This window comes from Caloenas nicobarica, chromosome 31, assembly GCF_036013445.1.
Source record: "Caloenas nicobarica isolate bCalNic1 chromosome 31, bCalNic1.hap1, whole genome shotgun sequence".
NCBI lineage: Eukaryota > Metazoa > Chordata > Aves > Columbiformes > Columbidae > Caloenas > Caloenas nicobarica.
This window is the reverse complement of record NC_088275.1, coordinates 2,765,575-2,897,438: the sequence shown is the minus strand read 5'-3', so window position 1 is coordinate 2,897,438 and position 131,864 is coordinate 2,765,575. Positions and strand designations below refer to the sequence as shown.

The 131,864-nt window shown below is 53.9% G+C and overlaps 19 protein-coding genes across 28 annotated transcripts; 13 read left to right on the top strand and 6 right to left on the bottom strand.

Moving 5' to 3' along the window:
- The first annotated feature begins 2,749 nt into the window (after positions 1 to 2,749).
- Positions 2,750 to 3,067, top strand: LOC136000146 (progranulin-like). Its single transcript, XM_065653865.1, has one exon. It carries the CDS (start codon positions 2,750 to 2,752, stop codon positions 3,065 to 3,067), a length of 318 nt encoding a protein of 105 aa, XP_065509937.1.
- A 2,689-nt stretch (positions 3,068 to 5,756) lies between these two features.
- LOC136000147 (putative small proline-rich protein 5) lies at positions 5,757 to 6,011 on the top strand. The gene has a single exon (XM_065653866.1). It carries the CDS (start codon positions 5,757 to 5,759, stop codon positions 6,009 to 6,011), a length of 255 nt encoding a protein of 84 aa, XP_065509938.1.
- A 4,274-nt stretch (positions 6,012 to 10,285) lies between these two features.
- On the top strand, positions 10,286 to 11,284 carry LOC136000154 (keratin-associated protein 5-4-like). Its single transcript, XM_065653873.1, has one exon. It carries the CDS (start codon positions 10,286 to 10,288, stop codon positions 11,282 to 11,284), a length of 999 nt encoding a protein of 332 aa, XP_065509945.1.
- Positions 11,285 to 21,473: 10,189 nt separating this feature from the next.
- LOC135999943 (tastin-like) lies at positions 21,474 to 22,067 on the top strand. The gene has a single exon (XM_065653518.1). It carries the CDS (start codon positions 21,474 to 21,476, stop codon positions 22,065 to 22,067), a length of 594 nt encoding a protein of 197 aa, XP_065509590.1.
- Positions 22,068 to 24,436: 2,369 nt separating this feature from the next.
- On the top strand, positions 24,437 to 25,892 carry LOC136000132 (keratin-associated protein 5-2-like). The gene is made up of 2 exons (XM_065653840.1): positions 24,437 to 24,460; positions 24,889 to 25,892. Exon 2 carries the CDS (start codon positions 24,910 to 24,912, stop codon positions 25,747 to 25,749), a length of 840 nt encoding a protein of 279 aa, XP_065509912.1. The 5' UTR covers positions 24,437 to 24,460; positions 24,889 to 24,909; the 3' UTR covers positions 25,750 to 25,892.
- A 5,557-nt stretch (positions 25,893 to 31,449) lies between these two features.
- On the top strand, positions 31,450 to 32,619 carry LOC136000130 (loricrin-like). The gene is made up of 2 exons (XM_065653837.1): positions 31,450 to 31,584; positions 32,050 to 32,619. Exon 2 carries the CDS (start codon positions 32,069 to 32,071, stop codon positions 32,381 to 32,383), a length of 315 nt encoding a protein of 104 aa, XP_065509909.1. The 5' UTR covers positions 31,450 to 31,584; positions 32,050 to 32,068; the 3' UTR covers positions 32,384 to 32,619.
- Positions 32,620 to 35,275: 2,656 nt separating this feature from the next.
- LOC136000106 (loricrin-like) lies at positions 35,276 to 36,318 on the top strand. The gene is made up of 2 exons (XM_065653797.1): positions 35,276 to 35,365; positions 35,738 to 36,318. Exon 2 carries the CDS (start codon positions 35,757 to 35,759, stop codon positions 36,078 to 36,080), a length of 324 nt encoding a protein of 107 aa, XP_065509869.1. The 5' UTR covers positions 35,276 to 35,365; positions 35,738 to 35,756; the 3' UTR covers positions 36,081 to 36,318.
- An 8,093-nt stretch (positions 36,319 to 44,411) lies between these two features.
- On the bottom strand, positions 44,412 to 46,174 carry LOC136000105 (protein MRP-126-like). The gene is made up of 3 exons (XM_065653795.1): positions 46,137 to 46,174; positions 45,352 to 45,510; positions 44,412 to 44,736 (listed from the first exon to the last, which is right to left on the bottom strand). The coding sequence occupies exons 1-3, from the start codon at positions 46,143 to 46,145 to the stop codon at positions 44,545 to 44,547; spliced, it is 360 nt and encodes a 119-aa protein (XP_065509867.1). The 5' UTR covers positions 46,146 to 46,174; the 3' UTR covers positions 44,412 to 44,544.
- Positions 46,175 to 49,857: 3,683 nt separating this feature from the next.
- Positions 49,858 to 50,541, bottom strand: LOC136000156 (protein S100-A8-like). Its single transcript, XM_065653875.1, has 2 exons — positions 50,338 to 50,541; positions 49,858 to 50,022 (listed from the first exon to the last, which is right to left on the bottom strand). Exons 1-2 carry the CDS (start codon positions 50,539 to 50,541, stop codon positions 49,858 to 49,860), a joined length of 369 nt encoding a protein of 122 aa, XP_065509947.1.
- Positions 50,542 to 53,751: 3,210 nt separating this feature from the next.
- Positions 53,752 to 54,801, bottom strand: LOC136000131 (protein S100-A9-like). 2 transcript variants are annotated; one of them, XM_065653838.1, is made up of 3 exons: positions 54,730 to 54,801; positions 54,409 to 54,568; positions 53,752 to 54,182 (listed from the first exon to the last, which is right to left on the bottom strand). In XM_065653838.1, exons 2-3 carry the CDS (start codon positions 54,562 to 54,564, stop codon positions 53,889 to 53,891), a joined length of 450 nt encoding a protein of 149 aa, XP_065509910.1. In that variant the 5' UTR covers positions 54,565 to 54,568; positions 54,730 to 54,801; the 3' UTR covers positions 53,752 to 53,888. The 2 variants fall into 2 exon arrangements, with proteins under 2 accessions (XP_065509910.1, XP_065509911.1); XM_065653839.1 differs by having other exon boundaries at positions 54,409 to 54,564; positions 54,730 to 54,744.
- Positions 54,802 to 58,765: 3,964 nt separating this feature from the next.
- MLLT11 (MLLT11 transcription factor 7 cofactor) lies at positions 58,766 to 63,604 on the bottom strand. Of its 2 annotated transcripts, none has more exons than XM_065653635.1 (2): positions 61,894 to 63,604; positions 58,766 to 60,437 (listed from the first exon to the last, which is right to left on the bottom strand). In XM_065653635.1, the coding sequence occupies exon 2, from the start codon at positions 60,427 to 60,429 to the stop codon at positions 60,163 to 60,165; it is 267 nt and encodes an 88-aa protein (XP_065509707.1). In that variant the 5' UTR covers positions 60,430 to 60,437; positions 61,894 to 63,604; the 3' UTR covers positions 58,766 to 60,162. The 2 variants fall into 2 exon arrangements, with proteins under 2 accessions (XP_065509707.1, XP_065509706.1); XM_065653634.1 differs by lacking the exon at positions 61,894 to 63,604 and adding an exon at positions 61,356 to 61,445.
- A 1,490-nt stretch (positions 63,605 to 65,094) lies between these two features.
- CDC42SE1 (CDC42 small effector 1) lies at positions 65,095 to 68,371 on the top strand. The gene is made up of 5 exons (XM_065653636.1): positions 65,095 to 65,182; positions 66,477 to 66,659; positions 66,751 to 66,861; positions 67,276 to 67,350; positions 67,470 to 68,371. Exons 2-4 carry the CDS (start codon positions 66,606 to 66,608, stop codon positions 67,345 to 67,347), a joined length of 237 nt encoding a protein of 78 aa, XP_065509708.1. The 5' UTR covers positions 65,095 to 65,182; positions 66,477 to 66,605; the 3' UTR covers positions 67,348 to 67,350; positions 67,470 to 68,371.
- Positions 68,372 to 68,694: 323 nt separating this feature from the next.
- PRUNE1 (prune exopolyphosphatase 1) lies at positions 68,695 to 72,346 on the bottom strand. The gene is made up of 8 exons (XM_065653631.1): positions 72,182 to 72,346; positions 71,128 to 71,232; positions 70,850 to 71,055; positions 70,472 to 70,656; positions 70,235 to 70,393; positions 70,040 to 70,134; positions 69,799 to 69,957; positions 68,695 to 69,355 (listed from the first exon to the last, which is right to left on the bottom strand). The coding sequence occupies exons 1-8, from the start codon at positions 72,218 to 72,220 to the stop codon at positions 69,035 to 69,037; spliced, it is 1,269 nt and encodes a 422-aa protein (XP_065509703.1). The 5' UTR covers positions 72,221 to 72,346; the 3' UTR covers positions 68,695 to 69,034.
- A 490-nt stretch (positions 72,347 to 72,836) lies between these two features.
- On the top strand, positions 72,837 to 77,073 carry MINDY1 (MINDY lysine 48 deubiquitinase 1). Of its 2 annotated transcripts, none has more exons than XM_065653629.1 (10): positions 72,837 to 72,922; positions 74,227 to 74,728; positions 74,846 to 74,903; positions 74,978 to 75,045; positions 75,146 to 75,304; positions 75,824 to 75,926; positions 76,010 to 76,152; positions 76,225 to 76,395; positions 76,497 to 76,646; positions 76,765 to 77,073. In XM_065653629.1, exons 2-10 carry the CDS (start codon positions 74,264 to 74,266, stop codon positions 76,822 to 76,824), a joined length of 1,377 nt encoding a protein of 458 aa, XP_065509701.1. In that variant the 5' UTR covers positions 72,837 to 72,922; positions 74,227 to 74,263; the 3' UTR covers positions 76,825 to 77,073. The 2 variants fall into 2 exon arrangements, with proteins under 2 accessions (XP_065509701.1, XP_065509702.1); XM_065653630.1 differs by lacking the exon at positions 72,837 to 72,922 and adding an exon at positions 73,275 to 73,384.
- Positions 77,074 to 77,589: 516 nt separating this feature from the next.
- Positions 77,590 to 82,087, top strand: CERS2 (ceramide synthase 2). The gene is made up of 11 exons (XM_065653633.1): positions 77,590 to 77,667; positions 78,624 to 78,797; positions 79,314 to 79,428; positions 79,512 to 79,630; positions 79,745 to 79,802; positions 79,889 to 79,939; positions 80,060 to 80,152; positions 80,340 to 80,468; positions 80,555 to 80,661; positions 80,765 to 80,918; positions 81,137 to 82,087. Exons 2-11 carry the CDS (start codon positions 78,625 to 78,627, stop codon positions 81,263 to 81,265), a joined length of 1,128 nt encoding a protein of 375 aa, XP_065509705.1. The 5' UTR covers positions 77,590 to 77,667; position 78,624; the 3' UTR covers positions 81,266 to 82,087.
- Positions 82,088 to 82,776: 689 nt separating this feature from the next.
- On the bottom strand, positions 82,777 to 97,271 carry SETDB1 (SET domain bifurcated histone lysine methyltransferase 1). Of its 2 annotated transcripts, none has more exons than XM_065653615.1 (22): positions 96,470 to 97,271; positions 95,532 to 95,742; positions 94,845 to 95,017; positions 94,693 to 94,730; positions 94,478 to 94,577; positions 93,962 to 94,114; positions 93,508 to 93,709; positions 92,742 to 92,815; positions 92,243 to 92,433; positions 91,345 to 91,474; positions 90,840 to 90,978; positions 90,242 to 90,397; positions 88,675 to 89,253; positions 88,347 to 88,463; positions 87,686 to 87,855; positions 86,238 to 86,854; positions 85,990 to 86,018; positions 85,739 to 85,871; positions 85,139 to 85,298; positions 84,248 to 84,459; positions 83,567 to 83,650; positions 82,777 to 83,209 (listed from the first exon to the last, which is right to left on the bottom strand). In XM_065653615.1, exons 2-22 carry the CDS (start codon positions 95,729 to 95,731, stop codon positions 83,006 to 83,008), a joined length of 3,861 nt encoding a protein of 1,286 aa, XP_065509687.1. In that variant the 5' UTR covers positions 95,732 to 95,742; positions 96,470 to 97,271; the 3' UTR covers positions 82,777 to 83,005. The 2 variants fall into 2 exon arrangements, with proteins under 2 accessions (XP_065509687.1, XP_065509688.1); XM_065653616.1 differs by having other exon boundaries at positions 83,007 to 83,209; positions 83,567 to 83,655.
- Positions 97,272 to 98,896: 1,625 nt separating this feature from the next.
- On the top strand, positions 98,897 to 119,910 carry ARNT (aryl hydrocarbon receptor nuclear translocator). Of its 4 annotated transcripts, XM_065653842.1 has the most exons (23): positions 98,897 to 99,000; positions 103,887 to 103,992; positions 104,947 to 104,991; positions 105,671 to 105,715; positions 106,202 to 106,246; positions 108,316 to 108,529; positions 109,101 to 109,314; positions 109,402 to 109,467; positions 109,580 to 109,679; positions 110,082 to 110,147; positions 110,381 to 110,466; positions 110,908 to 110,984; positions 111,142 to 111,276; positions 111,720 to 111,794; positions 112,574 to 112,725; positions 114,368 to 114,463; positions 114,629 to 114,707; positions 115,127 to 115,250; positions 115,818 to 115,914; positions 116,557 to 116,707; positions 116,852 to 117,011; positions 117,701 to 117,855; positions 118,341 to 119,910. In XM_065653842.1, exons 1-23 carry the CDS (start codon positions 98,979 to 98,981, stop codon positions 118,428 to 118,430), a joined length of 2,400 nt encoding a protein of 799 aa, XP_065509914.1. In that variant the 5' UTR covers positions 98,897 to 98,978; the 3' UTR covers positions 118,431 to 119,910. The 4 variants fall into 4 exon arrangements, with proteins under 4 accessions (XP_065509914.1, XP_065509915.1, XP_065509916.1 ...); XM_065653843.1 differs by lacking the exon at positions 106,202 to 106,246; XM_065653844.1 differs by lacking the exon at positions 109,402 to 109,467.
- An 861-nt stretch (positions 119,911 to 120,771) lies between these two features.
- Positions 120,772 to 123,612, top strand: CTSK (cathepsin K). Of its 2 annotated transcripts, none has more exons than XM_065653848.1 (8): positions 120,772 to 120,839; positions 121,498 to 121,618; positions 121,710 to 121,832; positions 121,946 to 122,101; positions 122,196 to 122,414; positions 122,744 to 122,909; positions 122,990 to 123,095; positions 123,173 to 123,612. In XM_065653848.1, the coding sequence occupies exons 1-8, from the start codon at positions 120,832 to 120,834 to the stop codon at positions 123,270 to 123,272; spliced, it is 999 nt and encodes a 332-aa protein (XP_065509920.1). In that variant the 5' UTR covers positions 120,772 to 120,831; the 3' UTR covers positions 123,273 to 123,612. The 2 variants fall into 2 exon arrangements, with proteins under 2 accessions (XP_065509920.1, XP_065509919.1); XM_065653847.1 differs by having other exon boundaries at positions 120,804 to 120,839; positions 121,480 to 121,618.
- Positions 123,613 to 125,559: 1,947 nt separating this feature from the next.
- CTSS (cathepsin S) lies at positions 125,560 to 131,362 on the top strand. Of its 2 annotated transcripts, none has more exons than XM_065653600.1 (8): positions 125,560 to 125,709; positions 126,569 to 126,737; positions 126,948 to 127,070; positions 127,665 to 127,814; positions 127,895 to 128,119; positions 129,230 to 129,395; positions 129,617 to 129,719; positions 130,329 to 131,362. In XM_065653600.1, exons 2-8 carry the CDS (start codon positions 126,606 to 126,608, stop codon positions 130,426 to 130,428), a joined length of 999 nt encoding a protein of 332 aa, XP_065509672.1. In that variant the 5' UTR covers positions 125,560 to 125,709; positions 126,569 to 126,605; the 3' UTR covers positions 130,429 to 131,362. The 2 variants fall into 2 exon arrangements, with proteins under 2 accessions (XP_065509672.1, XP_065509671.1); XM_065653599.1 differs by having other exon boundaries at positions 126,530 to 126,737.
- Positions 131,363 to 131,864: the final 502 nt, after the last annotated feature.

Below are 131,864 nucleotides of genomic sequence, written 5' to 3'. Positions count from 1 at the left end.
AAGAACATCTGCAAGCTGCCACCAACATGCCCCAAGTACTAGCAGCAGGATCCAGGCCTGGGAGCCAGACCTACTGGCTCACTCGTCGCTTGGATGCTCTCAATACCCAAAGCTTCAATCACTGGTTCTCTTTTCCCATTTTTTGTTTGCGTGAATCCTCGAACACCTCTTATGTGATTAGAATTTTCTTCAAAATATAAATCTGATCTGTTTTAACTTGTTTAGCATGCAAGACCAAGCTTATGTTCTTTTCCAAAAGGCTGAGAATTATTTCTGCTGATAGTGACTTACATATGACGTGTCAGCCTTCGAAACGTGCAAATGAGACAATAAAATTTCATTTCCAAAAATAGAAAAAGTTTATGATTTTTTTATTCTTTGACCTCTTTACTTGGGAATTATCTTTACCTCTGATTTCTTAGTCACAGCTCCTCATTCTTTTCTTCTCAAACTTATCACAAAATGCTCACATCCTGAAATTTCAAAATGAACAAAAGCCGGTCATTCCAGATACATTTCTGTGGCAGATTAATGCATTTATGGACAACAAACAGAGAGCTCATCTATACCATATTTAGCCTAGGACTATCTTTCACAGTTCCCTACTTCAGCAGCACCTCATACTTCATTCGTCAGTCTGATTCAGAATTACAAAAATTCTGAGGTGTCTGAAAATTGCGAATAGTCACCCAGAGGACTTCTCAAACGCTCTTTCTCTCACTGAACTTCAAATTATCCTTTTCAATGAAAATTGCAGACATTTAAAAATAAATGCTAAATGTCTCTCTATTTTTTACAAGCTAAGACTGTTTTTATCTGCCCAGTTGCCAGCCCATCTAGCTGAGACATCTATTCTGGAACAGGATTGCTCACTTCCTTCTGCCAGTGCCTGTTTCTCTGCATCAGTGTCACAAAGAGCTCAACAGCTAACATCAAATTAAACAACTTACGCAGAGTATCTCAAAAAGGGTGAGACGAATGCACTTTGCACGACAGAGAACTGACACAAGGGCCTTCTCAAGAGGGTGAAGACCATCCCAATAAGGTTAGCTGCTTTCTTGTGAACTCAGTAAGCAACTCTCTGACCCTCTTGTTCTCACTGCATCAGGACTGACCCATGGGATGCTCCTGAAGAGTTCCTGAAGCATCCACCTGGATAAAAGTCACAGGAAAGGAACAATTACCTGTTTCATTGTCCGGAAGCCTAGTCCTAGGTCATTGTGAGATAAACTTGGTAGTAAATAGTGAAACACTGCAAAGAGTAAAAAATTACAAAACTACTTAATTAAGGCAGGAGCCCAAGGCAATTTGTGATCTGAAAACAGAATGCCAGTAGGTGATAGCTTCTGAGCCCAAATCCTTCCTGTTTATGATTTGAAATACTCTTCTTCCAGGAGGAATGTAAACAGAATAATATCATTGCACAATAGAAAAACAGCTGATGGTTGGTGGACTCGCAAAAGGAACAAAAATCTGGAATCGGAGACGTCCTCCTAACGTCATCTCCAGTGTTGAAGCGTTAGGTGCATTTGAGCTAGCCAACACAGCTTCCCTCTAAATAGCATGCATGTGAGTTGTGGCTGTTAATTACAGTCCCTTGTGTCACCAAAAAAAAAAAAAAAAAAAAAAAATCAATCAATCAAAATGTGAGTCTACCATAGAGACCAAGGGGCAGCGTGCAAGTTAAGAGTCAACAATTTTGAATTGTGCGTTGATGCAATATTGGTTGCTCAATGGCAAATCACTTAATAACTCTAGGGTTAGGTTCATTTTTCATATGCAAATATGCAACTACCTTCAAAATTCCCTTATAAAGCAGATTGGGAAATCCATTGCCTATTAACATGCTAAGGAAAAAGTCATAATTGTTTCTCCTGACTATGTCAAACTGTAAATGCTAAAAACTAGACACAGAAGATAAATATGAATGTGACTACTTAATTGCCAGCATCGCCAAGAGATGTGTAATTTACCAGGTAACCCTTTGGAAGATATAAAAGTTCGCCATCCCCTCTTCCTCATTCATTCAGCATCAGATCTCAGTGCTCTTCTTCTTGCTTGATCCAACAAAGGGTAAGTTGGATTATGTCGATTTATCTACTATTGAACAGCAGGAGCTCACATAGGACTTATAGTTGACAACTTCTGCATTTAGATCTTGGTTTTGTCTTAGAATTTTCTTATTCTTTGCGAGTGGGTTGTTGAACATGTAAGTTACACAAAGGGTGCTCATCCTTCGCTCACAGCAAAGGGGACTTGGCAGTGTTAGGTTAATGGTTGGACTTGATGATCTTAAAGGTCTTTTCCAACCTAAACCATTCTATGATTCTACAGCAGATGAGATGACAGCAAAATTGGAGGAATTGAAGACCAAATCTTCAAAGACACTATGTCTTGGGGACCCAGCAAGGAATTAATTCTCAAACTAGATGGTGATGGAAGGGAAGATATCTCAGACAAAACAGTGTAGAGTTTTAGAAGTAAATTTTACCTTAAAAGGCCAACAGTAGCATCTTGGTAGGGAAATTCTCGTCAGAGCTGTACCATGGCAGAGTATCCCCCAAAAGACAAGGCAGTATTGCTTTCGAGGTCAAGATATCCCATACATTACAAAGCAGAGGAAAAAGAACTTTCCCAAAGAGTGCTACAGAAAAAGAGACAAGGAAAATTCAGGAGGTTACAATATAGCAGCCATTATAGCGTGATGGTCTCTCTCTCTTCCCTACAGCTTTGCTGATACTCCAGAAAGATGTGCTCTCGCAGGTCCTGCCACGACTATGAGTCCTCCTGCCGTGAATCCCGGTCTTCCTGTGATGGATCCTGGTCTTCCTGCCTTGGATCCCGGTCTTCCTGCCTTGGATCCCGGTCTTCCTGCCATGACTCGGGGGCCTCCTGCAATTACACCATCCAGAGGCAGCCTGTGCAGAAGTACAACTATGTGACGCCCTACTACCCCCCGGTGCAGCCCTATTGCCCCCCGGTGCAACGCTACTGCCCCCCGGCTCCCTACTGCACCCAGTACACCACCAACATCTGCAAGCTGCCACCGACGTACCTCAAGTACTAGCAGCAGGATTCAGCCCCAGCACCCGGACCCACCAGCTCGCTCCTCCCTTAAGTGGATTGTCTCATCCTAATTGAAATCCCTGGGTCTCTGCCATGTGCCTCACTACTGCTCTGGATGAAGCGTTCCCCTAATTATCATTCAAGGTGTCATTCTTTCTAATTATTCAGGAAATGTCCTTTCTGATTATTCAGTGTGTAATTACTGTTGGGAGCCTTTCTATGCCATGCACTTCTGTTTCAGATTCATCTGGGTGTGGGAAACAATAAATCTTACAATTCATGAGACCCACATTGTCTTTCAATTCCTTTATTCATGTTTTTGCTTTAGACTTTTTTTCCTGGATTTTTCAGTCAAATTTCCTCATATTCTCTAAGTGCTCCAATAATCACTGCCAATAACAGTTGCCACATTCATTTGGGAAGAAAACAAATGCATTAGTAGAGGAAAAAGGTCTCAGCTACCAAAAATCTGTATGGATGTAAAGGGCTGAGCAGAACAGAACTCCCCCAGCTTACACCAGACAATGAGCTGGTCCACACAGAGTTTTGTCCCATTGTTTTGAAAACAACGAGGTTGAAGACAGTTGAAAAGACAATTGAGGAAGTGGCCTCAAGCTGTGCCAGGGGAGGTTTAGATTGGATATTAGGAAAAAATTCTTTGCTGAAGGGGTTGTCAAGCATTGGAAGAGGCTGCCCAGGGAAGTGGTGGAGTCACCATCCCTGGAGGGGTTTAAAAAATGCGTAAATGAGGTTCTTAGAGACATTGTTTCATCACCGTAGGCTGGTCTTCCCTTAGATACTCCCTGAAAAGACATGGAAGCAATGGATGATAACTCTTTAGAGACCATGTCTTCTTTAGCAGAAACTGAATTTGAAAGATTCAGAAACATTTTTTGAGTGGGTGTAATCTGACAACAACCCAGTTTTGGAAGGCTGTTGAGGAGGTGGAAAGAGTTTAGAGGAGCACTGGTGTGATACTCCAGGCCAAAGCACAGAGGAAAGGAGGACCGTTCACACAAGCACCAGCTTCAGCAACTGGGCAGCTGCAGCCTTCCTTGTGTTTGGACCCACAACTGAGTCACAAAACATCCCTGAAGAACTCGTGCAATACTCACTTCTACACAAAACTCACCACAAGCAATTATACTGCCTCTAGCCTGAAGAAAAGTTGTAGCACACCTGCACTTTAGAGAGAGGGAAGAAGAGCTTCTCATTAGCAGTTGGTGAATTAGTCTAATGGGCAACCTTTTCCAAAATTGATGAGCTACGGGCTTCATTTTCTTACACTTCAAAGACTGAGCCAAACAGGATTATAAATGCAGCTTCAGTGCCAATCATTTCGCCGCTAGAGACAGAAGCCAAATTTGCTCAAACTTCTACTCAAATGCTCCCTTCCTCTGAATCCTTTGCTTTCCAGACATCTCTGCAGGTGAGGTCAGGTGAAAAAGTATAAGAAATTGGTGAAGGGAAAGAGAAATCAAAGAATGGGAAAACTCACCACACTCATACCTTGCACAGAACTCATCGCTACACCATTTTCTCTGATCTTAAGGACTAAATAACCTTTGCTACATGTGGAACAACCTGATGGGGTCAGCCAGGTCATCTGGCAGGTCAAGGAATATGTGAAGAATCAGAAATATTTCCATTTTTACCATACCAGGGAGCCAAAGAGATCACACCAGATTTCCCAGCATTGTGCCATGCCCATGAGGTGCAGCTGGTAATCCCATTTCCTCTTGGCATTCAACAACATGTAAATTAAAATCCTGAGCTGTCACCTACACAAAACAGTAGGTCTACCCCAGGAGTCAGCATTACTGAGACGTAAAGCCTTTTCTGTCACTGATGTAATCCCAGTGGCCCATAGGCAAACTAATTAACACCTTTGAGATTAGTGTCAGTCTCCAGGAAATGGGAAAGAAATGCCTTCCAAAATCCTTGTAGGAAATGCATTAAGAATTGCATATTGGAAGAAATACAGTGCGTCAAAGAGGAAACGCTAAAAACAGGATAGCATGAACATCTGTGGGATTGAGTGCGGAAACAATTAAATTGTCACTGCAAAGAGCTGTCTCATATCCGAGACAACCTTCTGGAGCCATATAAAAGACCGCCCAGCCTGGTCCACCTCAGACGCTTGCCTTCACTTACAGACACTTCTTCCTGTAGCTGAAGAGGGTAAGACCAATTTTATTATTTCTGTTCATGCTGAGAGAGAAGAAAACTCCAGTAGAGGCTTTTATGGACCTCCTGGGAACTGGGATTTAGCTAAATGTCATCTGCTTGCACCCTTGCTCTGAGACAGGCACGGGGAACAGTGGATGGAGGGATGGGGATCACTGGAAAGGTGCAGCAAGGGGACACGAAGGGAAGCTCTGGTGACACAAGCTTCACGCCATTTCAGAAGGGAAACGGGGTTTGGGAATGGCTCATGGGGCTCATTGTGTCAGATTGCTGGGACCCAACTTCACAGAGCAACTGCCAGAGCAAACCCTAAAGATTAGGCAGGACCAAGAGTGCATTTGGTTTGGAATGGGCAGTCAAAAACAAAGAGAAAAACAATTCACTGGGCAGCAAAAGAAAAACGTTGTTAAAATAACAGAGGAGGGAATATAAGAAGTGACTCTAGGGCTCTTTGCATCACCTTGATCTCTTGCTCTTGACAGCTTTGCTGATACTCCAGAAAGATGTGCTCTCGTGGGTCCTGCCATGACTACGAGTCCCCCTGCCATGGATCCTGGTCCTCCTGCCACAACTCGGGGTCCTCCTGCCATTACGCCATCCTTAGGCGCCCTGTGCAGAAGTACACCTACGTGCAGCCCTGTTGTCCCCCTGTCCAGCCCCATTGCCCCCCTGTGCAGCGCTACTGCCCCCCAGCTCCCTACTGTCCCCAGTACACCAAGACCATCTGCAAGCTGCCACCAGCATGCCTCAAGTACTAGTGGCAGGATCCAGCCCTGGAAGCCAGACCCACCAGCTTGTTCCTCACCCAAAGCCTCAAGCTTGTCTCCTTGCTCATCGCTCACCAGCTGTGACACTTCTCCGCAATCAAACGCTTTTAAAACCATTGGAGGGTTGCATGGTATTAGGATGAAGTCTCTCGATTTCATTGGCTTTGAGCTGTTTATCTTCTTTCTGCTAATGCAAATCACAATGTACACTGGCAAGAATTTATTTCTTGCTTTGCTGCTTCATTCTTCAGCAAAACAATAAAAATTATATTTCAAGATTACCTAACAGTTCTGGATGTTTTAGTCACCACTCCATCATATCTGCTTGTCCGGTGGCATCTGGTTTTTTTCTTGTGGTTTTAAAGCCATGCTTTAATCAGTTGTGAAAATAGTTAAAGAGGAATGCCAAGGAAAGATGAAAGTGGAGGAAAATGCCCGCATCACCTACCAGTGGTGCCAGGAGCACTGCACTGCACGCAGAGGGCTGGAAGGAACATGTCAGGTCAATTCCCGGTGAAACCAAATATTTGCACTGAGCTCAGCAGATACAGTGGGGGTTTCAGAGTTGCAGCCGTGGGCCTGGCCTGCACATTCACGTTTTTACTGCAGACACAATCTTCAAAAGCCACTGCTACATTTGGAAAGAAAACAAAGCAAATTCTGCAAGGCTTGGAATGTGCCTTGAAACGCCCTCAATTAAAGAATTCCTGCAGTGTAAAATGAGACAAGGCTTCCCCGGCGTGATTCATCCATCCCAGGGCAGGGATAGGGAATAGGCTGGATGAACTGGGCACTGCAAGTACCTACTAAATAACCAGTTGGTGTGTAAGTAATTGGAATTAGTTATTTATAGGTTACAGAGAAAATTGTCATTATAGAGGAACAATCTGCTAAAAAGGAAAAGTTGGAAACTGGCTGCAGAGAGCAATTAATTACTCACCTACATTTGAGTTGTTGTGATTGCTAAGAGATGGCTCATTTTTGTGTGACCCTTGGCAGCTACATTAAAAACACTTTTTCTTGCTCATTTTACACCTCTCTGCAATTGGGTATTGAGTCACTAAGGAGTTCTGTCCACAGGAGTGGTTTTGTCTTAAAGTATATACATTCACTTTCCTTTGCTGCTTCAGGCCTCCAAATTTCTACTCAGTGATTAATCACAGTAGATTTTATTTCCTCTTCCTTTCCCAAGTCCCACAAAAGGCACAAAGCCTCTGAATTTGTTGTTCTTTCCACCATGCTCAAGCTTGAAATTCCCATTGAGAATGAGAAATGTCTACAATAATGGGGAAACAAGAACAAAGCTTTTGTCAGCCCCAGGTTCAACGCCTGGAACATCGACGATCAAAGCCTTTACAAATACTTTACGTCATTAAAATACATTTTTTTAAAAAACGAAGGAATTTTTAAAACTACATTTTTAATAATGGAAATTGGGCAAGGGAAGACTTCCTCTATACTTAACACTCTAGATAGCTTAGAGGAACATTTCTGCTCTGCTGAGTGTGTATTAAAGAACATAATAGCAGATTTCCACAATGAGAATAAACCATGAGCAAACCTCTAAGGATTAATGAGGAGGAATTTGTGTTGTTTCACGGCAAGGATTGCTTCACTGCACCTGTAATTCTCAAATCCAAACAAGCAGAGTGGTGTTATTTGGAGCATCTGACAGAGCCTGCTAAGTTCATCCACTCCATGCAAAATTTAGTTGGGATCTCTTTTTGGTTGTAATTGGAATTTTTCTTTTGTAAAGCTCCTCTTATAAAATCGGTTGTGGGTCTCCCAGCTGCCTGTGGATCTGTCTCACATGGCTTTAGACAGCTCTGATGTGCACATCCAGTTCTAACAGCAGCAGTGGGATTTTTGACTCAGAGGGACACTAGATGAAACTATGCACCAATTTCCTACAAAGTCACAGTGAAAACTGCCTCATTTTGACCAATATCTCTTACCTTATCACAGTGCTCAGTGTCCCTTGTGTGTCTAGTGTTGCAGTCTCTTATCATTTCTCTGCAAGCTTAGAAACCCCCTCCTGGTTGCTATGAGCCTCCTTTATTTTCAGCTGAGATGCACATACTCAGCTGGTGTAAATCTGTATCACTAATTAGATTATAACATGCAGCAGTGGCCTAGTCTGATTGGGTCATTAGCATGAAGCCAAACTCGATAGGAAATGAAGCCTATGTTTTAGTGGAGAGGAATATTGACCTTGGAAAGAGCTTGCCTGGAGAAGTGATGACTTCATGCTCTTCCTAGTTCTGCAAAGCAAGACTGGGTAGCTTTCTAAAAGCTGGGATGTAGCCAAATAAAAACAGCAGCTACCAAACAGAAACTGGGTGGAAATGGATGCTTTGTGGCACCGGAAGTCACACATAAGGTTCACAATGACTTATCCTGTCCTCAGCATCTGTGATCTAGATCACACTGTATGAATAGAAACAGCCTGAACCTTCTCACCTTCGCCTCAGCAGAAATCGGGATGTCCCCAGTGAAGCTCTGTGCTGTCAAGGAGGGTGGTCGAGGGTCCTTTGGTGCTCTGCTCCCCCAGATGTACAGATTTGCAGCAGCAGGATCATCCCTCCTCCTCTGGGTGATCTCAGAAACAAAACATTTAATCATGTCAGTCATGGTCCTTGGTCCCGTGAATTCCATCTGACCAGAGAGCGACAATTTTTCAAAAAGACGTAGTTTAATTTGAAATCCTAAAGATGATCGGTGCATCATGTGAGGCCCTCAGGCTTCCATGCAAAATAAATATTAACCCCATTAATGAATAATTGCAACATGATCATTAACATCAGCACTAATGAGTGCCAGTGGGTGACTGAGAACTGAGCATGGAGTTATGCAAATAAAAACATCCTTAGGTGGATCTTTCGTTACTCAAGGGCATATTACATTTTAAAAAATGGAATAGGAATTTTGCAGATTGAGTTATGCTAAGCATAAACAGGATGTAAAATTTCCAGACAAGTTTTATGGTTTACTTTTAAAGATGTCAAAAAGGAACTGGAAAAATATGGACTCTGACTTGATCCAAACCCTATTCCAAATTTCCATGATGAATATGCACAGTTCTTTGCACCTAAAATTTCTCATATTGGCAAGGCCAAGGGCATGTATTTTGCTGTCCAAGGATGGGATAAGGCAACAAGGGATGAGATGTCAAGAACTTTCTGTCCTATATTTGCTCTTCTGATGACCAGAGACCCCAAAGAAAGCTATCAAGCTTCACCATTTTTGCATTCAAAAACAAAACACAGAGCTACAGAATCACACTTGCTGGAATTCTGTTTAATAAAATCGTATTGAGGAGCAACTGACATCCATAAGTCCTCTGCATTCCTTTGGAATCCACGACTCTTCAATCTTATTTATGATTTTTATGATAATTGAGCACTCGCTAGCTCTGAACAAGCCACCTAGCATCTCAATGTAACAGCGTTACCACATGCAAAAAACATAGGAACATACCTTTTAAGTAGACCACAGGCATCACACAAGAATTAACTTGACATTAAAAAATTGTAAAAAATTTACTGAACAAATTGATAATGACACAAAATTGAGGGACTGGTCAAAAACAATGAGACAAAAACTAAATAGATGAAGGCATATTCAACAAATAAGTATAGGCTTAGTGCATAAATCACAAATTGCTGTGGGGTACCTCATTTCCGGCAGGACAATTTCGAGCTAAATAAAAGGTCTCCCTGTCCCTTTGCTCCTCACTCAACTACACCACTCAGCACGGTAAGTGTTACCTATTAGCAGCGTTCCTTGGTAGCAATGGTTCTCATTTGGTTTTGGTCAAGCAATTAATCTAAATGTGTCTTTGTATCTGATCTACAGCTCTTTCTGAAATCCAGATTTTTCCAGACTGTTGGTCTATTGCTTATTTTGAAAGACAGTTGGTAGAGAAAGAGCACAGGCCTTGGGAGTGGAAAACAAACTTCTTGGGATGGAAATTCAGGGACTGATGTTCATGGATGAGTAGATGAAAGTTAGTTCCTAGGGTAGTTCAAAAGATGCACAAATATTGCTGGGATACTGAGCTTGATTTCTGTAAGGATCTGGTTTTGCAACTCAAGACAAATAAATAGGAAGAGGTGTGTGATATGGCCATCACCTGTGGACCTAGACAGCAGCATTTGTATGCCAAAATGAAATACATCTAAAAACTTGGAAAGATGTGTTGTATCTGAAAGTACCTTGTGTTTCAGGTCTTCAGTGCTTCCAGCTTCAACCACACTACAAACAACATGTGCCCTACCGGATGCTGCCACATCGTGAAGAGCAAAACCGTGTGCTGCAGCCAGCCATGCCAGAAGACCATCTGCTGCGACCCGTGCCAGAAGAAGACCGTCTGCTGCAGCCCATGCCAGCAGTCCATCTGCTGCGACCCATGCCAGCAGTCCTGCTGTGACCCGTGCCAGCAGTCCTGCTGTGACCCGTGCCAGAAGACCTGCTGTGACCCATGCAAGCAGTCCTGCTGCGACCCATGTCAGCAGTCCTGCTGTGATCCGTGCAAGCAGTCCTGCTGCGACCCATGTCAGCAGTCCTGCTGTGATCCGTGCAAGCAGTCCTGCTGCGACCCATGTCAGCAGTCCTGCTGTGATCCGTGCCAGCAGTCCTGCTGCGACCCATGTCAGCAGTCCTGCTGTGATCCGTGCAAGCAGTCCTGCTGCGACCCATGTCAGCAGTCCTGCTGTGATCCGTGCAAGCAGTCCTGCTGCGATCTGTGCAAGCAGTCCTGCTGCGATCCGTGCCAGCAGTCCTGCTGTGATCCGTGCAAGCAGTCCTGCTGCGATCCGTGCCAGCAGTCCTGCTGCGATCCGTGCAAGCAGTCCTGCTGCGATCCGTGCCAGCAGTCCTGCTGCGATCCGTGCCAGCAGTCCTGCTGCGATCCGTGCAAGCAGTCCTGCTGCGACCCATGTCAGCAGTCCTGCTGCGATCCGTGCCAGAAACGTTGCTGTGACCCATGCCAGCAGTCCTGCTGTGACCCATGCCAGCAGTCCTGCTGTGACCCGTGCCAGCGGTCCGTCTGCTGTACCAAGGTGTGCCAGCAGTCCTGTTGCGTGCAACCCTGCTGCCGCTGTGGCTGCTGCCCCTGCTGCTGCTCTGGACGTCTGTCTTGCTGCTCCTACGTGGTGAAGAAACCCACAGTGGTGTGTTGCAGCCCTGTGCAATACTGCTCTCCCTTGAGGAAGTATTCCATACCTATCCAGCAGTGCTGTACCTCAATCAAGAAGTCTTGCTGAGCCAGCTCCAGGTGGCAAAATCAGCTCTTCTGGCTGCTATCTCTGGTGTGCAACAAAAGCAGGCATAAGGAGGTGAAAACCTGATCATTCACTTCTGATTCACATGATGATAGAGTAAATGTCTAGTGATTTTCTTCTTGTTTTCAAAATTCTTCTTTCTGTCCTTTAATTATTGAACATCTGCAATGCACTTGAATATTATATCCACTGTATAAGGCATGTATTAGATATTAGTGTGACTGTTAATTCTCTTCTTGGTGTATGGGACTTGGGATACCTTTGCAGTTAATCTAATCGTTCTTCATTTTCACTCTTGACTTGTAGACAATAAAACCTAGCATTGAGCAAAATGCAAAATATCTTGTCTTTTGGTTGTTCTTACATTGTTTTGCCCAGATGCATCCTCATTCTGGTGGTGTTTTCTATGTCTTCAGCCAAGCTCCTCCTGGCTACAGATGTGCTTCCATGGCACAGAAGAATATTGAGGAAACAAAGAACTGCCCAGAAATGCTTCCCATTGGCATAAATTATCTCTAAAGACGTCAGAGCAGTATGATCCTTTGTTGCACCTGCTGATCGTTTGCCTCAGTTAGCTCATTTTTTACTATAAAACTAAATGCTTAAGGTAAACAACACTTGACATAGTCTGAATGAGGCATATGTAATTCCATCAGTTGAGATCACAGGACTTCATAAAAAGTATAGGAACACATGCTTGATACTGGAATAGATATTTCAAGATGTACTGAGGGGAATTCACTGCTCACTGAACAGAAGGCACCATCTTCTTGCACTACCATCTTCAAAAATAAAATTTCAGAAAACACTTTGGATTGTTGAATTATTTTTATGTGAGCAGAGATTTTTCATACACGGCATTCCTGGATTACAAGTGCTGGAATGAAACGCAGGCATTAGCATACAGCTTAAAAGCTTCATTCCTAAAATAGCACATACATGAGTCAACAATATCCTTTCTACCTGGCTGGGACTTCCTTTAGCATTAAAATTCATGACAGAGCTCTGAATTGCATGTCTCAAGAAAATGCCTTAAGCGCTCTCTTGATTGCTTCCCTCGACCAAACCTTCAGAGCATACACGAAGTCTGCATTAGAATAATCTTCTCTACGTGTTAAACTCTCCTGAAAAGATTATTCAGGCTTTAGGAGGTTTTGGTTAATAGGTAAATCAGGTACAATACGCAGGCAGGAGGATATTCTATGCCATACTATACCATATCAGAAGCACATTTTGTTAAGAAAGCCTTGTGAATATTAGTTTCATCGTATGCTAGTAAGGCTGCCATGACAGATTCCTCGCTGTTCACAAAGATACGGCAACTCCTAAGTTCATGTAACCACCATGGAAGTTTACAAAGACATCATGACATGACACAGCATGGCACAGCATGGCATGGCACGGCATGGCAAGGCTTATAAAAGGTATTTACTGTAGAAGATGTTCTTTCTGACCGAAGTATACATTGAATGCCAGTATCTCCTCAATGTTTAAGACCATGATTAGCAACAGCCTTGCAGGGTGTACATCCATTTCTAACACAGGGATCATTTTTGGCAGATACGATGATAATAAAGCCTGATAAAAAGGCGGTTAATGACTTATTCACTGGACAGCATGGTTGACGGTTCACACAAAGGGGCATTACTTCCTGCAGGTAGGTATCTGGCTATTATCTCATGACTGAAACAATCCTTCCCTGGGGACAATTCCAGAAGAGCCATCCAAAGTCACAGGAGGTCACATTCACATCTTCGGAAGAAACTACGTGTCTCCTGCCATCACACCAGCCTCACATTCAGAGTCTGCTGATCATGACAGCAGCCTTTATTTGCCACGAATATTAGCTGCCTCATCATGTTGGGACTCATGTTACGTTGGTGTCTCCTCTCAGCAGGTGAAAACTCCGTCAACACCTTCTTTGTCTCATGTGGAGCTGTCCTGGCTCTGTATATAGCCACAGTTCCTTTCCCCATCCTCATGCCTGTTTCATAACATCTGCCTTGACTCCAACCATTTTATCTGTTCACTCCTGACTGCTCAGTCTTGATCTTAGCACATTTCAGCCAAAACAGCTATGAGTAATTGCTGGAAAAGTCCTGTTGGGTGCCTGAACTCAGAGCATTTGTGAGATACTAGCTGGGCTCCTGAGGTACAGGGTAAAGACATGGAGAAATGCACTCAGGACTGAATTTCCAGTCTTGAACCTTGTGCTTGTCCACAGTGACAAAGAATCCAAGTGTTGGTGTGAAACACTGAAATATGATCATTGTGAATACCATTGAATACAAGCTATCTCGGTCTCACAGGCCTTAGAAATAATCCCAGAAAATTGAGTGTACGATAACAACACAAAGAAAAGCTAACGCTTATGCACGACTGCTTTGAAAGCTGCTTAATATAGGCTTCATCTATCCCTTCCATGGATGAAAATTTAAAAGAAATCCTTAATAGCACAGAAAAAATAAAAAGCAGGGAGTGTGAGGAACAAGCACCCAAGCACACGACTGAGAAAGGAGAAACTCTTCAGTCTTAACTTTGATCACACAGCCACAGAGGTAGGAAAAAAGGATTTATGTTGACAAATAGTTTCCCCTGGTCCCCCAAAATCCCAGCCAAGTGCAGAGAGGACACATGAGCGGTGACATTCCCAAGTTCCAGGTGTGGTTCTCCCACTGCTTCAGCTCCTTCCTCCCCTGGGCAAATTGTTAAGTGTCTCTGTGTCTCAAGGTCGTTCTTTGGGAAGTGGATGGGAATACCTCACAGCTACCTCCGGTTCCCATTAATGCAAATTCATTAGAAAATGTGCGCCTGTTGTTTATATGAACAACTAATTACAGTGCAGAATAGAGGTGGTGAGCAAACAGAAAGAGGTAAAGATTAAATACCAGAAAACACGTGAAAGGCATATATTGTGTGATACACAATGAAGTCAGAATTGCCAAAGAATGCCTCATTTCCAGGGGGGTGGCTCTGAAGCATATAAAAGGCTCTCCTCCACAGTGTTCTTCGCTCACTCATCTTGACTTCTTCTCACTTGTCCTCACTGGTCAACAGGGTAAGTCAGAGCTTACTACTTGCCTTTGTGTTCACAATCTACCATACTTCTGTGTGCTTTTGCAGGAAGTCATCCATGATTTCCTGTACTGTCTGATTTGGGACCAATTTCGAGAGAATGGTTTTGGGATCCGCTTGGGTGGCTTCTCTCTGATGGAATCCAGTGCTGGGCAATGCGCCAAATGCACTGATGTCCAGTGCAAAAATGTGGAAATCTCAGGGAAAGGCTGTCATGGGATTCTAGGCAGCAGGGACTTCCCCAGGGAGTTTGGGATGGACTTGGGGATAAGCATGCTTTAAACTGAATAAACAACTGGGAAATTCAGTCAGAGAAAAAGAGACTCTGTTCTTTCCAGCTTTGCCTACACTCCTACCAACATGTCCAGCGGAGGCTGTGGATGCTGCGGTGGAAATAACAACAATAGCAGCTACACCGTGTGCTGCTACAGCAGCCCAAAGTCCACCAAGTCGCAGTGCTGCTTGCCATCACAGTGCTGCATGCCCAGGCAGTGCTGCTATCCCATGTCCTACTGCATGCCCATGCCAACCTGCTACACCATAAGCAGTAACAACAACAACAACAACGGATGCTGCAGCTGCTGCGGCAACAACTAAGCACACTTGGCAAAGGGCAGGCTGGGCTGTGCTCATCACCTCTGCGGCTGCGCTGCCTGCTGCTTCCCTCCCGGATCACTCGGTGTCGGATATGGATATGGATATGGATATGGATACAGCCCTAAACACTCTTCCTGCTTAGAGACTGTAGATCTCTTCTTCCTTGTCTGCCTTTAATCACCAAATGCCTGTAATGTGCTTTGAAGTTACTAGCAACTGCTAAGTATGACCTTCTTTTGTAAGCATTTATCCCGCTGTTAATTTTCCTCTTGGTGTGGGGGATGTCTAATTCTTTTCATCACTGTTTTGCTTCAGTCTGTCTGAAAGCCAATAAAATCTGTAGTTCAAGACCCTGCAAAACTCCTGGTCATTGTCTGCTTGCTAGCTGGTGTATCCAGAGTGCATCACCACACCTATCATGTGTTCTTTCCATTTTCTTCTATTAATAGTATCAGGATAGTCCTGCCTAATAGGTGCTGACTAGGGGGGGTTGCCTACACAAAGAAAATGAATGCATCCCTGATGCAGCTCTGAGCTTCTGCACAGGTGTATTCAAACAGAATCTGAGTGTCTGGCATCTCTGTGAGCAATATTTCGGCTCTCACTGTAAAACTGCAAAGAAATTGGAAGTAATACACAAACTTGTAAAGGATGTGAATTTCTTCTGAAACAGTTTGACACAGGCACATCCCAGCTAGGAAAGACCCATGTATTTCAACCAGCTAGAAGTCTACTTTACAAACTAGAGACAGTCCCTATAAATAGTTTAACATTTATGAGAAGGAGGTCTTGCCTCCTCTAAAATATCTGAGTTACCGTGTGTCAAGTTGAAGTGTTAGAAAAAATTGGTGAGAAGTCTCCACCATCTTCAAGGAGTGTCTGTGTAAGAGTTGTATCAAAACATGGCATGCAAGTTCTGCTCCCCAGACCTCATTCTGTGTCTAATACCTTTTACTGATTCTGCTTCCACTCTGCTTCAGTCCCTTCTTTGCATTAGGGTCCGTAGCCCACTCACCAAAGACCATGTGAGTACACAGGTTACACGAATGGCTGGACTCCACTATCACAGGTGGGATGTGCCCACCTAGATCATTCTTTCTTCTTGCAGTTGCAGGATTTGCAGAGGAGAACTTTCCCTCTGGAGGCACTGGTAAAATGTGCCCCTTTGCTTCTGAACCATTAATTCCTTGTAAGTTAATCTGTTCTCATGGGCAGGCACATGTATGCCTCTTCAGAGAGGACCTGCTGGGAAGGAAGCGCCAGGCATGTTCTTCTACTCTGTCTGGAGAAGCTGTGATCACACGTGTTGCTTCTCCAGCATTTCACTCAAGGGATTACTCCCATGCCAGGAAATCCCAGAAAGGGTCTGGCTGCATTTACTGCAGGGGTGAAGTGGCAATAAGATGGCAGTCTGCTCCCCCTTGCACTGTGAAAGCAAACCAGGGCCCCTACAACAGTACTCGGGGCTGGCCACAGCTCATCCAGGAGCAGCTCACTTCAGAGCACCCCGGGGATCCTGGAGGGTGTCGGGCAGGAGGCAGGGAACTCGCCAGGCAGGCTCCAAATCCTCTCATTAGGCAGCACTCCTCTCAGGATAATGTGGTGAGGTCTTTGAAAGCGAGCTGCAATTTCAGGCTATGGAAAATATTCCTCCCAAATACTCTGTGTTCCTGCCAGCGTTCAGCCCCAGAGCGAAGCGCATTGAAGACAGCAGCTGGCATTAAATAAGCGTTCATCCACCCTGGCTCAGTTGCCCATGGCTTTTCCTTACCTTGACCTTCCTCCCTTCCTCTCTCCCTCCCAGAAAATGGTTCCACCTCAACAATGTCTCTTCCTGCATCACTTCTGAGACCCTGCCTCCCACTTAGCTTCATGACCCCAGTTAGGACCAGTATTCTGTGACTGTCATAGCTCTTCCACCTTTAGCCTCCTCCCACCCTCCCATCCAATGCCAGAATCCTCCATTTACCACTTCCAACACTCACAAAGCATCTTGCACCACCTTTGACTCCACATCCTGTCCCTCCCTGTTGAGGAGCCGAGCAGAGGAGGTCCTGATCAAAACCAGGGCTCCAACACAGAGGGGCAAGGGGAGGTTGCAGAAGGGACATGTTGACTTGCAATACATCATGTCTAGCGCTAGAGCCATGGTTCCTTGCATTGCCACTTGCACAGGAAGTGCTGCCCCTTAACTTTTTATTTAAAATGCAAAATATACTGTAGTGAGGCCAGTTCAATTCAGGGTCTTCAGATATGTTCCTAGGAAAGAAGTCTCAACAAAGGAAAACAGGAACTGAAGCACTCTTATCCACCCTGTGTTAGTGACACCCTAACATGCACGCAAACCTAAACCCCGCAGACTGAGGATTTGCAAGAGTTTAAGCAAGCCAAAGGACAAAGATGACCTGGGCATCACCAAGATGCTCTTAGCGTGCATGAGGGCAAGATGACCTTGCATGGGGTCACGTGCAGGTGACTGAGATCCAGGAGCCAGCACGACTCCCAACACATCCCAAACACACGGTCTTCTTGCTGCCTCCTCACGTGCATGTCCTGTGACCAGGAATACACACACTCATTTTCATGACATTTTCCAAATGTTTGCTTCAAACACCAGTCTGATGAAATAGCTCGTGACATGCCTGAAAGACACAATGCAGGAGTTCAGTTTCAGCTCTTACACTGATTCAGCAGCAGCCACCACTGCTGAGTAAGTCCCTTAGCATCTTTGGCCGTCACTGTCTGCATTTGTTAAACAGATACAAGGATGCATTTTTTGGCTCCCTTGCAAGGCTGCAGTGAGGACAAATTCATTAGTATTCATAGAAGCCCTTTGATTATCTGCAGGTTAAACAATTACGAGGCAAAACAAAGGTGGTGATCACAAATAATAAGGCAAAGAGTAAATACCAGAAGACACGTATAGCTAAAAAGTATGGGTTTGGGTTCGTAAACAGGGAAGTTGAAATGGTCAGTGGCTGTCTCACTTCCAGGAAGAAGGTGTCTAGGACTATAAAAGGTCTCCTGGCCCAGTGCACTTCATTCACTTGTCTTCTCTCCCCTTCACCTCTCCTCACTCTTCAACGGGGTAAGTGAGAACATCTAAATCTTCCTTGCTTGTCACAAAAGAGAAATTCTATGGATATCTTAAAACAGTACCCAAATACAACCATGTGTCTGGGCTGGGACTTTGGCTAAAATTGGGCTTTTATGAACTGTGTACTAGGAATTATGGGGATGAGCTCAAATGTTAAAGGATGGAGAGGCTGAAGGAGTATCAGTAAGGCCATGAAAAGCAAGGAGACCAAGGATGTTTCAGGAAGGTCCAGAATGAGGACTCTGTGTGCTATGTGATTCTTGCTAAGGCATTAGAGATGGCCTGGTACAAGCAGGAGGGTGTCTACATTGCAGGAAAAAGACAGATAGAAGAGTTGCAACCAGGGTTTAGGCTCCTTTAATCTCCAAATTTAGCATAAACAGAGCTTTGAATGAATTCTATATTTCCAAATATCCGGTTCCAAGTCACAGACAGACTCTGTTCTTTCCAGCTTTGCCTACACTCCTACCAACATGTCCAGCGGAGGCTGTGGATGCTGCGGTGGAAATAACAATAGCAGCTACACCGTGTGCTGCTACAGCAGCCCAAAGTCCACCAAGTCGCAGTGCTGCTTGCCATCACAGTGCTGCATGCCCAGGCAGTGCTGCTATCCCATGTCCTACTGCATGCCCATGCCGACCTGCTACACCATAAGCAGTAACAACAACAACAACGGATGCTGCAGCTGCTGCGGCAACAACTAAGCACACTTGGCAAAGGGCAGGCTGGGCTGTGCTCATCACCTCTGTGGCTGCGCCGCCTGCTGCTTCCCTCCTGGATCACTCGGTGTCGGATATGGATATGGATACGGATACGGATACAGCCCTAAACACTCTTCCTCCTTTGCTTAGAGACTGTAGATCATCTCTCTTCTCCTTTGTCTGCCTTTAATCACCAAATGTCTGTAATGCGCTTTGAAGTTGCTAGCGACTGATAAGTATGATATTCCTCTGTAAGCACTAGTCTTGCTGTTAATTTTCCTCTTGGTGTGTGGGATGTTTAATGCTGTTGATTCATCATACTCCCTTTTCTTGCTTTAACCTGCAATTATTCATGAAAGACAATAAATGTTATAACTTATGACACTGCAAACTTCTGGTGTATGTTCATTTATCTTAATCTTTTAAACTAGAGCTGTGATCTGGGACTTTTTCAGCATTTGCTTAGTTTCCGAATACGAATTTTTCAGCTAATCCTCATGCTACTGATGACAGCATGCCAGCATATGCAGTAAACATCTTGGGTCCGTCTCTCATCGAGGGAAAAATAGTGCTTGCTGGAGTCAGTACGTTATCTGAGGGATGGGAGCATCCTCTTGGCCATGCCATTTGAAGATGATAGGCTTTGAAGATACACAATCAGCAATCATAACATCTGTATGGTCCTAAGGCTGGAGCTAAAGGTCTGTTTTGCTAATGGAAATTTTTCCAGCAGATTTGCTAAGCTTTAAAGGAGGCTTCCTAAAGGGCTTGGTATCTTATCAATAAGATTAAACAGACCAGTAAGCACAGCCTGCATGGTTCAGGGAGGGAGCAAGTCACTGAAAAATATGGAGATATAAGTCTAGCCGGAAGGATGCAGAAATACTATAATTTCATCTGGCATTCTATTAAAATGTGGCAAATTTTAAGATAAGAGACTCAGAAATGAAATATTCAAAGTTTGTGATTTGTAAAACCTTCAGGAAGAAAAGTGATGTGACTCTGAAACATCTTTCCCAACACGAAAATATCGAATTATATTAAAAAAGCATGATCTTGGGACTGCAGGAATGAGTCATAAATCAGAAAGTCTTGTTTGCCTTTAACAGATACCAAGGTCTTTTCCATCCTTACATGCAAGTCCCGTGGCTTCCTGCAAGGCAATTATATTTTTCCTGAAGCTAAAGAATAAATTACCTTGGCAGCAGTAAAGTTGTCAGGTCCAAGCACGTGCCTGGCGGTCACACCCCTGAATTCTGCACATGCTTCTCCCAGTGATTCAAACCCAAACGCCACTGGACAAACCTCTGAACATCTCTTACAGAGGCTCTGCTACGGCACGAGCTCACGGAAATACCTTTTGCGCTGACAGCCTGGGGCTGCTGCGAGAGATTCTTTGCTGGTACTTAAAAAATGCCTTCACCAACCACAGAAATGCAAACTGGAGCAGTTACAGGGAAAATGAGTCAAAGCAGAAATGCCAGAAAAGTGTATACTGTTCTTGAAAAAGCCTGAAATTTTTAGTTCATGACGGCAGCCTTCCTCCGTGACGTCCGCGTTACAGATTTGCAGCACATAAAACTGCTTTCAGTGTTGTGCCCACTCACTCAACTCAGGTGCTGCTCACTCAGAAGGGAATTAATTCATTTAAACGGGGGAATACGCAACCCCTCCACAGCCTGGCACAGGGAATCCCTGTGTCCTGATGCACTGAGGTATGGAGGGGTCCTGTACTTACCGCTCACCTCTTCCAGTCATCTGTCCTACACACAGGGCAACAACATCTGCCCTTCATCATGGTCCTGATGTCACCCATGATCCCCTCAGCATCTCTCCAGCTGTCAGGTTTGTCTGTGCTCTGGAAGGCAAAAAGCATCATGTCCAATATCACAGACCTTTACTGACAAACAGGGTACAACCTGCAGCTTCATCCACAAAGCCAGCTGGAAAACCTCCCGTGTTTTCTCACAGCAAATTTAAACTTTCCACTAACAAGTCAAAAGCCAAAGATTTTTCAGATGGAAGATCAGGAAAGTTTAAAAAAAAAAAAAAAAGTCTATTGATTGACAACATTTTCGGTGTTGCCATTTGCATACCTCTGCTCCAACACCCTGTTGGTCACCTGGACATGGGACTGGACATGAGGACTCCTGCACCTATTTGTGATTTTCCCACCGCCACTAGAGACTCCTTTTGGGCACATCACTCAGCATCACGGTATTCCAGGTATCCTTATCCCGGGATTTCATCTGACTAACGTTAGGTGACAGCGTACTTGAACATGACCTTTAGAAGAACCAATTAGATAATGGCCACTGCATATGCAAGGAGCTAAGCTGACATTGCATCAAGGGAGATGCTAATTGCCGCTGATTAATCCAACAGCAAGTGCCAGAAAAAATACACATACAGAAGTGGCACTCAGAGCTCAGCTATTAATTCCCATGGCATGCTTCATTTCCAAGAGAGCTTTGCCGCATATAAAAGCTCTCAACCACAGCGCTGTCCTCAGGACTCGGACTTCCTGCTCATCCGATCCAACAGCAGTCGCAGGGTGAGTTGGATTCTCTCAGCTGTCTTGGATTCCTAATTTTTTTCCATAGAAACAGGTTAAACAAAAACAAACAAACAAAAAAAATAAGTCAGTGGTTTTCTTTTTTTTTAATTTTATCCCCAAGGGCTTGGACATCTCTGCCACAGGATGCACTACAGTAAAGGCAACAGCGGCCAGGACTTATGCAGCAACAGCTCAGTCTGTAGTGAGAAGGGCTGGACATGGCACGATTCCCCGAGTAGCTGTCACGAAAGCCCCGTGAGCAGCCCTTGCCACAACCCTGGCAGCCTCAGCCACGACATCGAGGGGTCCTGCCAGAGCGTGCCACAAGGGTGCCAGCCCATGGAGCCGTGTCCACCACAGAGCTGTTGCCCATCACAGCAAAACAAGCCCCGGCGACGGGTGGAGGTGAGCCACGTGCAGCCCGTCTGCCCCCCACCCATGAAAATCCGCCGCCGGCCGCTGCAGCAGTACCGCCCACCCCTGCACAGCGAGCAATCGGGATGCTGCGACAAGCCGTGCAGGCGAGTGGAACAGGAAACCTGCCCACCCGTGATACCGCATCACCAGCCGCTGCAGCATCGCTGCCCCTGTATCCCGTGCTGCCCCCCACCCGTCCAGCACCGCTGCCCCCCACCCGTCCAGCACCGCTGCCCAGCTCTCAGGCCCCTGCCGCTGCATCCCAACCAGCACCAGCAAAAGCAGGTCCCTCTCTTGCCACCCTGCCTGCAGATGAAATGAGGATGGGGCCAGCGAGGTGCTGGGACATCTCTCCAGCACGTGCCCGCACGTTGCTCAGCGCAGGGGATGCTTCACTCCCCACCCAAACTGCCGGAGCTCCCACCGCCACTTTCCGCACGATGCAACACCCCCACGGCTGACTGCTCATTGCTGCTCTTTGCACACCGGATTCAGGGTCCACAGTCCCCTGCTTGACCCCAGCACTGACACTTTACATTCCCAGGGCCTTTCCCTGCCAAGGAATAGGCTTCAATCATCCAAAATTCATCTTCCTCAGGGTAGACGAGATGGATCTCCCCTCTTCCAAGAAGGTGAGCAGCGTGGGAATAGATAAGCTGAACGGAAAGAGTCTGAGCAAGGATGGACAAACAACTTCTTCCATGGGTTCAGCGGACTGTGGTTTCAAGGTTGTTCAAAAACAGAAACAGGACTGTACTGGGAAAAAAGTACAGACTGTGACTGCAGGAGCATCAAGGGCTCCTACAATCTTTTCTCGCTGTGTATTCAAGAATAAAGTTTGAAAAAGTTTAGCTGACACTTGGTTCGTCTTTTTTTTAACCTCAAAAATATCACCAGAGTTACAATCAGTAATTATTAAAAGTCATTAAAATTCTCACAAGGAAATCTGTAAATTTAAAAACAAAATTAGAGTTCACACATGAGGACTGCAGCTCTGGGTGCAGCACTTTCACCAGGCTGAACTCCATCTGCGTGCAGTAAAACCCTCTCCACCGTGGTTACCCACTGCAGGACCAATGGATGGACTTCACTATGGTCCACGAGCAAGAGATCTAGGTACAAACCATTTGTCCTCTAACGTGTGCCATCGCCTTCATTAGCCACTTAGGAACACTGCATTGGGAGGTCATCCATTATATAAATGTTAATCAGGATAATAAGTGCGTGCCCCAGCACATGAGGTATGTCTGTGCATGCCAGGAGTGCTTTTCACTCTGTACAGGAAGATGGAGGACAAGCTCAACCCCCGCAGCTCCCCGTGCTGGTAACGTCCTGTTTCTTTCTCACTTTGCCAGAAAATCCTTTCACTAGGTGCATTAAAATAAACATTGCTGTTTCTTTGTGTTGCCCAAGTCTAGCCCCAGTGCGTCCTCACAGCCACGAGCAACCACCAAGGAAAATCAGAAAGGGGAAAAAAAAAAAAAAAAAGAAATGCATTCTTCATTTCTCAATGTAGAAAACCACAACAATTCGTTTTTCTCTTGTCTGACTTTAACCAAATTAAAACCTACTTATACATGAACTTTCACTTCAGAAATCCACTGTTTTACTAGCTATTTTCTTCCCAACCTCTCCTCACCGACGCTCCCTGGGGGAAGCCGGCCCCAGGCACTGCTGCGGTGCCTGAAGGGCTGACCCAGAGCCCACAGACCACGGGCCGGCTTGGCCCGCGCACTGACGCATGCTGCCGCTTCCAGGTCAGCTTTGGTCCAGCCTTGATTCCCGTTGGACTCAATGATCTTGAGGGTCTTTTCTAATCAAAATAATAGAATCATAGAATCATTTCGTTTGGAAGACACCCTTAAGGTCATTGAGTCCAACCATAACCTAACTCTCACACTAAACCATGTCCCTAAGAAACTCGTCCATACACCTTTTAAACACCTCCACGGATGGTGACTCCACCGCTTCCCTGGGCAGTCTGTTCCAATGCTTCACAACCCTCTCCATGAAGAATGTTTTCCTTATATCCAATCTGAACCTTCCCTGGTGCAACTTGAGGCCACTTCCTCTTGTCCTATCACTTGCTGTGAAAACGATTCTATGATTCTGTGATTCCACCAGTTTAGTTAAACAAGGCCGCTGTGGGAGACTGTGCCAAAAGCCTTGCCGAAGTTGCAGCACCATCCATCGCACTCCCCCATCCACAGAGCCAGCCTCTTCATCACTGTGTGATTTGCTTTTGGTGAGTCTGAGGTGGCTCTTCCCAATCACCTGTTTCTGCTTCAGGCACCTGGAAATGCTTCTCACGGGTAGCAGAATGGGAAGGCCAGGACATTCGCACAGTGCACATCACAGCTCCTGACTCACAGGTCACCCATCAGCCACCACTCTGTGTCTTGGTCCTCTGGAGATGGTGAATAAGTCCTTTATTACCTGCCTCACACAGCCAATGTGTGGCTTAAACGATGTGAGTCCTTTATGTGCACCACTCAGTAACTCCATTATAATTAAGAGATGCATATCAGGAATCATGAGTCAAGCAGAACACGCCAGGTGCCGGGAACAGCATCCAAATGGAGGAGATGTTTTGTCAACGTTCCTGCAGTGTGTTTCATTTACAAGGGGAAGCTTGGAACCATATAAAAGGCCTCTGTCCCTTTGCCTCTCACAATCTGCTCCCTGGTCAGCGTCTGCGTTCCCTCGTGAATTGGGTAAGACACATCCCGGAGCAGCGGGATTCATTTTTGGGTGGGTGTCTGGTTTCGGGAGGTCACGGACCTGGCAAGCTTGTACGGTCCTTCAGACCATGCTCTACACACAAAGTCTAGAGGATTGTGGGTTAAGCCAAGAAAGAAGCTATTGGGGGACTGGGATATGGGATTTACAGCAATGCCACTGTGTGCTGCAGTGCCTTATGTTTATTTCTGTTCTCGGTGGGAAAAAAAACAAGAGTAAGATCGAAAAGAGAGTTTGGACATAGTCTGACCAGTATTGGGCAACTGCAAGAATTTCCTTTAGATCAAGGCTTTCAGGATAAGCAAGGCTGACCTATGCATGGCTCAGTAAGGCAACTTTATGGGAAATTAAATGAAAATGGAAGACACGGAAATGCAAGCCTATCTGGCCATGTGTTTTTCAGGTTTTTCCCTACAACTCAAACATGATATACTCTTCTGGAAGAGAATCATACTTCAACTTGAATTCAACCTGGTATGATCCATCAGGGTCCTGGCTGGACACCCGGCGCACACCCTTCCGCTATGGCTACAACACCTGCTGCTCGGGGTGTGACAACGAAGGTGTCGAAGGCATGAGAGGGCACAACTACCGGCATTATGGCTACCGGCAGCCAGTCTGCTCCGAGAGATGCCACGGCTATGCTGCAGCCAATTCCTGCCATGGAGGCGGGGGCTCGAGCTGTGTCAGGAGACCCACACACAGCTGTGGGTCATCGGGGGGATGCAACAGCTATGGGAGGTCCGTCTGCGCTGAGAGATGCCATGAGCCCTCAGGTTCATGCCAAGGAGGAGGTTCAAGCTGTGTCAGGAGGCCCACGTACACCTATGGGTCATCGGGGGGATGCAACAGCTATGGGAGGTCGGTCTGCTCTGAGAGATGCCACGAGCCTTCAGGTTCATGCCAAGGAGGAGGTCCAAGCTGTGTGAGGAGGCCCACACAGAGCTACGGGTCATCAGGGGGATGCCAAAGCTATGGGAGGTCAGTCTGCTCCGAGACGTGTCATGGATCAGGGTACCAGGGCGGGAAACCTGGCAAACCCAGGCAGCAAGTCCCGCAGTGTTGCCCGGTGCAGGTCTGTCCCGCTCCGGTGCAGGTCTGTCCCGCTCCGGTGCAGGTCTGTCCCGCTCCGGTGCAGGTCTGTCCCCCTCCGGTGCAGACCTGTCCTCCTCCAACACAGCAATGCTGCGTGCCCGTGGCAAAGTGCATCCCAAGACAGCAGCAAAAGCAGGTCTGCAAAGTGCCAGCCCAGAAGACAAAGTAGAAGGTTTAAGGAGTGGGTATGAAGGAGGGAAACTTCTCGCTCTCACATGTTCCACTTGATGTTCGGAATGTCCTGTGTTGATCATGGATTTCCACTCTTCCCTGTCATTTTGCTTGTAACACTCTTGGAAGATGTAATCCACTGTCTCTGTGAAATATTAAGTTCTATTCACCTCCTTATTTCACAGTAGGTGTGGAGGCAATAAAAATTCTTTGTTCATAATCCCCTTGCCATCAGTGTTTTGTACTTCATCTCTTCGAATTCCTTCTGGCCCTTCTTGTGGCCAAAGCTGAAGTTCGCAGCATCCCCATTCACTCTCACATCAAGGTTCCTGGTTGATTCAGCCTTGTGTCTTTTTATTCCTACTCCAGACAACTTCCTTGTTCAGAAGGAACTAACAGTATTCATCACGGACTCTTTATGCAACCAAGAAGCTAAATATTGATATACTACCGTAAGAAATAAAATGCACACACTTCATCAGAGAGGTAAAAATGAGAAAGTCTGCTTGGCACATCATTTCATTCACTGACAGGGCGACGGGTATGGTTTGACTAGCATCACAAGCCTCCAAAAAAAAACCCTGGGAAAAAAATCAGGGAGAGGACGCAGGAATGGGAACGGTGGAGGCAGTACAGAGCATGAGTGGATGCTGAAGCCAGTGGAAGAGAAATGTTTTGGTCCATAGTCCATTAGGCCTTCAGAGATCCCAAGCACAACAGAGATTGTCTCGTGAGCATCCTCCCCACCAGGCCAAGCTCAGGTGGATGTCTCTATCGCCGAGATAAATTATAAACATGTTTGTCACCATCCACGTGATCTGGGGTGTAATTAGTGCTTCATCATGAATAATTCATTCTTCTTCCATTTGTGAAATATCCCCAGACACGTTTTGATTTCCTCATGTATCACTCTGTTCAAGTGATTCAGCTTCATTGGTTCACAGTGAATCTCCTTGACTCTGTATATTATTTTGATTTGAACTATGCTATTATTAATATTACAGTGGCCTCTAGAGTCCTGGCTGAGATCAGGCCTGGTGCATTCTGTGGGTAAAAAGACACTTTTCTCCCCAAAGCAGAGCATTAAATCAACAGAGATTATGTCCTACCCGATGTACACATGAGGACAGGGGCACAGATGGAGGAAAGAGCTCACAATACTTTCCTCCCTACTTTTTTTTCCAAAGTGTAATAAAGGAAACCAAGAGCAGATATCGGGAACTAGTACTGTGGGGATGGGACACTCTACCGTGGCCTTATTTGTTCACTTTCGAGGCCATTTTATTTTCTGGATCCCTTTGCAACCCAGTCTACCAGTCCACTATCCCACCTTCCCACCCATATTGCCGACCTGGGATCACGCCTGCTTTACATTAGGTACGTGAAGCAGGTAAATTCTTTAGGCAAAGGCAGCAAGACCATCCAGAAACCGCCCTGTCCCTGCACATGAACAACAGCAAGCGCGGTGGGCAATTAACATTTTTATGGAGTAACAAGAGGAATGGCGATCCCAAAAGCAGGATATTGATCTGCTTGCGATACCATGAGTCAAAACAACAGCGTAAAAACCGTCCAATTAATGAAGTGCTCAGGGTGGTGAACAATCAAGTCCCTCCAGTGGGAGTTCATCTTGTTTCTGGAGGAAAAATGCTAGGCACCCTATAAAAGATCTCACATCCCATTTCTCCTCATTCCCTCAGCTTCACATCTCCTCTCAAAGTCCTGCTGAACACGGTAAGTCCAGCACAATGAAACTTCTACACTTTTAATGATCGCCAGACTTGTCCTGATCCTAAGGATGACTTCTCTTATGCTTCTTGTCTCTGTAACCGTCTCAAGTCATAGCTGCTCGATCCTTCTGGCTTGGTTGTCTTCTCCTTCCATGTCTGTGCATAAATAATAGAAAGTGACTAGGAAAACTTAAAACTTACTGGTTCAGGCAACTGAGGACACGACACTTCAGGACACTTCAGGCTCTTGACTCTGTTTGGCCTCCACTTCTCACTAATCACTAAGTGCATTAACTTCTATCTTGTATATTTGCTAAACATAGAAGTGAAACGAAAGAAGTGCTCAAAGGAAGAAAGCACAGTCCTCTGTGCAGGCCAAGGATAGCTATGGACAGACAGGCATTGCTAATTTGTCTCTCTTCTTCAATAACCTGTCTTATAATGAGAACTTTTCTTGATGTGTAATCCCATCTAACTAAACATCTATTCCTGCTAGCTGACATCACATTGTCTCTTGCCTTTGCACCCACTTAAAGGTCTTTCCAGCAGGTCTGCAAAGATGTGCTCCCGCCAGGACAAGGACCAGTTCCACCGGCAAGAACGATCCTCATGCCACAGCACTGAAGGGTGCCACGGGAGCAGAGGACCCGGGTGCCACGGCAGCGGTGGATCCGCATGCCACAGCAGCGGTGGATCCGGATGCCATGGGAGCGGTGGATCCGGATGCCACGGGAGCAGCGGTGGATCCGGGTGCCACGGCAGCGGTGGATCCGGGTGCCACAGCAGCGGTGGATCCAGATGCCATGGGAGCAGTGGTGGATCCGGATGCCATGGGAGGAGCGGTGGATCCAGATGCCACGGGAGCAGCGGTGGATCTGGATGCCACGGGAGCAGCGGTGGATCCGGATGCCATGGGAGCAGCGGTGGATCCGGATGCCACGGGAGCAGCGGTGGATCCGGATGCCACGGGAGGAGCGGTGGATCCGGATGCCATGGGAGCAGCAGTGGATCCGGGTGCCACGGCAGCGGTGGATCTGGATGCCACGGCAGCGGTGGATCCGGATGCCACGGGAGCAGCGGTGGATCCAGATGCCATGGGAGCAGTGGTGGATCCGGATGCCACAGGAGCAGCGGTGGATCCAGATGCCACGGGAGCAGCGGTGGATCCGGATGCCACAGGAGCAGCGGTGGATCCAGATGCCACGGGAGCAGCGGTGGATCCGGATGCCATGGGAGCAGCGCTGGATCCGGATGCCACAGGAGCAGCGGTGGATCCGGATGCCATGGGAGCAGCGGTGGATCCGGATGCCACAGGAGCAGCGGTGGATCCGGATGCCATGGGAGCAGCGCTGGATCCGGATGCCATGGGAGCAGCGGTGGATCCGGGTGCCACGGCAGCGGTGGATCTGGATGCCACGGCAGCGGTGGATCCGGATGCCATGGGAGCAGTGGTGGATCCAGATGCCACGGGAGCAGCGGTGGATCTGGATGCCACGAGAGCAGTGGGGCATCCTGCCATGGAAAGCCACAGGATTGCCAGAAGCAAATTTATCAAGTATCCTCAAAGATGAAGTGATCAGGACTTTATCTGCGTGTTATATACATGTGTGTCTTTGATCTTGTGCTGAATTCAGAAAGCTTTGCATGTGACCTAGCAATCTTCAAAGAAAATATCTCCTTTTCCTCCCCTAGAAGTCCTGTACCTCTGATTAGTTATCTGTGGGTGCTAGAAATACATTGCATATGTTCATGCTTGGTGCGGTTTTCTTTGTATAAGTTTTTGACTATACATGAGCAATTACAAACTGGAGTTCTGAGAGTTTTGTGTTCAGGAATTTTCTTTCATCTTGCATTTCATATCATGATACAAGACACCTAATACTTGTTTAATGGCCCTGAAATTACTCTGCCCAGACACAAGCATTACGAGTAGGCACTGCCATGTCCTCCCCTGTGGACTCCAAAGGACAAGAGAGAGAATAAAAAATTTTAAATGGCATTTTAGAAGGCCATCCCAGGCCTCTGCAGGGCAGAGAGTTGTCCTGTCCCCACAGAGCTGGAGACCCAAAATCCCTCACCAAGACCCTGTGGGCAGCATTGCACAAGCCCTTAGGGCCAGCTGTGGGCACAACCGTGGGGCAGAAAAAGTCCTATAGACAAAGGCATCTGCGATGGGGCAGAAATCCCTTTTTTTGTCTTCTGGCCCCAAGGCACCATCTTTGGGGCAGGTATCTTCACACGCTTGCGACAGACCCCCAGCGAGCATTGCAAGATGCTCTCACTACACAATGGACTGATAAATTTCTTTTTAGCCGATAATTAAAATGAATTGTGTGATTTATTGCTCTGGTATTTCCATTCATGAAATGGATGTTGCCCTGATAAGATGAATCTTGAGTGTGTCACGATGATCAGAAATATCTGGCATTGCTGAAAAGGGTGCAGACAGCAGCTGACTCCCTGGACAGGCTGCCTGCCTTCGGTGTAGGAAGGATTTGAAAAGGCTGGTTGTGTGTCTGGCATTCGCCTTACGCTCCCATTGCAAATCCCATTTTCAAGGCATGTTAAGGGCGACAGCTACAAAATCTAGAGGTGCCCAGGACTGCTGGCTGGGTGCTGCTGATCTTTAGCAAGCTCAGAACAATTAAAACGTGAGGAACTGAATATACAGGGCGATGTCGAAAGCCAAAAAATACCTCGAGTCTTTTTTCACTGAGAGTATTTGCCATATTTCTTCTGATGCCAGAACAAAACACAATTAAACAGAAGTGATCAAACTTGGGTATAGTTTTCCCTGGCACTGTTCTAGTTCATAATAGGAATTAAGCAATACAAAAGAAGCACTTAGGTGTGTGCCTGATTCGTTAACCCTGCCCTGTCCAGCCACCTTTCAAAAAATCCTCCATGTTTCGGCCCACACAGAAGAGGTACAGGAAAGGTATAAGGAGTATCTCCAATTATGGCTTGCAATTAGCTCTCACTGCAAACGTGGCACCTGCCCTGGCCCGACGGTTTGTGTGGGCCTGTGCAGCCATCCAAATAACACTCAGATTTGTTGGCCAATTACAAGTTAATTGGGGAGCTGGGAAAAGTGCTCCCAACACAATGTTCTTCCATGTTTGGAGAAAATCCCTGGGGTCTTCCGGCTCTCTGTGGCGTGTCAGCCAGCCCAGGAAACCGTGTGTCACCAAAGGCAGCACCCATGGGAGACCTCCTCCTCCACGTGGCAACGACGAAGCCGCTCTCAATGTGCAAAAAAACCACTGGTGCTTCCGCTCCAGCATTACTCACAGGCCAAAAGTTAACCACATAATTATGTAACTCACTAATCCTGGACCACTACGTAGGGCAGGTCTTCCCTCTTCCAAAAATAAGAATCCCAACTGCTTTGGGTCAATCCCAACTGCTTATGTTCAGTCCCACAGAGTCCAAATTGCTGTTGGTCCTTCTCACAAAAGCAAGAATCTTTTGACACAGAATCAATTTTTGTAGGAACTGCCTTTTTGCTCTCTTCACCATTCCCCCATATTTCAGCTGGTTTTAAGAGAAATGAGCCAAAAATGGTACCAGTAAAGGTGCTGCTAAGGAAGAGCCGTCTACCATGCCAAAGGTGTTATTGGTATTTATTGGCACATTCCTGTGTTTGTGAGCATTTATAGGACTAGAGTACATCAAGACCTTTTAAAACATCCGTGTGATTTAAATACATGATGTTATTTCCCCCCCTGTAAATACAAAGTGCTCTCCAGCTGTGATCAACACCAAAATCAAACTGGCAAAGCTGTGGAAACCAGGGCCACCCACGCTACTCCCCAACCAGAACTGAGCACAGGTAGGGCTGGCAATTAAATATTTCTGCAGCACAGGAAAGACAACTAATAACAAGAAGCGATACCCAGCACAGGTGACATGAGTCACGCAAGCAACTCGAAGAGTGGGGAGAGTGGGGAGAAAAAAAAAAAAAAAAGCCACTGGTGAGGTAAATGAACAGGCAGACCTCGCGATAGGGAGGTGCTTTGTTTCCGGATGGGGTGCGCGGAGACGGTATAAAAGCGCTCCCGTCCTGGAGATCCTCATTCCCTCCTCATCCTTTTGCATCTCAGGTAAGAGAAGCGATGCTGAGGGGCTTTGGGGCTCTGTGCAGCACCTGAAACTCTCTGGGAGGTGGGTGGGTTTGGAGGCGGCTGAATTCCACACCTGGCACTGGGCTGGGGCTTGCTCTGCTCATGAGCAGAGAACGGAGGCAAGGAGGGAACTCAGGAGATGCTGAAACAGAGATTTGGAGTTGGAGGGAGGCTCTGGGGTGTTGCTCTGGTCCCTTCAGGAGGGAGACGTCTCCCCTTTGGAAAGCCAGCCATGCTCAGGCTGCCCAGCTGCTCCGAATGCTTCCAGCGCCTTTGGCCGTGGCTTTGGTGGGACTCTCCCATGGGTGCTATAAGAAGCTGGTGCAAGTTTTAAAGATGATAGTGGGATCTGGTTAAGATGGATAAATGTATGTTCAGATTTGTCTTCTCTGGAAAAGCAGAAGCAGGAAAGGAAAGCCCCTGACAGCTCCTCTCTCCCCACAGGCCACCCCGACACACAACGATGTGCTCCCGACAGGACAAGGACCAGTGCCACAGGCAGGAGCGCTACAGCGGTGGCTGCCACAGCTCTGGAGGTGGCTGCCACAGCTCCGGTGGTGGCGGCTGCCACAGCTCCGGCGGCGGCGGCTGTCACGGCTCCGGTGGCGGCTGCCACAGCTCCGGTGGTGGCGGCTGTCACGGCTCCGGTGGCGGCTGCCACAGCTCCGGCGGTGGCGGCTGTCACGGCTCCGGTGGAAGCTATGGGAAGCCCCAGGTGCCATGCCAGCAGCAGCAGCAGAGGTGCATCCCCCAGGTGCCCTCGCAGAAGTTGAAGTGATGGGGTGTCCCACACGTCCCAGCTCCAGCAGCAAAGGCCACACGTGGACCAGCTCCCTCTGGCCTCCCCGAAGCTTTACAAGTCCTGGGGCTGCCCAGCTGCAAACCCTCTCCTCTGCCCTCCAGGACCATCACTCGTGGGGACGGGAATCACTCGTGCTTCCCTGCTCCCTCCGCCTGATGCATCAGGCTGCGCTTTAGCCCCATGATGTACCTGTGAGACAATAAAGCATTAAGTTCCCGAGACCTCCTTTGTATTGGCATTTCCTTAAACTCCTTGCCCCTGTTTTCTGTGCACACTGTAGTGGTTGCTGGGAAATATAAGCTCCATACAGTTACTAGCAGGTCACATACCTTAATCAGGGGGAATCATCCCTGAGAAAGTGGCCAACCCTTCAGCACATGTGCATAAGGAGACCATTAGATATTGCATTTTAGGGACAAAGATATTGCTGTGTCAAACAGTTGCAATTGAATTCAGTGAAGTCTTTACCTCTTGAGTTTTCTGAAGCTTGTCATGCATAAGCCAATGACAGATGAACTCAGTGAATCTCTGTCTCCGTGAGCTGGACCAAGGGATGAAAAGAGTCAGGGGAAGACTTGGCAGCAAAAGAAGCCAAATCCGTCTCCCTGCATAGCCCAGACCTGGCAGAGATGCTGCTGGAAAGGCAGGGAGGCAACGAGGGAAGGGGTTTTGCAGCTGGGACCAGCCTGGTCCAGATGTCTTACAGCCCTGAGCAAAGGTGAAGTCAGAAGGGCCAGGAGGAGCAACCATACCCCGCTGCCAACCCCACTCATCACAAGAAAACCCTACAAGTTTTATGTTTCAAGATTCCTTTCCTTTGCCTTTTAGGTTTTTTAGTGTTTCAAGATATTTTGATTGTTTTCATGTAACCACAATAAAAAAGGACAAATGCTTCTTTGATTCCATCTTGTTGCGGTTTCTGCTTTTAACTGAAAGCTGAATTAACACATCTGAGAGGCCGGTGACTAAAAGGAAAATGCCAGCCATTATGAAACTCATAAGTCCTTTTTCATTGAGTGAATGAGGTCATCACCTGAAAAACAAATCAGCATTAAACTCTCCCACACAGAACATCACCCTTGACCTGGGCATAACAGGTTTGCTGTTAATATCCTCTGTAAAAGACAACAACAGATTACACAAGACTCATGCACAGAAATGCATTTGTCCTTGAGACTTTAGTCATGGGTTATGATTTTGGGTGGTAGAGGGAATGCACATAGTAAGAAGCCCCGTGGACGTTGCGCTCAGCCTGCGCAGCCCCCATCTGTGCTTGCACGCACTTGCTCCAACAGTCCCATGGGGTTTGCCTGCAGCACACACAGCTCTAAATGCGTGTCTTCCCAGTTCCTCCACTAATTACAATCCCAGCCACCGGTTTCTATATGAAATGTTACGACATCAGCGGCAGCCAGCACGGTAAATGCCAGATGCATTTTGTGCTGGGTGAGCCACAAGTCTGCGAGGTCAGGGGAGAGCTTTGCAATCCTCCCCAGCGCTGAGCCCTCCAATAAGACGGAGAGCCATCGCCACCAGGTGGGAGGTTCATGATGGGTGGTTTGAGCATCCAGAATCTCAGATGTGAGCAGTGTGAGCAGCTCACACCCTGGGAACACCTGCAGCCCCAGGGGAGGTTTCATCCCATTGTCACCATGTCCACCTCTGCTCAAGTGGGGCCACGTGCAGGGCACGGGGGCCCCAGCACCAGCTCAACCCCCCACCAAAGGGCATTTGCCTGAAGCCAGACAGGAGCCACCCAACAGCTTCCAGGAGAAGTAGGAAGGAGCTGATTTTCAGTGCCACTGGCGGTGCGGAGTGTAATGAAATAGCACTAATTGATGTGTGTCTAAGGAAAGACACTGACTTTCAGCTCACAGAGTCTAAGCCCTGGTGCTACCCCCTCCTCTCTCAGAGAGCTGCCAAAGCATGTCCCTCTGGCAACAAGGTGGATCGTCATGTCTGTTTACGTGACTCCCGAATATTATCTTCTAAGCGACAGACCTTTTCTTGCCTTTATCCTGTAAATAAGGAGTTGTGACCTTTACAGGTCAAAGTACTTTGTGGGGTGGTGGCGTAGGGCAGCTTTTCAACCAGGACAGGGCTGTACAGAGGGGCCATCTCCAGAGCTCCAGCTTTGCTCCAGAAGATGAACTGATGAACTAGGCAGCACCAGATGAGTCTTTTAATTTCTCAATCTTCATTTCCTGATCTTTGTCATTAAGATGACAGAAATAGTCAGTATTTGCCAATGAAGAACTCAGGGACCTTGCCCAGATGTATGTGAACATAGCAGGGCTTGCAAGGCTTTCAGAAGGCCCCAAAACTGTCTTCTGGCTACTCAGGTGCCATTTGGGGGGAATTCACTCCCTTTACGTCAAGGGGAACTAGAAAACACCTGCTGAAAACCTGACACCCTTCTCTAGAGGAAGCCCAGGAGGACTTTGTCCTTGCCCCGCCGCTGGCCGTGCCCATGGCCATGGTGGCTCTTTCAGACCGAGCACCTAAGGAACAAGACAGAGCAACTTTCCACTCTTTTCTACCTGGATTATATCAGGGTTTATCTAGTGCTGGCTCAATAGCAGGGTTTAGACTCCAAAAGCAGAGCCTCATGGGATGGGGCTATAATTATGCCTGGATATAATTTAACAAAACAAATCCCAAACAGATGAGCCTTTGGAAACCCAGGCACCCACAAGTGCTCCTATTAAGAGCAGGTGAGGCTGACAATTAGATATTAATGTGGCACAGGAAATAGATAAAAAAGGAATGATACCCATCATAAATGAGTCAGGCCATCCATGTAAACAGAGGGTGGTTTGATAGGGATTGGGTATTAAATTAATAGATCGCTATGACAGAGAGCTGTGTCATTTCCGGGAAAGGGATCTGAGATCTCTATAAAACTGCTCCTCTCCCGGGGACCTTCATTCCCACTTCTTGCTTTCCTCTCAAGCTCAGGTAAGTCTGGCAGCATGGATGGATTTTCATTCTCCAGGGACTCAGTAACAGATGCAGAGCACGGGTTTAATGCAACAGCCACTGCTGGGGTGCGGGGATGCTCGACGGATGCGTGCACGGAGGGAGGAAAGAACCTGTCTCATGGCCCTGCCATGCCATGCTGCTGAACCCAGCTGATCAAATCCTCCACTGGTGGACCTGGGGTGCTGTTCCAGACCTGGAGTCTTCCTGGGGACCTGCCGGGACCCTGTGCAGCAGTGCTGGGGGTGGGACTGCTGATGGGGGGGGCACAGGAGCCACAGGATCGGGGTGCTGGGGCAGTCAGGGTGATAGGACACGCAGCAGCCCCTGACAGCTCCTCTCTCCCCACAGGCCACCCCGACACACGACAATGTGCTCCCGACAGGACAAGGACCAGTGCCACAGGCAGGAGCGCTACACCCCCCAGAGCAGTGGTAGCTGCCATAGCTCCGGTGGAGGCGGCTGCCACAGCTCCGGTGGTGGAGGCGGCTGCCACAGCTCCGGTGGTGGAGGCGGCTGCCACAGCTCTGGCGGCGGTGGCGGCTGCCACAGCTCCGGTGGTGGCGGCTGCCACAGCTCCGGCGGTGGCGGCTGTCACGGCTCCGGTGGAAGCTATGGGAAGCCCCAGGTGCAATGCCAGCAGCAGCAGCAGCAGAAGTGCATCCCCCAGGTGCCCTCGCAGAAGTTGAAGTGATGGGGTGTCCCACACGTCCCAGCTCCGGCAGCAAAGGCCACACATGGACCAGCTCCCTCTGGCCTCCCCGAAGCTTTACAAGCCCCGGGGCTGCCCAGCTGCAAACCCTCTCCTCTGCCCTCCAGGACCATCACTCGTGGGGACGGGAATCACTCGTGCTTCCCTGCTCCCTCCGCCTGATGCATCAGGCTGCGCTTTAGCCCCATGATGTGCCTGTGAGACAATAAAGCATTAAGTTCCTGACATCTCTCTTGTGTTGGCATTTTCTTAAATTTAAACTCCTCATCCCTATTTTCCATGCATGCTACTGGGGCACAGACAGATTAACAAACATGCTCATGCCATTTGTGCAGGGGTTTCTCTGTGAACCCTTGTGATGATCACAGAATCCTGGATCACAGAATCACAGATGTTTGGGGTTGAAGGGACTTTCAAAGCTCATCTAGCCCCTCTCCTGCCATGGGCAGGGACATCTGCACCCGCTCAGGTTGCTCAGAGCCCCGTCCAGCCTGGCCTGGGATGTCTCCAGGGATGGTTCAGCCACCACCTTTCTGGGCAACCTGTGCCAGGCTCTCACCACCCTCAGGGCCAACAATTTCACTATATCCAGCCTGAATCTCCCTCCTTTAGTTTAAAACCATCACCCCTTGTCCTATCACAACAAGCCCTGCTAAAAAGTCTGTCCCCATCTCTCTTATCGGTCCCTTTTAAGTACGGAAAGGCTGCAATAAGGTCTCCCCAGGACCTGCTTTCCTCCACCAGCTGGGACCTACAGTTCTCAGGTGAGGGGAAAGAACATAAAATCTTCCCATCCCACGTGTCCTGCCTATGCCCTACGCCCAGGGCACGATGCCAGTCCTGGCTGCCCCCCATGCCTCCAGGGCTTTGCTTTTCTGCCCCATCCCCTTGGGGCTTCCCCACCACTTTTTTTCCCCAACACTGAGTGATCGCCCACCCAGGGAGGCTGCTGGTGATAACAGGGCGGCTCACAACAATCACACAGTCATCGTATTGTACAGTTTTTATTGTATTACAACCATTTTTGTAAGAAAGAGAAAAATAAGAAAAAAAGAAAGAAAACAAGAAAGCCAATGTGCTGCCCCGGCTGCGTGTGTTAGACTGAAACATCCTCGTAGGTATTGAGGTGCATTTCTGGTCCCCCCAAACCCATGGGAATCTTGCCATGGACTTCAAATGAGCTGGAGATGAACTCCCAACCACAGACCTTTAATTTTCCCTAAAGAATTGCCGCTCTTCATTATTACTGCACAGCCTGAGTCAAGTAATTGCATGGCTCATTCCAACCCTATTGACTAGTGATTTTTCACTTTCTATCCGTTAAAAACAAAGGACCTCATGGGGGAAGGGGTTGATACATCAGCCCTTGCTCTGCCATTGTGTTTACAAGAAGAAAACAACAAATCTGCCACCCACCCCCCAGCCTTCAAGTTGCATTTGCAAAGCACCCCAAAGAGACACCCGTGGAGCATCGGGACAAAATGAGAGACCCAGGGTTATTTTTGCCTCATGGAGGTAATACATGGAGCGGGACATGGTCTTCACATCTCAAGGACAAGCATTGTCTGCACTGGAGGGGCAGAGAGAGCTGGAAAGGGCAGGAGGTGTCATCATACCATGCCCACATGCCACTGGCACCTCTGTCCTTCGCCCCCATGGAAATTCAGGGATCCTAGAGGAGAAGGAAGAAAACCCCAGGGGGAAGGTCACCCACCACCCTAAAGCCCTGCTGGGGCTGGCATCCCTCCCCACCAGCTCCCGTCTCCCCATCGCCCACCCTGGGCAATACCTCTGCTTTGCGCCAAGCTTGTGCCCAGTCAGCACCAGGCAATTTTACTGGAGTTATTAGAGCTGATTAAATACTCCCTGGGTCCCCATGGAGCTGGAGCTCAGCTCCTGGTTCCATCCCATCCTCCCCAATGGATTAGGCTCGCTGGGACAACCACAAAGGGTAAAGCAGACCTGGAGAGCCATGCACTGCCTCGGGGTGACACCGGTCCCGAGGAAGGACCTGTCCCTGCCCAATGAGGCAAGGCAAACACCATTTGTGAGCTTCTCCTGCTTTGCTGTGCTCCCTGAGCCGTCCCTCACCTCCTCGTCTCTGCACCCCAGGAGCAGCAGTGGTCGCCCTTCAGTACACACAGTGCTTGGCAGAGCCCCTCTTCTTCTTGTTCATGGGCTCGGTGTCCGAATCTGGCAGGCTGCTGATGTATCTGTACTTGCTGGTAGGTGACCTCTGAGAGGACAGGAGCCCATCAGACCTTCCCGAAGTGCAAGGGGGTGAAGCAAGAGCTGGGTCCCCATATTGGGAGGGCAATGTAACAAAAAGGACAGTCACAGCGGGTGGCAGAGGCTGCACAGCATTCAACACTAATGCTTTGTTGCATGGTATTACACTCAGATTTGTCCAGGGAGGAAAGCGAGGCACAGCAGGACCAGAGCGCTCCGTGGGACGGGGCACCCCTTCCTCACCCTTGACTTCCCTTCCCTGCAGGAAAATGTGGACAGTGGGACCAGGAGGGGTGCAGAGGAGCTTTGCTGCCTTGCGATACAAACCCGAGGAAATTGCCCACAATGCTCAACCCCAGGAAAATCAAAGATTGGAGAGACTCGACTCCAACTCTGGATGTGGGGTGGGTGTTGCAGGACCCCTCATCACCCCTAAATATTGTCCCGTCACCTTTCCCACCCATCTTTGCACCCTCGAGCCCATAAAGTTACCTTGACAGGAGCAAACTCCTGCTGGATCAGCTTCTTGAACTCACTTCTACTGAACGACTCAGTTTTCTTCCCCTTCCTGGCATTGCCCTGGTAATTCTCCATCATGTCAGTGATGGCTTTAATGAGCTTCGACATGTCTCTAGTTCTGGAGAGGACCAAAACTTGAGGACACAGCAAGGAGGCAGTGGTAGCTCTGCCCACAGCAAACCCCGCATATTCTCTTCCAATAACTCGAAACATTTTCAGTGCATTTTCAGCCTTTCTAAATTTCCTTGCCAGACATAAAAAGAAACCTCCTTTTGCTGGATGCTGAAACCTGGGCTGTCCCACCACCCTGCCAGCTCTCAGGACTTTCACCTTAATTCACTTAGTTTCTCCATTTTCCCACTCCCTGCTTAAATTAAAGGGAAGAAGCTCCCTGTAGCCATCTCAGGCACTTGTCGGGTTGAATGAATCAGCTCTTGCACCTAAAGAAAGTGCCGTGTCTACACACCCGTTGTGCTTGGGGCTGGGCTGAGGGAGTCCAGGCAGCTCATCCTGCTGCCCTGAGCCTTGTTGGGAAGGACTAGGTGCAGAACGGCCCTGAAAACACAAAAGCTCATTTCAAGTACAAAAATAAATGGTGGAGACTCACCCTCATCAACCAGCCGATGGGCGAAGATGGGACAGTTGGGGCAGCTCTGTATCAGCTTCTCGCAGGCTGCTGAGGGATGGGTGGAGGGTAAGGATTTCCTCCGGTCAGTCCTGTTCTCTGGCTGCCTCTCTGCATTGCTGAGCTTCCCAAGGAGCCTCCCTCATTACCCTTTGCCGGGGAGGATGTTTGCCAACACACCTGGGAATGATGTATGTAGGTCAGCAGGTGCTGTTGTTCAGGAACCTGAGTGCAGGGGTTTGCACAGGGGTTTGCACAGGGGACATCTCCTTTGATCAAACAAAAGTAAAAGATAACCAGGGGTTCTCTTCATATATGAAATTTTGCATTTAGCTTCCCCCAAAAAAGGTTTTTTTCCTTTACAACCAAGGCAATTTGTGAGTTCATGGGGCCAAACCCTAGAAAATGTCATAGGCAAAATATCTTCCTGCAGAAAAGGTGGTTTTCACCGTATTTTTGAGCTTGTCTCACATCTCGTTTGACCTGCCACTGATCCCAGACTGCATTTGTTTGTCCAGCTCTGGCAGTGACCACAGAGCTGCAGTTTCTTCTGTGAGAAAGGAAAAAGAGTGAGCAGCCTGCTCCCAAGAATGATGGCAGCATGGGGATGCCCCAGTGATGCCAGCCCCAGGTGGCCGTGGCCAATAGGTTTATGAGCTCCTTCCCGTGGGAAAGGCACCTACAAGTCTTGATGGGACAGGGGCAGCCACCGCCATTCCCAGTGGCATGGACTCAGCTCCAGGCTGCATCCCGGTCCTGATGGAGCAAACCAAGTCGTGCACGGGGCCAGGCTGCCCAGGGCTCCTGGGCACAGAACAAGGCACGGGGGCTGTGGGGATGCTGCAGTGAGGTGGCCAGGGCAGGACGCCTGGCTCTTGGCCAATTCCCTGTGTGGTCTCAGAGAAGTCAATGACCCCAGATTTGCTCACTGAGAAATGGGGTGTAACAAGCCCTCCCTGCTAAGAAGGGTGTGCCAGCTTTCATTAAGGGCTCAGGCACCGGCCCGAGATTGCAAGATATGGCATGAAGCCCAATGAATCATGCTCTACATCAGTCTTCCCAGGCGGCATTTGCAGGGCCAGGTTTGCAGTGGCATGTTTGGGAGAGGAGGAGTTGCTGGAGCCAGCCTGTGCCGCCCACGTACCGCTGCTGACACTGCCCGTACGGCACAAGACACCTCTGCAATTAAGTGGGTTGTAAATGAGATGCACACCATGGTCTGGAGCTAAATTTTACCCTGGCACAGTGAGGTGAGAGGCAGCAAGTCACTGCAGGTCCTCCGCAGCGAGGGCTGCCCAGCACATGGCTGCTTTCGGTGCAAGCCAGATCAGCCCTGCAGCTGCTCCCCTGTTCCCAGCTGCTTACAGCCCCAGGGGGGCCTTGGAAGAGCATCACGCTGACGAGGGGATCGTGCATGTCCAGATGTGGGAAGGACCCCAAGACCAGGGATGCTGGGGCGTAGCCAGGCATCATGGTACAGAAGCCACCACACTGGGCAGGAAGCACTTGTGGAGGAGGATGGGAGGGCAACACATGGCAATGGCACCTACGACGATGTATTTCTCCCTCTACCGCTGCCACCCCAATTTGCACACATCCGTCCAGAGAATGAGGGGAATTAGGAGGAAAATTGCTCTGAATCACTCTGGGCCAGTCCCTTCCGCTGGTTACTCCCTCCAAGCCCGCTGCCACCGTGGTGCCACCCTGTGGCAGCACGTCCCCGTCCACAGCAGCGCCAGGCTGGCTTTGTTGGGCTCTGCCCATGACGGTGGGTCAGCTCCTGGCCATGGGCCTCACCAGCACCCCAGGACCAACCAGTTTTACCCTGCTGTGGCTCATTCCTATCGGCATGTCTAGGCTGATAATGACCACAGCGTGCACGGTGCACCAAAGTCCCGGGTTGCCACAGCGCTGGGCATTGTGCAACCACTCTTATGCCAACCACGGAGCTGCCAGCTCCACGCTGCGGGGTCTGTGGTGGATGAAGGGAGGCTATGGCAGGTGGAGGGGACAAGAGCAGGTGCGGGCAATCCATGATCAGGATGGGGAGGCTGAGGCAGGGCTGGGTCCCAGCTGGGAGGCACAGCTCAACCCCAGCTGAATCCCATCACCTCGTTACACAGCCATTCATAAAACCCAGCTCCACAGGCTTCAGCCCCTTTTCTCCAGCCTGGGAGGTTTAGGAGGGGGTCAGTGGTGTGAGGAGATGGTAGAGCCTTTGTAGGGCTGCTTTGATGGGACAGGACAGGGTGGCGGTCAAGGAAAGACATAGGCAGGGACCCTCTCAGGGTGTGAATGCAAAGCTCAGGGAGAGAAATGTGGAATACAACACCCCCAAGCAGGGAAAAGAGTGGAGGATTTAGCGTTTATCTGCATCCACCATCTACTTGCTGTGTTGAGCTGTGTCCTGGAGGAACTGTGATGCTCCTGCCTTCTGCTTCCCTTAGGAAACAGGTAAGAAAAGCTGCTGTGGCAACATTGGGAAAGAACGGAGCACTTACCAGCAAAACTGTGTGGTGGTTTGAGCAGAGGATATGTGAAAGAGGTGCTCTGGGTGTTTGCAAATTATTGCATGTTCCTCATGATGCCAGCTTAGCCCAAAATTCAGTTTTTCTTTTTGACATATAAATCAGGATAATCCTGCTTATTGCAAACAGCACTGCTGGTGTAGAAATAGGGGATGTGACAAATAGGGGGTCACAGGACAGGGCTTTGGCTGTGATCAATGGGCTGTGTCCCCGGGGTGTAACCCCTGCGGAGCAGGGCAGGACTATGGGCTGGGCCAGGGCCAGTGGCCACCTCAACGGCCTTGGTGGCACATGCCACCAGGTGGCGGCAGGAGCCTGTCACAGACTGCCTCGTCCTCAGCTTGCAGAGGCCGAATCCTGCCTTATAACCTGGGGGTGAAGGCAGGTAGGTCTGGGGGCTGCACCTTTCCTGCTCCTGGGGCGGCGGGGCTGCGGGATCCCGGGTGCCACCGCTGCTCCCACACGAGCAGCACGGCTGTGGCACTGCGCCGTGGGCAGCAGAGCCCATCAGCCTGGCCGAGCATCCCTGCAGCGTGGCTGGGGTGTATCCAGCACCTTCCTTGCATTGCTTGGGTGTCACCTCTGTTGGGAAGCTGTGAGCTCTGTTGGGGCGAAGGGATGCGTATGGAATTGGGGTTCTGCTATCGTGCAAGGACCCAGCAATATCCTCTGCTTGTTCATAGCCCTGCATCAATATCCTCATCCTGCTGTGCAGGCAATTTTACTGCAGTTATTAGAGCTGATTAAATACTCCCTGGGTCCCCATGGAGCTGGAGCCCAGCTCCTGGTTCCATCCCATCCTCCCCAGCGTATCTGGCTCACTGGGATTACCACAAAGGGTAAAGCAGACCTGGGGAGCCATGCGCTGCCTCGGGGTGACACCGGTCCCGAGGAAGGACCTGTCCCTGCCCAGCAAGGCAATGCAAACACCATCTGGGTGTGTGGTAGCCCACTCTGCCACCTCCAGTGTGATGGTCCAACAACCCCTGTTGGTGACTCAATAGGAGTCCCACACACCAGGTTTCAGGGTAGTGTAAAGTTCATCCCGCTGTGTTGGCAAATATCCTGTTGTACCAGTGTTGTGAGCCTAAAGGCTGGATCGTGGGGGAAGGACCCAGGGTGGTTTGTGGATGCCCCCAGCACCCACATTTTTGTGCTTGGCCCCTGCACACAGGGAAATTCCTGTGATGCACGGAGGAGAAGGGCTGATCGCTCCTGGCAGGGTGCTGAGCTCCTGAAAATCTGAGCTGCTGCAAACAGGACTCTAACCACACTTGTCCCAAAATGTGGGCATGTCCTTATGGGCCAGCCCTGGGGACAGCTCAGGTCCTGGTTGTGATGAGCTTCTGCCCTGACAGGGTGGTGGCAATGAACCAGCTCTGCTATCTCCTCTGGGTGCAGGGCTGTCATCTGCTTCAGAGACCCTGAAGTGCTGTAGGATGGGGCACGTGACCCGTGGTGGGGGTCAGATCTGGTTCCACAGAGGGTCTGTCACCCTGCACAGGCTGAGGCAGACCTGAGTGGTCTCTGGGTGCTGCAGCAGATTTTTACCTTCTAAGCAGATGTTTCACACTTGAGATGTCAAAACTGACTCCAAAGGAAGCTGAAGCAACCTGGCCAGGAGTGGTGAAGCAAACTTGTGGCCGTCCTGTGTTAAGCAGGGGCCTTGCTTCAGCGCTGCTGTTTTGGGGAAGCTTATGGCAGGTTCCTTCACAGAGCAGGGTGATTTCAAGGCTTTGACCCACCCTTGTGAAATCACGACTCTTCCTTCTTCCCCCATCTAAAAGGCATTTGCAAATCAGTAGTAAGGCTCTAAGTATGCACAGTGGGAGGCTGCTGCTCTGAAAAGCAGATCTTAATAACTGTGTAAATTCAGGATGCTCTGATTGTGAGGCTGGGGTTTCTCTCAGTTCTTGGCCACATGAAACACAGTGGACAGACCTCACCACTGGCTGTAACACTAAAACTAAATGCCTCTGCCTCCCAGCCCATGCCATGGCCCTGCAGAGCAAACGTGCCTTAAAAAGGGTGCTGCTGCAGAACAGGGTGCTCACTATCCCCATCCTACCTTCCTGCTCTCGCCTACCACTGCAGCTTAGTCCTAGGAGACACGCGGAGTGTTTTCAGGCCAAAATGGGCACTTTTTTGTTGTAGTTGGAACTGCGAAGATCTGTCAAATTACACTGCCTTCCCTGACCAATGGAGCACTTTTGTTGTGTAAGGATCATTGTGAATACCTGCTGAATTAAACCTCCTGCTCCCCCCAGGCATCTAGCTTGCCCCTGGGAACCTGCAGCCTGTCTCCACGTTGCATTGGGCTGGTTTAACGCCATGCAGGGACAGAGCAAGGAGCAGGGCTGTTACCTCAAGAAAAACCCACTCAGACACAAGGATGAGCTTTGACAGCCTTGGGGGAAAACTTTATTTGACAGCAAAATCATTGGACTTGAAGGAAGGAGAGAGGTGGGCAGAGAGGGATGGAGAGGGGAAAGCCAGGGGCTGCAGATGCTGCCTGGGTGGCTCTGACCGGGGACCACAGCCTGCCTCAGTGGTGGTGTTGGTGCTTGAGCTGCTGCTGTTGCTGCTGCTGCTGGTCCTCGACATCGTGGAGGTGTTCGTGGGTGGCAATGGTCACACGGGTGATCAGCAACATCACCTCGCAGAAGCTGATCTGCGCATCCCTGTTGATATCGAGATCCTTCATGATTTCATCAATGGTGGCCTTGCTCTTCACATGCTGCAAAGGAAGGGACAGAGTGAGGGCAAAGTCCTGTCACTCACAGCTCAACCTCCACCCAGCCTCGCTGGGACCTTCACAGGTGACAGGTCCCTGGGAACTGTATGTGACTCCATCGTTGTGCCACCGTCACCTATTGCTTTGGGTAGAGAAAAGATTCACCTGCAGTGATAAAGCGTTTGGAGGACAGGCTAGCATCAATGGGGGACACGGTGCAACGTGGAGACCAATGAAGGCGACAGTGTTGGATTTAAAACACTTTACCTTCTGCTTTAGTAAAGCCAGTTACAAAAAATGGGCTTTTTGGCTGATGTTTCTGATGTCATTGCTCTTAGACGGCAAAGGAGCTCCTGGGCAATATGACCCTGCTTTTTGCAGAGAAGGTCATGATGGTAAATATCTAGCTGCAGGTTCACCCAGACCTGAGGGGGCTTCCTTCATCTGTCTTTATGGAATATGTTTCAAAAAGGGGCAGCTGGACAGGGGGGGACTGGGCAGAAGGTGTTGGGGCAGGAAAGAAGAGTGGGAAGGGGCTGGATCCAATCCCTGGGGTATCTGGGCAATGGGGTCCAGCCCAGCTCCCTCCCCATGTGAGTCACAAGAAACTCCACTCACCTTCAGGTAGTTAGCAAGCTGCTTCTCAATCAGGAGCTTCAGCTCCTTCTTGGTCAGGGTGTCTCTGTCCCCCTCCCGTCTCGAGTACTGGTGGAAGACGTCAATGATTATGTCCATGGACTTCTCCAGCTCAGAGAGAGGTTCCTGGATCTGGGAGGTCTGGAAGAGAAATTATACTGAATAATCCCAGGAACCACAATAGATGGGGAAGTCTGATGTAAACCAGCAAAGCTCTGGCACAGCCACCTGTTTCACACCAGATCAGGGATGCAGCCTGGCTTTGTTCGGTTATTCTCGTTTAGAGGATAAATTTGAGCTCTTTGTGCTGAGTTTGCTCTTATCTACAGGCTGAAGGATTCTGAGGAGGGTTGCAGCCTTTGCCTGCTTCTGCTCTGGGCTGCACAACTACAGATATTACCCAAAAGTTGATGTTTCTTCCCCAAGAATGTGCTTTCTGCAAGTCAGGCTCTGCTGGAGCAAGGCTCCCAAAATAGCTGTTGGCACTGCAAAAACCTCTGTAGAGATGCAGGCACTGAGGATGAGATCCAATGTCCAGGAGCCCCTTTGGTAGTCAGGCTGTGCAGTGGGGACCCTTTTGCAGGAGGAGACCCCTCTCTTCGTGGATTGTGCTCAGATGAGCCTGAGCAGAGATGGTTATTCTCTGCCAGCATCTTGTAGCAGCTCACAGAGGAGAGGAGAAGCTCCCCAAGGGTCCTCTGTATCTCCAACGGCCAACCAGCACCTGGAGAAAAAACACAGAGACCGTAAATGCCCATGTCACTTGCCTTACTCATCTTGGCAAGGTAGCGAGATCCCCTCAGGCTGGAACAGGGCTGGTCCCAAGCACGGCATTCTTATAGCCCGTCCATCCGCCTGCACCACTCCACCTGTTGCGAAATGTCTCTGTTTTGTCCAATTCCAGTCCATCTTTGTGACATGTTTGTGCATTGCTTAAAGTTTCAGGGTAGTTCCTTAAAAGGGATTTCTGTGGCTTTTCCCGCAAGGCTGGTGTGTCACATACTCTGGTTGGGTGGCAGGGAGGTGGCCAGGATATGGCCATGTCCTTGCAGCTGCATCCCCTCCACCTCGCTATTGGGGCTGCGGTTCTCCATTGATTCTCAAGAGTAGCCTATTCCTCTCAGCTTCTTCAGTTTCACCTGCTTTATTCCGCTCTCTAGGGGTATCTTTTTGTGCCACGAGACAGAGGGAACCCACCGCATCGTGTCTACACTTCTCCAATGAGCCAGCACTGCCTGGGCCCATAGCATCCCCCTCCTTGCAGACCTGCTGGATGCGAGCACCGCGTGGCCCTGCGCACCCAAAAGTGTCCCACTGTCCCCCTGCTTTACGCAGCCCAGCACTGAGAGCATGGACAGGGATGCCTGTGTGACACGGGGACAGAGCTGGTGCTCAGGGCAGTGCCACAGTGCTGGGGACCATCCCTTGCCTGCAGCAAGCAGCTCTTAATGAAAGGACAATGGCGTGGGGTGGATTCTCAACCTGTCAGGACTCCGGGAACTTCATTTTGGCTCCTCAGGTCAGCGACAGCCTGTGCCAAGGGTGGTTTCTCCCTATCTGAGGCGTGGCTGAAAAGTGTATTTATACTTTTTTAGGACTCTGTCCTCACTTTGCGGCTTCTTTCTTATTGTTCTTTTTCCATGTCACAGAGACCAAACGCAGGCGCTTTGGCTTGGAGCAGCCAAGGTCAGGAGCAAAACGAGATTTTCCAGTGCTGATTCATTAAAATGCTCTGCCTGCTGATTCAGCTGGCTTGTTGGGGGGTTTTCTTAACCTGCCAAACGTGATGTTAATCTCAGACACAAAGTAGAGGCCAAAATGTGGTCAGGCACAGGACTGGGGTAAGCTGCGGGAGCCATGGTCTGGCACCGGGCAGCACCGTGCAGGGAGCCGCCGGGGGATGCGGTCCTGGTCCACACACACTGGCCACCCAGACCCCATCCCTCGCTGGTGGGGTGCGCTGCATTTCACAACTGGAGTGCCTTGATGCGTGAAACAGCTGAAGAAGGGCCGGGTCATTTCACAACAGGGTCAGGGACCATCCGCTCAGTTGCAGAGTTTTGTAACAATTTCAGGAAACCATACTTTTGGTCATTTTATCATCTCAGAGGTGAGGAAAAGCAAGGAGGGGTTACAGGGTGTGGGGTGGACCATGGATTTCCAAAGAGGAGTGGTGTCTAGACTCCCAGGTGTGCCCGCCAGGCAGCAGGGATGAGATCCCAGGTATGTGGTTTTTAAAAGCCAGTGCCAGTCCCTAAGGTGAGCAGGAAGCCTGGGTACCACTTACGGTCACATGAACATAGAACCACAGCTGGTTTGGGCTGGAGGGCCCTCCCCAGGGCCCCCCTGCCATGAGCAGGGACATCTGCACCCGCTCAGGTTGCTCAGAGCCCCGTCCAGCCTGGCCTGGGGTGTCTCCAGGGATGGTTCAGCCACCACCTCTCTGGGAACCTGGGCCAGGCTCTCCCCACCCTCAGCACAAACAATTTCTTCCTCATGTCTGGCCTGAGTGTCCCTCCCCGAGTTCAAAACCATCACCCCTTGTCCTGTCGCAACAGGCCCTGCTCCAAAGTCTGTCCCCATCTTTCTTATCAGTCCCTTTTAAGTACAGAAGGGCTGCAAGAAGCTCTCCCCTATATCTATATCCGCAGACACAGCACTGACCTGGTGCTTGCAGATAGAGAAGCTTCTGGGCCAACAGTGCTGGGCCAGGAGGAGCAGGGCAGGCAGCACCTTAAAGAATCACAGAACAGTTTGGGTGTGAAGGGACCATCAAAGCTCCCCCAGTGCCCCCCCTGCCATGAGCAGGGACATCTGCACCCGCTCAGGTTGCTCAGAGCCCCGTCCGGCCTGGCCTGGGATGTCTCCAGGGATGGTTCAGCCACCACCTCTCTGGGCACCCGGGCCAGGCTCTCCCCACCCTCAGGCCCAACAATTCCTTCCTCGCATCCAGCATGAATCTCCCCTCTTTTAGTTTAAAACCGTCATGCCTTCTCCTATCGCAACAGGCCCTGCTCAAAATCCTGTCCCTATCTTTCTTATAGGCCTCTTCTGAGTACTGAAAGGCTGTGATATGTGCTAGCACAGCTTTTTGCCTGCAGGATCTGCAGGTCTCCTTGCAGGGGGCGTCTTCCTGCCAAGCCACACCAAAGTAGCTGCAGCAAGTGACAATCCTGTCCCCCGGGTCACCAGGTCGAGCAAGGAAGGAGTGGGAAGCAGCCAGTAGCCATGGCAAGGGAAAGACCTGGTTTGACTTGACTGCGGCTGGTTGTGCCCTGAGGGTCTGAGCCCTGGCAGGATGCCCTGTGCTTGGCAGTGATTGCAAAACTCTTTCAAAATACACATTTACGGGCAAGCGAGTGGCTGAGGCGGGAAGAGGGCACAGCAGGGTTTGTCACTGTGAGGTTCATAGAATCATTTTGGTTGGAAGAGACCCTCAGATCATAGAGTCCAACCACTAACCTGACTCTGGGGTGGCAATACCCAAGCCTTCGGCGAGGAAAAGGGCTGGATCACAGCATGTTATCACACAGAAACTGGTTTGTTGGTGCCACAAGGCATCTCCCAGATGGCTCGGCCAGGGACAAGACCCTTGTACCTTGCTGGAGCCCATCAGGGTTTTTTGGCGAGAGTATTTTACTGGTGGAAAACTTCAAGATGGAAACTATTTTATCTTGGCTGGGTAGCAAGTGATTCAGCTGGGTTGGGAGGGAGTGCTCTGGGTGACTTGGCTGTATGGGAAACCTGTGAATTTTGAGTTTTCGTTGTGGTTTAGGGAGAAAATTTTAAATCTCAGAATTTCCCACAGACTAGAAGCTATATATACAGATAGTGAGTTCTCTGTGTATTTTTTTTCCCCTCTAAGAGCACCCTGGCTTGTTCTTGTGGTAGGGGTTGTGTTCTGTCGTGCACTGCTGTTGTCACGGGTATTAGTGCATTTTTACTGTTCAGAGGTAATTCTGCATCCAGAGGATAGGAAAAAGGATGAGGATGGGCAGAAGAGGAGGTGTTTCCCCAAGATGGGCTGGTTGTGCTCTTCCCGGTTTAGGCAGAAAAATTCCTCTGCCTGGAGGAAAAACCTCTAATGTTTAAAATCCAGCAGAGCTCAGGAAGTGTCTTGCACTGGTCTTCTGGGCACTAATACCCTCCTATAGCCCATCAGTCCAGCCCTCTTGGCTTGGACCAGACACTGAGCAGAACAGCTCTTGCCCACTCAACACCCCTTCTTCATGGATTTCTGAGGTGCCCCATTTAGGCAAGCCCTTGCCCCACGGCTCTGGCAGAACCGTGCATTTATCGCAGCTGGTGCCTGCCCTCCCCTCCTGTGAGAGATGGATGCGAAGTGAGTGTAGAGACAAGGACTCTGAACTTCAAGCGTTGCTTTATTGTCTCACAAGCATGAATGGTCTGAGCAGACAGAAAGCAGCCAGAGCCAAATTCCTATAAGCAACCTGCTCTGAGTTTTTCCACGAGGCAAGTATGGAGACTTCAGTCCTGGTCTGGTCCACAGGGGTTATGCCCGTGGCTGAGGCGATGGGCATCATCAGTCAGCTTGGCCAACACGATGGTGAACTCCTCAAAAGTCAGCTGCCTGTCCTTATTTAAGTCCGTCTCTTTGAAGAGACCCTTCAGGTAGTTTGGACGGTCCCTGCCCTGCAAGGGGTGGACAGGAGGTGTGTTAGAATGCCCCCTCCCTGGGCTGCACACCCACTGGTGGAAACTGAGCCAGCTTTATTCTTGCATGCCCTGGGAAGAGTTTGGAAGGTGCAGGATCATTGTGACCCTCTTCTACCTTGCAGTTATCCCCTAGTTAAAACCCCAGATGGATGGGCTTTTATCCCAACACCCCGAGGTTCCTCCCATTCCCCCAGGAGCATCCCCGGAGAAAACCCCAGCCTCATCCCCCTCGCCACCCCCCGAGGAAAGCATCGCCCTGGGGAGCACAGCGCAGCTCGTGGGAGCACTCACGCAGTTTTCCAGGAAGTGCTTTGCCTGCTCCTGCAGCAGTATGTCGAAGTCGTCGAAGTTGAGGAGATCAAGGTCTCCATTCCGGGTGCTGTAGCGGTGGTAGACATCCACAATGGTTCTCAGGGACGCCTCCAGCGTGCAGTTTCCCGGGAACTCAGGGTGTCCCAGGCACTGCCCAGCCTCGGAAAGGGTGGCTGCAGACATGGCTGAGCTCTTGAGCTACCTGCAGAAACTGTGTGGAGGAAGCTTAAGGCCATGAAGTGCATGAAAAATCAAGCAGCCCCTTGCCATGCTCTTGTCCCCCAGCCCCGGCATGCCAAGGAGGGTTGTGCTGCACCTCCCCACCGGCAGATCTGCACCGGGACCTGCATCTTGCTGGGGCTGGGGAGCAAGCCAGCAGCACCCAGCATCCCGAGACAGATGGCAGCTCCTCAGCGCTGAGCGGGTAACAAGTATTTTTAGGCATATTGCTGTTTTACAGCATCACCCTCTAATTTTAGCTTCAGCTAAGCAGCAGCTTGTTCTTAATGACCTGGAGGCACGTGTGGGGCAGGTTAGACAAACCCGTCCGACTGCGGTCGGGTACCTGCACTGTGCCGCTGACGGCAGGATGACTTCAAGGCAGGGAGCACAGTTCAGGTACAGGTTTTGTTGCAGCTTCTGCCTCACCCTTGTCTTCCTCTCTCTATGAATCCCCCTTGACTCTTTGGGCTGCAAACCCTTTTTTCCGCAGTCGCTGAACACAGAGACCCCGCTTTCTGCTGGATGCCATCATGCAGGTGATGCCCCCAAAGGGTGCTTCCCTTGCCGGCAGAAACAATTACACCTCCGCTAAAGATGACACAGAAATGCCACTAATTTATACTTGTTTTGTTGTAGCCAAAACCAGCCTCCTACCCTGCTCCAAGTAGAAAGCATTACCCTGGAATGAAACATCGCACAAAGCGATACGCAGAATCACTTCTCCCACATCTCATTTCCTGCAAGAACCATTGCAGTGTTACTTACCCTTGTCTCCAAGGAGCGTTTGCAGAGAATGGGTCTGGTGTGGTGACCCAAAAGCCTGGAAAGCCCTTTTATAGATGCCTGAGGTGCTCTTTCATCAGAGATAGTGACACACCTGCTGCAAGCAACAGCTTGAGTTAGCATTTCCCGTACCTGGAAATTGCAAGGTGGAAACTTCTGAACCCCTCCCTGTCACGCATTTTTCCACATAGTTCCCGGATGCACCCACTAGACTCTGCAAATGTTGCCCTTCCACCCACTGTCGCCTCTGATAGGGCTGAACTGCTCATGTGCTGGGCAAAAAACTGGGAAAAACACTGGATGTGCCATCAGATGCCAATGTGAGTGTAAAGGGCAAATCCATCTTGGTCAAACTTGCCTCATGGTCTCCATTTCCTACAATAGTAACTGGTTGAACACGGGCAAAGATGAAGGCAGCATCTGCCTTTCAATAAATTGTTTTCCAGACCATTTTCCATTACTTTCTATATTCATGTCACTTGTACCAGACCTTTCCTCTTGCTCCATAAACTTTATGGAGGAAACTGGACATAAAACAAGAAGAAAAAATCATGTCAGGGTCTTTAATGTCTGGATCATTAACTAGCACGTGTTCTGCAACAGTCACCACCATGCCATCCATCTTGCGTTAGCAGAACAGGTATTGAAGAATGAAGAGACTATAAAAAGATGTAAAAATAGGTGGGTAGATTTTGGAAAGAGGGCAGGAACATAAAAACAAAATGGTAGCCACTCCTGTTCGAGGATGCTTCTTGCGTGTGCTGAGGGCAATATCAAGAACTGTTGCATGAGTTTTATTCTCTCTGTAGTAATTGTTTTGTTTTCCTGCTCTACTCATTAGGGACCGCCAACAATCTGAAATTGCATCTCCATTCCACAGCTTGGCCAAGGCGGTTCTTTTGCCCTGCGCGCTGGTGTCGTCCCCACGCAGACAGACCTGGGGCCTCTCCATTCTCATCTTTCCTAGCGATGCTCCCCAAAAGCTGCGGGGGAGGCAGCTTGTGGTGCCCAACCCCACGAGGGGAACGATGCCCAAATGACCCCTGGATGCCCTAGCAAGGAAGTGAGCATCTGCCCCTGGGGGACAAGGGTGGGTCCCCAAGGGCGAAATTGTGGAGCCAAAGAGTGATCACCTGTGTCATTGAGTGCAAATAACCACGCCAGAGCCCCGTGCTTTCTTGCATGGCTCAATTTCCTTCCTGGTTTCAGCTGATGTTGGAAATGCTGGAGCCTCCTGAGCCCGAGGGTTTCCCACTCAGTGCACAGTCACCGACAGACAATAGGAGTTCTGTTCCACTCATATATCCAGTCCCTAGGAACCCGGAGTGGCTTGGAAATGTACTGTGACCTGGGTGGCTGCTGCCCTACCCTAAACAAAAACATCCAGATTCACAGTGCAGAGTTAATATCGGCTCCAGGGAGCCCCTCAGCCTCGTTCTTTGCCCCGCGGTTGTGTTGGGGCTTGCAAGGTTGGTGCTGGTTGCTTTGTGGGTTGCAAAATGGTTGCACACACCCCAGGACGCTGCATCCCCAGCACCAAAGTGGGGTCCTGGCAGCAGCCCCCCGCTGTGCTTTGCCCGTGGCATGTCCTGGAGCTGGTGCAAAGAGGGCTTGGGAGAACCAGGGCTGAGGATGCAGCCACCAGCTGCTTCTACCCAGGAACCCCAGATTCACAGAACAGTTTGGGTTGCAGGGCCCTCCCCAGCCCCCCAGTGCCCCCCTGCCATGGGCAGGGACATCTGCACCCGCTCAGGTTGCTCAGAGCCCCGTCCAGCCTGGCCTGGGATGTCTCCAGGGATGGTTCATCCATCACCTCTCTGGGAACCTGGGCCAGGCTCTCACCACCCTCAGGGGCAACAATTTCATTATATTGAGCCTGAATCTCCCTCCTTTAGTCTAAAACCATCACTCCTTGTCCTATGGCAACAAGCACTGCTAAAAATCGTCCCTGTCTTTCTTATGGACCCCTTTTCAGTCTGGAAAGGCTGCACTAAGGTCTACCCAGAGCTGCTCTTCTCCAGCCGAACAGCCCGAGTCTCTCAGCCTGCGCTCCCAGCAGAGCTGCTCCAGCCTCGGGTCATTCCCCTCTCCAGCAGGTCCACGTGTGTCCTGTGCTGAGGACCCAGAGCTGGAAAGGAAGGCGGCGGGGAGCACAACAGGGTTTTACATGCTTCAGGGTGGGGAGCCCGCGCAGCCTGTGCTGCTCAGCTGGGACACAGCGAAACTGTTGTCTCGCTCGGTGCTCTTCAGGGTCCCCACCCCTGCTGCCTTCACGTTCCCAGTGCCCCTCTGGTTCACTCTGCATTTAACCCCCCATAGCCAGCTGGTGCATATTGCATCCTCCTGGAGACAATAGGACACAATATAGGTGCATTTGGTGCTTGAAGAAATTTTATTTCAATGCCATAGACAGAAGCTGATGACAAGGATTTGGTTACAAGTTTGCCCGTGCTTGTGGACAAATGGAAGAGATGATGCTGCTGGAAGAGCACAATCCTGTGGGTGCAATCACCCTGGGAATCGCTTCACTTGCGGGGGTCATGGCCACAGCTGTGGTCCTGGTCACGGCCGGGACCGTGGCCGTGGTCATGGCCGTGGCTGTGGCCATGGCCGTGGTCGTGGCCGTGGCCATGGCCGTGGTCTTGACCAGCCTCTGGTTGCTGTTTGTTCCTCTTCTGATACTCGTGGAACCTCTCGTGGGCATCAATGACCACACCACTCAGGGTGGTCAGGAACTCAGTGAACTTCAGGCGACCATCGCGGTTTTTGTCTGCTCTGGAGAAGAGCTGGCTTATGTAATTATCGATGGACAAGTTAGGCTGCAGCAGGACAAAAGCAAAAAGAGTCAGTATGAAGCACAGCGGGGTCCAGGGTCACCCTACCAGCCCGCAGCTATGGCATGAGACATTGTGCGGCTTCAGGAGAACCCTACAAAAGCCTTTCTCCCGTCTGGGAGGCTCTCGGCCACCCCCATGCCCCAAGGAGGCCGTGGCTCCTGCAAGACCTCACCCGTATTAGGAGAGCGGAGCCACGCTCGGCTCTTACCGTCATAGTTCTGTGGAGGAAGGGCTCAGCGTTCTCCTTCAGCAGCTGCGAGAACTCAGTCCTGTTCAGGTAGTCATCTATAGGGATGGACTTCACGGCGTACTGGTGGTAGATGTTGACGATGCACTCCAAGGCGAGCTCCAGGTCGGTTTTCATCTTGCTAGAAAGAGGCAGAAAAATGTTAAAGCCCGGAGGAGGAGGACTCCCCCGCCCTCCAGGAGCGCCAGCTCTGGCCGCCCCGCAGGGACGGCTGGTGCCGGTGGCATTTCCAGCAGCACCTCCCGCGCCACCTGGAGCCACCGCTTGGCAGGGTGCGCGTACCAGCGGGTGCTGGGCTGACTGCACGGGAGGAGAACACGCGGGAGCGCTGACTGCGCGGCGGAGGCAGCGGCTCCTTTTTATACTCTCCCTGAGCCACAATTCGTGACGCCCTCAAATTTCTTTTGGGGTGATAACCCCAGGAATTGTGCAAGGCCACACAGCACACCCAGGCAGTGTTTTCTTGCCTGGAACTGACGGCTCTGACTGTTGACAAGGGAGGGACGCGCCGAACTTGTCACGGCAACACAAGGACATGCCAAAGGAGACGTTTCCAGGGAGTCGGGGGTGGCATGCGGGCTTCCTGGGTGCAGGGCTCTTTCCGTGGAATTTAGAATCACAGAATCGTTTTGATTGGAAAAGCCCCTCAAAGATCGAGTCCGATCACTGAGCCACCCCAGCACTGCCCCGTGTCCCTCAGAGCCTCATGTCCGTCTGTCCAGCCCCTCCGGGGCTGGCGGCTGCAGCGCTGCCCTGGGCAGCGTGTTCCAACGCCCCGCAGCCCTTTGGGGAAGAAATCGATCCTGATGCCCAATCCGAGCCTTCCCCGGCACAACTCGAGGCCGCTGTTTGGGGGGGTCTTTGGAGGAGGAACGTTTCTGGACCACCGAAGGGTGCTGGGTGGGGGTCTGCGGTGGGATGACGCTGGTTTTTCAGTTCGCTGCTCCTGTATGTGCCCTGACGCTGCTGAATTTGGCCGGTGATGCCAGCCGGGGGCAGCCGGCGCATCCCGCCCCCGGTCAGCCCTACAGCCACGAGCAGCATGGCTCCCGAGCCACCTCTTCGCGGCTGCCCCGGGAAGACGTTACGGTGCCGGGGACGGGCCCGGTCTCGGGAGGTGGCGCTTCCCAGCCGCCGGGACTGCTGCCCGACGGGAGCCGCCATCGCCGCCCCGTCCCGGCGCGGGGGGCGCGGGGGCGCGGGCAGCCCGGCACGGCCCCCGGCCCTCCCCGCGGAGCCCGCGCGGGCTGCGAGGCGGCGCCGAGAGCGGGAAAGCCTTAAGCCGCGCGCCGGGCGCGGGTGGGACAGCGGCGGCGGGCCGGGGGCCGTCGTGGGTTCGTGTTTGCTTGGGGGGGGGTTTGCTTCGTTCTTCGGTTTTGTGGAGGCCTTCTGCTTTTTTTTTTTTTTTCCCCCCACTGTTTTTTACTTTTTTGTTGTCGGGGGTTTTTTACTTGTTTTGGGTTTTTTTTTTTTTTTACTATTTGTTGTGGGGTTTTTTACTTTTTTGGGGTTTTTTTACTTGTTTGTTTTTACTTTTTCTTGTTTTGTGAGGTTTTTTGTTTGGTTTTTTTTTTACTTTTTTTGTTTCGTTTTTTTTACTTTTTTGTTTGTTTTTTTTTTTACTTTTTTTTTTTTACTTTTCCTGGTTTGGGGGGGTTTTTTTGTTTTGTTTTACATTTTTGGGTTCTTTTACTTTTTTTGTTTGGTTTTTTTTTTACTTTTTTTTTTTTACTTTTCCTGGTTTGGGGGGGGTTTTTTGTTTTGTTTTACATTTTTGGGTTCTTTTACTTTTTTGTTTGTTTTTTTTTTTACTCTTTTTTTTTACTTTTCCTGGTTTGGGGGGGTTTTTTTGTTTTGTTTTACATTTTTGGGGTTTTTTACTTTTTGTTTGAGGGTGGTTTTTTTTACTTTTTCGTTGTGTGGGTTTTTTTACTTTTTACGTTTTTTTTTTTTTTACTTTTTGGGGGGTTTTTTAGTTTTTGTTTTGCTGGGGGCTTTTGTTTGCTTTTTGGATTTCTTTTTTTCTTTTTTTCGGCTGCTTTTGGGGGTTTGGGGTTTCTTTTTGCTTTGCCAGAGCTGGCCCAGGCTGGCTCGGGAGGAGCCGCTGTGGGAACAAGCCCGCCTGCAGGGCCAGCGGGTCCCCCCGTTCCGCCGCCCAGCCCCGGGGCCCCACGGGCACCGGCGGCCCTGGGAGGGCGCGGCCGGGACTCCACAGACCAGCAGAAAGGCCAAAAAAAAAAGAAAAAAAAAAAAAAAGAAAAACAGGAAAAAAAACCAAGCAAAAAAGCAAAGCAAAAAAAATCCAAAGACCAGGAAAAAGGCCAAAAAAAAGAAAAAAAAAACAGAAAAAAAAACCACACAAAAGCAAAGCAAAAAAAAATCCAAAGACCAGGAAAAAGGCCAAAAAAAGAGAAAAAAAACAGAAAAAAAAACCACACAAAAGCAAAGCAAAAAAAAATCCAAAGACCAGGAAAAAGGCCAAAAAAAAAGAAAAAAAAAAAAGAAAAACAGAAAAAAAAACCAAGCAAAAAAGCAAAGCAAAAAAAATCCAAAGACCAGCAAAAAGGCCAAAAAAAAGAAAAAAAAAACAGAAAAAAAAAAAAGTAAAAAAGCAAAGCAAAAAAAATCCAAAGACCAGGAAAAAGGCCAAAAAAAAGAAAAAAAAAAACAGAAAAAAAAAAAACAAGTAAAAAAGCAAAGCAAAAAAAATCCAAAGACCAGGAAAAAGGCCAAAAAAAAAGAAAAAAAAAAAAAGAAAAACAGAAAAAAAAAAAAAAAAAGCAAAAAAGCAAAGCAAAAAAAATCCAAAGACCAGGAAAAAGGCCAAAAAAAAAGAAAAAAAGAAAGAAAAACAGAAAAAAAAAAAAACAAGCAAAAAAGCAAAGCAAAAAAAATCCAAAGACCAGCAAAAAGGCCAAAAAAAGAAAAAAAAAAACAGAAAAAAAAAAAACAAGTAAAAAAGCAAAGCAAAAAAAAACCAAAGACCAGCAAAAAGGCCAAAAAAAAGAAAAAAAAAACAGAAAAAAAAAAAAAGTAAAAAAGCAAAGCAAAAAAAATCCAAAGACCAGGAAAAAGGCCAAAAAAAAGAAAAAAAGAAAGAAAAACAGAAAAAAAAAAAAAAAACAAGCAAAAAAGCAAAGCAAAAAAATCCAAAGACCAGGAAAAAGGCCAAAAAAAAGAAAAAAACCAGAAAAAAAAAAAAACACACAAAAGCAAAGCAAAAAAAATCCAAAGACCAGCAAAAAGGCCAAAAAAAAAAAAGGGAAAAAAACAGAAAAAAAAAACGCAAAAAAAAACCAAGCAAAAAAGCAAAGCAAAAAAACTCCAAACAAGAAAAAAAAAGCAAATAAAGAGAAAAAAGGCAAACAAAAAAGGAAAAAACCGCAACCGAAACCAGAAATGCAAAAATCCAGCGCCGCGTGAGGCGCCCGGCGGCTGTTCCGGCCCCTGCCCGCTCCCCCCTCCCGCGCGGGGCTGTTCCAGCCCCTCCCACCGCGGCCGCACAAAATGGCCGACCCGGAAGGGACGGCGGAAGGATACCGGCGTCTGCCAACCAAAGAGTCCGCCGCTGCCGGCGGAGGGAGGGCGGGTTTGCGCTTCGCTCGCGGATTTCGGCAATTTCTCCTTCTTTTCCTCGGTCTCCTCCCCGCTCCGGAGCCTGGAGGAGGACGGCGAGCAGTGGGGGGCACCCCAAAAGGGGAGTATTTTCTCTAGCGGAGGGATAGCGGGAAGATGCGCGGCGGTGACGCGCCGCTGCAGGTAGTTCCGGCGGAGCTTTGGGCGCCAAGTACAAAATGGCGGCGCCGCCCGGCGGGGACGGGCGTCGTGGAGCCCTTCGGTGTGTTTGTGTCTATGAAGAATATGTATGTGTGTGTGTGTGTAAGTAAAGCTTGTGAGCCTCTGTCCCCTCTGGGTGCCTTCCCGTCTGGGTTCGGGCTCCCTCGGCTGCCTGGGCCGCCCTCCCTGTGGCGCGTTCACCCCTCAGGCAGCCTCGACACACTCAAAATGCCTGTTTTGAGGTAAATATGAAACCCCGAGGCCTCTTGCTTCAACCCTGGGGCCTCTTTCTTCTCTAGGGTTCACCTGGGACGTTTCCCTGGGGGGGCTGGAAAAGCCGAAGTTTAAATAATAGCCTTAATGCTCTTAAGTTATAATAATCCCTTAGGCTTAGGTTTTTTCCACACTTAAACCCTCCGCAGCGTTTGTAAAGACACAGGTACATGTTCTCAAGCCAGTTCTCAGCTCAACATAAAGAGACTTAAAGCAATTTAATGGCCAATTACAGAAATAACTTGATGTTAGTCTACGTGGATTTTTTTTTTTTTGAAGTGTCCACAGGAATGCGTATGCTTTCAAATCATTTTATTTAAAGTTTCGTAATAAATACTTCTCCTGGGGGTTTTCAAGCAGCTCTGCATAGGAGAATTAACAATTTTTCAGTTCGAAGTCAGCAGGTTTGGGGATTTCTGGAGGTTCCAGGAGAGCTGCACTCCCTTGCTAGGATAGAGTGCAGATTTTTTGCAGTATTTACCAATTTTGGGGCACTTTTTAAGTCCCCCAGCCACGTTCCCCCAGCTCTTAGGACAATTCTGGACGCTCCACATCAAATCAAACCCAAAAAAAGCACATTCAAGATGACAAACGGACCGTGTTTGCCCTCCCAGAAAACGATTTTGGGGGAAAAAAAACTGTTCAAAAGCCAAAACTGGCCCAGGGTTGTTTGGTGGGTGGGTGGGTTGGTTGGTTTTCTTCCCCGTTTTGAGATGATGCTCAAAAATAAACCTCAACCCGGGGAGAGCGCAGGTGAAAACCTCCCAGCAGGAAAATGCAAGGCTTGGGTGGATGCAGCGGGTTTTCGCTGTTGTTTTTAAAGGGGTTGGTTAATTGGGTGGGTAACCAAAAATGTTGTCATTCCGGGGTGAGGTCAAACTGAATTCTCTGTTTTATGTTCCAGCTCAGCCCCCGTTACCCACCCAGCCCCACGACGGCCGCGGCCCCGGTCCCAGCCGGGAGTCACACCTGGGATACCGCGCGCAAGGGGAATAATGCAGAAAAATCACATTTTTGGGCAGTGAACATCCCGCCTTGAGCCCACCGAGCGAGGGCAGAGGTTTCCGCGTGTATTTACCCGCCTGGCCATCATTTCCCCTTCTTGGGCTGCAGCCACAAGGCTCAAAGAGAAGATTTATTTTGAGACGGAGGTTTGTGCTCATGTCCCAGGCACGTCCCTCCACTTCCACCCTCATTATCCCCAGGGGAAATTAAAGGAGCGAAGCAGCTTTTGGAGAAACTGGGCCAGGGGAGCGCAAAACGGAGACAATTCCCACCGGTCCTGTGCCGCTCCCTGTGCACAAATGGGTTTCTTCGAAAAGAAAAACAGATGAGAAATGAGCACAAACACGCGTCCCGGAGCACGGGGACACGTGTGGGGCAGTGGCAGCGAACCCCCAGCACCTTCCTGGGGAAATTTGGGGGCTCTTTGTTGCCCTCTCCCCTCGGATTTGCCCCCCTGGTGTTTCCAGCTCTACCGCAAGAAGGGAAGAAAAGAGGGGGAACGCGGAGAGGGGCTGAAGCTTCGCAGCATCGTGGTGAATGGCCGCGTTAATTAACGTCAAAAAAACTACCCAGAAACAACCAGAAATACCCCAACCTCCAAACCCACAACAAAACAGAACCCTCGCATGCCCAGCAGAGAGGGAGAGGGGCCAAAAGGCTTCAAATGAGCTCGAAATCTAAGGAGCTGATGCTGGCGATGGGAGCCCTCCAGAAGTTGAAGCTGTTGAACTGCAGCAGGCCGTCCTCCTCGTCCGGGCCGTCACGGCGGGGCCGGTCCCGCTCGCCGCCCAGCTTGCCCAGCCCCTTGGGCTTGTAGAGGGTCCCGTCGCCGAGCCCCAGCCCCTCCAGCTCCGCCACGTCCAGCCGCGGGATCGGCAGCCGCCAGTAGATGAACGAGTCGTACTGGCTGCTGATGGTGTCCAGCATTTTCCGGGCTGTGAGGGCAAAGAGGGGAGAGAAGAGGAGGAGAAAAGCTCTTCAGGGGTTGCCCTACAGTGGCTGAAACAGGTATTCCGGTATTGACCAAATCCCACGAGGCCAGCCCCAAAAATGAGAGGGGTGTGGGGGAGGCTGGGCTCTAGGCCGGGGCTCAGCGCCGGGCTGAGCTCTGCCCCTGGTTTGATCCACAGCCTTGGGCACGACACTCCGAGCCGTGATTCGGAGGGGTGGGCAGTGGCATTTGCCCCCCTGTGCCTCAGTTTCCCCACCCACACGAAGGGGAGGGTGGGAAGGCCAGGGTGGGGCCACCCCTTTCTCAACCACGTCCCCCCACATTCACCCCACACCTGTGGGGTGACATCAGTGTCCCCCCCACCGCACTCTGACAAAAACCAGCATCCAAACGAACCCATTTTCTACCAAACTGTGCAAAAGGCTCTTGCCCTTTCCCTGTGCTGGGGCGCCCCTGGAGCAGCCAGCGAGGGGGGGTCCCTGCGTGTCCCCACAGCCCCTGTCACCCCCCATCCCACCCACGTGGCACCGCATCGCCTCGGGGGACCACGACGGAACCCTCTAGAAAGGGCTGGGAGAAGCATCGCTTGGCGTTGCCATCGCTCTGTCTGTCTGTCCGCAGCCCGGGGGGGCCGGTGCCGCAGAGCCCCCCCCGCAGCCCCGCCCGAATCCACAGCAATCTGGAAATGGCAGGAGGGGACGCGGCACGGCCTGAGCTGAGTCACGGCCGCGCTGATTCGCGTTTCCCCCGCAGAATTCTGTCACTGCCCCCGGCGTGTGTGGCAGCAGAGCGGGGGAGAAAGGAAAACCACCCGCTTGACCCAAAAATATCCTCCTTTTCCCGCTGATTCCCCTGGTTTAAGCCCTGGGAATCCGAATGCTAAAGGATGATTCAGACATACCTTGAATCATGCCTTCCCTGGCTCCCCGTCTGTGTGATGCGCAGTGACCAGCTCTAAATTTAAGATTCTCGGTGTAACCCAGAGGCTGTGAAAGGCTCCTATGTCACCCCCCCCAAATAAATCGAGCCGCGGGGCTTTGAAAGAGCCTCCCTGGGGGTGCATCCTGGGGAATCTTTATGCACATTGTTTAACGGTGGCAGATGTCGTGGACAATGGATATTAAAGCTTCAAAGCGGGGAAAAGGGAGTTTAGTGACAAGAAATTAAAAAAAATCAAATGTTCAGAAAAGGCAGTTATAGGGAAAAAAAAAAATAAAGCTCCTCTGTTGCGTGTCACCCCAAGGAAGAACATCTCTGGGATCAGCGTGGTCCGTGCATCCGCGGAGGTAAAAACACCTTTATCCCTTTAATCCCTGCTGGTTGTTGCTCATGTCCCCCCACCCCGAAAAAAAATAATCTGGGGGTGCCAATGCCTCCCTGCACCCAAACCTCTTCCAAAACCAAAACAGCGTCTTGCTGTTCTTCCCACCATCCCTTACCTGTCAAGGATGGACGGACAGACGGACGGTGTCTTTGTGCCGGGAAGCGTCACAGCGTGGCTTTTGTCTGCCGGCACGGCTGGGTCTGCAATGCAGCCCCTCCGAGAAGCCGCTCGATGAATTCCCCTTCGTCATGGCGGGGGGATGATGGAAGAGCGATGGCAGATGAGTCAGCAGCTCCCACCCGCGCCGGGGGGGGGAACCTGCGCGCTGGACCCCCAGACAGGGATGTGTTAAATCGACCGATGATGGGAAATTTCCTGCAGTGATTCCTGACTCACTCGGGCTCAGGATTTGGGGTATAACAGACGGTTTTCAGCCTCCAAGGAGCCAGCGGAAGTTTATTTTTACCTGCATTTGAGGAAATGGGGTGCCTTGGGCTGTAGGAGGGCACTTTGTGGGTCAAGCAAAAAACCCAGATAAGGCTTTTTTTTTTTTTTGTGGCATTGCTGAGTCTGGAGGTGTTTGGTCCTGATGCTGTGTGGGAAAAAATACCTCGGCTTTGTGTCTGGAGCTGGAAATCGGAGGGTGACGCCCAAAGCCGGTGACACTGCCAGGGCTGGGACCCGGGGCTGGGGGCACCTTGCGCAGCCCCTGCCCCCGCTCCCTGGGCTTTGCCCGGGATTAACATTCCTGTGGGGCTTTAGGAGGGTTTTTTCCTCCCTTTTCCTCCCCGTTCGCTGTGCGCAGCTGGTTTCTGCTGGTGCCAAGTCCTTTCGCCAGCGCTCGGCTTTCAGCCGGGCTATTTCTGCCACCTCCTCCTCCTCCTCTTCTCCCTGCCAGGAGCCAAGAGGATCCCATGTCCCTGCTCCTAAATAAACCAGGTTTAGCTCAGCCCTGCCACTGCCCAGAAAGTGCCAACCGGGGGCCCGGTGGAGGATGCTGATCCCTCCTGGGGTGTCAAGTGTTTTTGGGGATCCCCAAGGACATGGGGCCGAGCTCAAGCTGGATGTGACCCATCCGCTTTGGGGTGTCACCTACTGAAAGGGGTGGCTGGTGTGTGACAACCCAAACCTGTGACATCCCTCCCCGAGAGAAGAAGGGACCTGGGGCCAGACCCCACAGAGGACACAGCGATGCCAGGACCCTCTGCGCTGTGGGGACCCAAATCTCTTCACTGCAGCTTTGGACCCAATGGTTTTGTTTTGGGGGGGGGTGTAGGGGGGACAATGTCCTCTGGCAGCACAAAAAGCCAAAAAAAAAGGGCTCTTGAGCTGAAACGAGGTCTCAAACACTCGGGGTATTATCAGCCCCGATGGCTCAGGGCAGGCGGGGGACAGAGACACAACTGAGAGGGGACAGTGCCGCCTTGTTCAGGATTGCTGGAGCGGGAGCCGTGGGGACAGTTGGGATTTGGGGGCTGACGCAGGAGGGGGCACCCAGAGGTGACACCAGCTTGGCTGGTGGCGGGAGCCGCGGGATTGTGCTGGTGACGGTGGTGGCGGAACCGTGGCCAGCGGGCTGTGGCAGGAGCACGGCGGGTGACGGTGACAGTGGCAGGACCGTGGGCAGTGACGGTGGCAGCGGCAGGACGGTGTCAGGCGTTGTGCAAGCGGAAGGGCCCCGAGCTGGTGATGGTGCAACGCTGCCCGACGCGGCCGTGGGGGGCCGGGGGTTCCATCCTTTCTGGCGCTTTGGTCCCCCCGGGGTTGGGGACCCCCCACACCCATGGAAAAAGCGGGAATAAGGCCTGGGAGCAAAACTGGGCCCTGGGGGGCACCCCAGTCTTGATGGGCACCCCCAGCCCTGCAGGACACCCATCCCTACCAACACCCCCAGGACCCCCAATTTCTAGGACCCCCCGGCCCTATCAAGACCCCCAGAACCCCCCAGCTCTACAGAGACCCCCAGGACCCCCCAACCTTCTGGGACCCCCAGCCCTATTGGAGACCCCAAAGACCCCCATCCCTTCCAGGACCCCCCAGCCCTATTGGAGACCCCAAAGACCCCCATCCCTGCTGGGATCCCCCAGCCCTACTGAGACCCCCCGGAACCCCCAGCTTTCCGGGATGCCCCAGCCCTACTGGGACCTCGGTACCCCACATCTCTGCTGGGACCCCCCAGCCCTACCAAGACCCCCCGGAACCCCCAGCTTTCCGGGATGCCCCAGCCCTACCAAGATTCCCAGGACCCCCGGCCGTTCCGGGCCCCCCCGGCCGTCCCGGTGCCCCCGGCGCTGCGGGCCCTGCAATGCCGGCGGTGTCCAGGGTGGGAGCTGGTGCTCCGGGCCGGGCCGGCGGGAGCGCGTCCCGGGCCACGCCTGCCCGCTGCGAGCTGGGACCGGCCCCGGGACCCGCACCGGGACCCGCACCCGCCAACGGGCCAGGTAACGGGGCCGCCGCCGGGACCGGCCCCGCGAGAGGCGCGACCGCGCGGAAGCGCCCCCGAAAGCGCCGCGGGAAGGCGGGGGGGGCACCGGAACGGGAAGGGGGGCGGCGGGAGGACCCCCCCTTGCAGCCCCCTGGTCGGAGCGGGGAGTCCTGCCGGGACCCCCAACCCTACCGGAACCCTCGGGCCCCCCAGCCCTGCCGGGACCCCCAACTCTATCGGGACCCCCCAGACCCACCAGGACCCCCAGTTCTACCGAGACCCCCCAGCCCCACCAGGACTTCCCAGCCTCACCAGGACCCCCGAGACCCTCAGCCTTACTGGGACCCCCCAGCCCTGCAGGGTCCCGCCAGCCTCAGAGTGACCCCCGGGACCTGCAGCCCCTCTGGGACCCCCACCCTTGCGGGCACCCAGTGCCCCCGGGGTGGCCGCCGCGGCCGCCCCACACAAAGGGGGTTCTCCCCCCATGTTGCTGCCTCATCTGGGGGGTCCCGGGCCCGCAGCTGGGGGGGTCCTGGGGCTCTCACCCAGCATCCCCCCACACTGCCCTCCCTTCCGACCCAGGGGAGACCCCAGTGGGGCGGGTGACCCCCAGCGCTGGGGGTCCTGGAGCAGCCCCCCCCAAACGCGCTCTCCCCGGTGCCCCCGCCGGTGACGCAGAGCCGCCGAGCGGTGGTTTCCCAACCGGGAAGTCATTTTGTGTGTGCCGGCACGGGCTGGGCCGTGAGCCGCCCTCCCTGCGGCTACCCGGGCCGGGACCCCCGCCCGGGTGGGCTGAGACCGGACACAACTCGTTGCAGGGGTGGGCGAGTGGTGAGGGGGGCACGCGAGACCCCCAGGGAGGGGGAACCGGGGCAGCCGCGGCCTGCGGGACCCGCCGCCGACAACCGCCCGGAGCCGGGAGAGCGGCCGATCCGGCCGTCACCGTCACCCTTCGCTGGGCGCGAGGACGTGAGGCCCGGTGGGTGCTGGAGGGTGGTTTTGGGGGGAGGAAGGAGGGTCGGAGAAGGGGGCTCGCGGCGGCTTGAGCCCCTCGGGGTCACCCGGGGACTCACTGGTGGCTCGTACGAGGCTGAGCGCGCCGTGGAGGCTCCCCCGGCACCCCAGGGACCCCTTGCGATGCCGAATTTGGGGGGTACCCCCTCCGCAAGGCCTTTCCGCCACGCTGCCGGATCCGGCAGCGATCCGGGGCATTATGCCGGGGGCCAGCTCCGGCAGCCTCGTTTCCTAAGGAAATGGGGCTAGAAAGAAAACCCACCCCCCCGCCCTGCGCTGTCCGGCTGTAGCCCGGGGGTGCCGGTCCGCGGGTCCGGCCTGGGCACAGCCCTGGTTTACGCCATCCCGGACGTGTCACAACTTGCCCCTTCTCAGCACCCGCGCTCGGTGGGGAGGGCAGCCCCAGGCACCCGAGTTTAGGGGGGTTAGCGCCCCATTTTGGGGGCTACCGGCAGCCACAGGCCTTGCTCCTCCCTGCCATGGGCAGGAAGCGCCGACCAGCCGCCGCGGACTTTGGACCCATCCGGTGTCGCCGGCGCAGGGGCAGAGGAAGGGACTTTTCCTGTTTGCTGGCGCGGCAGGTCCGGCGCCCATCGGCCAAGCAGCCAAACTCCGGCCAAGCTTGGCCGTGCCCCGGCACAGCCGCTACCTGCCCGCCCCGGCCTGGGGACTCTCCGCTGGCTGATACCGGGTTGTGCTCACCCTCCGCGGGCGGGTGAGTTTTGTGCGTGCCGCAGGGTGCTTTTGCAGCGAAATATTTGTCTGTCCTTGATGGGGAGGAAGCACCAGTTTGGGGGTGAACTCCTCTTTCCACACCCTCTGCCTCCCCAGCTTTGCGTGCACACCCCTCGAGGGCCGTGGGGGTTTTGGGGCAGAGTCCCTGGTTTATTTTGTTTTTCCCCTCCGTCTGCTTTTCGAGCCGGAGCGGAAGAGCTCAACCTCCGGCCTCTTTTCGGAAAGGCCGGGATATTTATAGCTGCCTGGCTCAGGGAGTTGGGATTTGCCGTGGTCGCCTCTGTCCCTCCCCATCCTGCCGCAGCATCCCTCAGCCGCGTCCTGCGCCGGGGGGACGGGGACAACTCTTCGGGGTGGGTGTGTGATGCCCTGGGGTCCCTGGGGGTCTCCGTGTGACGCTGGGGTTCCCCTGAGTGTCTCTGTCTCCATTGAGCTGGCGGGAAGTAGATTTGGGGTTGATTTGGAGAGTCAGGACTGTGGATATCTCTCCCCTCCCCATTCCAACCCGCTCTGCCTCCCCCCAGGTCCATCCCCACCAGCTCAGCCACCCCGACCAGGTCCCCCCACCCGTCCCCATGGAGTGACCCCGCACGGGGGTCTCTGCACCGGCGCAGCCCCCCCGGCAGGGAGGGAAGCTGGACGCCACCGCGAATATGAGCGACTTCTGGCACAAGCTGGGCTGCTGCGTCGTGGAGAAGCCACAGCCCGTGAGTAGCATCGGCCTGGCCGGTTCAGGGCGGGTTGGGGGTCCCGGGGCCATGGGTTCAGCGGGGGCTGACGGCCTTGGTCCGCTTGCAGAAGAAGAGGAGGAGACGGATTGACCGCTCCATGATTGGGGAGCCCATGAACTTCGTCCACCTGACGCACATCGGCTCTGGCGACATGGCTGCGGGAGAAGACCTGCCCATGGTACGCGGCCGCGCGCCTGGGGGTGCCGGGTCTCATGGGCAGGTGGTGGGTGTCACTGTTGGGTGGTGGAGTCTCACAGTTGGGTGACGGGTCTCAGGGCAGCCTTATGTTTGGGAAACAGATCTTATGCCTGGGTGGTGGGACGGCCCAGCTGGGTGATGAGATGGCCCAGTTGGGTGGTGGGACGGCCCAGCTGGGTGATGAGATGGCCCAGTTGGGTGATGAGATGGCCCAGTTGGGTGGTGGGATGGCCCAGCTGGGTGATGAGATGGCCCAGCTGGGTGACGAGATGGCCCAGTTGGGTGATGAGATGGCCCAGCTGGGTGGTGGGATGGCCCAGCTGGGTGGTGGGATGGCCCAGCTGGGCGGTGGGTCCCACAGCGGTGACACCCCGTCTTTACACCCTCCCCGCAGAGCGGTGCCGTCCAGGAGATGAGGTCCAAGGGCGGCCGGGAGCGACAGTGGAGCAGCTCCCGCATCTTGTAGCATGTGAGTACACGGCCCTGAGCACCATCTCTACCCCCGCCGCGGCACCACCGCTAATTGACGCACCCAAACGAGCCACCACTTGTGCAGGTCGCTAAACTGGCCTCTCTTGGACTTTGCAGATTCCTGGCTTTTTCAGCCCAAACTTGAACTGCCTGATCCCCCAACCGGAGGAGAAGCCGACCTCGAGTGCTTTAACCCCGCGGCAATTTCTGCAGAGCCATCCTTGCCCGGCTCCCGGTGGCTTTTGGCCGTGTCCCCCCGGCAAATCCCCCTGTCCCGGGGACATCGGGTTGATGACAACAGCCCCCACCTTGCACACGACCAGGATTTCAGCCACAAGGACGCAGCCGCCCTCCCGGAGCTGCCGGGCACAGCCGAGATGTGCCAAATCCTGCCCGTTTTTCCTGGTTTCCACGCCAGCATCTCCCGTGGGCCCCTCTCAGTGCTGGGCCGCGGTGCCTCAGTTTCCCCGGGGCATCACAGTGAGGCCAGTCCTGCTGCTGTGGCTGGTTTGGTGCCTTCCCGGAAAGGCGCAGAAGAGCAAAACTGGGACTAAACCCCAACGCTTCAATGCAAAACCGGGATTAAACCCTGATGCTTCAGCATCTCACCAGCAGCAGCTCAGCGCCGAAACCACCACCAAGCCCACGGTGCTTCCGGCCGGCGTTTCCACCCCCGGTAAACCACCACCTTTCTTCTTTTTTAGGATATATATTGGTTTTTAAGCTCAAAAACCCAACTCGGCGGCCTCCGCCGCCTCAGAGGCAGGACCACGGTGGGGATCTGCCGCCGGGGTTTCACCGGCACCAGCCGAGGCAGGACGGGGCCCGACCGGAGGAGGGACGTGGGCTCCCGAATTCGGGTGCGGGTGTATATAATTTAAATAGCGCCGGGATTAAATATTAAATCGCACGTGCCGGGCATCGCGGCCGGGAGGCAGCGGCTTTTGCCACGCTCCACGCCGGGATGCTCCTGCTCGGTGCCGGGCTTTGCCACCCCGCGGCACGCTCGGTGTTGGGAAGCGAGTGCCGATGCTTGGTTTGGTTTTTCCCTCCCCTGGGAAATAAACACACCCCACCACCCCCCTCTTGAAATAAAACCCTCGTGCTGGCCCCAGGAGCGCGTCCGCCAGCGGCTCCTGCCAAATTTGCCAGTAGAAGCTGAGATCCCACCCCAGCCACGTCCTTTATTCTCCTGTGGGTGCTCAGGGAGCACTTTGGCCCCTGGAAAAGAGGGGGTGCCCCCCATGGATGCCCACGGGGAGGGTGGGGGCTGCGCCAAGCACCCCAGGGGTGAACCAGCCAGCACCGGACCCATCGTGAAAGAAAAGCCGAGAGCCAAAAGTGGAAGAAATGAGGGAAATTTAATCCTCAGAGCACGCGGGTGACAGTCCTGGGCTGGCTGTGGGTCTGGACCCCCGCCCAGGGCCCCCCACTGCCCCCCCAAGGGAGGGAGAACGGCAAGAACTCGTTAACTCCCCAGCGCCGTCATTAAGTGAGTGCTGCCCTGGCCCCCCCAAAAACCCACCTGGGGGACCGAATCACTCGGGGCCATTGGGGAGCCTGTTAGGGGGGCTAATTGCAACGAAGACTCATCTCCATCAGGGATCTGAGCTCTAACGAAGGCGGCTGCAGCCCCCCAATGCCCAGGGACCCCCCCCATCCTTTTATGCACCCCATAAACCTCATTTTGGGGAGCCGGGGGGCTGCCCCGCGGCGATGCGGCTGACCCTCTCCAGGACATCCTGGGGACAGAGGGGTGGCACAGCCTGTGCCAGGGGACATTCCTCCACCAGGCTGTTCATGGGGGTGGGTGGCGGGACCACCTCGTCCTCCGGCCCTCCCGCGGCCCCCGGTCCCCCCAGGGCTGCCCGCAGGACCGGCAGCACCTTCTTGCGCGACGCCAACGCGTTGCCCTGCACGTAGGTGACCACGCAGGACCAGGGGCTTGCCAGGGGCTGGAGCTGCAGGGACGGTGTCGTCTCCTCCTCCAGCACCCGGCACACCTGCAAGGGGGGAGCGCAGCGGCTGGGACCCCCCCGGCACCCCCAAAATTGGGAGATTTCAGGGCAAACCCAAGCGCCGCAGCTGGGACCTCATGCCAGCACCAAAATCAGGGGATTTCAGGGCAAACCCAAGTGCCGCAGCTGGGACCCCTCCAGGACCCCCAAAATCAGGGGATTTCGGGGCAAACCCAAGCACCGCCCCTGGGTACCTTCCCTCCAGCCCTCCCAAATTGGGAGATTTCAGGGCAAACCCAAGCACCACGGCTGAGACCCCTCCCAGCACCCCCAAAATCAGGGGATTTCGGGGCAAGCCCAAGTGCTGCAGCTGAGAATTTGCCCCAGACCCCCGAAATCAGGGGACCTTGGAGCAAATCCAAGTACCACAGCAGGGACCCCCACCCAGGACCCCCACGGTGAGCGTTTGGGGTGTCCCTCCCACTCACGGCGCTGCGGAGGGTCTCTCGCCGGCTGTAGACCACGAGCTGCCGCGCGGGCTCGTTTCGTTCGTTAAAAGAGATGGTCATGGCCACCAGCCCCGCGTAGCCCCGAGCCTGGCAGAACCCCTCCAGGTCCGGCAGCAAGCCGGGCCGGCGCAGGAAGGTCTGGAGGGGAGAGAGACGCTGGTGTCACCCCCATCCCCAGCATGTCGCCCCCGTGCCTCAGTTTCCCTCCGCCGAGCCTCACCTCCAGGTCCACGTAGATGGCGCTGACGGCAAGGAGCAGCTCATCGCTGGAGAGGACCTTGAGGTCCTTCCGCAGCATCTGCTCCGTCGTCAGCCCTGCAAGGCGAGAGGGGCCAAGCGTGAGCCTCTGGGGACACGTCCTTGTCCCCAAGGAGGGGGGTTTGTCCCAGTTTGCTCCCAGTGAGACCTCCCAGACCTGAGACGTCGAACTTGGCCGCTTGCAGGGCTTGGAAGATGGTGTCGCGGGCCGGCAGCTCGGGGAACCTCTCCTCGAGCAGCGACACGCACGCCACGTCCCTGGGTGTCACCTTGCCAGCCGCCGGGCTCAGGTTGACGCAGTCCAGGAGGATGGTGCCTGGAGGGGACAACGGGGGGACCATCGGTTGTCACCGTCCCCCTCGGCTGGGGCTCGGCGAGGGCTGCCCGTCCTCACCGTGCAGCAGCGCGGCCGTGGGTCCGTCCAGCACGCCCGGGGGACCTTGTGCGATGCGCTCGGTCACCAGGGTGGCACAGGAGCCCACCGGCTCCGCTGTCACCCGGCAGCCGGGCGCTCGGTCCCGTTCCAAGGGCCGGTGATCCAGCACCTCCACCACGGCCTCTTCCAGGGCGGCGTCGGCGCTGGCGGGTGAGACGGGGAGGGTGAGACCCCGGGGTGCCGCCGCCACACGTCACCCCCAGCGCATCCTGGAAACCCCTTTTTGTTCCTCTCTTGCCCTAAAAACACCCCGGAAAAGGGAAAGTTTTTACCCACCCTGGGCCAAAAACCCAGCTGGGTGGCCCCGGTTGTCCCCGCGTCCCCTCCCCGGCTCACCCGGGCAGGACATGGTGATCGACCAGCGTCAGGGTGAGCAGCCCGGCGCGGTGCAGCCCCCCCAGGTCGATCTCGTCCCGAAAGACGAGGGAGGCGGCGGGGACGCCCTGTTCCCGCAGCAGGAACGTCGTCTCCGTCCGCAGCGCGAAGTCGGCGCGGGGGATGTTCAGCACCGGGATGAAGGCGGCTTTGGGAGCCGGGGATGTCTGTGACGGGGGTGACACCGGTGAGGCGTCCCCCTAAAGCCACCGTTTGTCCCCCAAGGCAGTTTGTCTCACCTTCGCCAGGAAATACGCCAGGGCCAGGGCTGAGACGGTGGAGTCCAGGTCACAGGCCTCGTTGCCCATCACCACGTGGACCTCACGGTGATGCCGGATGTTCTCCTGCCGGGGCAGGTGCCATTCGCACGTCCCCGTCCCCCAAAAACCCCCAAGCCTGTCCCTTCCCCTCCAGGGGACCCCAGAGCCACTCACAGACGTCACCCACATACGCCACCTATCTTCCAACCCTGGACCACCAGTCCCCCAGGACAAGACCTGGCCAGGAGCCATTTCTGGCACAAAAATGTCATGTTTTGGGGCACGTGCACAAAAATGGGGCCCTGGGGAGAAAGGGACAACGCAGCTCGGCCAGGTGGGGACAGGGACCCTCCCGACCTGGGGGACACCGGCAGTGTTTTAACCCCAGATCGAAGTGGTTTTTCCAGAGATGCGTTTAGGGCTGGCTGCCCCCCAAAACACCACATTTCACCCCTTTTTTTCTTGCCTGCAGCAGCAAGGAAAAAATATCACCTGTTTCCCCCCACAAATCCCACGTCCCCATCCCGTCACACTCGAGGGAGTGTGTCACTTGTTTGGTGACAATTATTTCATGCTGTAACCCAGATTCACTCGTTTATTCCATGTTGTAAATAACGCAGAGCCGCCTGCGGCACCGACCCCGCGGCAGGACGGGGACCCGCGCCCAGGGGCTGCGGGGTGGGACGGGGGTGCTGGGGATCCCCCCCCGTGGAAATGGCTTTGGGGTGTCCTGGCACCGCGTTCCCCCTGCACCCCAATTCGCTGGGCACCCAGTCCCCCTGCACCCCACTTTGCTGGGCACCCAGTCCCCCTGCACCCCCATCCCCCTGGACCCCGCTTTTCCCTGCACCCCAATCCCTCCTGCAGCCCAGTCCCCTGGGTGCCCAGCTCCCCCTGCACCCCGGTTCCCCTGCACCCCTCTCCCCCTGCCCCCCAATTCCCTGGGCGCCCAGCTCCCCCTGCACCCCCGTGCCCCGCTTTTCCTGCACCCCAATCCCCGCTTTTCCTGCACCCCAATCCCCGCTCCCGCTACCTGCAGCGCCGCCCGGCTCCCCTCCACGAACCGCTGCATAACGGCGCCGATCCGGGCCCCGACCCGCCCGGCCCCGCCCAGCCCGGTCCGGTCCGGCCCAGTCTAACAACCCGGTCCGGTCCGGTCTAACAACCCGGTACCGCCCAGCACGGCCCCGCCCCCTGTCACACCGCGGGGCGTGGCCTCGCGCGTGCGCTGCTGGGAACGGGGCGTGGCTGCGAGGGGCGTGACCGCGAAGGGGGCGTGGTCGTGTAGGGGCGTGGCCGTGAGGGGGCGTGGCGCTCCGCCGCTGGCCCCGCCCCTTTCCCGGCGTTTCGCGCCGGCGGGGCTGGGGGGGCAGTGAGTGGTGGCGGGGGGTGACACCCCAAACCCCCCCGACACCCTCAAACCCCCGACACCCCCGAAACCCTCCGACACCCCCAAGGCCCCCGACATCCCCAACCCCTCCCGACACCCCCAGCCCCCCCAAATCCTCCCAACACCCCCAGGTGGGCCGTGCCCTCCCCCGACTTTCTGCCCCCCCAAGGTGGCGTCGCCCCATCCCGACCGGTAACTAGTTACGGTAACCAGCTCCCGGTGACCAGTGACCGGGGAGCAGCCGCCCCCCCCGGCTCCTCCTCCTCCCCCGGCACAGCGGCGGGCGGGCGGCAGCGCAGGCCGCGGAGCGGCACGGAAAACGGGGAAAAACGGGAAAAACAGCGGCGGAAAAGAGACAAACGAGGGAAAAGAGGACGGGAAAAGGTAAAAGGCCGAGCTAAAGGACGAAAAAGAAGGGGAAAAGGAGGAATAAAGGAGGAAAAAGGATTAAAGAAGGGAAAAGGATTAAAGAAGGGAAAAGGAGGATTAAAGAAGGGAAAAGGAGGATTAAAGAAGGGAAAAGGAGGAAAGAAGGAGGCAACAAGGAGTAGAAAGGAGGAATAAAGAAGGAAAAAGGAATAAAGAAGGAAAATGAGGAAAGAAGAGTAAAAAGGAGGAATAAAGGAAAAAGAATAAAGAGGGAAAAGGAGGAAAAGGAGAAAAAAAGAAGGAAAAGGAGAAAAAAGAAGGAAAAGGAGAAAAAAGAAGGAGAAGGGGAGGAATAAAGAAGGAAAAAAAGGAAGCAGAAAGGAAGAAAAAAAAGAAGGAAAAGGAGGAAAAGATAAAACTCAGGAAAACAGAAGGGAGGAGGAGGAGGAGGGAGCGGCGGCAGCAGCGCGGCCCCAGGTAGGGGGGCGGGGGGGCGGGGGGGCCGGCGGCGGTTCGGGGCACGCGTGACCCCCATTCCCGGGTGGGGAAACTGAGGCACGGCAGCGCCCCCCCCCCCCCCCCCCCCCCCCGCCCCGGCGCCGCCCCGGCCGGTTCTACCGGCTGCCGCGTGTTCTGCTTCAGCAACAATAGACTTACGTGATTTGTATCTATCTTAAAGTGTTCGTATTTATTTTATTTATATATATATATTTATTTAGTCATTGGCAATATCTGCTTACCTATCGAGAACATCTGCTTGTTGTTTCTCTAGTTAACAATACGATTTATTTATAGACCTGTAGAGCTACTTACCTCTCAGGAATATTTGTTTATTTACTATTTATTGATCAATACAGTTATACCTCAAGAGTATTTATATACTTATTTCTCTGTTTATCTCTGTGCTACTTGTTTATTATACATAATAATAGCCAAAAAGCCAAATTTTCCAAATCTCCTGACTATTTCAAAGCCAAAATTCCAAAATTTCCAGTTCTCTTGCGTATTTCAAAGCCAGATTTTCAAAATCTCCTGACTATTCCAAAGCCAAAGCTTCCAAGTCTCCTGAATATTTCAAAGCCAAATTTTCCAAATCTCCTTAGTATTTCAAAGCCAAAGTTTCCGATTCACTTGACTATTTTATTTCCCAAATCTCTCTGCGGGAACATTTCACTAATATGTATTTATTTTTTTCTTGAAATCCCCAAGTTTTCCCACCTCGGGGAGAGAGGTTTGGGATGCGGCTGTTCCCGGACTAATCCGTGTATTTTTTTTCCTGGCCTAATCCGTATTTTTCTCCCGAAACGCCCCGTTTTCAGCGCCTCGGGGGGCGGTTTGGGATGCGGCTGCTCCCACATGGACCCAGCGCATCCCCAGGGGCCCGATCCTGAGGCCGGACACCGCGCTGAGGGTCCCATGGAGCCGCCACCCGAGCAGGACAGAGGGACATCGGGGGACAAAGGGACCCCCCAGCCCGCGGAGGAGGCTGTGGGGGGGTCAGAGGTGCCTCCCCCCCCCGCCGTGGGGCAGGGGGGCTGCGCCCCACGCCCCCCCCGCCACGAGCATCCGCAGGACGACGCTCCGGAGCCACAAACCGCAGAGGACGGGGTGTCCCCGGCGGGTCCCCAAGCTGCCGCGGGGGGGGTGACGTTACCGGCTGACCCCCCCCCAGCCCGGACCCCCGTTCGGGACGCGGAGGCGGATTTTTATTGCGTGAAATGGATTAATTGGAAGGGAGAACGGACGCCCATCGTCACGCAGAACGCCAACGGGCCCTGCCCGCTCCTGGCTGTCATGAACGTCCTCCTGCTGCAGTGGAAGGCAAGTGGGGTTTGGGAGGGGTTGGGGGTTTTTTGGGAGGCTTCGGCCTCAGCCCCCCTCCCCAGATCACAAGGGGAGGGGGCCGGGGAACTGTCCCCAACCTCTGTGCACTTCCAGGTGAAGCTGCCGCCGCAGAAGGAGGTGATCACGGCCGAGGAGCTGATGGCACATTTGGGTGAGGTCCCGGGGGTGTCCCTGTCCCGGGGGGGTCACCGGCTCACGGGGGGGGCTGACGGCGCTGCCTTGCAGGGGATTGCATCTTGTCCACCCAACCCCCCCGCGAGCCGTCCGAGGGGCTGCAGCTCAACTTCCAGCAGGTGAGGAGCGAGACCCCCAAAGATCACCTCCCATGCCCCGGGGAGCACTGGGGCTGCGAGATTTGGGGCGCAAACCCCTGCTTTGTGCTTCCCCCCCCAGAACATCAACGACACCATGACGGTGCTCCCCAAGCTCTCGACGGGGCTGGACGTCAACGTGAGGTTCACGGGGGTCTCGGACTTCGAGTACACGCCCGAGTGCATCGTGTTCGACCTGCTCAACGTGCCGCTGTACCACGGCTGGCTGGTGGACCCCCAGGTGAGCGGCCCCGTGGCCGTCCTGTCACCTCAGGGTGGCTCCTGTGGGGACAAGGACGCGAGGGGACGGCCCGAGGGCTGGTGGGGCGGCGGAGCGGGCTGCCCGGAGAGGCTGCGGAGGCCTCGTCTCTGGAAAGGGTCAAGGTCAAGTTGGAGCGGGCTTTGAGGAACCTGGTCTCGTGCAAGATGTCCCTGCCCGTGGCAGGAGGTTGGACCTTTGATGACCTTTGAAGGTCCCTTCCAACCCAAACCCTTCTGTGATGCCTTTGAGGAACCTCAGTGCCTCACCCCGTGGCAAAGGGGGGGTCTCAATGACTTTTGGAGGTCCTTCCCAACCCAAACCCTTGTGCGGTGGGTCCTTCCCCATGGCGGGAGCCGCCAGCTTGGCCTCTTGGAGGTCCCTGTGGTGGTTGCAGAAGGTTCCAACTGAACCAGACCATTGTCCCCGTGCCCTGGGAGGGCCGGTCCCCACGGCGCCGTGGTGACAGCCCTGCGGTGACAGCCGTGTCCCCTCGCGCAGAGCCCGGAGGTTGTGCAGGCCGTGGGCAAGCTGAGCTACAACCAGCTGGTGGAGAAGATCATCACCTGCAAGCAGGCCAGCGACTCCAGCCTGGTGAGCGAAGGTAACGGCCCCCGGCGCTCCGCCACCCGCGCCCCGGGGGGGTTGACACCTCGTGCCCCCTCCCACCCCTCTGTGCCGCCCCAGGGCTGGTGGCCGAGCAGTTCCTGGAGGCCACGGCCTCGCAGCTGAGCTACCACGGGCTGTGCGAGCTGACGGCCGCCGTGCGGGAGGGCGAGCTCGGCGTCTTCTTCCGCAACAACCACTTCAGCACCATGACCAAGCACGAGGTGCGGCCCCCGCCCCCGGCAGACCCCCCCAACGCTGGCAAGGGCCGACTGTCCCCTGTGTCCCCCCACCAGGGCCACCTCTACCTGCTGGTGACGGACCAGGGCTTCCTGCGGGAGGAGGGGGTGGTCTGGGAGACCCTCCACAGCGTGGACGGCGACAGCTGCTTCTGCGACACCGATTTCCGTCTCAGCCGCGGCGCCGGCCCCCCGGACCACCGGCTGCAGCAGAGACAAGTGGCCCAGGTGGGGGGCAGGCGGGGGCAGCTGGGGACACCGGGGACGCCGCAGGTTCGGTGCTGATGTGCCGAGCCCCCCACCCCGTTTTCGTGTGTCCCCCCCTGCAGGATTACATGATGGCGCTGTGCCTGCAGCGGGGGGGGGGACAGGCCCCCCCGGAGCTGGGTGACCTGGAGCTGGCGCGGCGGCTGCAGCAGGAGGAGTATCAGCATCACCAGCCGCAGCACCCTCATCCTCAGCAGCAGGTCCCAGCGCAGGTATCCGGGGGGGTCTGGGTGCTTCCCACCCCCCTGCCCAGCCCCGCTGCTCCCGGGGGGGTGCGGGCGTCCCCCCCGGGGGCGTCTCTGCCCCCAGCCCCAATTCTGGCCCCCCCAGGCCCGCTCGCCACCGCGGAGGCAGCGGCAGAAGCCGGACTTGGACTGTGCCCTCCTATAGCACCCGCGGGGGGGCCCCGCCGTGTGACCCCCAGGGAGGCGCGGGGGCACACACGCACGAGGGGCTGTCGCTGCCCCCCCCGCCGGGACCACCCGAACCTTTCCAGTGGCCTTAACACGGGGGGCGTGACCCACCGGGGGGGTCGCAGCCCTCGGTCCCTGCTCCGAGGTGTGGGGGGACACACGTCTCGAGCAGGGACACCCCCCCGTGTCCAAAATGTGGCCTTAGCCCTTGGCAAATAAAGGACTTGTCCCCACGCGCGTGGGTCCGGCCGTGCGACACCCGGGGGGGCCCTGCGCCCCACGGACACGCGGGTTCGGGGGTTTGGGGGGGGGTTGGGGTGTTGGGACCCTCCGGACCCCACGGACACGCGGGTTCGGGGGAGTTTGGGGGGACGGAACGGTGCAGATCCCACGGACACGCGGGTAGAGGGGGGGTTTGGGCGACAGGCCCCTCCGCACCCCACGGACACGCGGGGCAGAGGAGTCTCGGTGGGTGCAGCGGCGCGGCCGGCAGGAGGCGCTGCGCAGCGGGACCGCCGCCAGCGTGGGGGGCGAGTGGGGTCTGGGGGGGACACACGGGGGGCCACGCAGGGCGGGCCACGCAGGGGGCGGTGGGCTCCGTCCGTCCCCGCCGCTCGCCGTGTCGGCGGTGGATTGCTCCCGCCTGGCGCGCCGCCCCGCTCGCCGTCTCGGCGATGGATCGCTCCGGCCTGGCGGCCCCGCCCCGCCCCCCCGCGGGCCCCCGTTGTTGCGGTGACGTCACTCCCGCCGCTGCCTGGCGCGGGGCGCGCGCGGACCGGGCGGGGGCGCGAGCGGCGGCGCGAGGCGGCTCCGGCGGCGCGTGAGTGGGGGGGCGGGGGGGCGGCCGCCGGGCCCGTTCGGCTCCGCTCGGCTCCGCTCGGGCCCGTTCGGCTCCGCTCGGGTCCCCCCGGGTCCGTTCGGGTCCCCCCGGGCCCGGCCCCGCTCCGGGGCGGCGGCTCAGGCCGCGGGGCCGGTTCCCGGTTCTCCCCCCGCGCACGCACGGGCCGCCCCGTTATGGCCGCGCGGGCCCCGCGGGCGCGGGCCCCCCCGGTGCTCCGGCCGCCGCCCGCCCGAGGCCCGAGCGCGGCCGAACGGGACCCGGCCCCCCCGGCCCCCGGTACCGGGACGCACCGCGGGGCCCCGGCCGCTTTCTTTTTTTCCTCTATAATCTCCAAATTCTCGGATTTTCTCCCTTTTCCAGCACGATCGCGCCTCAAATCATCCCCCGGGGGGGTCCGGCCCCACCCGCTGGCGCCCGGGCCAGGCCCCGGTGTCCCCCCGGTGTCCCCCCCGCGTCCCCCGGGCCCGTTACCTGCCCCGGCCCCTCCCGCCTTAACGGGAACCGGTTGTGAAACCGGCCCCGGTGGTTCCGCTTCCCCCCCCGGGGCGAAGCCGCGTCCGGATCCGGGTCCGTCCCCGCGCCGGGGACCGTGACCCCCCCGGTGGCACCGGCGGGGCCGCGCCCCAGTGTCCCCATCCCCGGGGCCGCGGGTTCGACCCCGGGACGTGGATAAACCGGGGCGGGGGGGGCGTCCCCTTGTTGTCCCCCCGGGGTTGTGCCCGTCCCCGCGGGGGGGGGGGCAGGGACGTACCGGGGAGGGGGAACCGGGTGTGTCCCCCCCCAGAGATCCCCGGTTAATCATCACCCCTGACCCTGGCGCCACCGGGAGCAAAGTCCCGCGGCCGCCGCGCGTGGCACCGGGGGGGTCACGTCGTGGGGGGGTCACCGTCCCGGGGCCGCCGGGCGCCCCCTGACCCGTTTTCCGCCCCCCCCAGCATGTTCCAGACCCTGTACAGCTACTTCTGGTGGGAGCGGCTCTGGCTGCCCGCGAACCTCACCTGGGCCGACCTGCAGGACCGCGACGGGCGCGTCTACGCCAAGGCCTCCGACCTCTACGTCACCCTCCCGCTCGCCTTCCTCTTCCTCGTCGTCCGGCACCTCTTCGAGACGTGAGTCCCTTTTTTGGGGGGACACACACACACGCCCGGGGATGGGGACACGGTGTCACCCTGGATGTGTTTCCGCACCCCCCCAGACGTGCCACCCTGTCCCCCGCCTGGCTCGGGGTGGCTGTGACACCCCCGGGGTCCCATCCCTTGCCCCCCCCCAGCCCGGTTTTAGTCCCGGCTTAAGCCCGGCTTTGTGCATCCCCCGCCGGCCTTATCGCGGCGCGAGGAGCCGTTTGTTGGGCAAACAAGGGCGAGCGGAGGCCGGGAACAGACGGGGCTTTGTTGGGACGGCGGGAGAAGGGGGGGACACCCTTGGCCAGGCCCTGAGGGGACGGTCCCCAACCCTGGGGCGACACAGGGACCCGGATTCCCCCGTGGTTAAACCCACCTGGGAGAAGCAGCAGGATGGGGAAACTGAGGCACCGAGCGGCTGTGGGTCCTCAGGCGGTTTTGACGTGGCCACCTCAGCCAGGTGACACAAATGGGGACATTTTTCTGTCCCTTTACCCCCCCCAGGTATGTGGCCACCCCCTTGGCCGGGCTCCTGAACGTCAAGGAGAAGATCAGGTTAAAAGCCGCCCCCAATGCCACGCTGGAGAAGTTTTACGCCACCACCAAACACCCCAAGCAGGTGAGGGGGACGGGGAGGTCCCCAAAGGCGGGGGACAGCCCCGGGTCCCCGCAGCGTGGCGGTGACGTCCCTGCCGTCCCCAGGCCGACGTGGAGACGCTGTCCAAGCAGAGCGGCTGCACCGTGCGGCAGGTCGAGCGCTGGTTCCGCCGCCGCCGCAACCAGGACCGGCCCAGCCTGCTCAAGAAGTTCCGCGAGGCCAGGTGAGCCCCGCGCCACCGTCACCGCGCCGGGGCGCGGGAGCAGGGGCCGCGGGTCCGTCCTCGTCCCTCCCTCGCCCCGTGCGCGCCTGAGGACCATCTGCTTCCTTTTTCCAGTTGGCGATTCACCTTTTACCTTATTGCTTTCATTGCTGGCATGGCTGTCATAGTGGATGTGAGTATCGTCCCCCCCCGTGTGTCCCCAGCCCCCCCGGTCCCCTCTAACCCCCCCGTGTCTCTCTGTTGTCCCCTGTCCCGCAGAAGCCCTGGTTCTACGACCTGCGGGAGGTGTGGAAGGGCTACCCCATCCAGGTGAGCCCCCCGGGGTCACGAGGTGGCCATGGGGTCCCCGGGACGCCCGTGGACGTGGCTGGTGCCCCCAGGAGGGGGTCGAAGCGGAACGTCCCCCCCAGCTTGTCGCTTGTCTCGCAGAGCATGCTGCCCTCCCAGTACTGGTACTACATCATCGAGCTCTCCTTCTACTGGTCGCTGCTCTTCAGCATCGCCTCCGACGTCAAGCGCAAGGTGGGGGGACTGGGGGGGCTCTGGGGACAGGGGTGACAGACACGGGGACGTCTTGGGGGTGACAGACACGGGCAGGGTTTTCTTGTTGTAAAACCAGCGGGGCCAGGAGGATGTGGGACCCGGGGGTGCGAGGTCTGGGGGCTCTGGGGGGGCGCAGGGCCAGTGTGACCCCCCCGTCCCCACGCAGGACTTCAAGGAGCAAATCATCCACCACGTGGCCACCATCATCCTCATCAGCTTCTCCTGGTTCGCCAACTACATCCGCGCGGGGACGCTCATCATGGCCCTGCACGACTCCTCGGATTATCTGCTGGAGGTAACGTGTCCCCCCCGCGCCGCCACGGCCACGGACGTGTCCCGTGTCCCCTCCCCGGGTCACCCCCCGCTCTGTGTCCCCCTCAGTCCGCCAAGATGTTCAACTACGCCGGCTGGAGAAACACCTGCAACAACATCTTCATCGTCTTCGCTGCCGTCTTCATCATCACCCGCCTGGTCATCCTGCCCTTCTGGTGAGGAAACTGAGGCACTGGGGGGGGAAACTGAGGCACAGGATTGGGGAAACAGGCGCGGGGTTGGGGAAACTGCCCGTGACGGAGCCGCGTGTCCTGGCAGGATCATGCACTGCACCGTGGTTTACCCGCTGGAACTCTACCCGGCGTTCTTCGGCTACTACTTCTTCAACTTCATGATGGTGGTGCTGCAGTCGCTGCACGTGTTCTGGGCCTACCTCATCATCCGCATGGCCCAGAAGTTCATAACTGGAAAGGCAAGCGGGGGCTCTGTGGGGGCGGGGGCCGTGTCTGGACCTGGACGATGCGGTTTGGGGTGGGGAGACCCCAAAACCGCGAAGCCAAACGGCGCTTGGCCCCCCGAGTCGTTCCCGGGGCGGGGGCAACGGCAGCGGTTGCGCTGGGGGAAACTGAGGCACGGCGGGAACACGGGGTGCTGATGAGTGACCCCCCGACTTATTTTCTCCCCCCCAAGGTGGTAGAAGACGAGAGGAGCGACCGCGAGGAGACGGACAACTCGGAGGAGGAGGAGGAGGGGACGAAGAACGGGCCCCTCTCCAACGGGCACCCCGTCCTCAACAACAACCACCGCAAAACCGACTGAGCGCCCGGGGGGCGGCCGGGACCCCCCCGCGGCCCAACCCGTGAGGTGTCCAACCCCCCCATGTCACCCTTGCGCCGAGGTCCCCGTCCCCTCCCGTGTCCCCCCCGTCCCGCTCGCTTTTTGGGGCGTTTTTCTGCCTTTTCACCCTCTGCCTTAAGCCACCGCAGGGCCACGGGACGGGCGGAGCGAGGACGGGGACGCCGGTGTCCCCAGGGACGGGGACGGCTCCTCCCTACGGCCCCCCCGGCATCGGCTCCAGCCCCAGTTATTCCCCTTTTTCCAACCAGCGCGTCCACTTCAAAAATGGGAAAAAAAAACAGGAAAAAAAATCCCCTTTCCCAGCCGGCATCCGGCTTCACGGTGGTAAAACCGGCGCAAGTCCCCGCGAAAGAAAAAAAGGAAAAAAGCCCCTTTTTTTTCACCAGGAGAAGCTGAGAGGCGGGAGCAGGGGCCACCCGGGGTGTTTCAGTGGCCGGATGATGGGAGGTGACACTGAGAGGTGACGCTCCGGGAGGTGACGCTATGGGGACAGATGCCGCCGGGTTCAGTGTCTCACGGAGGAGTTTAAATGTTTAAATCCCCCCGTTTCTCCCGTAAATGGGTTTTTGAGTCTCTCCCGGCCCCTTCCCCAGCGGGAACGGGACAAATTTGTGACTGATTTTTGGGGTTTGGGGTTTTTTTTTTTTGGTTGTTTCTATTTATTTGGAAGACGGAAGGAGCCGGGTCTGGCTGGCGAGACGGGGGTGGGGGACAAGGACCATTAACCAACGCAGACCAAACCGCGTCTTGTTTGTTTTTTCTTTTTCTTCTTTTTTTTTTTTTTTAAATAAAAGGTTAAATATATTAAAAGTTTAAAACTAATAAACTTCGGTAAAAAAAAAACCAACACCAAAAGGCTTGTGGCTGGTGCGGGGTGGGGGAGGCAGCACTGGATAAATCAGGAAAGGGGGCACATGTGAGGATTTCTGTATTTTTTTAATATTTTTTAATATTTTTCTTCCCCCCGCCAAGAGCTCTCAAGGGCTTTAAAACCAGCACCGCGGTGACAAAGCTGCTATTCAGGTGGAGCCGAGGATGGAACTGGAGCTCACGGAGGCCCTAAAAAGGTGCATTTTTTATAAAGAAGAAAAGGTTATTTAGCATTGGGAAAAAAGCTCCGGTGTGTGAGTGCCGGGGGGGGGCTGGATGCCCCAGTTTGAGCTCCAGCTGCCCCCAAACCAACGTTTGGTTGTTCAACTCCACCCGAATCGAGTTCGGGTCCGTGGAGTCAAGTTCAAGGTTCTCTCAGCTGCAACTTCGCTGCTTTTTTTAAGCCAAACTCTGTATTTTTGAGCTGATGGTTTTAGCCTGAGAAGTGAATCAGCAGCAAATCCGCTGCCCTGGAAGGGAAGTTCAAGCGGCTTCTCTTGAGTTCTGGCATGCGGAGGCTTTACCAAGGATTTGTTCTGCTAGAAGTGGTGAAATCCTCCTCTTTCAGGGTTTTTTTGGCTGTGTCTGAAGTTCAAGGCAACTTTTTAATAGAAAAAAAACATACTTTATTGCTTTTTAACAATGAAAAGATTCTTTACAGCGTATCACAGTTGAAGACAAGAGGCTTTTTTGGTTGTTTTTTCATTTAAATTCACATTGCCACTCTAAACCCAGTTCAAGTGTGGACCAAGCTGGGTTTATCTCCAGCACCCCAGTCCGGGCCCATGGGGGCTCAGTCCCACCCGGGACGCGGTTCTGCGCCGTCGATTTTCAAGTGAACGTCCTTAAAAAACAGCGACTGTCGAGCGCCAGCTGGAGAAGCGGCTTCGCGAAGGGGAACTGGGGACACGGGGGGGTCAGAGCAGCCGCCCCCGGCACTCGATGGCCCCGCAGCAGCACAGCAGCTCTTTGCCCTCCACGCTGCCCACTTCGTAGTTGTAATCCCAGGTCAGCTCCGTGCCGGCTCGGATCCTCCTGCCCAGGAGGGAAATTTAAAAAAAAAAAAAATTAAAAAAGGAGAAGCTGGATCTGGAGCTCTCTGGGCAGGTCCCGCTTCTCCTGGGACGAGGGTGACGCAAAGGGACAAAGTTCCCCGATGAATCAGCCCCATGGGGCGTCACGGCATCACCACCACCCCACGGTCAGTGACCAAACCGGCTGCCCCGCGCTCCACCCTCCCCTTTGGAAAAGCCTCGAATTGGTGCAAATCACTCCAGAATCTTCAGCGCGGGAGGTGGAGGTGTCGCCCAACTCACCCCCGCGCTGCCTCGCGCTCGGGGACGCCGGGAGGAGGAGACGCCCCAAGCGGGAGCCCAAACCCACGCGACTCACTTGCTGGCGAAGAAGGCGACCCAGGGGAAGCGCAGATCGTGCGTGTCCACGAAAACGTTCTGCACGAAGAGGTTGGGGCTGCAGCTGTGCTGTAACAGGAGCGCAGGCACCATCAGCGGGTTTATAAACACGGAATTCCCGACCGGGACTCGCTCCCGACCGAGTGAGTCACAAGATCCGCACTCGGAAAGGTGACGGCAGCTGGAAAGGCTGACGGAACCGTCCTGGAGCGGCCGCCCCGTTTTGCTCGAGGAGGGCCAATCATTGGCGTTTTCCCACTTTTTTTTTTAATGTATTTATCTAGTTTTGGGGAGGAACGGACCCACGGGAAGGGCGGGTGTTTGGAGGGTCGGTCTCTGGAGTGACAAGCAACGGGGCAAGAGGAAACAGCCTCAAGTTGCACCAGGGAGGTTGAGGGTGGAAATTTGGGGCAATTTCTTCCCCAAAGGGCTGTGGGGCGTTGGAACAGGCTGCCCAGGGCAGTGCTGGAGCCACCATCCCTGGGGGGGTTGAAAATACACAGAGATGAGGTTCTCAGGGACATGGGGCAGTGCCAGGGTGCGTTATGGTTGGACTTGATCTCGAGGGCATTTCCAACCAAAGCAGCTCCGACTCTACCCCCGGTCACCCCAACCGCGTCCCCGTCCCCTCCCCTGGTCCCCCGGTCCAGCAGCGACTCACATTGAGGTAGCGGCCCAGGTTCCCCTCCAGCTTGGCGTCAATGATGTAGCAGGACTCCTCACCGTCGTAGAACTGCCGCGTGGTGCGGCACACGGGCGCGCTCTCCCCCTTCTCGGCCGCCGCCAGGTTGGCGGGTTTGACGGCGATGCCGTGGGTGGACTTGAGCGCGAAGCCGCGCGTGGATTTCACGGCCACCTGCCGCTTGGCGGGACCTGCGGCACAGGGAGGCGCTTCGTGTGACCCCGGGGGGCAACAAACCCACCCCGATCGAAAATAATTACGCTCCATAACATCCCACGCCACGTTGCACCTTTGTGCTCGTCCCGAGGGTGGAATTCATCGCAAAACGGGCCCTTGCCGCAGCAAAATCATCAGACTACAGGTAACTGCAACGGTAAAGCTACAAACTGCCACATTCATATTTATAGATGTGAGGCTTTCTAAGAAATGCAATAGATTTTCATTTAGACGTCTAGTTTTTAAGATTCTCTCTTTTGTCCAAAAGAGCAGAATGCCTAAAAAACCCCTCAATTCTAACACCCAGGAACACCAGACCTTGACAGACAACTGCCCTTGGACGAGCAAATCGACCTTTGAACGTGGCACCGGTGACCACAGCCTGGTCCCTTCTCGTGTTAATAATGGTATCCTGCTCGCCAACGCCTCATTTCATTTACAAATACTGAAGATTTTTGCAAAAGATGCGTCATTAATCCATTCTGCAGGTCAAAGGGGCTGATAAGGACAGGGACAAGAGTTTTTAGAGCGCGACAGGACAAGGGCTGACGGTTTTAAACCAAAAAAGGGGAGATTCAGGCTGGACACGAGGAAGGAATTAACGGTCCCTCCACACCCACACGGTTCTATTTTCCGCGCTCGCTCCCTGCTCACCTTCCCCGGGCGTGGGGTTTCTCTTCTCCTCCTCGTCCCCGGAGCCCGAGGAGATGGTCTGGATGTCGTCGCTGTCGTTGGCGGCACCGGGGGCCTGTCCGGGCACCGCAGCACTGTTCTCGCCCTCGCTGTCTGTGCTGCTCGACAGCGTCAGCACGTCCTGCGGGAAGGGACCGGTGGCTCCGTCACTCTGGTTCTCCCCAGCAGCATTTTTATCTCTTTTAGGAGACCCCCCAATCTCTAGGAACCCGCGATCGGGACAAAAACCGCGTCTCCCAGCAAGTTTGGGGGTGGGTTAGTCCCGCAGCACCCAAACCTCCCTCTGGGCTTCGCGAGGAGGAAAAAAGCACCCCAAAACCCAAAGATTGTCCCCAGGATGGTTTCCCAGAGCTGTGGTGTGCGAACCGAGGGGCCACATCGCGTTGTAACCAGCACACGCTGCCCTTGTTTTTTGGGCTCTAAAAACCACGTAAGATCCCCTAACGCCTGAAAAAAATCAGCTGCCCCCCAGGAAATCACAACTACGAACCACAAGCGTAACTGGGGACGCAAACGGCACCGAAACGACCCAAAAGGAGGCGCGGGGGTGCCGGCACTCACGTCGGCGCTGGGCGGCGGGGGCAGCGAGTGGCGCCGGCTCTGCAGCTGCGCGGTCTTGCTGGGCGGCCGCTGGATCCCCTCCAGTTTGGGGGGGCTGGGGTTGTATCCGTACATCCTGCCCAGGTCGCTCAGCCTGGGGGGCACAGGGACGGGTCACTCTGACCCCGAACCCTCCCCACCTCCCCGCAGCCCCATGTTCACAGGCAAATTTGGGAAGAAAAAGCAGGAAAATGAAATTTAAAGAGCCTTACCCGGGAAGTTTGGTCGGCTCGTCAGGTTCCTGCGGAAGGGAGAAGGGCAGGTGGTTAAAAATCTCTCATTTTTGGAGCAGCTTTTCCGCGGAAACGCTCCCCAAGATGCCGGTTGACCCCACCGCTCGGTGTGACACCAGGTCCCACACCTTCCACGTCCCACGGCGTAGGTCTCCAAGCAAGAGGCACATCCCCGTGCCTCAGTTTCCCCACCCGCGCCCCCTCCCAGCCCCACAACCCTCCCTCACCTCTTTCTTCAACACCTTCGACTCCCCGTGCGCGTCACCCGCGGCAGGAACAGGGATTTTCTCCCTGTCCCCAGGCAGCTCCGTTTTGCCGCCCTTGTTTTCGCCGCCCTCGCTCATTTTGAAGGAGGCGGCGCTGTCATTGTCCTGGAAGCCGTCGGCCACGTTGTTGGAGCTCAGCCATGAAGCCACCTTGTTCTTGGAGGTCTCCTCGGACACTGGCAGCTTGCAGGCGGCGGCAGCCGCCGTCTCCTCATGGTTTACGTGCCGGGCGAGCCCCGAGTCCTTGGAGGCCGTTTCCGACAGCCCGTTGTCCCTCTGGCCGCGGGTCTGGCGGCGCGTGGCGTAGCTGCGCCATACCGGGCTGGTGCCAAAGTCCTCGTCCTTGCAGAAGTTGTCATCGGAGCTGTCCTCGTTGGACTCCTCCTGCTCCTCCGTGCCCGTGTTCTCCTCCTCCCCATCCTTGATGTCCACGCCGCTGCTGTCCGAGGAGCACTTGGCGTCGCTCTCGTAGCCCTCCTTGAAGTTCTCCACGCTCTCAATGTGGTCCAGGTTGGCGAAATACTCGTCACCCATCTCCAGCCCCTCTTTGTCAGCGAAGTCGTCCGTGAGGATTTTCCCTGGGGGTAAAAGAAATGAAGTGAGTGAATTTTCTAACTGCGTTACAAAGCTAAGCGTGAGTTTTCCAGGGTGTGAGTTTTCCAGGGATGACGCTCCAAATCCATAAGTTTCCATCCTCCTAAAAGGCTGATGGAGGAGCAAACAGGAATGACACCACTTCATTCCAAAGCTGGGCTGGGAAATGACAACCTGATACTCAAGGAAATGAAAATCTGATCTCAAGTGGGCCCTTGCTGAAATCCAGGCTCCCAGCAAAGAAATCTCCAACCAGCAACACAAACTCTGAATTTCAAAGGGCTGGAGGGTGGAGGCGACATGAAGGACAAGAAACCAGAGCGCCAGGCGATGCCCACGGGGAGTTTCACTTCAGAGTTAAGGCAACTTCTGCATTTCATCGCTCGTGCACACGTCCCGGCGCTGGTTGGACGTCAACAGGAAGGAGGTTACGTGTCGATTCACCCAGAAACGGCTCCGGGGAGCTGAGTGTTTCTCTTGGTGTCCTGCTGGGTTCTGCAGCGTCTGGGTTTGGAGTCAGGCAAGGGAAGGGGCATTGATCAGGAAATCAAAGTGCCACGAGTTCATCAGCTCAGTTTTTACTTTCCTGGGCGCTGAACAAGCACGGGAAGAGCTTCACACCTGTTATTTTCTGACAAACAAAGCCCAGACCTCAGGCCTGACACCACCAGATCTTTCCAAATCCTTATTTTCCCCCTCTCCTGAACCAAAACAAATTATTCTCTGAGTATATGTGAGCGCTGAGAAGGGCACCGGCTCCACAGTGGCTTTTCTCTCACAGCAACTTTCCAAAGGAAGAGGTTTCAAGCTCCTACCTGCATAGATGCAGACGAAGGAGCCCTTGGCAATGTCGTCAAGGCAGCGGATGCCCCAGCCCTTGTTCTGCGTCTTGAAGAGCTGCAGCCGGACCTGCAGCCCGTGCTGGACCAGGCGGTTGGTGCACATGTTGATGTTGCACTGGCACCGCTTGTTGCACTCGTAAACGCTGCAAGAGGGGAGAACGGTGACACTTCCCCCCATAACGCAACAGACCGAGCCAGGAATGATGCAACGGGAGGTGCAGCAGCAGCTGGAAGCTCGGCAGAGCAGACAGAGCATGTTTGCAGGTCCAGGGGAAGGTGAGGTTGGAAATTTGGGAGAATTTCTTCCCCAAAGGGCTGTGGGGCGTTGGAACAGGCCACCCAGGGCAGTGGTGGAGTCACCATCCCTGGAGGGGTTGGACAGACAGAGATGAGGTTCTCAGGGACATGGGGCAGTGCCAGAGTGGGTTATGGTTGGACTCCACGATCTTGAGAATCTGTTCCAACCAAAATGATTCTGTGGTAACACATGGAGATCCCAGGACACCCATTAACAGGCAAATCAAGAGCAGAGGGAGGTTTTTGGTGTCTGGGGAATTCCGCCTCTCTGCCAGCACTGGGGCCGCGTTCCTGGGGCTGGTGTTGGTGAGGGCAGAGGAGCCGCGGCTCTGCTTACCCCGTGGGGAGACATTCCTCCAGCCGCTTGTGCTGGTACCCGGAGTTGGGGTTGATCTGCCCGCCCGGGGTGCAGCCGGTGGCTTGGACCGTCAGCTGGTGACAGGCACATTTCGACCTGGAGAGAAACGCAGAACAAAAACCCCAGAAATTCAGTTTATACACTAAGTTTTGCAGTAAGGAAGACAAATCATGTCCTCCTGCAGAGATGGGCACGTGGGGCTTGACCACCAGAGTGGGCTCAAAGTCCAGGGCGGCTCCACTCTGGGATGTTCTCCCCACGCTGTCCCCACCCTCCAAGGCCCAGCGACATGTGCGGCGTCACCTACTTGTCCCTGCAGCCATCCTTGCAGTCGCAGCCCACCAGGAACTCCCAGCTGGTGTTGATGTAGACGCCCTTGCCGGGGATGCGCTCCTTGCTGTAGGCCACCTGCGGCGGCGGCGTGTTGTCGATCTCATTGACACAGGACAGCGGGACGTCCTCCTGGCCCTTGGTGATGTCTGCGATGTAGTAGAAGGGTTTGTAAGGCTGGAACTTGCGATCGACCAGCACGTACGGGTCCAGGCAGAACATCTCCAGGAACAGAAAGTCGCAGTCCGTCTCGAAGAGGTAGCGCTCGATCTCCTGCATGGTCCGCAGGCTCAGCCCACACGGCGTCTTGTAGAGCACATGGAAACCCATCTTGCGGTTGACGCGCCGGCGCGCTGTCATGCGACGGAAGTCGTAGAGCAGCGGGATGAGCAGCGGGTTCTTGCTGCGGTACTGGTCGCTGCGGATGGGCCGCACGTTCGCCAGGCAGGTGTAGCTGCAGACGTGGGGCAGGTAGAAGAGCTTCTCCAGCGGCGCACGGTACGAGGGCTCATTGGGGACGCGGTCGGTCATGCCATGGAACGGCTGCGCCGCGCCGCTGGGGACACGGGGAGAGGGGACGCACTGAGCTGCCGCGCTCGGGAGGAACCGCAGAGGGGATTTGGGGACCCACCCTGTTTCCCCGAATATAAGCCCCACCCCAAGAATAAGCCCCACCGCATGATTTGTCAGGATGCTCGAAATATAAGCCCTACTCCAAAAATAAGCCCTTAGTCACGGTCCATAAAAAAAGCCAATTTAAATAGCGTCCAGGCAGCTCTACATGTAAAAAAGTAAAATTAATTGGCAGTAGGACAGATGTGACTCATAGCATGTGATGACATGACTCCATTTGAATAAATGTTCATTTTTTTGTCCAAGAATAAAATGAAGATTGTTGTTCATGGAAAAATAACACATTCTCTGAAAACCAACAAAAATTAATATAAGACTCTGTCTTATTTTGGGGCAAATAGGGTAATTCCTATCAAAGCAGCTGCTAATTACACCCTGGGACAGCCTGTTGGCTTTGGCACTTAGTCCTGGGAGACATAAAACCCAGCGAGGCTGGGGAGGCCCCAAAGGGATGTTACCAGCAGCAAAGAACACAAAAAAACTCCAAATAAATCAGAATTAGGGAAGCAGAAACAAGCAGGAGCTGGTTGTGGTCTCAGAACTGGGATCAGCCTGTGGATCAATGACCATGAAGCCGCCACTGCAGAAAAGCCACCTGCAGATTGACATGAATAGCGGCTCCTGAGCCCGGAAAGGCTTAAAAAGAAGAATTCTCTACAAAAAGCAGGGGCGGAGGCCTTGGCCAGGGTCTCACTGGGGTGAGTGTTGGTCAGAACTGGTAAAAGACCCTCCGAGCTCAAGCCAACAAGAAAAAAAATCACCAAGAGTTGTTGGGGAGTGAGAACGAGGCAAGAGAAGCGCTCGGGGTGGCAAATGACAAAAATCAACCTGCACCCAACCGAACGAGCCCCAAACCCACCCCCACGCCGCAAACCCTCCCGAGGACGCCGGGGTCCGTCCGCTCCGCTCACCGGTGCTGCTGGGCCGCGCTGGTCCTGCCCGAGGGGGTGTCGCTCAGGACGGGGGATGCCGGTGACGATTGCCCCGAGCCCACAGAGCTGGGCCGGAACGACGTGCTCTTCTTGGCCACTTGTTTCCTCGCCTGGGCCAGCTGATTGTCGGAGCATCTGCAGGAGGGAAGGAGGCGACTGGATTTAAAATGGGGGCAGACAAAATAACATTCCTGTCCAAGAGAAACCTGTGGATTTTTTCCTAAGGAGCATGAAAATTGGCTCATTTCCGACTCTTTGCGCTCCCACCATCCCACAATGAGCCCAACCAAATGCCAGTGCTCGGCTACATTTTAAAATTTAGCCCTGAGTGAGAACGTGGCGTTCGGCTCGGCGGGCACCGGGCTGTCAGCTCTCCCACCCCCAATTACTCATCCAGCAGCTTTTATCAATAATTTCCCCCAAAAGCACATCAAAAACCCATTTGTGTCACTGGGAAACAAGCCTAGACCTGGAGGAAACCCGCACCTGAGGATTCCTCTGCACAGACGGGCCGGTGCCAGCAAGAGTTGAGGACGAATCATGAAGGTGGAAGCACAAAACTGACTCAAATACTTACTCCACCTCGGCGGGCTGTGGGGAAACGTTCCGCGGCGGCAGCGAGGCTGCCTGCATCTGCTCTAACGGTTTGTACTGCGGACCAGCACCCGTTAGATCTTGCGTGTATTGTACAACAGGCCCTTTGCTGCGGACAGCGCCTGGTGGGGAAGGCAAAAAAGCAAAATATCAGCAAGAAAAGTCACTACCGCCAACCCAAGTTCGTTGCGCCAGCCACAAAATATCAACTGAGTCCCCAAAGGCAATGAAAATAGAGGCGTCTGGAATGAACGGTGGGTCACAGCCAGGCACCCCGAACAGATTCTGGCTGCTTCACACAACCCCAGTTTGGTTTTGCGGCATCTTTAATCCAGGAGGAAAAGCTCATTGGAAATCTTACATCTCCAGTTCTGCTAAGAAAAAACGCACCAAAACCCAAACCAAAGCCAAACCAAACCCACCTGCCCACATCAAGCCACAATTTCATTCAAATTCCAGGATATACAAAAGAAAAAGGTGCTACGGACCGACATTGGGGCGAGTCCTCGCTTGTCCACTCTGTTTCTTTTCCTGGGTGGAGGCTGTGGAGGTTTTCATGCTGAACATGGGCTCGAGGCGCGTGGAGCCGCGGTAAATCCACTCGCAGCGTTTGTCGTCCTGCGGCAAGGGGAAGAAAACGCTCACAGCACCTGCTGCCAGAGCCTCCCGGAGCAGGACGCAGTGAGAACTGAAGGGAAAGGCAGCAAAGCATCGACCGTGCAGCCGCCAGAAAACAGAACCAGGAATTCATCATGTCTGGGAAACGCTGGATACAAACCACATCTAGAAAAATCTAGAAAGAGGCTGGATACTAAGAGCCCAAACCTCAAATGCGGTTTTATTCTTAGCCCAACGACTAACGAGGCATCGCTGGAGGAACCAAAGTCCCTCCGGAGACAGGTGAACTCCTCAAACCCAACCTGCTCTAGGATAGGAGGGTTCAATTTGCAAGACAACGTCTTCCCCGGCCGTGGTGGCTACGTGGTTATCTAGGCAGGAAGGAAGCCAAGCAGGCACGGGTATTTATCCACAATTTGTAGAATTTGAGCAAGCAGAACACGGCACCTGCTGCTCAGTCCCTCCCCTGCACTCGGACAAAAGACACAATGGGTGTTTCCATGAAGAGAGGGACCAGAACACCTGCAGACGATGCATTTTGTTTCTTATTCATCTCCCACTTGTAAGTTTTGCGGGCGAAACGCTTTAAAAAGCTTTGGAAGCTTTTGTCGTGCAAGCAAATCGCATCAGCAGAGCAGAAACTGGTGCTCTACCCACACAGCAAAATATCTGCTCGTTCCAAGACACGGCCAAGTAAACAGGACATGATCAGCCCTCTCCAGACCCAATTTCAGCCCAAATTCCTCCTCTCGTGGGAAGCTGTCCTACCAGGAAGAGGATTTTGACCAGGCTGCCATCCACCTCCTCCACCCTGGATTTCCACCAGGTCCCTTCCCACTCAGTTTTGATGAGCTGCCCGTTCTTGAGCAGCACCATGGGCCGGTTGGGGTAGGCCGTGATGTACTCCTCCACGAAATCGCGGCACGACACGTCCTCGATGTCCTCCCAGGTCTTTTTCACTGTTCCGAAAGGGAAGAAGAGCAAAAAGAAGCTTTTAATTATTTTTTTAAAGAAATCCCAGATGGATTTTTACACAAGAACAATAAAGCAGCAATCCTGAGCGGCCGGATTTTCAGTGGTACACCCACGTTAACACACCCACAGCGCGTTCTCTCTGCTGATAATAAACCCCTATTTCCTCCAGAATCATATGAAAAATTCCCCCGGCGCAGCAGCGGAGGGGACATGGGGCCTGTCCCTCGCTTTTAACAAAGGGTCTGTGCACAACTCGAGTTTTAGGATGTGGGAGGCGGCAGGGGTCACTCACATGGCCTGCAGACCGGGTACAGCTCCCACTCCTTGACGTAGGACGCGTAGCCGTCGTCGAAGAAGATCAGGAACCTGCAGAACAGTGGTGCTGCAATTAGAAATGCGGTTGAATTGCTCCTAAAATCTGCAAGAAAAGCATTGCTTTGGGGTGAGGAGCTGTAGGAAGACACATTATGAGAGATCAGCGTTGCAGCCAGCATAGCCCGGAGGAGGAAATTTGCACTACGAGCTCGTTTTTCAGTTATTAAGCGCATATCGGGTGGAACTTTACACAATTAGGCACGAGACCAGATCCACATTAGAAATAGAGAGGGCAATTTTATCCTTTAGAAACGTCCTCAGCGAGGCCATGAGCCCAAATCACCACCTCACACAAGTTCTGCCCCGTATTTCACCGAAAATGCTGCTTCAAACCTGCCGCTTCTTCTCCTGAAATGTTTTGGCAGCGCTGCGGCACTAAACCTTTCCAGGGCTTGGATTTCCTAACCGGTTTTCTGCCTCGAGCAGGGCAGATTTGCATTTGTGTGATAATTGGAATAAGTTACCAGATGTAATTCCTGACTGGGGGACATGGCAGCTCCACCCAGAGCTGTCAGAGATAAGAAAAGCTGAAGGAACAACACTCAGAATTACGTCCGCAGAAGGAATTTCGCTCCCACAGAAGCAAATATACAAGTATACTTTTTTTTTTCCTTATTTTTTTCCTAAAAACTAAACAAAAAAAAGAGAGAGGGAGGTACAGGACTCTAGAATGGAATTACTACCTGTCTTTATTCTTCACGTTGGGGGCTTCGGCCACGATTCCAGCGTACAGCCACACTTGATTCCCGTCTTTGTATTTGGCCACAACGCGGCTGCCCACGTAGTGTTTCTCCGGCGAGGGGTGATAGTCGTAGGCGATGTGGTTGCCAGAGAGCAAACTCTTCCCTTTATTATCAAATTTCACCTTGTACTTCTTGCCAGCCCCTGCAAGATGTTTCAGCAAGATAAATAAAAGCCAACTGATTTTGCGCAAGGAGCCCAATGCCCTCTGCCTTCCCGATACGATCTAGAACTGATTCAAGATCTTTTCAGAAATTAATCTAGATGGTAAAATATCACAGCGGAGACGTTTTGTTTTCACGACTTGTTCCAAGTGGCACCAGGTGCTCTGATACGGGACCAAGCCTGATCCAATTACCCGCCCGGAGCTTAACGAGGGCGGCACGCAGGACGTACCGACCGTCTGGATGGCGATGAGCGTTCCCTTGTGCCACGTCTTGGTTCTCTTCTTGCCCAGGATCCTCATGCCGATGCTCAGGTCGCCGTCGGTGCTGAGGTCGCTCCCGACGGGCTGGACGGTGCCTGGAGCTTCCCAAGGGGTCTGCGCATCTACCCGAGGAGCGACAACCAGAAAACAGGTCAGAAACTGCCCCAAAACTCACTCTTTTCTGTATGAAATTGGAAGAACATCTGTTGGACCTGAGACAGGAGGTGTTCCTGCACTTTCCTTCACCTCAGTACCTCAGTTTTAGTGGATGAAATAATCAGCAACTGAGGTTTAAACATTATTTAAAAGTTTTAATATTATGGAAACTGCACCACTTGCATTTTTCTTTCACAAAAGGCTTGAAGAAAAATAGGAATTTGGAATCAATACATCCTAAAGGGTCTTTCCAGTGAGGAAATAAAAGTTGTTTTCTTTTTCAGGATGAAAACCACGTCTGCAGCCGCAGGACGCTCTCACGCGCCCACCTTTCTGTGCGTCCTGAGCGCTCATTCTCTTGTTGACAGCATCCACAAATTTCTGCATGTCCTGGGTGGACTTTCTCATGGCAGCCATGGCTTCCCGCAGCTGGCGGGGAGGAAAGAGAGAGAAGAGATGAAAAACCTTTTCTTGTTTTATGCCTTGAGCGTTCCAGAAAACCCCCCTGCAGAAGTACGCAACAGTCAGGGCTTCTCCAACTCACCCGAGTCCGATTCTTCGGGATTCTGGAATTACTGTCGCCTGCATTTAAAGAGAAAGTAATTGGCTTAAAACATCTCGGGGAGGAAAAGAAATCCGTTAAGACAGAGAAAGAAGAGAGAAAAGCATCTGCTCCAAAGCAATGAGATACTGAACTGTGTCTCCAGCCCGAATCAACACTCATGACGTCATCATCATCCTCGTCCGGGATCTCGATCACCTCCATGGCCTTGGCAGCCGAGTCCTCGTCCTCGGAGCTGCTCTCGCGGTACTGCAGGCCCAGCTTGGAGTACAGATCCTTCACCGAGAGCTCGCACTTGTCGATGTCTCTGGGGAAAGCCAGACGGGCAGAGAGACGTGGGTGAGTGCGGCCGCACGGCCCCAGCACCACAGAACCACCCGCCAGGAGCTGCTGATTAAACACAACCACGATGAGGTGGGGAAATGTCTCCACAGAAAGGATTTAAAGCCACAGGGAAAGAATTTTATTTATCCCTCAGTCAAAGAATTGTTATTCTGGTTGGAAAAGCCCCTCGAGATCATGGAGTCCAAGGTTGGCACTACCCCGTGTCCCTCAGAACCTCATCTCTAGTCTGTTCAACCCCTCCAGGGATGGCGACTCCACCACTGCCCTGGGCAGCCTGTTCCAATGCCCCACGACCCTTTCCAGGAAAAAAAATTCCTAAAATCCAACCTAAACCTCCCCAGTGCAACTTGAGGCCATTTCCTCTCATCCTGTTGCTTGTTCCTTGGGAGAAGAGACCAATCCCCCTCGCCCCAACCTCCTCCTCCCTTGTTCCGAGGCCCAAATCCGACACACGGCTGCGATTCGAGCCCCCTCACCTCGCAGTGTCGTCGAAGAGCCGGTCGACACGAGCCACCTCCTCCTCCTTCTGCTTCACGCACTTCTCCAGCTCCTCCAGCTGCTGCTTCCACTGCTTCACACACTCGAACTTCTCCAGCTCCTTGTCGATGATCTCCTGCAGCTCCTCCATGGAGATGCCCAGCTCCTCCATCACCTCCTCCATCTCCTCAGAATCCATTTCTGCCGCACCTGACGCCACAGAGAGGCGAGAAAAGCCGGTGAAATCCTCCTGCCGCCGCACGTCCCCCGAGGGAAAAAACCCATTTTCTGAAAGCTACTCGGGGAGGAAAACCCTCCTCACCCCAAACATCTCCCCAAAGCCCTCAGCTCAACCCCCCACCCCACAGCCCCCTCATCCCCACTGTCCCCCCACAACTCCCAGTCCCCCCATCCCAATTCCCCTGCCCCACAGCCCCCTCCTCGCCTCAGTTTCACCCCAATCCCCCCCTCACCTCAGTGTCCCCCTAGCCCCTCAGTGTCCCCCCAAACCCCTCCTCACCTCAGTGTCCCCCCATCCCCTCAGTGTCGCCCCCAATCCCCTCCTCACCTCACTGTCCCTCCTGTTCCCTCCTCACCTCAGTGTCCCCCCAATCCCCCCATCCCCTCAGTGTCCCCCCCGATCCCCCCCTCACCTCAGTGTCCCCCCCGATCCCCCCCTCACCTCAGTGTCCCCCCCGATCCCCCCCTCACCTCAGTGCCCCCCCATTCCCTCCTCACCTCAGTGTCCCCCCAATCCCCTCAGCGTCCCCCCCATCCCCTCAGTGTCCCCCCCAATCCCTCCCTCACCTCAGTGTCCCCCGGTCCCCCCACTCCCCCTGTCCGGCTCCCCCCGACCCCGGTATTTCCACAGAACCCCCCGCGCCCCTCAGATCGCCGTTCCCCCGCCCCAGTTCACCCCAGCTCCCCCCGCTCTCACCGGGACCCCGCTGGGGGGACAACGGAGGAGAACGGAACGGGGGGGAGGGGGGGGGGCCAAACCCGGAGGCTGTTCGACGTCACTTCCGGCGCCCGTGGAGCCCAACCCGTCGCCGCGGCCGGACCGGCGCGCGGCGCGCATGCGCAAAAAGGGGAGGGGCGCTGCGGCGCGGGAAGACGGCGCGTGCGCGAAGGGGAGGAGCCAGAGGCGCTTAAAGGCGCCGCGCCCCGCGAAATGCGCGGTGCTGCCCCCTATGGGAGGGCGCGGGGAAGGGCCGGGGGGGCCTGGAGAGGCCGGGTAGGCCCGGGGCGGGGCTGGGCGTGCGGGGGGGTCCTGGGAGGAGGGGGGGGCTGGGGGTGCAGGGGGCTCTGAAGGCCCTGGGGGGGAGTTGGGAGGGATAGAGAGATCCGAGGGGGCGGGGGGGCCTTGGGGGGTGACAGGGAGCTCCAGGGGTGCTGGGGGGACTCTGGGGAGCTTTGGGGGGGGTGACGGGTGGCTCTGAGGGTCCCGGGGCCTTCACAGTGCTGGGGGTCCCTGGGGGTGTCGGGGGGTCCCTGGGGTCCTGGGTGGTCCCTGGGGGTGTCGGGGGGTCCCTGGGGGGGTCTCTGGGGATGTCAGGGGGTCCCTGGAGTATTTGGGGCTCCCTGGGGGTTTCAGGGATCCCTGTAGGTGCAGGACATCCCTGGCAGTGTCGGGGTATCCCTGGGGGTGTTGGGGGGTGTTGGGGTGTCCCTGGGGTGTTTGGGGGTCCCTGGGGATGTCAGGGATCCCTGGGGGTGTCCCTGGGGGCGTGGGGGTCCCCGTCCCCCCCTCAGCTGTTCTGCTCCTCCCAGGTGACGGTGGGGACGGCGCTGTAGGGATCGGCCACCAGCCGAGCGCAGCGCAGCGTGGCGGCCGCCAGCAGCAGCCCCAGCAGCACCACGAAGGCCACGGCCACCCCCTGCTCCACGTCCACGCCCGGCGCGGCCACCGTGTTCTCCATGCGGGTGACACTCGGGGGACGGCCCTGCGGGGTGAGGCGGGGTGGGGTTCATGGTCAAAAAGGTGCCGAAATCGTGGCCTTGGGACCCCGCTTTGGCGTGGCTGGTGGGGGCGGGTTGGGGACGCCCGGTGTCATCCCAAACTCGTCCCTGTCACCCCCACCACGGAGATCGTCGTCCTGCCCGCGTCCCATCCCGCCCAGCCTCCTCGTTTATAGCGATAAGTGTCTTGCTTTCTTAAACAATTCGTAAAATGAAATAACATTTCTTTGTTCTTTGTATTAAAACAGCCTAATTTTTATATATAAATATAAATATTTTTAAAGGGTTTATAAAGCTAAAATATGCTCCAGGAGCAGATGACCACAGCCCTAATTGCACCAAGGACGGCAAATAAACTACCAGCCCCTTACCTCCCCACGGACAGACGGATGGACGGACGCTGTCCCGCTGTCCCCTGCCCTGTGTGCTGTCCCCGCTGTCGCCGTCACTGTCACTTCATGAACATTTCAGGGACACGGCGGTGTCGCCTTTCAGGCGCTCCCGGTAACGGGGAGAAACGATCCAGGGGATTAAATTCTCAGCGAGGGACAAGGGCTCCTGGGTCCCTTTGCGAGGACACGGGCTGAATCAGAGGATTTGTCCCCAGAATAATTTAAACACCCCAGGAATACCTCGGGTTCTGTTATTTCCCCAAGGGGAAAAAGGATCGTTTTGAGGACGGGGATGATTTTCCACCGAAGATTTGCCCCCAGGCTGGCGCGAGGTGGTTTTTCTGGTGATTTTTTTTTTTTTTGTAAAAGCTGAGTTTTGAGGTTGTAATCAGCCCTAATTAATGATTTCCTGCTGCCCCCCCTGTCCCAGTCCTGACCTAAAGCCCAGTTCCAGTCCCGGTTCCAACCTAAGCCGGAATTCCAGCCTGAATTCCAAATCCCCACCCCAACCTAATCTCGCTCTCAACCCTGATCCCAATTCCTGCTCCAACCTAATCCCAGTCCTAATGCCAGCCCCAGCCTCAATCCCAGCCTCCAAACTAATCCCAGTCCCTGTCCTAACCTAATCCGAGTCCGAATCCCCATCCCAGCCTCAATCCCAGTCTCAACCCTGACCTCAGTCCCTGTCCTAACCTAAACCCAGCCCAAACTCCAGCCCCGACCCCAATCCCAGCACAATTCCCGCTCTCCCACCCCAAAAAATCCCAACACGTGACGTCACCCGACCGGCGCGGCCCGCGCGACACACCCTCTCCTAACCACGCCCCCTCAGCGAAGGCCACGCCCCCAAGGCCACGCCCCCTCCCGTGGTTGGGGCGGGGCGCGGCGGCGCTCACCCTACCCTGCTGGCTGCGCCCCGAGGCGCGCTCGCCCCGCCCATCTCTCCCTGGCTGGGCCAATCGGAGCGCGGCACCGCCCTCTTGGCCCCGCCCTCCGGCGCGCAGGTTTGGCTGCGCCGCAGCGCGGAGGGTTTTCCTGCGCCGCCATCTTGGCCGCGGCGCCGAGGAGGGAGCGGGGGGGCCGGCGCGACCGGCCATGGCCGCCACCGCCAACCCGGGTGAGCCGGGGCCGGGGGCTGCGGGCGCCGGGATGAGCGGGGGGGCGGCGGCCGCGGGAACCAGCGCTCGGGGGTCGGGCCGAAGGGTCGCGGTGGCCGCCCGGGCCGGGCCGTGTTAGTTGCGGGGGTGTCCCCGGGCTGGGGGGTTCGGGGCCCAGGGCCGTTGTCTGGAGGGTTCGGGGCTGGGCCAGGAGGGGCCTGTGGGTGGCGGGGGGTGGGACGGGGGCACAGGGGACGAGGGGCTGGGGACCCGCGTCGGGGTGCGCGGGGGGAGCAGCGGGGCTGTGGAACGGCAGAAACTTCAGAATTAGGCACTTTAGGGGCTGTTTTGGGAAGGAGGGGAGGGGGAGGAGGCGGGCTGTGAGCTCCTGGTGTGGGGAAAAGGACCTAAACCCCCCTCAGGAGACCTAAAGCCCCCCCCAAAAAGGGACCTAAACCCCCCCCCCCCCTTAAAAGGGACCTAAACCCCCCTCAGGAGACCTAAAGCCCCCCCCTTAAAAGGGGCCTAACCCCCCCCCCCCTTAAAAGGGACCTAAACCCCCCTCCTAAAAGGGACCTAAAACCCCCTAAAGGGACCTGAAGGTGGAAGCTGTACCTGCTGGTCTCTGCTCCGTCCCACCCGCCCTGGCGTCCCTGGTGCTGGTTTCCATCATGGGACTCACATTTATTGCCCTTAACAGTTTATGTTGGTTTTAAACCCTTTTTTTTTTTTTTTTTTTTTTTTGGCTGTGTGTTTCCTTGAGGTTTCCCTCCTCAGCACCAGCCAGAAGCTGACGCGCTGTTTGGAAAAGGATTTTTACAAATCTCCGCCTGTTTTCTCACCCGGTGCGTAACCCGGGTGTGAGCGTTGTGGCTGCAAACTGAACGTCCTCTCAGCTTTTGGTCGCTCCCCGTTCTGAGCGAGCAGGAGGATGGTGGGATCCGATTCTCGCTGAATAAAATCAAATCTTTGGGGCTTTATGAGGTTTCTGGCTGAATTACTTTGAAATTAGTCCATATCTGGGATAACCCAGCGTCTGTGAAGTGGGGATTGTTTTACAGTGCGGCGGCTGAGATCGGAATTTGAACTTCTGTGGGTTTTTTGGGTATTTTTTTTTGGGCTTGTGGCTTTTGACGCTTCTTGTGGCTCGAGGCTGCCGAGGCCTCACGTTGTGTGACACCTTCAGCTTTATCAGCTGCTCGATGTGACTTCTAAAGGAGGATATATATATATATTTCTTTTTTCATTCTAGCAACGTGGGGAGCTTTCATGGCTTTAAATCTCGAGCAAACACATTGGGTCACTTGTGGTGGTTTTGGGGCCGGCACCGGTGTCTGGGAAGGAAAGACGCGGTTGTGGTTTCACGTGACGGGCTGAAATTCCGCAGCAATCAGAAGTTAGAGGCGGCATGTTAGGAAAAAAAAAATAACAAAACAAGAAAACCAGCAGGATTCCTGGTTCAGCTTAGGAGCTGCATCCCTGGAATGGAAAGAGTCCAACTCGTGGGCCCGTCCTGTGGCAAAATACTCTTTTTTTAATGTTTTTTTTTTTCTTCTCGCAGCAATATCCTGCGAAACACTGAGGTTATTCTAAGCAGTGAAACGTTGGTGCTGTGTGGGGCGTGGGCTCGGCTGGGAGGTTCATGAGCCTGAGCTCAGGGCTCGGTTTGGCGGACAAAGGGTGTGCAGTTAATGTAAAGCACACACCAAAACCCAGCTGTTTGTTGGGGCGAGGATGGAAAATGTGCGCGAGGAGCCAGCTCTGCAAGAACCCGGTGAGTGGAGAAAGGGAGATATTTGTGCTGTGAAGCGTTTGTGTGAGGGGAGGCTTTGGAGTCGCGTGGGGTTTCGCATAATAGACAAGTTTTAAACAAATTTGCAAGGGGAAGAGGAAGAACGTTCGACATCTGCGTTTAATATTTCTGCCTATGGGTGGACTGAGTGACCGGTAATTACTTGGCCCTTTGAAACGGAGGGGAAAATACTCACAGTCTGCACAAGCGTTATCTACAGAGAGATTAGAGTGAAATAAATCACCTGTGAAAAACGTTGTTCTTTAGAAGCTGGGTTGTCTTCTCCTTGATGTTGCAGACGGGGCTCCGGGGAATTCTGGATAACGCCCCAAAAATGCGGAATGTCCTGGCGGCTTGAACGGGAAAACTGACCACAGAAAGAGGCTGGGACTGATTTGTGTGTTCAAACTGATTGAAAAAATAAGTTGGGACCTGTTTGAAGTGTTCGAAGCGTGAAGAGCTTTAGATTGAAAGGTTTCGGTCGTGTCAGAGGGAGTTTCGTGTTGTTAAAATCTCCCGGTTAGGAGTGAAAACAGAATCGCATCCGCTGACCAGGAGGAGACACAAGGAGGGACTGAAACCACGGCTCACGCTGCTCCACAGGTTTCCATATTAACTCGGATTATTCGGACACTTTTAGCGCTGGCTGGAGAAGCGTCTGATTGATCAGCGTCTCTTGAAACACTGAGTTCTCTGAATGCACGATTTCAAACACTCAGAAATGGAAAATGCATTTTTCTGGATGTTTTTTTAGCTCATCTCTGTCGTGCTGCTTGAGGAAGGTTCCCGTGGGGATGAAAGCGCTGAGCTGGGAAGTTCAAACAACAAACAGAAAACCCCAAACACGACCACCCACCTACTTAAATCATTCTCTTTAAAGTTCCTAAAACCCTGTGTAAATGCAAACTGATGGTTGTGAGAAGTGCAAGGGTTTGCTAAAGCAGGATGCTGGTGTATTTTATTTTAGCAGCTCTAGACTCCCCTGGTTTCTGAGGAGCTCACTAACCGTTTCGGTTTAAACTGAACGACGGGAGAACCACCATGTGCTGAAGCTCTGCAGCAGGGTCTGGTTTTCTGGGTGAGGAGACCGAGCGCTCCCAGAACTCCCTGCAGAGCGCCAGCCCGCCTCGTAAATCACAATATTTTCCGTGACTTTATTTCAGAAGCTTTTTCACTGTTGGGCGCCAGGAGTTGCGACAACCCCTCCCAGGAGAGCCCCGAGTTCCCTTCGCCGGCCTCTTCTCTCAGCTCCGTCGCGGTCGCGCTTGCAGATTTAGTCTGGAATTCGGACCTGTGATGTTTCTGCGCAGCCTCTGCTTATCTCCTCTGGCCTTAATTAGATTGAACACTCGTTAAAAACGAGCAGGGGTTGATTACAGAAAGGGCTGGAATGGAGGCGTTGCTGTGGCGTGGCCGGGATGGATCAACCGGGACTTTCGGTGGCGTGGCTGATAGTTTTGAAGACGATTCTTTCAAGGAAATCCCTTTGTTGCTCCGGTTGTTGTTTTGGAGTAGTTGAAACACATGGTTCTCACCACTTTGGATATTTCAGTGTGAAAAAGCTTCACGTGGTGACACCCCTGCCCCTGCTCTCACTGGTTTTGGGGGCGAGAACACAGTAGATTTTTGGTAGGTTTTGATGTTCTAAGTTCATAGAGCAAATTATTACCAATTTCCCTTGCCACATCTCAAGGTATTTGTATTTTCTCCCACTGTGAAAGGGCACGTTGTAGGAAAAGGAAGCGGTTTCGTCGGTGCAGGAGGCTCCACAGGAACAGCCAGGGCTGGGACAAGGCCTCGAGAACCCGCAGAGCCGCTCGCCCTCCCGCAGCCGCTTAAACGCCGTTTGCAGAGAACAGCCCCATGTTGCTGCCCAAAAGCAGAAATTCCTCTCTCCTTAATGAAATTATTACCTGCTCTGCTCCACAAACTTGATTTCTGTTCGGACCCCAGTGTTTAAATCCACGTGTTGAAAAGCCACGGGCTCCTCGGGAAAAGGAATAAAGCTCCTGACCTGGTTGACTTGCACTTGGTGCCTCGTTCTGCTCAACAGAACCTTCGATACCGGCCCGTTTCACACCCTGAGACTTGGCTTAGAAAGAAGCAAAGGAGCCCAGAGGTGTCCAAGGGATCTGAAATCCAGCGGGAGGAAGAACAACCCCGTTTGTTTTCAGTGCGTCACATCAGCTGACTTGATTTTTATCACACAGGGACTGATTTCCTGGCAGGGACTTCGTATATTCACACACACTAATCTCAAAAATCATGTGTCTTAGAAAAAATCTGTCTCTGTACCTGGTTCCTTGGTTAAACCCACTGCAGTTCTTTGCTCAGCCCTGGCAGCGTTTCCTGCGCAAGCAGCTCTGTGTCCGCGCTTTGGGAACCCCGACAAGAGACTTTTTTTTTTGTGCGTGTTGGGTTTTTTTTTTCTAGTGTTTTGCTGTTTTGGTCGCAGTCTAGCAGCAAATTTCAAACCCCACAGCCATTCAAATGAGCGCAGAGCTGGCTTATTTCAGAAACGTGCCTTGTAACTTGTTTAAAACTCCAGTCCTGGTGCAGATCAGGCTATGTTAGCATAGAATGACGCTGAACGCAGTGTTACAACATGCCCAAAAGGGCTTATTTTCACTTCTTTAAGAAGACTTTTAATTGACTGTCTGAAAGATCGGGACTTTCAAGGTGCCTCCCAAGCATCTTGGTTGATTCCTTGTATCTTAGACCAGGAAATAAACCTTCTTGAAGAGGCGGCGTGATTGTCATTGGACAAATGTGCGTCTCCTCTCCTGCCGCTGTGCCCGAGTGGACACAAGGGGCTCAGCCCCTGCCCGTCACGTCCCCTCCTCTGCCCAAAAGGAACCCGCAGCTTTTCCTTGAGCCGCTTTTGAGCTGATGAAAACCGCGTGTGCTTAAAGCTGGAAACAGCCCCTTGGGAGAGGCAGGAGATGAAAGAACCAAAAACACACATGGCACAAAACCCACCCACGCCAGACGTGGCAGCGCAGCCGCTTTTAACGGGCCGCCTGCGGAGAATGTTCCACCCTCTGCACTGGAGGGGGATTTGAAGTCATACCCATTTATTCTCTTTTTTTTTTTTTTTTTCCTTTTCCTGTTTAGAAATGGCATCGGACGTTTCCTCGCTGGGCGCAGCCGTCGGGTCTGGGAGCGCGGGCGCGCAGGCTGGAGGAGCAGTCGTTCAGAGAGCCAACAAGCGCCGGCCCGGGTGAGCGTGGGGTTTGGTTTTTGGGGAGGTCTGTGTGTGTGCAAAGTGTGTTTCTGAGGAGTCGTCGTTCTCTCGAACGAGCGTTCAGCCTGTGATGAGGAAACTCAGCTGCTTCGAAGCCCAGGGCGGTTTCCTGGTTCCTCCAGCTGCGCTGCGTCCAGGCCTTTGGCTTCTTAGTCGTGTGGTTGGTGCCGGTCGTACCCATTAAACCAGGTTCCGTGTTACCCGTAAAAGGTGTGGAAGAGGAGTCGCTGAAGGAGCAAGACCAGCGGTACCACAGGAGAACGCAGATGAGCAGAAAATGTGAATTTTGGGGCCTTACTCAAACCTTTGTGTCTGTGGCTTTTTGTTTGCTACAAATGCCTTTGCCGAATTAAAAGGATATCGAGTGGCTTCTCTTCAAATGCCGGGCCAAGAGATTTCCTCTTAATTTACAAGCTAATTAAAAGCTCTCCCTGGCCCCTCCAGTCACTCGTTGGCCTCCGTTTGCTGCTCCCGCGCTGTCTGTTCCAAACACACGGGTTTTCCGTCCCGGAGGAAGCTCCGTGCAAACCCTTTCCTCGGTCCTCCCACACACACTTGTAGAAATGTTTTTTTGACCCTGTTACAGCAAACACAGGGACGCACTGAACTAAGAGCGCTAATTACACAGGTCGCCAGACTGAACTTGAACTTTTGAAATGTTTTGCCTTTTTTTTTTTTCTAATGCAACTGATCCGACCTCCATTTGGAACAGGGGGTGTGATGCAGTGGGCTGTCTCTCTTGTGAACTCTTTCCTTTCTTTATTTCGGATAAACGTGTAAAAGGAACCGTCTTCTAAGCTTTGTGGGTTGTTTCATGTTAACCCCTGGGATCACTTAAATCTTCCCGTCAAGAATCATCTGTGACAGACAGAAAAGCAACCCGTAAAGGAGAAACCGCTTGGTTAATAGTTACATTCCTCTGTTTTTCAGGCTGGATTTTGATGAGGATGGAGAAGGGAACAGCAAATTCCTCAGGTGAGGGAGGACGCGGTGCCTGCAGGTTTGTGGCCGTGGTTTTCCCCGGAGCTCACGGCTCGCGTGGCTTTTCCTCCAGCGTCGCGGGGGAGGCGGCTGTTGGTGCCTGGGACGCGCGGAACTGAATTCTCATCTGTGGGGAGGATGCTGCGGTTCCAGAGACCCCTCCCTGCTGGGGGCTGTGAGCGGGATCCATCTGGAACGCACATGAGCTGGAGGCGCTCACAGCGATTATTTGTAGCCTCGCTGCGTCGTTTAGGGTTGGACGACTCTAATTACACCAGGAGTCCATATGTTACATACAAGGAGCGGCTTTGGGTTGATACAGGTTGTGATGAACGTGGGATTTACCTCCTGAGATCCTTTGGATGAGGGTCTTGATTTGGATTAGCTGTACCTTCAAAGTGCGATTTAACCTATTTCTTTGTGATTGTGCTTAAATTACTGAGCGTGATGCCGCTGTCCTCGATATGAATGTGGTGGAAAACGTCATCGAGGTGGTAAAATCTGAAACCGTGGTCTGGAGCTGGAGAACCGAGGAGTGTGCTCTGGATTGCCTGCGCTCCAGAGTTTGCCTTTTTTATGTGATTTATTAAACCTTGTTCTTCTCTCGGTATCTTTGGGAAAGCAAGAAGTGTAAACACCTTGAAGAACTCTTCTTCCTCTCCCCCTTCTGCAGGTGTGATGATGACCCGATGCCAAACGATAAAGAGAGATTTGCCAGGTAAGAAACTGCTGGGATGTGGTTTTTGAAAGTGCCAAAAAGAGGGATCCTGCAGCACCCTTGGAACTGGCGGTGAAGGAAGGCGCGCCAAGGGATCCAGACGTTTTCCTCACTGGTTTTTGGACCGATTCATTAGGAGTGTGATGAAATTACATACGTCTTTTTCACCATTTCTTCCAGCTGTTGCCTTGGACTCTGATTCTTTTCTCCTGCTCAAGAAACTTGCAGAAATACAAGTTTCGTGCTTGGCTCAAGTTTCACTTGCAGGGAGTTTCCTGGCAAATGTGGTTTGTGTGTTTTGTTGGGGCGTTAGGTAGCGACACCCGTTTTACGTGGAATGTTGCAAACGACCGAGCGCTGTGTTCACCGGAATTGCTGCTCTGCAGAACAGCCGTGCCAAGGCTGGGTTTCCTAGAGCATCCTCCCATTTCTCATTTCTTTAAACTTTTTTCCATTTTTAGCTTAGATCGCTGATTTTATTTTTAGGTCTGATGATGAACAGAGTTCAGCGGATAAGGAGAGACTTGCCAGGTAGGAGAACGGAGATTTCAAGCATGGACAAGCAGAGTTTTTCCTTTCCTTCGTGTTTCTCTAGGCATCCCTTCTCTCTTTTTTGTTTTTCTCCCTCTCCTTCCCTCATCTGCTGCAGTAGAGGACTTGAAACCCACCAAATTTTGGAAATTGCTGTGAAATTGGAATTAGGAGGGGAAAGGCATTTAGTCCCCTTGTGGGAACTGGCTGGGCCGCACTCTAGTTTTGTTAATATGGGCTTAAATACAATTTCTCTTGTGCTGCATCAAGGTGCCAAATGGCCTGTTCTCCCCTCGGCAAGGAATGCCGTTGTGCAAGCAAAACAGACATTAAAAAGTGTATTAGTTTGGGAGTTTTGTACCTGTTCAAACCTTGCAGGAAAGATTTAGGCTTCCTGAAAACAGGATTATTTTTTTTTTCCTGTCTGTAATTAATGAGGGACTGTCCCTGGCGGCATTTCTCCAGCAGAAAAAGCACCAGCTCTAAAGGCCCTTTTCCCCCGTTTTCAGCTGCAGAAATAAAATCTGCTTCAATCCCTGCGAGGTTTCTGCTGCAGCTGCGGGTCGGTACCGGTGAGGAGAGGGTTGGTTTGTGGTTCACCACCCCACAAACTGCCTCTGTCCCTCTGTCCAGCCTCAACTCCTCCTTAACACGCAGGACTAACGACTGTCCTGGGTGTGGGGAACACCACGATTCGGGCAGTTTAGTGTCTGCTGGCTGGTTTTAAAACAAAAACTATGGCCCAAGCGCAGCCTTTCCAAACCGCAGTGTTGCGTAGCTTAAATATTGGAGGAGATAAGGGAAGGCCGGAGGTGCACGGCAAACGGCGGCGGCTTTTTGGAGGTTTCTCCTCCCGTGAGCACTGATCCTCTCCCCACTAGTCGGTTGTCGTCACGCAAGAGCCCATAGGAGGGAATATTGGGCAGCGGGGCAAGTGAAGCGCCCGCTGGTTTCCCAGGAGCTTTTGTAGTGAAGGTCGCTCCGTTTTCACGCTCGAGCTTGTGAGTTTGGAGAAGCTGAGTTGAAGGTGAGTGTGACAATCGAAGCGCTTCTCCTGAGTATCAGCGAGATCCCCGAGTGATTGTACACACCTGGCAGTGAGAAACACTCCTTTTTTTGGTATCTATCCGCTTTAATTCCCTCGCCTGTCTGTTCCTTCCAACACTTCCATCTCATTCCATTTCCCACCCTGTGCTTCCCTGCCTCCGATCCGTCCCTCTCTATAGGAAACCTGGCTTTTAAGTTCTGTTTTGAAAAACCCACCTTAGTCTCCCACTTAAGCCAAGCCTAAGAGGTTCTGTTCCCGTCTCTGGAGGTTTGGGGGGCTGTGCCCTGCGAGCAAAAGGCGTGACAAGAACCTTTGTAAGGAGTTCTAAGCGGGCAGCGTTTGTTGAGATGGCTCTTGTGAGGTCTGTGTGCCCGGTAGCTGCTCTGTCCACATGGGCCTTGACAGAAATCAGGTGTAGATCTGCTCTACAGCTTTCCCTTGTAAAAGGCTCTTGGGGTAACTGAGAAATACCTTCATAAAAGCGCTGTGAGGTGAGAATCCTCTGTTGTGTTGTAGGTGCCCAAGTCTTAGCCGCAGCCTTGGCCTCCTTGTGCGCTTATCGGAGACACGTGCGTGTCCGAAAGGTGACGGGGGTGGAATTAATTCATCCTTGGGTCGTCTCAGTCTGCGCCAGCGCTGTTTAAAAGCAGAGTTCCTCAGCGGAGCGAGGCGAACCCCACTCTGAGAGCAGAGGCCGTAGCCACGGGAGAAATCCCTTGGGTTGTGGAAGCGGCGGGGAAGCTTCTTTCTCTGAAATAGCTTTGCCTGGCTCGTCGCCTTCGCCAGCTGCCGGGGAAGCGATGGGATTTCCAGCAAAGAAGGTCCGATGCAGCCTCTCCTCCTTGCACTCGTTCCTCGTCCCCCGTGCACGCCCAGCATGCGAGGCGCTTGCGGCCCTTCTAACGAGCCTGACGCATCTCTGTGTGTTGCACTCTGGCCTTGTGCAAGCGCTGACGTGGGGCTGAGGCTCCCGACTCGTCGGTAACTTCGTCTTCCTCCTCTCTTCCCTTTTTTTTTTCAGGGAAAACCACAGCGAGATCGAGCGGCGGCGGCGGAACAAGATGACGGCGTACATCACGGAGCTGTCGGACATGGTGCCCACCTGCAGCGCCCTGGCGCGCAAGCCGGACAAGCTGACCATCCTGCGCATGGCTGTGTCGCACATGAAGTCCCTGCGCGGCACGGGCAACACCTCCACCGACGGCACCTACAAGCCCTCCTTCCTCACCGACCAGGTCTTGGCTTGAGGGAAACCGCAGGGTTGTTGGGGTTGGAAGGGACCTCTGGAGATGATGGCCCTAACGCGGGGTCACCAGAGCAGATCGCACAGGATCCAGGCAGGTTTGAATGTCCAGGAGGACGAGACTCCACACGCGCTCTGGGCAGCCTGCTCCAGGCTCTGGCACACCCAAAGTGCGCGAGTTTGTCCTCATATTCAGATGGACCCTCCTGTGTTTCTGTCTGCGCCCGTTGCCCCTCATCCTATCGTTGGGCACCACTGAACAGAGTCTGGTCCATCCTTGGGCACCCACACTGGGATATGGTTGGACTTCAGGGTTTCTTCAACCAAAATGATTCTATATTTATAAGTAAGATCCCTCTCAGCCTTCTCCAGGCTGAACAGCCCCAGCTCTCTCAGCTTTTCCTCATCAGAAGGACACTCCAGACCCCTCAGCATCTTTGTAGCTCTCTACATAACTTCAGAGAGAGGAATTAAACTGCGGGTGGGGAGAAACGGGCACCCAGGGTGGGTGTAGAGCCCTTGGCCCCACAGTTAAATGCGTGTCCGTCCGTCTGTGACCGCAGGAACTCAAACACCTGATCCTGGAGGCGGCCGACGGCTTCCTGTTTATCGTGTCCTGCGAGACCGGGCGGGTGGTGTACGTGTCCGACTCGGTGACCCCCGTCCTGAACCAGCCGCAGTCCGAGTGGTTTGGCAGCACCCTGTACGACCAGGTGCACCCCGACGACGTGGGCAAGCTGAGGGAGCAGCTCTCCACGTCCGAGAACGCCCTGACAGGTAAGGCAGCCCAAGAAAAGGGACTTGGCGGGGGCCGGGCGGCGCGAAAACCTGCGGAGGACTTGGATTCAAACCTTCCCTTTGTAGAAGGAACCAAACCCTGGTGCCTTCCTAACAAGGATCCTGCAGCCCCCCCTGAGAATGCGTCTAAAGGTACCACTGGTGACACTTGTGTCCTGCTCGTCTCCTCCGTTACCTGGTGCCTGTGCTGCTGGAACGGCTTCCGCAGCCGCAGCATCTGGGGTTTGTTTCCCTCTTTCTTTAGGTCGCATCTTGGATTTGAAGACGGGGACTGTCAAGAAGGAAGGGCAGCAATCCATGAGGATGTGCATGGGCTCCCGAAGATCCTTCATCTGCCGAATGAGGTAACGAGGAGATTCCTCGGGGGAATTTCAGCTGAACCCCAAGCTGAATGTGCTCCCTGGCCCCTTCTTGCTTTTATTCCAGCTTTTTTTTGTTCATTCTGACATGATAGAACATGGCTGAGCTTTCCACACAGAGCCAAGAGTCAAGTTCTTGAGGTTTTTATTTGCCCTATGCTAAAATAACTTTTGAGACTGTTTTAGAAGATCCAGTTTCAAGTAACGATTTGTTTTGACCTCGTGTCCCCTCTCAAAGCCTGTAGAATGGGGGATTTTCACTCGTGTGACAGAGATCCCAAGGTTCATCCCTGTTTTTAGAGTCATTCCTCTTGTTCAGGATTGTCAAACTGTTGTTGACCAAGCAAGATAAAAGCCTTTCCCCTCGTGTTTCTCTTTCCGGTGCAGGTGCGGAAACAGCTCCGTGGATCCTGTCTCCGTGAATCGCCTCAGCTTCATGAGGAATCGCTGCAGGTAAATAAAACCAGAGTTACGGGCTGGGAAGAAACAGAGCTACAGGGGATCAAAACCGAGAGAGATTCCACCCTGCTGTGTTCTTGGACCTTGTGCATTTAAGTCTTTGGGTTTTTTTTTTGTTGGCCCGGATGATGTTCTGTGGGAAGCTTTTTAAAAATACAAGTAGAAACCTTCCCTCACTTTACCCAGTTGAATCTTCTAGCACAACCAGCCTCTTTCTCTCTCCCAAGGAATGGTTTAGGTGCAGCGAAAGACGGTGAACCTCACTACGTTGTGGTGCACTGCACAGGTTACATCAAAGCCTGGCCCCCCGCAGGTAAAACTGAGCTTGGGGCTGGTTTTAGGAGCGTGTGGGCTGAGCTTGTCCCTTCTCTGGACGGCATGTGCCAGCAAATGCCTTCTAAATCTGTCTATTGCTTTTTCTTTTGGGGTTGAACTAATTTTTGCGGATGCTGGGTCACAGCTCTGTGTCTCTGGACAGTAGAGATGCTGTAGAGGGTGAACATAATATTACACTGAAATTGATATTACACTGTCCGGTGTGCGAGCTTGTGCTGAAAGTCACAGATCTTTAACCCTTCTGGCAAAAAGATGGAGGGCTGGCAACTTAATTTTCAAGTTCCTTTACGGGAAAAGATCCTGAATTACAAAACAGGGTGGAGAGATGTATTGAAGTCAGAATTATGTGTCTTTTACCTCTGAAATTGGCAGTTTTTTGTGTATTAACCACGCTGGCATTCTTTGGCGCTCCCCCCAGGTGTTTCGCTGCCCGATGACGACCCGGACGCCGGGCAGGGCAGCAAGTTCTGCCTCGTGGCCATTGGGAGGCTGCAGGTGGGTGACGCGCTGCCGGGGCTCGCGTTGCCTCCTCCTACAAGTCCCCAGAGTCCAATTCTTCTGTCTGAAGATGTTCCCCAATTGCCACAAATCCCACTGCAGAGAAAGCAGCTCTCCTGAGACTCAATCACCTTCTCCCTGCCTTGCCTTGCAGGTCACGAGCTCGCCCAACTGCACAGACATGAACAACGTTTGCCAGCCCACAGAATTCATCTCCCGACACAACACCGAGGGCATTTTCACCTTCATCGACCACCGCTGCGTGGCCACGGTCGGCTACCAGCCACAGGTGAGGAATGGCTGGAGCTTTTGGAGAGAGAACCGCTCTTCAAACTCACCTTTCCCTCTCCCTCTCGCGCGTCGTGGCTCCGTGTGTCCGGCAGTTCTGATAGAATGATGCCCAGGGCCTCAACCAGACGTGTTTCTTCTCCACCAGTTGCATTTTCACGTGCTTTTCTAAGTGCTTTGATCATGGGAAGGACGGGTGCCTCTGGATTATGTCTAATGTCAATTAAGATCATTTTTGCCTCCATTTGAGCTTGAGATCAAACGTTAGTCAACAGCTGTTGTGCTTCTCTTTAAAATACAGCCCGTCGGTTCCTGTATTTGCTTTGTGTAACAGTAATTTGGTGGGAGGGGGAGCAGTAACTACCTGTCCAAAGTGGAATTAAAGACGGAGCCTGCGTGCCAGCTGAACTGACTTCATCTCTCTCCCAATTCCTTTAAAATCAGGAACTTCTGGGGAAGGACATTGTGGATTTCTGCCACCCGGAAGACCAGCAGCTTCTGCGCGACAGCTTTCAGCAGGTACAAATAAACACTGCAGCTGCTGCTTTGCACACAGTGTGGTATTCAGATCAGAGTCTGTCTTGGTGCTTTCAAAGCAATGAAATCAATTGGAAAGCCAAGAGAAAAACAAAACGGTAGATGTTTCTCCTTTGCCCAATGGCAAACAGTCACAGATATAGTCACGTAACTGTAAATGTGCAAAATGAAGCAGAAGCATCTGATGTCTAACTCTTGAATTCACCCTCTGGCTGCCAGTCCCGTCTGCTTTTAGGGCCAGAGACATGGCTACAAAGCGCCTACTTGTTTGCACGGGTCTGTGGCTGAAACCCGGTTCATCCTTAGGGCCCAGCCCAGCGCCGCAGGACTCGCAGCGGATGCGCTTTGCTTGCCCTGTTGTCGTTACTCTTATTTCTGAGGGCGCTGGACTTGTGGCAGGGCAGGTAAGACTGCCCCGTGCTTTCATGACTCCAAAAAAGAAACAAACTGCTCATATCCATTTCTCCAAATAGCTGGAATTCAGAAGCGACAGCATGTGCTTCATTTATTGGAGGCTTTTTCCATACATCTCACCAGTGCAAAGAGATAAAAAAAGGGGGATGTGAAATTCCCTTCCCGCGTCATTCAGGAATTGAGAGCATGAGGGAAATGTGGCGGTGCCGTCGCGCTGGGGAGGAGCAGAGTCTCACAAAAGGGCCATCGCCAGGTTTCGGTGGGGGCGGCTGGTGCTCAGAAGCACGTTTGCTCTTCTACGCCTCTTTTTTTAATCGGGTCCCGCTGACACCGTTACGTTTTTTTAGGTGGTGAAGTTAAAAGGCCAGGTTCTGTCAGTCATGTTCCGATTCCGATCCAAAAACCGGGAATGGCTCTGGATGAGAACCAGCTCCTTTACCTTCCAGAACCCCTACTCGGATGAGATCGAGTACATCATCTGTACCAACACCAACGTCAAGTATGTACACGGGAGCCGCTTGCCGAGCGCGAGCCCCAGTGGGACCTCGTCCCAGAGTAACCGCGGGAGCTTTGGCCTCTCCCCTTGCCAACCTTCCCACCGATGTTCTCAGGCCCTGTAGAAATCGCTCGGTCTCTTTTCCCGGGCTGTGACAGGCTCTACAGGGCTACAAAGTGCGAGAAACTTAATTCCTTCGGCTCTCAGGTTTGTTCGGCTTAACGAGCTGCCAAAGCTCCGCTCCAGCAGGGCCTTTTTTTAACTCTGGTGACCGGAGCGAGTCTCCTGTCTGCGCACTTGGGCTGATATTAGTGAGATCTGGCTGTGAGCGCAGCTCTGGACTCCTGTGACAGTCCAGGGGGGCAACTGGTCCAGAAAGTGGGTTTTGTGTGAGCAGGACTGGCTGCAGCTGGAACCAGACACTGATTTTTCTCCACTGCTGTAGTTTTGTCCGTGGATTTGAAAACAAGCCCCAGCAAGGAGACTCTTTTTGTTGCCGCGCTCATTTTTTGACTCTTCGGGTGGGTTGGGAGTGATCAGAGCTGCTCTCTCTTCCCATGAAGGAGCTCCAGGCCCCTTGCAGAAGAGCAGCTACTGAAATAATTTTTTTTTTTTCAAGTGCCTGCATGTGGTTCATGACTGCAGGCATGGTGGGTGCAGCAAATGGAGCCTCTCCAGCCAGGCAAACAGAAGGCGAGATTGATTGTGGGCAGGGGAAAAGCCAATATTCTTTTTTTATGATTATTTTTTCGATGAGGCAAGGTCCCAGTGCGCAGGGAGCGCTCTGCCCTCCGCGCAGCTGGTGAAGCCGGTGCCTCCTGAGAAAATACGGAGAGACAAATCCCTCCGGCTTTAAGAGCCATGGGGCAGCGCAGGGCTGGAACCCGACGCGGATCCGATCCGGGCTGTAATTCCCACCCGGTGTCTGCCGTATCTCTTTGAACTCATTCATTCCACGTGCCTCCATTCTCACATCCACACTGCGCTTCCCAAGAGCACAGCAGGAATCGAGAGCAGAGAAGCAGCGACCTGTGTTTGAGCTGCGTTTTATCTCTGTGCATCTCCAGGTTATTTGTGCTGTTTCAGCTCCGAGCTCAGGTACCACCGCAGCAGCAGCTTGCAAAAGAACAAGAAAATAATGAATTTTTGTTCCTTTCTTGCGGGAGTTAATGTTTAACTGACTTCTGACAGTTAAGAGCATAACAAACTCCACCAGCCTCTGGGGCTTAAAACCTAAAGTTGCTGGTGGTCTCTGTAGACTTGGCTCTGCTGGGTCTGACCTAGAGCTGATGGAAAACCCTGGGGGGGTTTATGTTCCTACCAACTTTGCTTGCGCTTTGAGGATGATGCAGACCTGGCGTGGTTATTAATTCCTCCTGGCTTGGTTATTAATTGCTCAGTGACCGAGTGGGAAGGGGCCGAGCCCCCTGGCTCGCAGCCCTTTCCATTATGTTATGTGACCCCCCCCGCCCCATTTCAGAGACCACACAAACTGGGTCCTTCACTCAAACAGGTTTTGCAAAAGCAAGGTTTCCTGTCTTGCCCCAGACAGACACACTCTCCTACACGCAGTAGCCAACTCTTTGCTTGCTTTTGGTATTTTTTAGATATATATATATGTTATTTTCTTGTCTTTGCTTTAAAGGAACTCGAGCCAGGAGTCGCGGCCCGCCCTGTCCGGCTCGCTGCCCCGGCCGCCGCTGGGCCAGGCCGTGAGCCTGCCGCTGGAGCTGCCCCCCAGGTCAGCAGTGCTCGGGTCCTCTCACACGTTCTTCCTCCCCACGCCTTCCTCCACAGCACCGAGCTCTGGCGGGCGAGTCCTCGCTGCCGCCGTGCTGCGGCCGCTCCCTCGGCCACGGGTTCGAGCAGCCGCTGCTCTCCTGTTACAGAGAACTTTCTATTTCAGGCAGCAGCAGCCGCCGCAGCAGACGGAGCTGGAAGGCGTGTCGGGGAGAGAGAGCCTGTCTGGCTATGACCACTCGCAGGTAAATCGACGGGGGTTTTGGTTACTCCTTCCACTTGTCCTGCGTTATTTAAATTATTTAAATTCCCTTTTGCTGAGGCTTATGGAGGCGGCTGCACCAGATTGATGTGCAGCTGCCAAAAGTTTGGAGAGGAAGTTGCTCTGCCATGGGTCTTCCTGGGGCTGGTTGCTTGACTGAAGGTTGGACTCGATCTTGAGGGTCTTTTCCAACCCAAAATAATCCTGTGGTTCTCCTCTCCCCTCTGGTGTCCACCCAGCTCTGCCCGCGTCAGCACTGCCAGCCCTCCACGGCCACCCTGCCCCAGGAAATACACAAAATATCCAGAGAAGAGCGAGGCCATTTTCTGCAAACCCCCCTGTGCTGGCTGCTTTGCGCCGGAGACGCTGACGGCTCCGTCTGTCTGTCTGTCCCGCTCGCAGGTTCCCGTCCAGCCCGTGACCGCTGCCGGCCCAGAGCACAGCAAACCCTTGGAGAAGCCAGAAAACCTTTTTAACCAGGAGCGGGACCCACGGTTCAGCGAAATCTACAGCAGTATCAATGCAGGTAGGGAGCGCTGGGCCGTGAGCCGCGGCCATTGCGCCTTTACCCGGTTTCGGCTTCGACCCGAGCGCTCTTTGCTCTTCCTGAAGCCGCTCGGAGCAGTTTTGTGCACAGAGGCTCAGCGTGACTGTTGCGGCAGCCCAGGTTTTGCAGAATCGCGCCAATTTTTGGCATCGAGTGGGTAATTACACTGATAAACTGTTGCGGCTGTGAGTTTTTCTGCAGCCGGCGCTTTGCTGGAGCGAAGTGAGGAGGGAGATAAGGTGACTCTTGCTCTGTGGCACCATCTGCCTTCATGTTTGTCCCCTGGAGCAGTTCTCTGTGTTCCTACTCTGGGCACAGAACATTGTGGATCCTCTAACCCCAGAGGCCCTTAATTTGAAGTTTATTAGAAAATGGAGAGGAAATCAAATTAAAGAGGCTTTTACAAACCCATCTGGAGTCCGTGACTGGGTAAGGAACAGTCACGTTTGATGCTTTGGCTCAAAACGGGGTTTTTTCCCATGGGCGTGTGGTTCTGTTTGCGCTGTCGAGGTTTTGTCGGCGCTGACGCGGCTCCTGTCCCCACAGAGAACAAAGCCCTTCCTGCCAGCACCGTCCCCGCCAACCAGCCGCTCTTCACACAGGGAAACACCTTCACCGCGGCGCGACCCGCCGACAGCTTCAGGTGAGCCTTGGGGTGTTGATCTGCTCCTGCGGTTGTTTTTGGTGTGTTTGTGTGTCCTGCACCGGCTGAGTGTTCCTAGCCCCTCTACATCTGTCAGTGTGTTCCTACATAACGTGTGCAGAATAAAAACAGGGAGCGCATCCAGGTGTGGGCTTGTTTGAGGGAGAGAAGGGTTCCTGCCCCCCTGCTCTGCTGCGCAGAGGTGCGGGAGCTTTGAGCCCCCGGACTGTGTGTTGATGGGTCCAAACCTTGAATCCTGGGGGCAGTTTTGGGGGCTCCTCGTGCCAAGAAAGCCCTTAAGGTGCTGGCAGTTCAGAGAAGGGAACAGAGCTGGGGAAGGGGCTGGAGCACAAGTGTGATGGGAGCGGCTGAGGAAGCTGGGGAAATGGCCGCAAGTTGTGCCAGGGGAGGTTGAGGTTGGAAATTTGGGAGAATTTCTTCCCCAAAGGGCTGTGGGGCGTTGGAACAGGCTGCCCAGGGCAGTGCTGGAGTCACCATCCCTGGAGGGTTGAACAGACGGAGATGAGGTTCTCAGGGACGTGGTTTGGTGACAGCATTGGGTTATGGTTGGGCTTGATCTTGAGGGGCTTTTCCAAGCCAGTGATGGTGCGGTTCTCTGGAGTGGCCTGTTGTGTGTTCCAGGAGCGGCAGCATGGTCCCCCCGGTGAGCATCGTCCAGCAGCCGCCCTCCTCGGCCGGCCGCATCCTGGCGCAGATCTCCCGGCACGCCAGCCCGGCGCAGCCCGGCGGGACCAGCTGGGCCGCGGGGACACGGCCGCCCTTCACCCCCCAGGTACCAAAACCAAACCCGGGTCCCTGCCGCAGCACAGACCCCGTCCCCGTCACAAAGCGCCTTCGGGGTCGCTCCAGCAGCTCCTCACCCTGGTTAAGACAAGGCTCGGAATAAACTCGGCTCTTCCTCTCCCGTCTCTTACAGCAAGTGACGTCCCAGACGGTGAAGACTCGTCCCCCGTCCTTCAGCATGGGCACGTTCCAGGGCAGCGCGTCCTCCTTCAGCGCCATGGCAGCGCCGGGCTCCACGGCGTCGCCCACGGGGGCCACGTACCCCAACCTCGCCGGCCGCGGCGCGGGATTCAGTGAGTGGGGCTTGGGGGGCAGCAGGACCCTGTGGGGAGCGGGGAGCAGCAGCTCTGGGGCGAGACGTTCACCCACGTGTCCCTGTGGGTGTTGGGAATGGCCAAGTGTAAGAGAGCAGAGGGATCCTGGTGGGATCCTGGTCGGGCTGACGCGTGTCGCCTGCAGCCATCGTCAGGCTCCCGAGCAGGTGAATTTTCGTGGAGTCGTAGAATCATTTTGGGTGGAAAAGACCTTTCAGATGGAGCCCAAGCGTTACCCACCCCTGGCACTGAACATGTCCCTGAGAACCTCATCTCTGTCCGTTCAGCCCTCCAGGGATGGTGACTGCACTGCCCTGGGCAGCCTGTTCCAGCGCCCCACAGCCCTTTTATGAAGAATTTTTTTCCTAATATCCAACCTAAACCTGGCACAGCTCAAGGCCATTTCCTCTCATCCTGGAGAGGATCCGTTCCGAACCACTTTAAAGCTGACTGAGAGGAACCAAACCCCTCCAGGCCCCTCTCATTTGTTCTCCCACCCTATCAACGGGTGTTGACAAACCCTGTGACGCTTCAGTGGCTTTTCCCGGAGCGGGGATCCCGCCGCTCCCAGCGCCACCGCCAAACCAGCCGTGCGTTCCCGGTCCCGCAGGAGCTCACGGAAACCGCCAGGAATCGTTTCCCGACTCGTTGTTTTCTCTCCCGAGCAGGCACGGAGGCGGCGGCGGCGCCGGGCGCGTTCCCGGCGCGCGCGGCCGAGGGCGTGGGGATGTGGGCGCAGTGGCAGGGCCAGCACCAGCACCACGGCCCCGCGGCCGCCGAGCAGCACGTCCCGCCGCAGAGCAGCCAGCCCGAGGTCTTCCCGGTGAGACGGGGCGCTGGGGCGGCCGGTCGCGCGGGGACTCGTCCGGGAGCTTGTCCCTCGAGTTTAGAATGTTTGGTGAGGTGGCAAAGCTGGGAGTGACCTGCTGGAGCCGGAGTGGGGACGGAGAGGGGAGGGAGAGCACAACGGGGCCAGCTTTGCCTTGGGCCAGCGCAGGATCGGCGTGAAACTCACATTTAATGGAATTAACCCTCCGAGCTCTAATTAAAACCAATCACAAAATAGCTGAGCACCTTACCGAGTCCAAAAAAGGGGAAAATAACTCTGGAGAGCTCATGTTCTGCGAGCTCCCATTTCTGAAGGAATCCAGGTGGTCACAACTTTGCTGCTATCCTGCGGTCGTGGGCACGAGCCCCGTGTCCCTGGGGCACCGGTCCCTGCTCTGGCCAGCCCCTTAATTACCAAATGACTAATTACCCTCGTGATTTCCTCCTCCAGCTTGTAACTCTGTCCGTGTCTCCTCGCAGGACATGCTGACGATGCTGGGAGACCAAGGACCCAACTACAACAACGAGGAGTTCCCGGAGCTCAACATCTTCCCTTCGTTTTCAGAGTAAAATAACCCCTCAGCGAAGCCAGTTATACGTATATATAATACCCACGTGTACAGGAAAACACCCAACTCCTTTTTTTTTTTTTTTTTTTTTTTTTCCCCCAAAAACTGCTGAACTTTCTAAACACCTCCTGAATTCCGGAGGTGACACTGCCTGGCGGAGGACAGACCGCGCGGGAGGAAGATGAGGAGGTTTTGGGGCACTGCGGGCCGATTCCCGGAGGTTTCAGGACTCGGACACTTCACGAGCAGCTCATGGAACAAAAGTCTCGTTTTTGCGGAGCCGCTTGCCCGCGGGGGCTTCGTGTCTGGGTCCCAGGCAGCCCCTCCAAACCCCAAAGGCGCCTTTTCCCGTTTTTATTTCAATCTTATACCTGTGACTCTTTCTTTTTTCTATCAAACACCAAGTATTGTAACTTTTTTTTAAACATTGGAAGAAACTCTTCCAAGCGCTAACCCTGTACGGCGCGATTCCGGAGGACCCTCGTGGGAAGCCGCATTTTGGGGAAGTTTGGCCATTTCCACAGGGTTTTGGCCGCATCTCGGGTGCTTTATTTGGAGATTTTCGGGCCATTTGGGCGCCGTCTCCGAACTGTGCAATGAATTTGGTGTCATCGGCACGACCGATAAACCCTGCAAGTGATGGGATAATTAACGAGCCATAAAAATATTATCTACGTAGCTCTGTCCGTCCTGCAGCTGATGGTTTCTGTGCTGCCACAAACCGGCATTTCAACAGGGGTTGTGTCAGCGTGGGGGGGAAAAACTCCTATATAGAGAATTTTTTAAAAAATTTTACATCTTTGAATCTTCTGGCTTTTTCAGTAGAAAAAGCTGGTGGCAAATCTCGCCTCCTCAGGGCGCAGATCCCCCCCAAAAATCCGATTTTGGAGCCGTGCATATGGGGGATCCCCCAAAAAATCAGGTTTTGGAGCTGTACGCAGCAGATCCCGTCACATGGGGAAGGTTTGGAGCTGCCCCCGTGCCAGGCGGGGCAGCTTTTTGGGCTTAAAAAAGCTGGTTTTGGTGAAGTACTGAGGTGTTTGCCAGCCTGAATGCAGGACCAGCTGCCGCAGCGGGAGCGGAGCCTGGAGCAGCGGCTGCCGGAGGAGCGAGAAAATTCCCGTTTTTACTGAAATTGAGGAGGGAGAAAATTCCCATTTTTACAGAAATTCAGGAGGAAGAAAATTCCCATTTTTCTGGAAATTTTGGGTCCTGCTGGCAAGAAGGAACCGGCCGGAGCAGCTGGCAAATGCTGCAGCTGTTGGGAAACGCCAACTGGCCTGGTGTGAACTGGGGGGGTCTCGGCATGTGTCCTCCCATCCCAGAGCAGGAGGGGACAGCAGGGGGGACACGCTTGTCCCTGTCACCTCCCCTGTGGGTAATTGTGTTTTTTTCAATCCGGGGTGGGGGGGTTATCGTCTCTCATCACAGATGGTTTATGTAGCAGAGGTTTTTCAACAAGATATTTTCCCTTTTTTGAAGGTTTTTGTCTCATTTCTGCCGGTGGCGTCGTCCCTGTGTCACCGTGGCCGTGTCAGGGCCCCGTGCTCGGGTGACTCAGCCCCCCCTTGGTGATGATGGTGACGATGTCCCGTCTATCCCTGCGGTGTCACCGCTGGTCGTTGTGCCCCCCGAACCGGGCGGGGGCCAGAGGCCTGGGTTGGGGACACTGGGGGGGTGTCCCCAGGCGGGGATGTGGGGCAGGAGGATGTTGCTGGTGTCCCCAGGGTGGGATCCTGGGGCACGAGGGTGTCCCCAGCGTGGGATGCGGACGTGGGAGGATGTCCCCAGTGTCCCTGGGGACAGTGACGGGGTGGGAGGATGTCCCTGGAGCAGGAGAGTGTCCCCAAGGAGGGATGCTGCGGTGGGAGGACACCTCTGGGATAGGAGGGTGTCCCTGATGTCCCCAAGGTGAGATGCTGGGGCGCGAGAATGTCCCAAATGTCCCCAAGGAGGGATGCTGGGGTGGGAAGACACCTCTGGGGCAGGAGAATGTCCCCGGTGTCCTCAAGGTGAGATGCTGGGGTAGGAGGACACCTCTGGGACAGCAGAATGTCCCCAAGGGGGGATGCTGGGGCAGGAAGGTGACCCCAGGGCAGGAAGATGTCCCCAGGGTGGGATCCTGGGACAAGAGATTGTCCCCACGGGGGAACGTAGGGGCAGGATGATGTCCCCAAAGTCCCCAGAGCCCCCATCCCCTGCATGGGCTCTGACTCAGCTCAGCCCCACGTGCAGCCTCCGCCGTGTCCCCCCCGTGTCCCCCCCCGTGTCCCCCCCGTCCCCTCCTTCCCCCGGTGCAGCCGCCAACATTTTCCAGCTGCCTCCGACTTCCTCAATCCGGCGCCATAAAAGCCGCAGCAGCCGCGGCCCCCGGTCCCGCCGCCCGTGTCCCCTGCAGCGCCATGCCGGGGTAAGTGGGGGGACGTGGGGGGACAGGGGGCCTGGCAAGGCCTTGCTGGGGCACTTGGGTGGCTTTTGTCCCCGGGGAATGGTCCCCAGTGGAGGGGAGGGGGAATAGGGGCTGGTGTGGCAGCGCTGGGACCCTCGGTGTTAGGGGAGCGAAAGGGGAAACCGAGGCACGGAGCGGGGCTGGGGCTGCATCCCCTTCCCTGCCGTGGGGAGAAAGTGGGTGAAGCAAGGGGGGGACGGGATGCTGGGGACCCCCCCATGGCACCCCCTGCGCCCCCAAAATTCGGTTTATTCCCAGCCCGCGGCTGCAGGATAGAGCCGGGGGGGTTAATGGGAACCGGCTGCCGCGGCTCATGTGATGCCGGCGCTCGGCCAGCGCCACCCGGCCCCAAACTGGGTGTGGGGATTCCTGGTTCGCCCTGGCCCTGAAACTGGGTGTGGGGGGGTCCCGGCACCAAAACTGGGTGGTTTGGGGATCCTGGTCCCCCGCCAGCCCCAAAACTGGGAGTGGGGTTCTGGTGCCCCCTGGCCCCAACACAGGGTTGGTGGGGAGGTCCCGGTCCTCTGGTCCCAAAACAGGGTGGACGGGGGGGTCTTGGCCCCAAAACTGGGTGGGGGGGGGGGTCGCAGTGTCCCCCCAGCTCGGTGCCCATCCCCAGGATGTGGTGGCCGGCGCTGGTGGCCCTGCTGGTCCCCGCCGCGGTGGCCCAACCGCAGCCCGAGCTGGACGCCCAGTGGCACCTGTGGAAGAAAACGTACGGCAAGCAGTACAACGGGGAGGTACGGCCGGGCGGGGGGACATCCGCGGGGCGTCCCCAGGGTGGGGAGGGGACACACGGGCCACCCAGCGCCATCTCCCCCCGCGGTGCAGGCGGACGAGGCGGCGCGGAGGCTGATTTGGGAGAAAAACCTCAAATACATCAACCGGCACAACCTGGAGCACGCGCTGGGCGTCCACACCTTCCAGCTGGCCATGAACCACCTGGGGGACATGGTGAGTGACAGCGGGGACAGCGGCGGGGTGGCAGGGAGGGGACGAGCACCCTTGGGTGCTGCTCTGTCCCCAAGCCCCGGGGTCACACCCGCCCGCCCCACGTCCGTCCCCAGACCAGCGAGGAGGTGGTGAGGACCATGACGGGCTTGAAGGTCCCTCGTGGCCACCAACGTCGCAACGGGACCCTCTACGTCCCCGACTGGACCCAGCGAGCCCCGGCGGCCGTGGACTGGAGGAGGAAAGGCTACGTGACGCCCGTCAAGAACCAGGTGAGCCTGGTGGCTCCTGGGGCGAGGTGGCACCCACGTGGCACCCACGTGGCACCCACGTGTCACCCACATGTCACCCACCGTGTCCCCGCAGGGCCAGTGCGGCTCGTGCTGGGCGTTCAGCTCGGTGGGCGCGCTGGAGGGGCAGCTGAAGCGCAGGACGGGGAAGCTGCTCCCACTCAGCCCCCAGAACCTGGTGGATTGCGTGGCCAACAACGACGGCTGCGGCGGCGGCTACATGACCAACGCCTTCGAGTACGTGCGGCAGAACCGCGGCATCGACTCCGAGGACGCCTACCCCTACATCGGCCAGGTCTGCGGAGACGTCCCCGTCCCCTCCTCCCCTTGACCATCCCCATCTTCTCTCTCCCCTGACCATCCCCATCTTCTCCTCCTGACCGTCCCCATCTTCTCCTCCCCTTGACCATCCCCATCTTCTCCTCTCCCCTTGACCATCCCCATCTTCTCCTCCCGACCATCCCCATCTTCTCCTCTTCCCTTGACCATCCCCATCTTCTTCTCCCCTTGACCATCCCCATCTTCTCCTCCCGACCATCCCCATCTTCTCCTCCCCCCGACCATCCCCATCTCCTCCCCCCGGCCATCCCCACCATCTCCCCTTGCCCCTGGTGGTCCCCACAGGACGAGAGCTGCATGTACAGCCCCAGCGGGAAGGCGGCCAAGTGCCGCGGCTACCGGGAGATCCCCCAGGGCAACGAGAAGGCTCTGAAAAGGGCCGTGGCCAGGATCGGCCCCGTCTCCGTCGGCATCGACGCCAGCCTGCCCTCCTTCCAGTTCTACAGCCGCGGTGAGAAACCCTCCATCTGGGGAAACTGAGGCACGGCGGGGTGCGTTATCCAGCGCGTAACCAGCCGTCCCGCCCCCCAGGCGTTTACTACGACGAGAGCTGCAACGCCGAGAACATCAACCACGCGGTGCTGGCGGTGGGCTACGGCGCGCAGAAAGGCACCAAGCACTGGATCATCAAGAACAGGTACGGCGGGGCCGCTTGGGGCCGGTTTTTACTAAGCCGGGCTTTGCCGGCGGCTCAGGCTTCGTGTTTTTGTGCAGCTGGGGCGAGGAGTGGGGCAACAAGGGCTACGTCCTGCTGGCCCGGAACATGAACAACGCCTGCGGCATCGCCAACCTCGCCAGCTTCCCCAAGATGTGAGCGCTCCCGGCTCCCCCGCCTCCAAATTCTGCCTTTTCCCACCCAATCTCCAAAGCCGACGTTGCCCCGGCCCGGGGGGGGCGGAAATTCTGCTTCTCCGCGGGGAGAAACCCCCAATTCTTATTTTTTCCGAGGCTCCTTTGCCGCGCCGGGTTGTGCCGCGGATGCTCCACCCGTCCGGAGATGCTCGTGCAAATAGATCCCGCGTCCCCGGGAGTTCCGCAGGTGGAAAATCCCCCCGCGGAGAACACGGATCCACCGTCCCCGGGGCCGCGGAGAACGATACGACCTTTCTTTTTAAAATAAAAACACTGTTGGGAACAAACACCGGGGTTGGTTTGCTCTGTGCAGCCCCGGGGCCGCGGTGGGACGAGGCTCAAGTGGTGGAACAGTCGGAAAGGGAAGGATTTTTGCACCATTTCCCCTTTTTAGGTTAGAAAATCTTCCAGGGAATGACAAGCAAGGGCTGCGCTTTCATTCTCCAATTTGCTTAAATCTCAATTATTTCAGCTGTGACTCGGCGCTGAGCTGCCGCCCTCGTTCTTGGCACTGGTGCCACCTCCCAAATTTAATTTTAATTCCCCTTTGGGCAGTGACTTGGGGCAATTTGTCCCCAAAGCCGGTTCCAGCATCGGCCACGGTTTTTTGGGTGAAAAACGGGTCCAAACCCGGTCGCTGAGCAGCTTTTCCCTTAATTCTCCTCTCCACGGGGCACCCTGATGTGCCAGGGATGCGCTTTTTTGACACAATTGGCCTTTTTTAGGTGTGTTTAGGGCTCAGCTCTGTCCCAGCAGCACGTAAAGGTCCCTCGATTACACCCGGTGACCCCAAATCGCCGTTTCTCACCCCAAACGCTCCTGCCCGGCTCCTGGGTGCTGCGAGTCGGCTCCAGAAAATTGGGAGTTTTTGCTCCTTTGGGAAAGTCCCGGTCGCTGAGTCAGCACAAAGGGCCGGGCTGGGGTGACCTGGGGCCAAACTGGTGACAAACTGGTGACATCCCCGCCGGCCGGGTCGGGGCCTCGAGCTCTTTGCATTAAAAACCTGTTTGTAAACATGTTTTTCGCCATTTAAAAAAGCAGAACCAGAAGGAACCAAGTGTTGAAATGCAAGAATGCTGCTCCGGAGAAAGCAAACCGAACGTGCGATGTCAGCAGCGCGGCGCTCAACCGGAAACCGTCAGATTTTGTAAAAAATAACAACAAAAAACCCCTAAATTGTGGACATTTCTGCCAACAAAGCTCCTTTATCCTGGTGTCAGGGCTAAAACCCACCCGGTTCCTCCTCTGCCTCATCTCTGGCCTTGGTAGGATTCTTTTAAAAATACCCAAAAACAGTATTTTTAATGGATGCAAAATGCATTCATTCACCTTCACCTGGTGTTTCTTGGGTGGTCTAATTCATGAATCAATTAATGAATTTAATTCATTAATTATTTAAATCACGTCTTTCTCTCTGCGCAACCCCCCCGAAAAGTGAATAAATGAGATTTGTTTTCTTTTTTCCCTTGGAGTTGGTACTAAACTTGGTGATCTGGGAGCTCAGGTCTACCCGGTTCAAACCAGCACAATGTGATTGATTTTTTCCTAAGCACTGGTTTGGGGGCTGGTTTGAGCTGGGAGGTCAGGTCTACCCAGTTCAAACCAGTACAGTGAATAAATGTGATTTTTAAAAATTATTTTATTTTATTTTATTTTAAGCACTGGTTTGGGGCTGGTTTGAGCTGGGAGGTCAGGTCTACCCAGTTCAAACCAGTACAGTGAATAAATGTGATTTTTAAAAATTATTTTATTTTATTTTATTTTAAGCACTGGTTTGGGGCTGGTTTGAGCTGGGAGGTCAGGTCTACCCAGTTCGAACCAGTACAGTGAATAAATGTGATTTTTAAAAATTTTATTTTATTCTAGTCTAGTCTAGTCTAGTCTAGTCTAGTCTATCCTATTTATTTTTAAGCACTGGTTTGGGCTGGTCTCAGCTGGGAGCTCAGGTCTACCCAGTTCAAAGCAGTAAGCTCCAGCCTTGACCCCATCCTGTCTCTCGGCTCAGCACCAAATCACAAAAAATGCCCAAACCGATTCATTTTGGAGGAGCGCGACTCCCGCCCGCAGCCCCACAGGAAACATCAACCGCCGTGGGAGCCCGGCCGTTCGTTTGGGGAAAAAAACATCATTTTTTAACACTTTTGATGATGCCGCTTCAAAGAACCGCGTGACGGCCGCGCCGGTTCCCAGCGAAGCGAAAACGAAATCGGAGCGTTTCCTCATTTCCTGGCTCGTGATTTCTCTGGCAAATCGCGGCCGGTGTCCCGCTGTCCGTCCCGCTGTCCGTCCCGCTGTCCGTCCCGCTGTCTGTCCGGTGCTGGGGACACTCCGGCTCTGTCCCCGTCACCCCCCGGGGACCCGCGGGCCGGGACGCGCCACCGAACAAAAAGCTTTTTCAGGTACGTCGGGGCTTTTGTGCTTTAAATGCCGGGGGACGGGGTTTGAGGAAGTAAAACCAAAGAAATTCTGTTTTTCTGCTGAGTTCTGACTCCATCTTCTCTGATGAATTATGTGTTGTAGCCCAAACTCGGGAGCTGGTGGCCACGGGCTGGAGGAAAATAGGGTTGTTTTGGGGGTGGGTTTGTGGATATTTACTTTACTTTACTTTACTTTACTTCACCTTACTTTACCTTACCTTACTTTACCTTACTTTACTATTTTCTTTTACTTTATTTTAATTTTGTTTTTTAAATTTTACTTTATTTTATTTTTGTGTTCATTTATTTTTATTTTATTTATTTCATTTTTATTTTACTCTACTTTTTATTATTTTTTTTATTTTTTGTTTGTTTGTGAGGTGGTTTTTTGTGTTTTGTTTCGGGAGGGTTTTTTTTGCCCCCTTTTTTTTTTTTTTTCCTTGTTTGTCTCTTTTTTTTTTTTTTTTTTTAAATACATTTTTAATGCTGGCAAACGCCGGTTTGCCAAACCAGCCGCTTGAGCGGGCGATGTGGAAACGTCCCTGGGGGCGGGTGGGACCGCGGGACGTGTCCCCGCGCGCCCGTGTCCCCGCGGGCTCGGGGACGGGACGCCCGTCCCCCCCCCGAAGGGCTGTTTGGGAGCCCCGGGGGGGATTTCTCGTCCCGTCCCGCGGGGTTTTGGGGGTGCAAGAGGACGGGGGGTGGGACGGGCGCCGGTGGCATCACCCGGCGCGGGCGACGCGCCACGTCGGGGGTGTCATCACCGTCCGGCCGCCCTCGCCAAACCGGATTTGTCACCGAGGGGTCAAGCGCGGCTCCGAGCCCTCGGCTCCCGGCGCAGGTGACGTCTGCGAGCGCCCCGGTCCCGGCTGAGCGGGATGAAGCTCCTGGCGGCCGTCACCGTCCTGGGGGCCGTCACCTTCCCGGTGGCGCCGGGACCGCCCGACCCCGCGCTGGACTGGCACTGGCAGCTCTGGAAGAAAACCTACGGCAAGGAGTACCGGCCCGAGGTACCGGCGTCCGGCCCGGCGGCGGCAGCACGGCCGTGCTGCTGCGCCACGGCGCCCGCGGTGCCGCGCGGCGTGCGGACGGCCCGCCGGCTCGCCGAAGCGCGGGTGGGCTCGCGGGGGCTCCCGACGAGGTTTTGGGGATAAGACGGGGCGGAACGGCTGCGGGGGGCGGCTGCGGCCGCGCGTCACGGGCTTTGCGTTTGGTTTCAGCACGAGGAAGGGGAGCGGCGGGCGACGTGGGAGCGGAACCTGCGCCTGGTGACGCTGCACAACCTGGAGCACTCGCTGGGGCTGCACAGCTACCAGCTGGGCATGAACCACCTGGCAGACATGGTGCGTGCCTCGTTTCGGCTTTAATTCACAGCGAGCGCGGTGGAACGAGGAATAGCGGCGGGTGGAATTGCTCCCGAGAGCCCCCCCCAGCCCGTCGTCGCCTCGTGGGCTCCAGGAGTCGCGGAGAAGCTGCTCAGACCAGCCCACCGGCGTGAAGCAACCGGGCGTTGGGAAATAACTTAATGCAACGTTTGGGGTGGACGCGCTCGGTCCTGGTCATTATATATATATATATGCAAATCGTCCCTCCTCGGTGTCCCAAGGTTGCGGTGGTGTTTCGTGCACCACCCACCAGCTTCAAGGGGGTTTTGGTGCCGGAGTGGAGCTTTGTGGTTTCTTTTTCTTGCCCTTTCCAATCATGGGGTGGTTGGGGTTGGAAGGGACCTCTGGAGAGCGTCTAATCCAACCCAAACGAATGTCTGGAGATTAAATGTAAGAGATTAGAAAGCCAAGGACTCCCCAAATCTGGTAACTCTTGCAGCTCAGACCGTTCAAGGGACAACCCCTCCACCTCCATGTAGGACCTACCAGAGACGAGAACTTCACGAGTTTCATGGATTTTTCGAGTAATTTGTGTTTTCTTTCCCCCCCCAGAGCAGCGAGGAAGTGGCGGCTTTATTGACTGGGCTGAAAGTTTCTCCTCGGCCAAACCGGAGCTCCTGGTACCGAGCGCAGCCCCGCGGCGAAGCCCCGGACACGGTGGACTGGAGGGAGCGGGGCTGCGTCACCGAGGTGAAGAACCAGGTGAGAAGTTCTCCTGCTGCCTCTCCCCTGGGTCTCGGCGCCGCGGGGCGGCGTCTGAGCATCTGGCGGGGCTTTCGCAGGGCGCGTGCGGGTCGTGTTGGGCGTTCAGCGCCGTGGGAGCCCTGGAAGGGCAGGTGAAGCTGAAGACGGGGAAGCTGGTGTCCCTGAGCGCCCAGAACCTCGTCGACTGCTCCACGATGTACGGGAACAAGGGCTGCGAGGGAGGTTTCATGACCAACGCCTTCCAGTACATCATCGACAACGAAGGGATCGACTCGGATGAGTCCTACCCCTACACGGCTCAGGTGGGCACCAGAAACCTGCAGGAAAACACGGGAGGATGGACACAACATGGCCCTTCCTTCTGTGTAGACCTCCTTCTTCTCTTCCACCCATTGAAAGGCGTGTAGACGAGGTCCTCAGGGACGTGGGTTAGCGCTAGCGGTGGGTTAACGGTTGGACTCCATGATCTTGAAGGTCTTTTCCAACCAAAATGATTCTATGATTTCCCTCTGTCTTGGTTCCCACCACTCTTGTGTCATCTCCTCAGCTTTTGCAGCTGATTCTTTCAAACCCAAGGAAGGGACCTTTATTTTTTTTTTTTTCCTTGTAAGTGAATGACTGGACCAGCAGCCAGAATTTCTACCTGTTTATTCCTGTCCTACATAAATTATGACGCAACGTGCTACGCGGAAGGGGAAAATGGGGACAGGAGTCCTGGGTCCTGTTGTCAGATCTTATTCCATCTTCTGTAGTTAAAAAATGGGATATCGATATTTTTACCATTTCAGTAGGCGGACATTTCTGGTGAACAACGTCCATAAAATGTTTTTTTAAAAAAAAAAACTGTAACAGATGCTGTATGATGGCTGCAAAGTTGGAAGGAAAGAGCCGTAAGAAAATAAAGTTCCTAATGATGAGAATCCTGATGGCCAGAGACAAGAGATGCCCTGGAACAAGCTGGTGTCTCGAAAACGTGGTCTGTGGAAATGGGTCAAAATAATGGCAGCTCGGTCCAAGGAAGAAAAGTGGAATTCAAGTCTTCGGGCTTAACGGGCGGTAGAAGAAGTTGAGGTTAAAGATGAGGAGAAGGTTTCTGATGGGAAAGGCGAGGAATCGGGGACAGTTTCGATAGGGAAGGAAGAAGTGTTGTCATCGGAGGTTTCTAGAAAAAAGGCGTAAAATTCCGTTGATACGGTTTGGCTGCTCTCGGTGTGGGGAAGTGAGATGGGCCAGATGGCCCCTTCGCGTCCCCCCGGGCGCCTTTTCTGTCGCCCTGCGTATGGTGGTCAAAGAAACGCAAAGAACGGGGTTGCACCGGGTGAAAACGAGCTGGTAGGAAACACGTCGCCGAAGGTCTCGAGATGTTCCCGGTGGGTTCCTCACGTTTCTCGCCATCCCCTTGTTCCCCCCAGAACGGGACGTGTCGATACAACGCTTCCAACCGAGCCGCCACCTGCTCCAAGTACGTGGAGCTCCCGTACGGCGACGAGGCCGCCCTCAAAGACGCCGTGGCCAACGTGGGCCCGGTCTCCGTGGCCATCGACGCCACCCAGCCCACCTTCTTCTTGTACCGCTCAGGTACGTCCTTCGGCCCTGGAGATCTTCCTCGCCGTCTCCTGGGTCTTCCTGCATGTCAAGCTTAGGAAATTGGGTGGAAAACAGCAATCTGGGGCTTAGTTCCTGGTTGAAGGCCTCGATACGGCAAAACCTAAACCAGCGATGGTGCTGGAGGTTGACGTTGACCCAAAGACGAGGTTTTGTGGCCCAAGAATGTTCTTCCCGACTCCTCTGTTTTGCAGGTGTGTACGACGACCCGCGGTGCACGGACGAGGTGAATCACGCCGTGGTCGTGATCGGCTACGGGACCCTCAACGATAAAGATTATTGGCTTGTGAAAAACAGGTAAAAGCGCAACCATACGTCACCGAACCCTCGTTATCCGTACACTCATCTATAGGGAACGGCTCCTCTTGGGTGACCTCCCGCTGACATCCTCATGATTTTGTAATAACCGATATTTATAATGACAATATTCTACGATATTTATAGAGGTGGGAGGGGGGTCAGCTGCTGCTTGTGCAAGAGGGTTCGTTAAAAAGTTGGCAGTTGGAGTTGGTCCTTAGATCATTAAATCATTAAATTTACCCTCAACCGTGTCCCAGCACCTTGATGTCACCCTGGTAGTGCGAAGGAACCTTAAATGCAACTAAAATACACTTACGCCCACCTGAAGTTCCCCTGATGGTGTTGTCGTGACTTAATATGGGGTTAGAAATCCCATGGAATGGTCAATCATAGAATTATAAAATCATAGGTTGGTTGGAAGAGACCTTCAAGATCATTGAGTCCAACCATTAACCATGAATAATGAAAACTAATGAATCATGAAAACGCCTCAATGTTGTGGTGTTGACAAAGCGGCCTCTTCACTTACAGAAAAAGTAATTTCATTTTTCTCCTTTTTTTTAAAATTTTTTCGTTTGTTCTTGTTCTCCTTTCCTGTCCCCAAAGCTGGGGTGTGCATTTTGGCGACGAGGGCTACATCCGCATGTTGAGGAACCACAACAACCACTGCGGGATCGCCAGCTACGCCTCCTACCCCCTCATATAGATGTGCCCGGCGCCACGAAAAATCAAATTAAAACCCTGACGCCGCATTTGCACCAATCCACTGATTTCCAGAATAATTTTCCAGCCCTGGGGGCAACGTCCTTCCCTTGGATCCGCCCGAGGAATTTGGAATGTGATTTACAGGCACCTTGTGACTTCTTTTGGGGGAAAAAAGACTTTTTTTTTTCCCCACAGAAAAAAATTGGGGGGGACAAAAGGTCTTTTTTTCCGGGGAAAAAAATCATTTTGGGGGACAAAAGGTGTTTTTTTCCAGAGAAACTGTTGTGACACCTACAGCTCTAACGGAGATCACTGTCGGTTTTAGCACAGATCGTGTTTTCCTCTCCCTGGTTCCGCCGCGGCAACACAAATATCGTTTTCTCTCTGAGCGACGCTGGTGAAATTGCAGAATTTCTTTGGGAAAAAAAAATAAAATAAAAGATCAGTTTTACTGCGCAAAAGTGACCCGCGTTTCGGCGTCTGGAGGCGGGCGGGTGGGGTTCCAGCCGGGATTTATCCCCATGGGAGAACTGTCGTTTGTCCGTCTCAGCCACAGAGAACATCCCCAAAAACTCTTCAATTGAGGAAAAACCTCTGCTGGAAGTGGCTGGAGGAGCATCTAGTGCCGGGCGGGGGCGGGACGAGCCGGCCCGCGGGACACCCACAATACCCACCCGCACGTGGGGCTTTCGCAGCCAACCACACACGCCTATTTTTTTAATGTTGTGTCTGATTTTATTTTATATTCTTCTATTTTATTCTACTTTGCTTTCTTCTGTTTTACTCTATTCTATTTTATGATATAATATGTCATATGATATATATGATATGTGACATATGACATATGATATGCAAGATATGATATATGATATACGATATACGACATACAATAGATATTTGTGATAGATGTGATATGATACGATATGATATGATGATGTGATACGCTATTATGACATGATATGATATGATGACATGATATGATATGATGATATTATATTGTATTGTGCTGTATTGTATTATATTATATAGTATTGTATTATATCATACTATATTTTACTATATTACCTTACTTTACTTTCTTTTACTTTTTTTTTTATTTTACTTTTTTCCTTAGTTTTACTTTTATATTTTAGTTTATTTCACTTTACGTTCTTTTTCTCCAGAGCGGGACCCACAATTTGTTGATTTTTAGCCCCAAAAGTGCCCCCTCGCCAGCCCGGCCGGTCCCCGCTCACCGGCGCCAGAATTTCGCGTTGGAGAAAAATCCGGGGGCAAACACCGAGGTTTTTGTTCCCAGAACGAGGTTTTCAGGCCGGGATTCCTCCGCCCCAGCCCTTTTGTTTTGCAGGATTTGGGGGCGACAGTCGCTTTTCGGTGCTAAAAAGTCGCATTTTTGAGGGTGCAAACCGGGCAGACCGGTGCAGCCAACTGGGATTT

Excerpts from the sequence above, each read along its gene's own strand:
- CTSK (XM_065653847.1), top strand. Across the intron at positions 121,619-121,709 it reads GCAAGCAGTACAACGGGGAG|GCGGACGAGGCGGCGCGGAG; the intron begins GTACGGCCGGGC and ends CCCGCGGTGCAG. Across the intron at positions 122,415-122,743 it reads CCTACCCCTACATCGGCCAG|GACGAGAGCTGCATGTACAG; the intron begins GTCTGCGGAGAC and ends TGGTCCCCACAG.
- LOC136000131 (XM_065653838.1), bottom strand. The coding sequence starts at position 54,564 with ATGAAAACCGACCTGGAGCTCGCCTTGGAGTGCATCGTCAACATCTAC. Across the intron at positions 54,183-54,408 it reads TCCTCCACAGAACTATGACG|CCTAACTTGTCCATCGATAA; the intron begins GTAAGAGCCGAG and ends GTCCTGCTGCAG.
- LOC136000130 (XM_065653837.1), top strand. The coding sequence starts at position 32,069 with ATGTGCTCCCGACAGGACAAGGACCAGTGCCACAGGCAGGAGCGCTAC.
- LOC136000105 (XM_065653795.1), bottom strand. Across the intron at positions 44,737-45,351 it reads AGCTTGCTAACTACCTGAAG|CATGTGAAGAGCAAGGCCAC; the intron begins GTGAGTGGAGTT and ends CTTCCTTTGCAG.
- LOC136000147 (XM_065653866.1), top strand. The coding sequence starts at position 5,757 with ATGTGCTCTCGTGGGTCCTGCCATGACTACGAGTCCCCCTGCCATGGA.
- LOC136000132 (XM_065653840.1), top strand. The coding sequence starts at position 24,910 with ATGATATACTCTTCTGGAAGAGAATCATACTTCAACTTGAATTCAACC.
- SETDB1 (XM_065653615.1), bottom strand. The coding sequence starts at position 95,731 with ATGGATTCTGAGGAGATGGAGGAGGTGATGGAGGAGCTGGGCATCTCC. Across the intron at positions 93,710-93,961 it reads CATCGCCATCCAGACGGTCG|GGGCTGGCAAGAAGTACAAG; the intron begins GTACGTCCTGCG and ends AACATCTTGCAG. Across the intron at positions 85,872-85,989 it reads GAGCCGACCAAACTTCCCGG|GCTGAGCGACCTGGGCAGGA; the intron begins GTAAGGCTCTTT and ends TGTGCCCCCCAG.
- CERS2 (XM_065653633.1), top strand. The coding sequence starts at position 78,625 with ATGTTCCAGACCCTGTACAGCTACTTCTGGTGGGAGCGGCTCTGGCTG. Across the intron at positions 78,798-79,313 it reads GTCCGGCACCTCTTCGAGAC|GTATGTGGCCACCCCCTTGG; the intron begins GTGAGTCCCTTT and ends TACCCCCCCCAG. Across the intron at positions 80,919-81,136 it reads AGAAGTTCATAACTGGAAAG|GTGGTAGAAGACGAGAGGAG; the intron begins GCAAGCGGGGGC and ends CTCCCCCCCAAG.
- CTSS (XM_065653600.1), top strand. The coding sequence starts at position 126,606 with ATGAAGCTCCTGGCGGCCGTCACCGTCCTGGGGGCCGTCACCTTCCCG. Across the intron at positions 129,396-129,616 it reads CTTCTTCTTGTACCGCTCAG|GTGTGTACGACGACCCGCGG; the intron begins GTACGTCCTTCG and ends TCTGTTTTGCAG. Across the intron at positions 129,720-130,328 it reads TATTGGCTTGTGAAAAACAG|CTGGGGTGTGCATTTTGGCG; the intron begins GTAAAAGCGCAA and ends CTGTCCCCAAAG.
- MINDY1 (XM_065653629.1), top strand. The coding sequence starts at position 74,264 with ATGGACCCAGCGCATCCCCAGGGGCCCGATCCTGAGGCCGGACACCGC. Across the intron at positions 74,729-74,845 it reads TCCTCCTGCTGCAGTGGAAG|GTGAAGCTGCCGCCGCAGAA; the intron begins GCAAGTGGGGTT and ends GTGCACTTCCAG. Across the intron at positions 75,927-76,009 it reads CTCCAGCCTGGTGAGCGAAG|GGCTGGTGGCCGAGCAGTTC; the intron begins GTAACGGCCCCC and ends GTGCCGCCCCAG.
- LOC135999943 (XM_065653518.1), top strand. The coding sequence starts at position 21,474 with ATGCACTACAGTAAAGGCAACAGCGGCCAGGACTTATGCAGCAACAGC.
- CDC42SE1 (XM_065653636.1), top strand. The coding sequence starts at position 66,606 with ATGAGCGACTTCTGGCACAAGCTGGGCTGCTGCGTCGTGGAGAAGCCA. Across the intron at positions 66,660-66,750 it reads TCGTGGAGAAGCCACAGCCC|AAGAAGAGGAGGAGACGGAT; the intron begins GTGAGTAGCATC and ends GTCCGCTTGCAG. Across the intron at positions 66,862-67,275 it reads CGGGAGAAGACCTGCCCATG|AGCGGTGCCGTCCAGGAGAT; the intron begins GTACGCGGCCGC and ends CCCTCCCCGCAG.
- LOC136000146 (XM_065653865.1), top strand. The coding sequence starts at position 2,750 with ATGTGCTCTCGCAGGTCCTGCCACGACTATGAGTCCTCCTGCCGTGAA.
- LOC136000156 (XM_065653875.1), bottom strand. The coding sequence starts at position 50,541 with ATGTCTGCAGCCACCCTTTCCGAGGCTGGGCAGTGCCTGGGACACCCT. Across the intron at positions 50,023-50,337 it reads AGCACTTCCTGGAAAACTGC|GGCAGGGACCGTCCAAACTA; the intron begins GTGAGTGCTCCC and ends CACCCCTTGCAG.
- LOC136000106 (XM_065653797.1), top strand. The coding sequence starts at position 35,757 with ATGTGCTCCCGACAGGACAAGGACCAGTGCCACAGGCAGGAGCGCTAC.
- LOC136000154 (XM_065653873.1), top strand. The coding sequence starts at position 10,286 with ATGTGCCCTACCGGATGCTGCCACATCGTGAAGAGCAAAACCGTGTGC.
- PRUNE1 (XM_065653631.1), bottom strand. The coding sequence starts at position 72,220 with ATGCAGCGGTTCGTGGAGGGGAGCCGGGCGGCGCTGCAG. Across the intron at positions 71,233-72,181 it reads GGAGCCGGGCGGCGCTGCAG|GAGAACATCCGGCATCACCG; the intron begins GTAGCGGGAGCG and ends CTGCCCCGGCAG. Across the intron at positions 70,657-70,849 it reads GATCACCATGTCCTGCCCGG|CGCCGACGCCGCCCTGGAAG; the intron begins GTGAGCCGGGGA and ends CTCACCCGCCAG.
- ARNT (XM_065653842.1), top strand. The coding sequence starts at position 98,979 with ATGGCCGCCACCGCCAACCCGG. Across the intron at positions 110,985-111,141 it reads TGGCCATTGGGAGGCTGCAG|GTCACGAGCTCGCCCAACTG; the intron begins GTGGGTGACGCG and ends CTTGCCTTGCAG. Across the intron at positions 114,708-115,126 it reads CTGGCTATGACCACTCGCAG|GTTCCCGTCCAGCCCGTGAC; the intron begins GTAAATCGACGG and ends TCCCGCTCGCAG.